General features: G+C 36.6%; 2 protein-coding genes across 9 annotated transcripts; one reads left to right on the forward strand and one right to left on the reverse strand.

Annotated features, from left to right (window-relative positions):
* Window positions 1-7,878: 7,878 nt before the first annotated feature.
* On the forward strand, window positions 7,879-14,116 carry DNAJC19 (DnaJ heat shock protein family (Hsp40) member C19). 4 transcript variants are annotated; one of them, XM_066241568.1, is made up of 6 exons: window positions 7,880-8,064; window positions 8,803-8,854; window positions 8,937-9,010; window positions 11,086-11,165; window positions 11,826-11,896; window positions 13,522-14,116. In XM_066241568.1, exons 1-6 carry the CDS (start codon window positions 8,062-8,064, stop codon window positions 13,590-13,592), a joined length of 351 nt encoding a protein of 116 aa, XP_066097665.1. In that variant the 5' UTR covers window positions 7,880-8,061; the 3' UTR covers window positions 13,593-14,116. The 4 variants fall into 4 exon arrangements, with proteins under 4 accessions (XP_066097667.1, XP_066097665.1, XP_066097668.1 ...); XM_066241569.1 differs by having other exon boundaries at window positions 7,884-8,043; XM_066241570.1 differs by lacking the exon at window positions 8,803-8,854 and having other exon boundaries at window positions 7,879-8,064.
* A 1,510-nt stretch (window positions 14,117-15,626) lies between these two features.
* Window positions 15,627-81,116, reverse strand: FXR1 (FMR1 autosomal homolog 1). Of its 5 annotated transcripts, XM_066241943.1 has the most exons (18): window positions 81,012-81,116; window positions 60,189-60,241; window positions 58,663-58,756; window positions 46,139-46,210; window positions 45,586-45,734; window positions 45,262-45,355; window positions 44,345-44,461; window positions 42,616-42,786; window positions 40,781-40,859; window positions 36,806-36,915; window positions 33,794-33,880; window positions 32,469-32,526; window positions 32,319-32,381; window positions 28,509-28,712; window positions 26,457-26,657; window positions 25,692-25,772; window positions 22,132-22,223; window positions 15,627-21,411 (listed from the first exon to the last, which is right to left on the reverse strand). In XM_066241943.1, exons 1-18 carry the CDS (start codon window positions 81,060-81,062, stop codon window positions 21,241-21,243), a joined length of 1,947 nt encoding a protein of 648 aa, XP_066098040.1. In that variant the 5' UTR covers window positions 81,063-81,116; the 3' UTR covers window positions 15,627-21,240. The 5 variants fall into 5 exon arrangements, with proteins under 5 accessions (XP_066098040.1, XP_066098041.1, XP_066098037.1 ...); XM_066241944.1 differs by lacking the exon at window positions 25,692-25,772; XM_066241940.1 differs by having other exon boundaries at window positions 32,319-32,526.
* Window positions 81,117-144,179: the final 63,063 nt, after the last annotated feature.

Consider the following 144,179-nt stretch of genomic DNA (forward strand, 5'->3'; position numbering starts at 1 on the left):
ATCTTCTTTTTCTGCCCCCTTAGGGTAGGCATCCCACCAGAGCAGGAATCAACAAACTCTTTCATTGTTATTATTATCATGTTAATTAACTTACCTGTCTTGTGCCTCCTTATGCAAGAGAAGTTTCAATGTATACATTTTTGCTTTTTATCCAATTCCAAGGATTTACTTTCTCCCGCCTCCCTAATCTATCAACAATCAATTTCATGTAACCCCTTATGTCTTTCCCTTTGATTCCAATGTATAAAATGAGTGGTGAGGCCTCCATTTTCTAGAGCATTTTCTCAATCTGTTCAGATTCTGTTTCCTGGCAATTGTCAACAGTAGGTTCAAATAATCTCATAAAAATTCTTACAGAATTGGAAGGGTTTTTTTTTTATATTGATATTTTTTATTCCCATTGCTATCATCATCTAGTTGAACCATTTCAGTAGTCTTTTATAACCATCAAAACCCATGCTGGAAACAGATGGCATACCCAAATAGAATACCTGAGAAGAATTTATTAAAGGGACTGTTTACAAAGGTGTGGACAAGATTGAGGAAAACTAGCAAATGAAGGTGAAATGTCCTGTGTCTAACAAAGAAGAGAAAGCCAATGGGACATTACTACCCTTAGATATGAGGCAGCATGGAGTTGGAGTAATTACCTGAACAAAACACACACAGACAGAGAAGTTCACTCTTCAGGGACAACCACCAGTAAGAAAAATGGAGAATGCAGATCATGAACTCACTTTTCTACTGTCTTCTGATTTTCTGATCACAGACACAACTGAACCCCAAGAGAGCCCATTGGTACAGTCCTTTAATGTCAGCCCCCTAACTTCATGTGCTCCTATGGGACACAAAGCAGAATACAAAATGATAGGGAAGGGATCTAGAAGAGAAAACAAACATATCTGATCAAATATCCTCATATGCAAAACAGTAATAAATACTACTATCATTGAGTGAAGTGAAATAATCTACATGAAGCATTAAGTGCAATGTTTGACCCATACTTTTTAGGGAAAGAAAACCAAGTCCTATTTGCCTCGCATCATATTTCCAAGTGTGGATTTTTATGGAGAGATGGTTTCCAAACTTCAGATCATGACCAATTTGTGGGTTGTGAACTTAATGGGTTACCCAGCATTTTTTTTTTCAGAAATTCAAAGGACCAGGATGCATCTAAGGAAAAATATTGTCTCCAAAACATCACTTTCAATTAAATTCTATCTAAATACATATTAAACTTAATGTGTGTTTGTATGTGCATGTGTGTGTGCTTATGTGTATGTTTATGTGTATATTTCTTACTAAGAGTCATGATCAAAACCTATTTGAAAGCCACAATGCAAGAACACTTCTGGTTATGCCCTCTCACCTCTCACTTATTCCTCCCCAAGAGTGCCCTACTTACCTGATTAACAAATCTGATAGGAAAAAATGAGCAGATGTGCTTGATTCCTTTCTCTTCTGTATGCTATTCCCATGTTTTATCTTCTCTTATTCTCTGTTGTAGACTAAATAATGGCCCCCAAAACATCAGGCCCTAAAACCTGTGAATATCACCTTACACGGCAATCTCTTTGCAAGTATGATTACGTTAAAGATCGATGCCTAGGTTAAGGCTCTTGATTGAGAGGGGAGATTATGCTGGATTATAGATGTGGGCCCTAAGTGCAAGCATGCGTATCCTTTAAGAGGGAAGCAGAGGACATTTTACACCCCGGGTAGGGGGATAGGGAGGTTGAAGGTGTGGGGCCATGTGAAGACAGAGTAGAAAGAGATATTAAGATACTGACCTTCCTTGAAGACTGAAGTGATACAGTCACAAGTCAAGGAATGCTGACAGTAGCTAGAAGAAGCAAGGAATGATTATTTATCCATTCATCCATTGATGGGCATTTAAAAAGGCTATTTTTAAAGGTTCTTTCCATGCTCTTAGCAGGCAGAGAAGGGAATATCAGATTTGCAGCCAGGAATCGAGGTGTCATAAGAACTGAGAAAGGCCCTGGCTGGTTGGCTCAGTGGTAGAGCGTCAGCCCAGCATGTGGATATCCCGGGTTCGATTTCCAGTCAGGGCACACAGATGAAGAGACCATCTGCTTCTCCATCCCTACTCCTTCTTTTTCTTTCTCTCTCTCTCTCTCTCTCTTCCCCTCCTGCAGCCATGGCTCGATTGCTTCAAGTGCACTGGCCCTAAGCACTGAGGATGAAAAAAAAAAGAATTGAGAAGTCCTCTGCACACCAATCTGTACTCTGACTTCCCTCATAATAATATACTGCTCACAAAAATTAGGGGATATTACAAAACGAATATGAAGCTATAAAATATCCCCTAATTTTTGTGAGCAGTGTAATAACCACACATTGAGGTATAATTAATTATATGCAGAACACATTACGTGTTTCATCTCTATCCTCATAAAAAGTCAGCAAGGTAGTCATCATTATTCTTGCTACAAGTGAGAAAACTCAGTGAGAAATAACTTGTCTGAGTCACACAACTATTAAGTGACAGAGTCAAGTTGTACATCTAGTTTGATTTGCCTCCAAAAGGAGAGCTATCTTCACTTCCTGTATCTCTCCCTGTGTTGCCCTTACCTGACTTCCTGGGGCTGGGCTTTTGTACGGTACCTTACATCAAGCAAGCTGCATGCCGTAGTTTGTATATACCTAAGGGGACCAACTTTTTTACAATGAAAAGGACAAAAATAAATTGAAGAAAACAATATCGTAAATAAAAGAAACTTTTTATTCATTGCAACAATACACTATAATATGATAAATATATAATAAAAACATCTGTAGCATTTTGTATAGTAATTATGCTTACATGCCTATTAATTTTTAATAATTGAAGAAAAAAGTACTCATTTATATAATGTTATCTAAATGAGTACTTTTCCATTGAATGAACATTTAAAAAAATTTTTTAAAGACTATTATATTTTTTTTTTCAGAGAGGAGTGGGGAAAAGGGAGAGAGAGAAAGAGAGAGAGTAAAGGAAGAGAAGCAGGAAGCATCAACTCCCATATGTGCTTTGACCAGGCAAGCCCAGGGTTTTGAAACGGCGACCTCAGTGTTCCAGGTCAATGCTTTATCCCACTGTACCACCACAGGTGAGGCTGAATAAACATTTTTTTGTCAATGTATCATCTTGTAACAATATATTGGAAATATCTGAACAAGAAATATCCTTCATATTGAATGTTACGGTGGTAAGTGCTGTAGCTAGAGTATCATATTCAATCTCGATTTCTCATTTGTCCAAAAATCATTAGCAATTGATAAAACTCTTTCAGTTGTTGCATTAGTTCTAGGGCAGCACAATGTAAATTGAACAAGAATAAATAAATTTTCACATGGGATACGTTCATTTTTGAAATGGCTGAATATTTCCATCCATCTTTTATCAATTTTGATGTGTTCATTTTCCTATTGTATTAATTTTTCTGAATTTAAATATACAATCTTCTAATTTCTTCAAAGAAATAATTGTTGTCTATTTTGATGTCTGGCATTTCTTTAGATAAGAACTCAAGACAAGATTCAGTATCTGTCCAATATACTTGCGATGAAGTAAAAAAACACCATTGAAAACTGTTATTTCCTGTGATTTTGTTTCAGACCATTCTTTGATATATTGAAAACATGTGTGGTAAAAATTCTGCATTTCTTTGATAAACTTTTCTATTATGCCTGGATTTGATTCCTCTAAGTCTGACAATTTTCTTTTTATAATTAAAGAAAGAAATTTTTCTTCAAAATGAGATTTATATTGAAGAATAAAGTCATTCAAATAAGACTAACTTCTGTAGCTGAAATGTGTTCACCTTCAATCTTTTGAATCGTTTTGTGAAAAATAGATGCTTGATTATGTACAAAATACATTAATATCTCAGATACTTTATTATTGAAAAACGATTCCAGGATTTTAGGACATTTGCCTAAACTTTAAAAATATGAACGGACAGACTCAAATAATTGTAGAACATGTTCTATAGAACATGTTAGATAGAGCAAGCCATCTAACTTTTGAATATCCTAAAAGTTTTTTGTATTCAACATTTGCTTCTTCACAAAATTATTTTAAAGTAGCAACACAAACAGTAAAATGACTAAATACAAATAAATTGTAGTTATTATTACTTCTACATCAGTTGGCATGGCACATGACACTGTGTTGATTGCATTTGACAAAATATGTGCATTACAACCTATTCCTACTATTTTCTTTTGGAATAACTCATAATTTTACATACACATTATTTATCCCTTTGCATCTTCACCCACCAAAATTTGTATTTGTATTATCAATTGTTAGTGCAACAACTTTGGATTTCAAATTATTTTCATTTATTACTCTGTATAGATCAGTGGTCCCCAACCTTTTTTGGGCCATGGACTGGTTTAATGTCAGAAAATATTTTCACAGACCAGCCTTTACATGTGGGACAGATAAATGTATCACGTGACCGAGGCAACCATCAAGAGTGAGTCTTAGATGGATGTAACAGAGGAAATCTGGTCATTTTTTAAAAATAAAACATCATTCAGACTTAAATATAAATAAAACAAAAATAATGTAAGTTATTTATTCTTTATCTGCGGACCGGTACCAAATGGTCCATGGACCAGTACCAGTCCGCGGCCTGGGGGTTGGGGACCACTGGTATAGATGGTGTGACAAAATTTCAGGAGTTTCACCCTCAATGGATTCTAAATTTAAAATTTTTACTTGAATGCCCTTTGTAACATTAAAATATCTTACTATTATTGGATACAATTTAATTTCATTATGATTTGATGCATCAGTAAAATCGTTACAAATGCTTCAGTTTCAAAGTCCTCTGTAAGTATTTTGTCACGGTAATATTTAAATACTGATTTCAAAATAGCCTCCTGTTTTGTCTGGCACATAAAAATTTTACATTGTGAAGCTTTTTCAATAATTTAGTTGTACAATTCATACTATGACAACTTTGTGACTTATGGTAGAAATGCAAATGTTCCCCCCATTGCAGCCAACTGTTTTCATCTTCAGAATAATTTAAAGTTTTAAGAAAACTTGTTACTTTAAAACTGGAAGCTGATGCATCTAATGATTGCTTATATTTGTTGGTGATCGTTTCATTATCGCTGCTCTGCCCCCAACTGCAATACAAAATTCTCCACTGCAAATATTGCAGAAAGCAATGGTATCTTTCTTTGATACGAGAAATGGAAATTCCTTTTTCAATTTATTGTTAAAATGGCATTTTCTCTTTTTTGATTTTTCCATCCCTTAAATAAAATTTAAAATTAAAAATAAAATATAGAGCTACACAAATGACGTAAGCACATTAGGAACTGAAAACATAGGTGAATTTTCCGGAAGCTAAATTAACAAAACTAAATATCAAACAAAACCACTAATTTGGAGTGATATTTTGATGTATTTATCATTTTCTAATTAAAAAATGTGTTTTATACAACTATTTAATCAAAATGCATTATTAATAGATATGGTTTGGGGTTAGATTTCCACTTTAAAACTTGAATTTCTGGAAAATACTTGTAAATAAAATTATACATATTTGGAAATTATTAAATAATGAATTAATAAAACGTGAATTGTGCTTACCTGTCTATGGTTGAATATTCACTGAGAAAGAAATAATCGTGAGTCTACAATGTCATATGTGCTGTGTTGTGTATCAGTAAGAAGTACACAAAGCCATTTGCACACTCGGTATATCGCGTGCTCTCTCAAGGTCTCCCGCGCGGAGCGCATGCCTCTTATAATTGCATCTCGCCGCACTGTACTGATCCTTGACAAATCATCATGTCAAATACAAATACGTCACATTACACGCAATGGATCGACTCTGCATTGATCGAATATGGACTTTTACAGATTAGTCTTCCAATATCAAAAAGGAGGACACTTTTCTTTTTTTTTTTTTTAAATATTTTATTTATTGATTTTTAGAGAGAGGGGAGAGAGAGAGAGAGAGAGAGAGAGAGAGAAGGGGGGAGGAGCAGGAAGCATCAACTCCCATATGTGCCTTGACCAGGCAGGCCAGGGTTTCGAACCGGCAACCTCAGTGTTCCAGGTCGACGCTTTATCCCACTGCGCCACCACAAGTCAGGCAGGAGGACACTTTTCGAGGGAGGACAAATCTTACAAAAGAAGGACTGCCCTCCCTAAAGGAGGATGATTGGTCACCTTAACATACCAAAAAAAAAAAAAAAAAAAAAAAAAAAGACATAGTAATAATTCTTTTCAGAAGGGAATCTAGCTTGTTTCTGGCCAATTTGGTCCAACATCCCATCATTTGATTATTTCTTTTGTAGTTGATGGGTAAAAGCTACATAAAAGAGAGGCAAGAAAGGAAGATGTACACTTATAACTAGTATCTCTGTATTGAATCATTTATTGACAATAAGTTAGACCACAAAAATCTCAGGGTTAGAAAAGTTCTTGAAGATACAAATGCAGAATGTTTTTTATAAATGAGAAAAACAAAGCCAACAAGTTAAGTTTGCATATTTGTCTAAGAACCAATCACATCAACAAAGCAGAAATTCATTGAAATATAAACAAATTTCTAATACTTTGGGAAGTAACTCTAAACTTATTTTGCTCGTCCAAACATTGCACTCTAAGGCTTCCATTATTGTCTCCATTATTTTTCTCTTCTCAAGCATTTATATAGTTAAGGCGACCAACTCTTTTACAATGAAAAGAAGGACAAAAATAAATTGAAACAGTATCATAAATAAAAGAAACATTGTATTCATTGGACCAATACACTATAATATGATAAAATGCATAATAAAAACATTTATAATATTTTATATTATAATTATGCTTACATGCATATTTTTAATAATTGTGAGAAAAAAGTATGCATTTAGATACACATCCGTCACATCACACACAATGGATTGACTCTGCATTGATCAAATACGGACATTTACAGATTAGTCTTCCAATATCAAAAAGGAGGACATGTAGGAGGACACTTTTCTTTTTTTTTTTTTTTTTTTTTTTTTTTTTTTATAAATTTATTTATTTTTTAGAGAGGAGAGGGAGAGACAGAGAGAGAGAAGGGGGGGAGGAGCTGGAAGCATCAACTCCCACATGTGCCTTGACCAGGCAAGCCCAGGGTTTCGAACTGGAGGACACTTTTCGAGGGAGGACGGAACTTACAAAAGAAGGACTGTCCTCCCTAAAGGAGTACGATTGGTTACCTTAGTACAGTGATACATGAAACTGATGCCCTATAAGGGCAAAACCAAACTCTACTTTTTACTTCAGGAGAGGGCGAGAATTGTAAGTAAAATTTTTCAGTTTAGGGGATTTTGAGACCCCTTGATCATAAATATTAACTATCTTTGCAGCCGTAGTACCATTTCACAAAGCAGAACCCCAAACATTGACAAAAGGTCCTGCAAAGTCAAATATTTAGACAAAAGTCTTTAAAATAATGTACCAAACCCCTGAACACATGGAGCGTGATCGCCTGGTTTTCTCGTACAGCTTCCCCTGAGCTATACTGGGTATGCCGCTTCTTTATCTGGCTTCTTGATGGACCTGGGACGGCATGTTTAAGGCCTTTGACAATAATAAACAATGTAAGCGCAAACGGAGGTCCTGGGAGGGAGGGAAAGAAAAATGTTCTGAGGGAAACCACATTATTTCCTCAAGCTCGTCTATAAACACCCTCCCCTGAAGGAATTCACAAACTCCCTCTGCCCGCGAGCAAACAGCAGAACGCGGAGGAGCCCCGCCTCTGAGCCCACGAGGAACGAGCCCGCCGCCCGTCAGCCAATCGGAAGTCGTGTTTTCCACCGCCCGCTGCAGGCGCACCTTACCCTCCCCGCGTCTTCCCCCTTTTACGACAGTTTTCCGGCCTAGTGTGCGGCTGCCCCTGCCGTGTTTGCTGGGGGGCAGTGTCTGGACGTTGTGTCCTAGCTATAGCGGTGTCCGCCTTGCTTTCCGGTCGCGGCGTGGAGGTGGTGTCCACGGCTCTGGTTTAGGATGACCCGCGCTCTGGGCGGAGGCAGGTGAGCCGAGCCGGAGCCATGGTGAGTGCAGCCTTCCGGGCCCTGGGCGATCTCGGGCCCAGACCTCAGTCTCAGCTTCTGGCCTCGGAGGAGAGGAGCGACGGTCTCCCTAGTGCGGCCGCGCGCCGGGGTGTCGGCTGCGGAGAGCCCCTCTCTGGCGTACAAAGCGGTTGGCTCACCCCTCTCAGGCCTTTGTGTTGTTTCACAGCCCGTCTGCGCTCGGAGACCGGTGGAGGTGCATTTGATTACACCTTCCTTTCCCCGACACATCCTCACAGTGCTTGATCCGCGCTGCTCCCCGTCCCCGGGCGCTTGCCCTCCCGTCTCTTCTGAAACACATGGGCGCTCCTCTCCTGTTCTGTAGCGCCCCACGGGCTGCGGAAAGCTCCTCCTCGTGGAGCCGACGTTTAACGTTGAAATGCGTTCTCAGAAATTTACAGGAACCCTCTGTAAAGGGATTTCTCTTGCAGAAACTTTCCTTTGCTTTGATTGAACTTGAGTGTAACCTTTGCCCAAAGGTGGGAGAGAGTTTTTCAAAAGGAGGGAAATCATCCCTTTCTTCCCTGGTGAAACTCCGATACCTTTACAATGCATTGGACATAAAAGTTGTAGTCGTTTTAAAGGATTAGTGGGCAGAATATCTTCACCCTGAAAAGTTTCTCTCGTTGAAATAAAACTTGTAATGAATTGGGAGAACGGGTGTGATAGGGAGGGGTGGGAATTAGTGAAGTAAGTATTTCCTCTGCTTCCCCTTACCAGGCCAGTACAGTGGTAGCAGTTGGACTGACCATTGCTGCTGCAGGATTTGCAGGTTCGTTTGGTTTGGGGATGGAATAGAAGCCCGGGAGGTTGGGGACTTGTTAATTATACTATTCCTTTTTTTTTTTTTTTAGGTCGTTATGTTTTGCAAGCCATGAAGCATATGGAGCCTCAAGTGAAACAAGTATTTCAAAGTCTACCAAAATCTGTAAGATTTCTCAAACAGTTTCCCTAATTCTTTGCTGTGTATATATGAAGCCTAGAACTACACCTGAAGAGGGTACATTTCCAAACATCTGTGAAGTTTTGATTACTTTGAGGGCCCCTTCTTTGGCTTTCTACAGAGAGGATATAGAAGTTCTGAACTTTGTAGCCATGCTACCATAAAAAGTCAAAATTTTTTGTGACAGAATTGGGGCAGGTGTTAACAATTATCATCAAAATTGTCATTTTGTTGACATACTATTAACTTCACCATTATCTGTCCACATTCCTCCCCCAACTGCTCTGCATCACGAACACAGCCATATATCTAGTCATCTGTGGTGATCCATTCATTCTTACTGTGACCTGGCACTTCCTAACTGCAGTTAATTAGGCTGTAGAATGTAACTGGATGTGATGATCACACCTGTGGTCAGAGTTCAGAATGAATATGGCTGTGACAGCTTGCAAAGTGTTTTTATTGTTGTGATTGTGACGAAAGATAGGTTTTACCAATATTTCTGACAATGTCAGAAAGACCTAATAGCCTGATTTTCTCCATATATATCTTAAAGTCCTGTTTTAGTAGTTGCCTTAAACCTCAAAATATCCTTGAACCACTTGTCTCAAAGAGCTCTTAAATCTTTTTGATGGCCCTGGCCGGTTGGCTCAGCTGTAGAGCGTCGGCCTGGCGTGCGGGGACCGGGGTTCGATTCCTGGCCAGGGCACATAGGAGAAGCGCCCATTTGCTTCTCCACCCGCCCCCCCCTCCTTCCTCTCTGTCTCTCTCTTCCCCTCCCGCAGCCAAGGCTCCATTGGAGCAAAGATGGCCTGGGCGCTGGGGATGGCTCCTTGGCCTCTGCCCCAGGCACTAGAGAGGCTCTGGTCGCAGCTGAGCGACACCCCGGAGGGGCAGAGCATCGCCCCCTGGTGGGCGTGCCGGGTGGATCCCGGTCGGGTGCATGCGGAAGTCTGTCTGACTGTCTCTCCCCGTTTCCAGCTTCAGAAAAATACAAAAAAAAAAAAAAAATCTTTTCGAGAGACTTGTTCTACAACATAGTCACATTAGGAGATCAAATTATAGTTGTCCCTCACCATATCGCGGTTCACTTTTTGCGGTCTCACTGTATCGCAGATTTTAAAATTATATGTATCTAATTTTGTATTGCGGGTTTTTCAGTATATCGCGGGACTTTGCGGTATATAGGTATTTTTATATATTATTTTAATTACTTTTGCTGTAAAATAAGTATGGGAAAGGTTAATAACAGTGTGGGAAAGGATTATAATTGTGTGGGCAGGGTTTATAAAGCCTTAAAATACACATATAAATAATAAATATAAGGTCGCTACGTTGCGGATTTTCTCCTATTGGCGGGGAAGGGGGGGGGCGGCTCTGGAACCTAAACGCCGTGATAGACAAGGGACCACTGTATTATGTAAATTAAACCGTGGCTAACTTGGGAGTCTTCCCTTCACTCCCCCAAAAAACTGGTTTTGAGGCGCCAATGTTCTTTTCTACCTTTTTTTTTTTTCATTTTCCCGAAGCTGGAAACGGGGAGGCAGACAGACTACCGCATGCGCCAGACCGGGATCCACCTGGCATGCCCACGGTGGGGTGTCGCTCTGCTGCATCCAGAGCCATTCTAGCACCTGAGGCAGAGGCCACAGAGCCATCCTCAGCGCCCGGGCCAACTTTGCTCCAATGGAGCCTCGGCTGCGGGAGGGGAAGAGAGCTACAGAGAGGAAGGAGAGGGGGAGGGGTGGAGCAGATGGGCGCTTCTTCTGTATGCCCTGGCCGGGAATCGAACCTGGGACTCCTGCACGCCAGGCTGACGCTCTACCACTGAGCCAACCGGTCAGGGCCTCTTTTCTACTTTTCAAAAGTTTAGGTTGTCTAGGGAGACAATGAATGTTTAATGACCATTAAAAATATGTTACTTTTATAAAGCTAAAATACCATGGGAATTACACTTAGTTATCTGAAATGCCTTAGTTTTCTGCTACTTCTATGAATATTTACACTTTTTATATCAACTCTTAGTCTAATAATCATCTTATTAATGCATTTCCTTTCAGGCCTTCAGTGGTGGCTACTACAGGGGTGGGTTTGAACCTAAGATGACAAAACGGGAAGCTGCGTTAATACTAGGTGTAAGGTAAAGTCATTTCTAATATTTTATGTATTTTATACAACTCCAGCTAATAAAAAAATAAAAAGCTCTTCTTTTATTAAGAGGGAGTTATTTTATCACCTACCTTTTTAGTATCTAAACACTCCCTACAAAATACCAATGAGAAGGCATGCTGGCATATAAACACTTTAATTCATTGAAAGACAAGGCTGGCCTGACCTGTGGTGGCGCCCTGGATCAAGCCTCAACCTGGCTGAGGTCGCTGGTTCAAAACCCTGGGCTTCCCTGGTCAAGGCACATATGGGAGTTGATGCTTCCTGCCCCTCCCCCTCCCCCTTTTCTCTAAAATGAATTTAAAAAAAAAAGACTTGCAGTGGGTAATCACAGTACTCAGTGTTGCTCTATGGGAGAAATTCTGCCTTCATTTAAACATGCTCTCCTTCCCAAGAACTGTTACAATGAATATTATCGTTCATTTAAATTTTTGAGAATTCCTTCTTTTTCTAAGGAGCTATTTAGTTCTAATTCAAAATATTCATCTTCCTTGTATGTTAAAGGGTTCCTAAATAGCTTTTCATACGGTTATGTTTTCTCCATTTTGCATCTTTAACTGGCCTTTAATTTTTTAAATGTGGTCCAGTAGTAGTTTGAAGTAAACAATACCTTTTCTTTTTTAAAATTTAGCCCTACTGCCAATAAAGGGAAAATAAGAGATGCTCATCGACGAATTATGCTTTTAAATCACCCAGACAAGGGTAAGTAATCATTAAACTTGTGTGTGCCATTGAACTGACTATATTGTTATTACTGGGTTAATTTTATATCTAATTCTGGGTTTATTATTAGGGAAATGCCAAAATCTGTGTGGGAGCACTGTCTCCCAGGCTGGATCCATTTGTTGTTTGATGTCTTAAAAGAATAAATTCTGAGTGAAAAATTTATAGAATACTGAGCAGAAGTCTAACAACTGCTATAATTTAGAAGTAGTGATAAGTATTAACAATGTTTTGAGAGCTGCAACTGTGGTAAAACTTGACTTCTAATCCTACTGTTTTGGGGGGCTAAGATTTAGACTACATTTTTTATAAAGGAAATGTTCAATTTAAGTTAATGAAAAAAGTATTTTTTTCTATTCGTTTAGACCTTTAAACTTGAGATAACATAGTTAGAAACATTGGAAGGTATTAAGTTCATGATACATTTCTAAGCAGCCTTAGCTGTGTTGAAGGGAAATTATTTCTTGGAATACCAAAATAGAGACCACAAACCTTGTTCCAGTGCTCAATTCCTTTTAGAGTCCTTTCTTTTAAGAGCTTCATATGTTTAAACAGGGTTGTAATTTTCTGGTATCTGACTGCATAGCCTCTTTTATTAAATTTAGTTTGTATTAACTGGAGGACTTCTGATTAAAGTCTAGGGTAGAGTCCATAAATTCACATTTCTACCAATCTTATTGATGCTGATGCTTACTGATCCAAGGACCACACTTTGAGAATCACTGCTTCAGCACATTAGTAGGAAAAAGCTGTAATGACATTGTGAAAGGACAGTAATGGAAAAAGAAAAACTGAAAAGCAGAGAAAAGATCTAAAGCAAAGTAGAGCCTTTCCAACAAAATGCAGAAGCCTCTGAAAATAGCAAGGTTTTAAAATAACACAGTACAAATAAATTTTCATTTATGACTTATAATCATGACATGCCTGGTCACTTAGATTATTTTAAAGTTATGTAAGTCTGGGTTTTATGAAATCTTATTCCTGTCATCAGTTTAGACCAGGGGTCTCAAACTCAACTCAGCATGTGGGCCGCAGAGCAAGATCACAGCCGTTTGGCGGGCCACACTAGGTCTACAAAAGGCAACTGTTACGCAACACTTTTCTCACTGCAGTTGAAAACAAACAAAAAAATCAGTACAAGCACAATCGTACATGCAGTTTACTCAGTGTCACAAAACGACCAGAAACTGTAGTTCGCATCACAACTGCTGTTAACTAAGCTAATATCTAGCTAGGATGCTAGAGAAATGAAAAATACAAGTAGGCCCCTAGGCTTACTTAATTATATCCAAAATATTTGAACTTCGTGGATTAGTCTGCGGGCCGCACAAAATTGTTCCGCGGGCCGCGAGTTTGAGACCCCTGGTTTAGACTTTAAAAGATGCCATTTGTGGGGAAATCTCATTTCCCATTGTTCAAATATATATGACCATTTAAGTGATTACTCCAGTTTCACTGTCGTAATTGTTTTTAAAAATCAGAATTACCATTTCTATTAATCCCATTTCTCAGGAAAGCATAGGGATCTTTGAAATAAGAATAGCTTTTTCATCCAGGAGAAACTCAGAATCCATGTAACATTCCTTTTTTCTTTCTTCCTGTAGGAGGATCTCCTTATATAGCAGCCAAAATCAATGAAGCTAAAGATTTACTAGAAGGTCAAGCTAAAAAATGAAGTTAAAATGTATGATGAATTTTTAAGTTATTATGAGTACCAACTTTTTATAATAAAATGTCCCAAAGCTACAAATTTTAAAAAATGACTTAGCACAAAGTCAAGCATTGGTGTAAGTTTCTTATTTAAATTTAAAGATTTTGAATCAGATTATAGAATATTTGGAGATTAATGTTAAAAAATTACAGATAAACACTAACATTTAAATAGAAATGTTGTTCATGACTCATTTAGCAAATAAGGCAAAGTGAACATGAAAGTCTGCTCTCAAGGAACCCCAATCATATGGGAAACTGATGAACTGGTAATTAAAATACAATGTGATAAATACTATGATGGAATTAGTATGTTATGTTTATAGTGGACTCATTGGGAAGAAAGGCTGTCATGGTAGAGATGGCTCAGCTGCTTGGAACTGAATTTAAAAGTGAACAGACCCACTTCAAGCTAAAACGAATTGATGTTGGTATGTATGTATCACTGACAGACCTCAGATTTCATAATTAAAAACTTGATAAAAGGGATGAGTGGTCTTTTGTATTTTTCCAAAGTTAGAAGTGGGGAGGCAGTCAGACTCCAGCATGTGCCTGACTGGAGATCCACCTGGAGGCCGTGGAGCCATCCTCAGTGCCCCGGCCAGCTTTTTTCCAGTGGAACCGTGGCAAGGGAAGAAACAGAGAACAGAGAGGGGTAAAGGTGGAGAAGCAGATGGGCGCATTTCGTGCGTTCCCTGATGGGGAATCGAACCCGGGACTTCCACATGCCCGGTGGGGCCAACACTGTACCGCTGAGCCAACTGGCCAGGGTCAGTGGTCTTGTTTTTAATCAATAAAGTATTTACAGTGGACTCAGCCTCTTCAAGAAACTGACCATTTATAAATAGGTATCTAACATAATCAGAACTTTTGTATTTGTTATGATCAAGTTTAAACACTATTAGCTAAACTGAAATGCCCTCAGTTATCAAAATATTTGGCTTGAACTCGAACTCTTAAGAATTTGTACGATATATTTAAATGACATGTGGGGTAAATGGGTTTTATTGGTCTAACATAAAAACATATAAAGACCTTAACCAAAGAACTTGTATACAACACCCACGGGAAATAGCTAATCTGTGGCCTCCAACTGTACCTGTTGTTTAAGATCATGTATTTAGGTCAAAGTTGGGCCATACCTGCTTTTCGTTTGTTTTCCCTCCTCTTAGTTTAAAATCTGATCAAGTCTGTATGTTTTAGAGCAGGGGTCCCCAAACTTTTTACACGGGGCCAGTTCACTGTCCCTCAGACCATTGGAGGGCCGGACTATAAAAAAAACTATGAGCAAATCCGTATGCACACTGCACATATCTTATTTTAAAGTAAACAAAACGGGAACAAATATAACATTTAAAATAAAGAACAAGTAAATTTAAATCAACAAACTGACCAGTATTTCAGTGGGAACTATGCTCCTCTCACTGACCACCAATGAAAGAGGTGCCCCTTCCGGAAGTGTGGTGGGGGCCGGATAAATGGCCTCAGGGGGCTGCAGTTTGGGGACCTGTTTTAGAGTATGGTGAGGCAGCCATTACTAGAGTATAGGATTAATCTTAGTTTTTCCAGGGGTAAAAAGATACAGTTTGTTATTTGAGATAGCTACTTGTTCTATCGTTGCTGAGAACACTGAATTAGCAAATACTGAACCACTGTTCCTAGATGAAATTCAGGTTCTTATGAACCTCTGATCACTTGTCAATATATAACCTTGCTTTATGTGTGCTTTCTGTTTAAAGACACCTTATTTCATGTATTGGTTCCTTATCATTGAACTTGGCCACCATCACTAACTCGTGGTGGCACATCACAGCCTTCTTGTGTATGGGAATAGGCAGCACTTCATTACTCTTGAAAGTCATCTTAACAGGGAAAAGCACCAATAAAAAGCACAACTGAAACACAAAGAAGGGTAACATCCGAAACATAAATATGCAACACTAAAAAACTACCCTCGTGTTCAACATTTATGCCCTACTTTAAAATCTTTCATCATAAATATTTAACTCAGGCAGAGTGCTTTTATTTAAAGAGTGAAGTTTTAAAAATCTCAAGTTTGAGCTAAAATACTGAATTGTTTCAATGAGAATTTATAACGCATCTTGCTGTTGACAATGACCTATAAAAGTTGTTCTGCAATTCAGAAGTGTGCAGTGGGGTCACATTTTTATTAAACATAAATGACCTCCCCCCCAACACATTAATTCCAATGAGAATTTAGAAACTGGCTCAAAAACGGCAAAGAAATCTGAAGTAAATTATTTAGAATGCTACAGTTTTTGGTTACATAAAAAATCCCAAAGTGAGCGTAACCTTAAGTACCAGGATACTTAAATGATCTAAGCCCTGGTCTGTGTTAACACTTAATTTTATGACAATTGTTGCCTTAGCAACAAGATACAGGAAGAGCTACGCTGCGTTACCTATAATTCCTCATGCAATGAAGACCTAGTCCAGTTAAGGTAAAATCTGGAACACATCAACATGTGTTGTTCTTAGTGGTGTCTATTAATAGAATTTCAAATGTAATATTTATGTGCTATTTTTCTTAACCAATGGAGCTCAAAGTTGAGGTAGATGCTCCAGACAACTATAAAATGATTTACCAGAAAAACCATACGAAGTTTTTGTAATGTGAGAAGTCCCTGAACTAGAAAATTAGTAGTTACATTTGACAATAAAGTTTAAAAGGGTACAAAACATTCAAAAATATCCCTGAAATTTCACCCCCAAAGAGACATACATTCAATCTCTAAAACACAAACAGTGGGGCTTCAAGACTGAAAACGTCAGTGAAAAAAACTTTTGACCTTGCTTTTGATATCCTTTAGGCTGCATACATAGCTGGAAATGTCTGGGATGGATACATATATAAAACACCATTTAAATTCAGTATACACCTTGTTGAGAGTACTTGAGAATATGGCTTAACTGTTACTTAGGGTCCTACATATTATTAAACTCAAGGTACATTAATATTGGAAAGGCCCTTAGACTAGTCTAGCCCTCTAGTTAGATGAAATACAGAAAAAGTTAGAAGATAGTAACTCCCATTCTGTACTTACACAACATCTTTTCAAATTCTCAAATAGGAAAGCAAACTGACAGAATCCCTCTTATAAAAAGGTGCATCATAGTTTATCCAGGGGCAAAATTATGTACTGTTTTAGTACTTGAAATAATAATACAGATGAATCAGATTCTAAACATTCCACTGATAAACCCTTAAAGAACAAAATATGTACCTGCCTCATCTAGTAATTCGGTATTTTCTTAATTATCTTGTTTAGATTTCTGAAGTAAATGAGTATAATTAAAAATATTATGTTGAACCATAGGAAACTGCCATTTCTATGCGTCAAAAATGGCCAACTATTGGCAATTTCCTATAGTTCAACATAACTGACATTTTCAACAAGCAGCCGAATAGTTTCAGATTATGACCACTTGCCAGAAGTTTATAGCAAATTGCAATTGTTGATTTATTGCAACAGTTCCTGAATACCCAAATGCTGTCATAGGTTAATCATGGATTATAAATTACTCGGATGTGATCAACCACGCATCCTAATAACATTTTTCAATAAGGGGTCAGCAAATGCACTATGCCAGATGACCTTATAAAGAGTGTAAGGGATCCAACCATAACAGCAAACAAAGGAAGACTGAATGGAACTCTACATCGTTTTTTGGCCTTTAGTAATTTTGCCAAGCCCATAGATCTAGTTCAAATATCAGTTACGTGAATCCTAGAACATCAAAGTATAAAACACTCATTTCCAATAACCACCAATCATCTAACATAAGACTCTGCATTATAGCCAGTTGGCCATTCCTCTGTCCTTAAACCCTTTGAATAGTATGATCGTTCATGTACGTCCTTGTGCCTCCTGACCAGAGTATGATCATTTTAAAAATGTATAAGGCAACATTAAAAAAAGGCAAATGTATGTTCTTGTTTCCATAAGATGGTTATCAAACATGATTTTAAGTTAATAAAACTAATTTCATTTTTTGAAAATAGACTCATTCTTAGGGGTCAGTGAGCATGAAAGACTCACTACTCAAAGGGTTAGACCAGGGGTAGTCAACCTTTTTATACCTACTGCCCACTTTTGTATCTCTGTTAGTAGTAAAATTTTCTAACCACCCACCGGTTCCACAGTAATGGTGACTTTACTTTATAAAATTTATAAAGCAGAGTTACAACAAGTTAAAGCATATAATAATAATTACCAAGTACTTTATATCGGATTTTCGTTGTTTGGCAGAATAAATCTTTATAAAACAACTTACTATAGTTAAATCTATCTTTTTATTTATACTTTGGTTGCTCCGCTACCGCCCACCATGAAAGCTGGAACGCCCACTAGTGGGCAGTAGGGACCAGGTTGACTACCACTAGGTTAGACTGAGAGCTCACTGAAGGCACAGCCTATGAGAATGGTAGGTATCTGGTTGGTTTCAGCCTCAAAAAAACCGTAAATGTATTTTGCAGAGGACACAAATGGTATTATTTCCCAGACTAACTACAACATTCAGTTAACATGCCAACTTTGCAAGAGACCTTTCTTAGGTTAAACACTAGATTCATAGCTACAAAAATAACACTGACATAAGGTGATGGATCCCAGGTAAAAAAGAATGGCTGAGATGAATGGAGATCCAGAATACAAGAAAAACAGCTATTTTGCTTCCTCCTCACTATCTTAGTGGTTCCCTGTTCTCCAGTTATTTTGCTTTCCTATACATGTTCCCGTTATTTTGCTTACCTATTCGTTTCCCCTGTTCTTTATTTTGCTTACCTACATATACCTGTCCTTTTAAAAAAATTACATTTAAGCAACCTGCTTCAGCCTTTTCCTAAGCAATGTCTCCAGGTAAGTTTCCATAAACTCACCAGTTTGATGTGCTATTTAACTTCACATTAAAATACCTAACTACTTAAAATGAAGATTTCTGTGAATCTGTACTATAATTCTACCAGTGTTGACTGACCTGACATAGAGACCCACCATTTTGCAAAAACAGGTTTAGGCCCAATGAAGGCTTAAAAAAAGTAATGTCAATCTCAAAATTCCAGATTTTCCAAGGTTTCAGGAAAAGCAGATCCTTTTTGCTTCCACTTTATGATTTAGTTCAGATTTTACATATGTGCTGACACAGTATCTGAGCTGCATAAGACCTTTAAAATACTTTTTTGCTTGAGTTCTGTCTTTACTGTGCACAAGCAGGTTCTCCCACAGTAACAAACATCAATGTAATATAGTAGTCAAAAAAGATGCAGCACCCCCTCTCAAAATAAATTTGGAACGCTACCTGAATAGAGCAGGCTTTTCATTTCTGAATCTGAGCATGTGCTATTTACCCCCCCAAAAAAAGCCTATCATGAGAGAGAGAGAGAGAGAGATATATATATATATATATGACAAAACATTGGGTTGTCATTTGTATATGAAATCTTAATACTTATTTTCTAGGCTATGATTACTAGTTATTAGTTCTAGTCTGAAGAACTGGGGTTAGGCTATACCCATATTTTAAGGTCATCTCACCTTTCTTCCTTACCCATTGAAACAATCTTTAGGAAATCTGTTCTACACAGAAGAAAAAGAAAAATCTTTTTTTCCTTATACCATCCCCATATTCACCAATTTGGGGATTAATGAACATTCTTTTCATAGCTCACAGTTAATCTGTAAATCTATTACTGAAGAGGATTAAGTATAAGAACACCAACAATTTTACTTGTTTCTAACTTTGATGGATAAAAATACATTTGTGGGTAAATTTTTAAAAACCAGGATATGAAATTACTTATTGCTATTCAAAGCAGGATATGAAATTACTTAATATTGCTATTCAAAGTACAAGGGCTGACTATTCACAACACACCTTACTTCAAAATTCCATTATAGGGTGTCATAAAAAAGCATTTAATAACATCACATCTTAACCTCAATAATAAATTTGTGAGCGCTAGGGTTATGTACATTGACCTGGCAATTACTGCATTTTTAATTATACCCTGAATTCTCCTTTGATAACTATAAATTAACTAAAATCACATTTTTATGCACATAAAGACATAAATTATGCACATAAAAACCTTCAAGACATCAAATAACAAAAAGGGCTTTCATACTCAGTGATATAATATTGTGGAGCTATGGTCTCCCATAAACCCACTATTTTATATGATCTCAAATCAGCTGCATAAATTACATGAGTACATTTTATAATACACTTAGTGTGAAAGTCTTTATCTTCCGAAAATTAAGCCGTCTCACTAAAATATATACAAAAAAGTCATTAGTAATAATAGCAAGCTTCAAAATTATTTCCTTGAGAATCAAAAAGCAAATCAGTGACCTATTCCATAAAAACTGCTCATAATTCTTTATAAAAATAATTTTTAATAATCAAAAGCAAAAGTAAAATTCTAGATTTTACCCCACTGCCTTCTAAAGTCTTCATTAGAATTTTGTTACAAAAACTTTCCTAATATCAAGTGTATGATCAATTCCCTAACGCCATTTTATTCTAACATTAAATTTTAAGTGCTTACATTTCAGAGGATTAATTACAAAATGATTAACTGACCAACTACAGTTTGACACTATTTATGAGCACAAATGCTTTTTAAAAAGCAATCAAGATACTATTCTAGGCCTATACGTAGCTCTAACTACTTTGCAACAGTGGGTATAAAAAGTAGCAAGTTAAAAATCAGCAAATGGAAGATCAAAGTTTATTTACTACCTGCATACAAAAACATATTGCACATCAAACAACAAAAAAAAAAAAACAAAAAAAAAAAACAAAAAAAAGAAAAAAGGAAAAAAAGGAAGATACTCTACTGAACACTAACGTAGATTATACAGAATAAACCTGGAAAATGATCTTTTCAGTAGTTCAGGTTCTGTCTGAATGGACATGACTAATTCTGCTTAGTGTTTTAACTAAAGCTATGTTTGATTTTTAAATACTGTACACTTTAATAAATAAACCAAACAAAGCCTCGATATAGAACAGTCACTGCCAATATCACCCAATGTCCCTGCACATGAGAGTTTAACAAATGTATTCCAGTGGTCTGCAGGTTTCCCTCTACATACAGCATTTTAAAAACACATTAAACAGACCAGTTTCCAGACTAAACTGATGAATTACAATTCAGTGCAAAATATTTTAGACTGCATTTCACTCTAGTTTTCCTCAGGTGAAGAAGTGGTTGCATATTATTAAAAATGTAACAAAAGCAACTAATGCTTTCATAAAGAATATTACCTTAGGGATCCTACCCCACCCACCTCCCCCCATCTCTGCCATATTTTGAAAACAAAATAACATTTCCTATAGCCAGCAACTTTTTTTTAATGTTACATATACTATTCTCAAGGCACATCTGATGATATATTTTATAACACAGTAGGTGTCAAAGTATGTTTAACATATGATTTCTTCAGGATCCCTCCCCTTTCTGAATTCCAATGGAGGAACTGAAAGTGCGATGTAAAGACTGGCGATCCGTATTCTATCTTTGGCAAGCTTGTACAAGCACTATTGTAAAATGTAATGTAAAAGAACTGTAAACTAGGAACTTCTTCAGTTTATGAAACACCATTCAGGACTGCTGCTTCTTGAGTGTTTTCTTCTTTTAAGGTATTAATCTTTTCTTCTCCTGGAGTACGCTGTAGCTTAGAAATGTCATCGCCAGAAGCACTAGTTGGGCCATTTATTGCCTTTTCTGAAGGACCATGCTCTTCAATCACATCTTTTGCCTGCCAAAGGGAGACAACTTTTTCAACATCTTTATAAATGAAATCTAAAGCTGAGGAAAAAAAAATCACTAAATATACATTAATTAGCTAATAATTTAGTTTCATACATAACAATGGATCAAATAAGTCAAATGTTCTTAAAAGTTCAAAACAAATACCATTGTACTCCATCTCTCTGGGTCTTTCAGCTCATCTCTAGTACCTAGTGGTGCCTACATTACCACAGGAAAAATCTGATTTTTCACTGTAAACTTGTACCTAATCTTATTTTTAACCAGTGGAAAGCTCCCCATGTAAAAAATATAAACAATTAACACCCTAAGTGATTGCCTACTTTACTCACCTTTTTTTAAAACTCACATTTATATATCAAATCCTTTAAAGTAACAGAATTAAAACTTAAAGGTCTATATTCATCACTGAGAAGAGGTATATACAGCCTATTGCTCCCAAATTAAGCAATAGTCTCTATGCTCAGTATTTTTGGGCAGACTGAACTTTACAAATGCTATTTCAAGTTCTAACGGAAAAGTACTTCAGGCTCAAGCATGCAAACTAGCTAGCTTCAGTTACCTGCGCCAACAACAACTCAAAAGTAGACTTTAACTAAAAAATATTATTTGTCTAGGTGATCATACAGAAAGTTACGTAAAAATAAAGCTAAACCATATTAAAAAAAAAAAAAAAGGCAACAAAACCTACAGGTTAAATTCTCCTTACCATTTCTTTCTTGTTTTTAGCCAAAGTTTCCCTTGAGAGGTTTCTTTGTCTGCTCTGAGACTCAGCTCTAGAAATATAATCTGCAACTGTGACTGTTGAAGATGAGAAAAAAATTACAGGTGTTGAAGAAAATATTTCTAAAGTTTATTTATGGATAAAGAGTAATTTTACTTTTAAAATAAACTAATGGTGGTTTACCCAATTTTAGAATATTCTTAATCTGGGTACCACCTCCAACCAAAAACAAAGCTTGAAAAATGTGCCTGTGAGTTAGTGATAACAATAGAAAATTTTAAGCTGGAGATTGAGGAAGCTTAGATTAAAGTCCTCTTCAACAGGAATCCAGCCATTTGCTTCTGTTTGAGACTACGGCTGTGGCATAAATTTGATACAGAAATCCACAACCAAGAATAGGAAATGCAGCATTCTACGCCCAGACAATGCTTACAATTATCAGTGGGGGAAAAAATGAGACAAATTTGGTGTAAATCATGGTGTGGTATACTTCAATTTGAAAATTTCACCAAAGATGTAAATGGTTATTCAAATATTAGTTGTTTTGTTATTAAAAAAACACACACACAAGCAAGAAATCCAAGTGTGGTATTTTATGGTTCCTTCTAAACATTCCACACTAAAAACCATTCTGAGTGATCTACAATAAAAAACTACAAGCAAACTAAAAGATGACAGAAAAATCACCCTAAAAATGTGGACAATGATCATGGTGGGAGAAAGGGCCACAATGAATTTATTAACCACTCCCTCCCCACTCTTTCAATCCTTTGAGTGACTGATTGAGTTTGCAATGTATGTGGATAGATGGCAGTAGTGATATAAGAAAAGGATTGATCCAAGTTAACATCCTACTGCCAACCCAATGCCACAATTGATTTCCTGTCTACAGGCACTCTGGGCTGACCCCACTTTATACCTCAATCCTTTCTCTCCGAGGACTTGCAACTTAGAATTCAATTATTTGAAGGAATATCAAAATAACCATCCTCTTTCTCCTGAAAGAATTATTTTCTGTCAGAAAATGGTGAAGAAAAATCCCTGATTATGTGAAATATAGTGTATTATGGAAGCAAGTTAATTATGTAAAGAATGAAAATTCAAGTAAATTGCAAATTAAAGTTACTAGGTATAGGGAGAATTGGTCCACTAGGTTCAAATTATATACAAATAAACCATTTTGATATATAACTAGATATACTCATTTTCTTAATCATAAATTAATATGCTAACCCTTTTTATTAGACCCAAGACTTGTCTAGAACTATTTTAATAAATTTTTAAAATCTCAAGAAAACTTAATTAAAAACTAATACATATCATTTATTAGAACACCACTTAAGATGTTTCTTGTATAAAACTGCCTCTTATCTTTCAAATGACAAGAAACTCAATGTGCTTGCTTTGGAGCTTTTAAAATCATTTAAATAAACTGTTAATAAAATATAACTACATTTAAAAATGATTCCCAAAATTGGGGAGGGGGAGACCATCAAATCCAATTCATTATTATGTATACATAAAAGGTGGAAAAACAATTCCAGGAATGATTCTGGTTTGATGTATTGTTTCCATAATTCAGCCCTCAGTGACAGCTGGAAGAATTTATCTACTTGGAAATCCTGACAGTTCTTATAACCCTTCATCTACTATGTACAGACAGAGGATAATATAATTTGATACAGTTTATCAAATTAAGAGGCACTTAGCTGGAAAGGTAAAATCTTATGAGTACCTCTCTCCTCCCCCATGAGGAATAAAACCAAAACAACCTTGGATTTAACAAAAAAAAACAAAACACTAAAACCTATTTAGAGCCAGTCTTTATGAGTCACTTAAAAGTGCAATACAGATTAATAAATATTTATAATACCCAAAGAAAAAATACAGGCACTTTGTGCAACATAACTTGGACTCCAGAATTTCCTCTAAGGGGGGGTGAAGTTAATCAGACACCAGTGTAATGTCACATTCTAAATATAGTAAAGAATATCCACTGTTTAGTTTACATTAAGGACAACAGAAATTTTAAGCAATGAGAACAAATTAAATAATTGTATATTTAAGAAAATGTTGATATTCTTTAGATGGAGGCTCTCTTCCCACAGCTGCTGCCAGGAGCAACGAGAAATTAGTGTGCTTCCTCTAACCTGTCTCATTTTGGGTTTTGGGTGGAAAGTAAGTGGGGCAGGGACAGGCTAGGGAAAGCACGTTCTAAAGATGAAAAGCAGTTTTCCCAAAGAACAGAGTAAAATAGAAATAAATGTCATATGGAACACAAGTTATTGAAAACTCCAAGTAACTCAAGGTTTAATTAATACCATGTAGAAACCTCTGACTCTTCTTTAACAAACCCACTGTTATTCTTTTTATGTCCATTGACTTAGTAATAAATAACCATCCGATTAATAAATTACATTGTAATTTATCCTATGTAAAGTCCATACTGATAGCTTGAATTATCTTAATTATAAAGTATGGTCAGATACTGTCTGTATTCACTGCTGTGCCAGCTTCAAAAAGCAAAATATAATTTCTTGATCTAAAACATTTTTCAAACACTAAGGAAGGGGAAAAGAGAGAGAGGAAAACATTTTCTGAAAACTTTCTACTTTTGATAATATTTAATTCTTTTTATATTTAAGATGATTTTTCCCCCCCAAGAATGGGAACTAATACCCTTTACTGGTTTTCCCAAATGTCTCTATAACCACTAAACTTAAAATACTAAAGATACTGGAATTTGCATTCTTTATTTGGGGAAAACACATAAAAGAATTTTCTCTGAAAAGAAGGAAAAATTGATTAGTTTAAAAGGGGTTTATTTCTGGTGCACACAATTTCTTCATTGTGAAATACATGTGAATTCTCTGTACACAAGAAATGAAATTATCTCCAAAATAAGAGACACAGCAAACAAGTTTCTTTCAAGTTACTAAAAATATGACTAAAAATTAACATTCTAAAGCTAAGTAAGTACTATTAATTTGAATAGTTAGTAGGTGTATGGAAAAAGCATCACACTACAGTAAACAAAAACAACATGCATTCCTCTTATTAGGAAAAAGACACTTCCCAGAATTTTTCTCATTTATACTTTTTTAAAACTGTGGGCATTACTATAATTCCCACAAAAATGAGGTGCTAGATGCAGACAGAGTAAGCAGGCACCATGCAAAAACTGTCCAGTTTTGCCAATCAACCTCAAATACAATCTACAACATAGTTCCTGGGATGGCAGTTTCTAAAGTATGAAGAATCTGCCAAGTGGGCAAAATAATGGTCTTCTCAACAGTATTTCCATGTAAAAAACTGAGAGATAACATTAGTTCAATTAGACAGGTTACTAAACATTTATGGTGTCAAGGAAGAATGCATTTTCTTAAGAGTAGTAGTCTTATTAGTTGAGTAAACAATTTATGCAATGCACATCTTGAATATATAGGCACACGTGTACATGTAAGTATAATATATTTAGAAAGCAGAAACATGACATTTTTTTCATGCTTATGACCTGGTGCTGGCAACAGGTCCACTCAAGTTACCTGGCTGTCTATCTTCTGCCTGACCCCTGAAACGACGCCTGCGGCTACGATTGCGTCGCTGGGGTTTTTTTTCACTATCATCTGTAATTGCAAAATTTACCATGAACTGTTCTGACAAAAACACAACAAAACAAAAGAACTTGGTTCCTTCACAAGATTTAAGGAAGGGGGAGGAGAACCTTTCAGTTAAATAGAGAAGACAAAGCAACATAAATTAAAAAAAGCAAAAATGCTTTTGTAATTTTAAGCATTTCAAATAGATTTACAAAATGGAATTATCATCTAGAAATAAAGAAGGTTTTAACTCTTAATTAAACAAACTGTAAGAATTTAAAATTGCCATCATTCAGCTATAAAGATTTCTTCTCCAGTACAGTTTAGTTTTAGCCCAGTTAATGACATTTTAGCCCTTTGGAAGCTAATGCATACCCAATACACATACTTTCACTAGTGTCACAATAATTTTTAAAGAAGTAGGCTGAAAGGTCTATTTTAGTTTAGGAACAGTAAGAGTAAAAAGTGCCTTGCACTCTGTATATTTGTATTATTTAATGGCATCAAAGTATACTTTAATAAACCCTCTCAGTTTCAAATAATTTGGCTATACAAATCTGAAAACTAGACATTTATGACAGACACAAAGCTATCTACTTTGAAGTAAGCACTAAAAAATCCAACTTTCAAACTGCACATTAGTTTTTTTTTCAAGTATCATGTTAACAGTATATGTCCTTATATATGTCCTTTCTCTAAGTGCTTACATACCTAGCCCATTTTCATTAACTGAAGCTGTATCAGATTCAGTCATTCCATCCATCAGAACAGCATCTTCATCAGTCCTTCTTCTACGAGACCGCCTACGACGGTTAGTACTGTGATGAGATTCGCTGGCATCAGTGTCTGCAGTCTGATCTGATTCTGTATTATCAAGTAAGCTGTATGGATTGCTGTCTGGATCTTTGAGCACTATATGCATGTCAGAGGCAAGAAATATTCGTTTAAGAGAGCTGCAGTTATTAGTAATGTTTTGCTCTATCTTGAACTATATTAATAATAAAAATAACTTTAATTTCCCCTCAATAAAACCATATTGTCTTTAAATGTTTCCTGTATCATTTTACCTGGAAAATAACAAATATGAAAAAAGTTTAAATGGCAATGAAAAATTAAAGCAGAAAATGAGCAGACACCTCAGCTTCCTACTATTTCTTTCTGACTTGTTTTAAAATGGTTAGGAAATAGTATAGTATTACATGTTATTTCTGACATTCACATTCCTGGCTAATCCTGCCCAGAAGTTAGAAAAATAAAGAGAAATATTCAGCTAATTCTAAGAAATTAATTCTAAGAAAGACCCTTTATCCCCTTTACTGAGTTTAAGGTGACTGACTGGTGCTTCTTTCTGCTAATATATATTAATGGACTATTTCCAAATAATACTCAACATCTACACTCCATGACTTAACAGAAATCTGTTACTATAAACTAAAGCAATCAAAACAATTCTACACAAAAAAGCAAACTAAAAAAGTTGAAATTCTAACTGGTTATACCAAAATGTGAAAATGAATGTTGACTAGTACTCCCATCTCTAGAAACAAAGAGTGAAGATGGGGAAAGATGGGGTGAGGGTGAGAAAGGAAAAATTTTAAGATATAATTTGTAAGAAAAAGTACCCATCTTACCTATGTGCATTTATTGCCTCCACCAATCAAATTATAGAAGAAATTCACCTAATCACGACTTTTCCTTTCTAAGTTTCCTTTGGTAACAGCTAGCAAGCTAGCATCTTTGCAAAAGACACTAAGTTTATCCATTAATCATAAACACTAAGTAAAGTACATTTATTTTGCAATTCAGCATAATTTCATAAATCTTGGTAATAGTAAACAATGTACTAAAATATAAAAACTATTTACCTGAAAGCTGACCAACTGAATTTTAATAATCAAAGAATTTCTCTGGAACTAGAGAGTAACTTTTGAAGTCTCTAAATCTGTTATTCTAGTTTTTTCTAATTTGTAAACACATTTAGTATATATTTAAATATATATACATATTCTAAAACATTTAAAATACTATATAAACTTTCATAGGGTATAGTACAACATTAGGGGGTTTACTTAAAAGTGGTAAATAATGGTTAGTTAAGGTTATATCCCTGATATAATCTAGCCAACATCTCTGGCAATCCCTACCCCCTGACCAGCCCATTATGCTAAGGAAGAACATTATGACAACTCTACAACTCAAGTTACAGCATTTAAAATTTTCAAGAACATCAGTAAAGAGTTGCTTGCACACCCCAAATCTGTCTTAACACTTCCCTTTACAATTCAATTCCTCAAACAATAAAAAAAAAAAATTAAGCTGATTTCATACATTTTCCCTGTTCCCAAAGTAGTACACAGTGTAGCATTACGCTTTTCGGTTTTTTCAGTATTATGCATACAAACGTATTTAGATCTCTCTGAGCATAAGAATTCTCTGGGTCTGTCTGGTCAACAAATACGTAACACTCAAAAATTCTAGAGGGAAAAACATTCTAATTACATAATCCCACCCACTAAAAAGCTGAAGGGATAAACATCTGACCACAGAAACAGAGAATCAGCCAACTAAATTTTCTCAAGCCCAAATATTGTATCTAGCTAAACCTTCACTAATAAACACTCTACTCATATTCCATGTTCTACTATTTTCCTGTGAGTGGCAAGAAAAATTTTCAAAAATTGACAGCCCTAGGAAATAAACTAACTTGTATAAAGTTACAATGTTTACAAAGAAAGTGTGCTGACATAGTATATAAAAGACTACCAGAACTGATGGAGGATTTGCCACCACGCGGTCCACCACGACCTCGACCCCCTGAAACACTTCTGCCTCTTCCTCCTGGGCGTCTCCTACTGTCTCGCTGATGCCGGCTCTCTCGATCATCTTCTCCTGCCAGTGACCAATCACTCAGCTCATCTTTACGCTCAGATTCTGTTTCAGAGGGATTAGACAGCTCCGAGTTTGTACCTTGTGAAAGAAGAGAAGATAAGCCAATTTTTATAGAATAAAAACGAAAGTAAAAAATTTCAGTATTTCCCACAAATCACTTTAAATAACACTACTAAATGGTGCTTAAAAAACAACTAAAAAACACTGATTTCAAAATTTCCTAAGAAATAATGAAATGTTAATATTATACTAATATATTATCTACAATAGTTAAAACCTGAATTGTCTGGATCTGTAGGAATACAACAAACAGAATGTTAGGAAAACATATAGAACATTATATGGTATATACACAATATAAAAATGCACTTAATGAGAAAATATTTCAAAAATTTTGCCCACTTTTAGGTTTAATATCAAATTAGTATAATAAATAACTACTATCTAATAGTTAAGAGCAAATTTATTTATATTTAGAAAAATAATTATACAGGATAGGGTATTTTATCATTATTTCAGTGACTCTAGAAGGCACTTTTTTAGATTTTAACATCTCTAAAATCAGGATATTTCTGATATTTGATGGTCTCTTATAAGCAGCAAGTATATTTTTAATGCTGTACATAAAATAATTGTTTCATGGGCAAAGTATCTTAAATTAGAAGACTAGAGTATTTGAAATTACTGAACAAATTTTAATGTTATTCTGAGAAAAACAACTCTAAACTGACAAAATTAAAGCCATTATCAAAGAGACAAAAATTCAGCCTGACTTTAAAAGTCTACAGATCATTTCTAACATTCAAATGACCTATTTTAACACTGACCCTTTAAAAGTTTAAACACTGCAAATATTCCATAAAAGTCTACAATATCATCATTTTATCACATTTATGTGACCTAATTACTGTCACACTCATTCATTTCCACTTTTATTCTTTGGTAGTTCTGGGATTCCACTCCCACCCTTTCCCCTTTTAGTATATATACAAACATATCTTTCAAAGCCTACTTCATTTCTAGGTTCAGACAAATTTAAATGAAAACAGATCTCTCCCCTTCTCATTACTTGACAAGTAATGTAGAGCTATATTGTGCAGTGTTGCCACATGCTGTTTTCTAATTTTATACCCTTGGATCTATATTCTCACTCTGTCTATGTGAAATTTAAAGGGCGGAGTTCTGTCTCACACCTCCTAAATGCCCCTAGATGCCTACCAAAGAGCTTATAACCATTTTCTCTTGTTGAGCAAATACTCTGCATGGTTTTGAAGTTCCTTTGTTAAATTTCCAAAAAAGATTTCATGATAAACTATAAGTTCTCTACATTAAATGCCACTGTCATTTAATGATAAAAGCAAAACACAAGAGCTCTTCAGATGCAAAAGTAGTAAGTATTAAGATGCAAGAAATAAAATGTGAAGTTTAACAAATGAGGATCCTTCTAACTTCCTTTCTCCTTTAAAATAACTTTTCAATGCATCATTTTTCCCTACAAACCATAAGAATGTAACTTGTCAATTTAATAATTAGTTGGAAGTGTATTTTAGAAAAACTATAACAAGCTTCTATTATTCATATTCAACTCATTAGGAATAAGAGTTCAATAGAAAAGCATAAATCTCCCACTTATTTTTCCAATAGTAAAAAAGAATTTTATTAACTGATGGGTTCTTGGAAAGTCTGAAACCCATACCAATCTGTCACAGCTGTTCATCAATCTGAAGGCGTTCCATTCTTAGTTGTATTTACAACTAAGTTGTATTTACAAATTTTTAAAAAGCTTTAAATATAATTCATAAAACTGATTCAATTTGTAATGACTCCCAACAAACAAAAAGATGTTTTTAACAGTATTTTAAACAAGATTTTCCCCTCTAAAATTTCTAAAATCAACTATGATGTTTCACATCCTTTTCAATGATTGTGCATGCTAAAAACTTAATAGCTGAAGTACCAGAGATTAAGATTCATAGCTAAGACTGCCATCTACTGAACAATTTCCATAGCTTTCTTCAGTACCAATGATATTCCTCTACCATTCTCATACAAATTTATGATATACTCTCAACAAAAGCAGTGTTCTCTCATCAATAATCTGACTTGACTTTCCATGTAGGCTTATAAAATTCAATGAATTCATCTTCATCATCCAAAAAGTCAAATCTGATTATTTGGACTAATAATTTGTACCTCCTAAAATCATTCAGTATATACATAATTTCTATTTAATTACTGGTTTTATTTTGTATTAAAATGTCTTTTCAGGAATATAATAATAGTTCCCAGTTCTCAGCCCTTCAAATGCAAAAACAATTTACTGGAATTTGCTTTTCAGATTTCAATACAGAACTAATTTAAAAAAATAAAAAACATCAAGAAATGAGGACATGAAAAGGAAGGAAAAATTAACCTTCCAACTCTACAGCAAATAAAAAATAGTACAAATTTAACATAACTGACAACATTAAATGATCCTTCAGTCAAAAATGACATGAAATTTGGCTATGGAATCTGCACTATAAGCTTTCATGTCTTCCTATTTACCCTAAATGATTTTTATTTTAAGGTTTATGAAATATTTTTCCAGAGCATTTAGAATAAGCACAGAAGAGTGGAAAAAAAAAGAGGTAAAGAACAAGAGAAGTGAAAGAAACGAGAGTGAGAAAGGGAAAAACACAAGTCACTGCTAAGATCCAAGTCCAAACAGTAGAAAAATGGAAAACTCCAAAGCTGAGGAAGAATAAGTGAGAATTCAGAATTAGAGAATTACTGACCATCACCATCCAGTGGCCCCTTCCTATATGGGTTAAGCTCATCCTCAGAGAAAATAAATACATTTTAGAAAAATATTTTTATAAAATGTTAATTAGGCTCTAATTTTTTCTTTTTTTTTTTTTTTTTTTTTTTTTTTTAGGCTCTAATTTTTAAAGCCTTAATTTTAGTGAAATGCTGTTTCACAAAATAATTCCAGCAATATTAATATTCAGAACCAGAACTGCTGAATGAGCCAATAAAGTAAATTTTATTTTATTTATTTATTTATTTTTGTATTTTTCCGAAGTTGGAAACGGGGAGGCAGTCAGACAGACTCCCCCGCATGCGCCCGACCGGGATCCACCCGGCATGCCCACCAGGGGGCGATGCTTTGCCCATCTTGGGGCGTTGCTCTGCCGCAATCAGAGCCATTCTAGTGCCTGAGGCAGAGGCCACAGAGCCATCCTCAGTGCCCGGGCAAACTTTGCTCCAATGGAGCGTTGGCTGCAGGAGGGGTAGAGAGAGACAGAGAGGAAGTAGAGGGGGAGTGGTGGAGAAGCAGATGGGCGCTTCTCCTGTGTGCCCTGGCCGGGAATCGAACCTGGGACTCCTGCATGCCAGGCCAACACTCTACCACTGAGCCAACCAGCCAGGGCGCCAATAAAGTAAATTTAAAAGCTAGTACATAATGCTATATGCAATCTTTGCACCATGGTCAGCATATATTTCCTTTTTATTTTTCACCAAAGGGTGAGCAAAAGATGATTCCTAGTAGTATCACAATTACCAGGTTTTTATTGGAAAATAGACATAACTATACAAGGGAAAGATCTGGAGAACAAATTTCATAGTGAGGAACTAACATTAAGCAAACTATACTGGAGCACCTAAACTAAAACTAGTACCCAAAAAAATTGTTTTTTTTACCATAACCGGAGGTGTAATTTGGGCCCCGACGACCTCTGCCTCTTCCACTATAAGACCTAGAACCTTGTACAGAAGAGACGGTACTTTCATCAGTGGCATATCCTTTCTCTTTTTCAGGCCCTCTGGTGGAAGAAGGTCTGAAACCCATACCAATCTGTCGCAGCTGTTCATCAATCTGAAGGCGTTCCATTCTTAGTTGTTCTACTTCCTATAATCAAAACAATAAAGAGTATATCTTATTTGTAACTTTTTATATTCTTAAAGCCTAAAGCTAGAGCTATACTCCTTTATCAATGAAAGAAGCTGTGATCTTAGGCATCTGGTCAAGTATAACTGTGTTCCTAGTAAACAAAATCTGCAAGGTCACTTGCTGATTCAATTCACCAAATATCCACTGAAGCCTTAGCATCTGCCAACAATGCTAAGTGCCACAAGTATACAATATAAAAAGAGAACAAAGACTCTCCTCCTTCAAGGGGATATTTAACAAATATCAAAATAACCCATTTATAAAATAGCTCATAAATACAAAACGTTACCAGATTTAGTTCAGAACAAGTTAGAATTCTGCTAAATGAGGTTCAGGTACCATCTATGAGAGGTACCATTAACAACCTACTTTCCAATAAAAATAATGACACCTGAGTTTAGACCTAGATGAACTAGTAGGCTTGGTCATTCAGAAATTAAAGTTATTACCGTATAGTACAGTTTCTGAACAAGTTTCTGGCTCTATAAAAGCAGAGTACTGGAAGATAAAACATGCGATTTGAATGACAGACTGAATTGAGATTTTATATAAAGTTTTAAAAAAATGAAATGAGACTATCAGAGTGGCCTTCAAAATATTAACATAGCAGCAATGATATAGGTGACTAAAATGAAAACATACTAGACAGTGCAGGTTGAGAACATTACTATATTCTAAACAAGAGAAACATAGCAGGAATAAAAGGAAGAGTAGAAAAGAATAAATGCAGCTTCTAATAATTTATGGGGTATTTCTTTTCTAGAACCCTTGCTCTTTTATTTAACAACTCCAACAGACTACATTAGAAACAATGGTTAAGAATTATCAAATGACACTTATGAGGATAGTGCATCTCCTTCAAATACCAGTTACAAAGAAGACCTAACTTCACTCCTGCTTCATCAAAGTGAAAATAGTTCCAGTATAGAATATGTAGGTAAATAAGTGATAATAGTGAAATTATAGGAATACAAAAGTAACCTTTAAACAGTAAAGAAAGAAATTAGTTAAAAGTTCACAGAGAAAGAGAAACAATGTGCGTGAGACAAATCACTTCATTATGGCAAAGGACCTTTTATTTCTATCCTCTCATACAGAAAAACAGGGTATATCTGGAGCTAAATTAAAAATATGTAAACAGTTGAAATTTACTATAAGCAAGTTATAAAATTAATTTAAATTTACTGTGGGCAGCAACTGATATAAATGTGAACAATATACAAACCTTTAGATAAGCAATATGATACTCTAAAAGAACTTGCACATTTCCGATGCTTTCTTTAGTGCCAACAAATACAAATGGAACCATTCCCTGGAAGAAAATAAAACCTTCTCAAGCATTTTATATTTTAACAAATTCTAACCTAAATTTGACATACCAATATGTACTTTTCAAAACTTTCTAAAACACATTGAAATTTACATCTATTAAACTTCAAGATTTATAAACACTGCCCAAAAAATCCATATAATTTGAAATACTGATTATTTTTTCCATAAACTTGTCCAATCTGTACAACTTAGCACTTAAGAAATTACTTACCAGTTCACATAGTTTTTGAATTTCTAATTAACATTTTTTAACTATTTAAATCAATTCTTAAAACAATTTTCGTTCAAACTGGCATGAATTCATAGACCAGATATGCCATTTTAGCAGTGATAGGTTTTCCCTACAATGTGTCCTCAGATAACAAAACCTTCAATATCTGTGTTTTGGAGGAAATGCTTCTTAACCATTAATAAGTATCACCTACAGAGTATAAATACTGTACTTACTAAAATAAGATATAGGAATTAATGGCAAGGGCAAATACTTAATCACAGATATTAAAGTAAAAGGATTAACCCAGACCTGGTTTATTCTGCTTAATTTCAAAAGAGAAAGGTTTCAAGTCATCAAGAAGGTAATTTAGACAGCTTAAACTGTGAAATGGTGGCCCAAAATAGGCAAATACTAACCTTCAGATTTGTTTTAAGATGCAATGTTGGGAAAACTGAAAAATTCTGTATAGAATTATAGATTTCCAGCTTGACCTAAAAATATCAGAAAATACAGCAATATAATGCTGCATTCCCAAATGTCAATCAAATTAGAGCTGAGCAGCATTTGTTTCTTTTATAGAAAGGCACTGGGTGCCTGCTCATCCCTGCCTTTTACATCCCAACCTGCTTGATAATTTACATCATCTGCTTGGTTTCTGTAGGCATTTAAATTCAACCTTAGCACAGAAATGGCAGTAACAGTGACCAACACTATAAACACGAAAAGTATAAATTTTTATTTATGTAGAAGAACCCAGAAGAATTCACTTGCAACAAGATGTAAATATTGAATAAAAACTGGGATAAATCAAGCTAAGGGATGATCAGTTTTAAGTCTCAAGCTAAGAAATCTATAGTTGAGTTATTGAACGGCCTTTGCCAGTAAACGTCTTGATCTTCAGACCAATTTCAAATGGTGGTTGTATGCCAATGGTTTCCATTATTTTATATACAATGCTCAAAAAAATTAGGAGATATTTTATCACTTCATATTCATTTTGAAATATCCGCTAATTTCTGTGAGCAATATATTAAGTATCAAGGGAGAAAGTGTCAATTCTAATAGTATAACACCATTAATTTTATTCCTTATTTCAAAGGCATCTTAAAGTCATGAAAAATGATGGGAAAGATAGGCGAGTTTGCTTACGAATAAGTTACTTGAGTTTTATAGCAATTTTCAATATAGTGCAAGATAAACTCAATCTAAGCCACAAGTACTCATTTGTATAATACTAAGTCATTTATGTTTCATTTAAGGGTGTATTTACCTCCACATTCTAATTAATTAAATTAATAGAGTGACTATCTTTGATAGGCATCTTTACAACATTCCAACATTGTTAATGCGAGGCTATTTATCTAGGCTGTCTAGTTTTCTCTTCCTTGTTTTATGAGACTGACTCTATCCAACAGGCTAACAAACCCACCAGAGTAGTTGATACTGTGCAAAAGTGAAGTTGTGAGTGTATGGCTAGAAGAAATTTGAAGGAAAACCCCTTATATTCATACATACAAAGTTTAAGTCAACCATACAGAATTGAATACTAGAGCCACAAAAGAGTGATCCTGAGGAGTAATGTATGAAGAGCAAAGAACAGCACTGTGCACAAAATACCAACATGTAAGAATGAAAGAAAATTTCAGAAAGTGGTATTAAAATAGCAACATAAAAGCTTAAAGATTTCTTCCCCTTTTATTGAGAGAGAGAGAGAGAGAGAGAGAGGGAGGGAGGGAGACAAGGAGAGAGATGACAAGCATTAACTCTTAGTTGCGGCACCTTAGTTGTTCACTGATTGCTTTCTCATATGTGCGGGGGGGGGGGGGGGGGGAAGGGGGCTCCAGCAGAGTGAGCGATCCCTTGCTCAAGCCAGCAACCATGGGCCATGTCTATGATTCTACGCTCAAGGCAGCTACCCCATGCTCAAGCTGGTGAGCCCACGCTCAAGCCAGCAACCTTGGGGTTTTGAACCTGGGTCCTTAGCATCTCAGTCTGATGCTCTATCCACTTTGCCACCGCCTGGTCAGGCTAAAGATTGCAATTAAGAAACGGCCAGTGCTTTCACAGTCTACAAAAATACTGAGGAAAGTACTGTTTATGAACAATTCCTTTTATAAAAGACTATTTTGTTGAGTATCAAATTGAACAGCTTTACACTCTAACTACAAAAATGAAATGTTAAGATCTAATTGAAGCCTTTTATCAAAAAATTGGCTTCTGACAGCCCTGGCCATGTAGCTCAGTGGGTTTTAGCATCGTCCCAATAAGCCAAGGTTGTAGATTCAATCCCTAGTAAGGGTACATATAAGAATCAACCAATGAATACACAAATAAGTAGAACAAATCAATCTCTCTGTCCCTCCCTCGCCTTTCCCCTTCACCTACCTTCCTTTTTCTCTCTCTAAAAATCAATCAATAAAATAATATTGTTTAAAGGTTACTGGGTTTCTTTAAAATAAAAAAATTTAAAAAAGGGTCACAGTTAAAAGATGATTTGTTTTCTAAGTTGCAAAAAATATTTTAAGAAACAATGTTTTTAAAAAGAAAAACCCACTACATCAGATTCTAAGTAGCTAGCTCTCTAGATATAATTTCATTAAATGATTTCCAAAATATAAAACAACATTAAGTCAGCCAAAAAAAGAACTGGAAAAAAAAACAAGCCAATTAAATTACATTTTAAATACTTACATCTTCTCTAGGTAGTTTATTTTCATTGTCTCCTTCAATTCTCACTCGAACCACACCAGATTTGTCAACTATTTCCTGAATAACTTTGCCATTTTTTCCAATTACTTTTCCTTTAATAAGAGAAAACAAATAAAATGGTAAGTCAAAAACCAATACTGCTATCCTTTCAGCACCTGTCCAAATTATTTGACTTGCTATCACATTATGTAAACCAATCAATGCTCTCTCTTTGTATTCTCAATTAACTCACCACTAAAAACTATTGAAAATTTTTATCATTGATCTGAAATTTCCCTTCAGTATGCCTAAGGCTATATTAACTGGACTAACAATGCTGATCACATGGAATACATTTTCAAATCCTAAATATTCCTTAAGATGTGCTACATTTTTATAATTTTAAAATATCAAGCCCGACCATTTCAAAAGCTTGTATACATAAAGGCAAAACCAAACCTTTTATTCTGGCATTAATCATATCAATTTGTTTACATTTATTATATATTATATACAATTATGCAAACAACTAAAAAAATTCAACCTTGATTTTATTTTCAAGTTTATGTTCAAAAGACACCTGTGACTTGAAGATATAACTTTTAAAGTTAATATTCTCTTCACAGAAATTAAATGTTTACATTTAAGAAGTGTATCATTTTATACCAGTAAGTTTTCAAAGTGCTTCACAGCTCTACAAATACATACAGTATGCATATGGTATGTTGTCTTCCTAGATTTGAATACTTCAGAATGACAAAAAAACCCAAACTATTTACCTTCTCCACACTTAAACTCTTTAAGTCTGTCAAACAGCAGTTACTGAGTACCCAATAATTAAAGGACAACCTAAAAGGGGAGCATGAAGCTATCTCCTGCCCATACAAACTTATTAGTTACAAAATACAGTCACATAAGATAACAGACAATCCTGGGTAGTAACCTCCACTGTATGAAACTGGTGCATCCCTTATAAAGTTAACAGCAACACCGTATTTGTTATTAAAATCTCATTTATGAAGTCCAAATCCCCGTTTTTTTCTTACTATATAAGCAACCTATTTCCATCATAAGTTAATTTTGGTCGAAAAGGGTTAAAATGGAAGTATTTTCTTTTGTGTGCTAAAAAAACTTTCCATTACATTGAATAAGGGTACATTGGCAACAGCAAGCCAGTCAATACAGCAAATACACTATTACAGGACTTTCTGTGCTTATTCTCAAGTCTCCTTCCCCATCAGTAATCCTAAATTTAAAAGCAACAGCCAAGTGAACAGGTAAAAAATAAAACAGGGTAGGTCAGGGAATTCACATATCTTCTCTGAGCAGCCCCTAGCAGCAGCATATAAAAGCAACCTTCATTGTTAACACAGTGAAGCTCAAGCAGCAACTCCATCCTTGACCCTGGTAAAAATATAAACAAGTATCTTTTCGAAATAAGTCAAATTGATACCTCATAACCTCCCACCCCAATCTTTCTTTCTTCTTGTGAACGACACCAGTGGTGAGTGAACATACATTCACCCTTCTGGGGTCTGTGCCAAGGACCTACCTGCAAGTTCTACTTAGTCCCACCAAGACCGCCAAAATTTTAACTGATCATTTCCAGTTTAAATTCCAAAGCATACTGATAACTGAAGCAGACCTGTAGTATAAATTGAGCACTGAGCATAAATGCTGAAGGGACAGAGTAGAGAAGTGATTAAGGAAATCTTCCAGGAGGTGAATGATTTCAATTCATTTTCAAATCAATGTTCACATAACATTTTTTCTTTTGATTTGAGAGTGAGAATGGTCAAGTTCTAGACCCTTGAAACCTGAATCTGCAAAGGAAACCTCTCTGGAACTTACCCATCAAGTAGTCCTCAATCCCTTTTACTCCTCAGTCCGCTTTTTCTCTTTCACTCGGACTAAGAATGTATTACTTTTCAAAAGACTGCTTCACCCATTAAACATTTTGGAGGGAAATGTATAATAGTATTATTATACACAACAACCAACTGAAATCTTTGTATGTCTTCTGAAAATCTGTCCAATGTATTGTATAACAGTTGCTGCTAATGTATATTTCCTAAGAGTACACAAATAACCCAAATCAAAGTCAACCAGAACAGATATAGGAAAAAAGAGATACGACTAGCAGAAACATCCTGCACAAAATAAATAAATAAGAATCAGAAACAACAAATATACCCAATATCTTACTTCTGAAATATCTGAAATTTTTACTCAAAAGTAACACTAACACAAACTCTCTAAGATTAAGGCTATCTTTTAAAGAATTGTTGAGCTGGAAAGAACCCTGCCTGATTCCCCAGTACATACCTCCAAATCATTTTTACAATTGAAGAAAACTAAGTTAAGTTAGATTCTGGAAAGCAGTAAATCAATGTAAGTAACGATGTCAATAATAATTGAGTATATATTAAACCAAAAAAGTGGATCATTTTCAAAAAGCAGCTTTCTTGTCTGAGGTGATTTCATTTGACAATAAACATCTGATAACATTTTTATCATAACATTTATTAAAATTAGTCTACAGTGAACAGTGATTACCAAGAACATTAATTGGCATTATGTCATAACTATCTAAAGGTCTGGGCAAAATTGAAAAGCCTTTAAGAGCTGTGTACAAAGAAAACTATCCAAATTCTTGTGTTGTAAACTATTATACCAGAGTATACTAGTTGTTATAAGCCAGAAAACATCATTTTACAGTGAAAGGTTCTTTTTTCATTTTCTCCCATTGTTTGTTTTACAGAATAAAACACAGCAAAGAAATCATTTCCTAAAGGCAGAATAGGCCTAATTATAAATGGAACCCAAGGGCTCATTATAGTAAAAAAACTGATGAGATACAATAGGTAAAAATTTATTCCTCTCCTAGTAAAATTCACTATTTCACGGTGATGTTTATTTTTATATTAAACTTCTAGGATATTTACTGAATAGTTAACATGTGACAAAAACTTTCCCATTTGTGTCGAATGGTAATTCAAGGACAGTACAGATATAAAGGATATTAATAACAAAGCTATTAAACAACCCACTCCCAGCTATAATGTTCCATTAACTACAACTTCAAATTTTGTGTCATAACTTATAACCCATGGGCCCCATTAATGGTATCAAAAATGTAACAGTGAAACCTCCTATCATATCACCACCATTGTCCTCTGCTGCCCATGTACACCTTACCTTACCCTACACCAGGGGTAGTCAACCTTTTTATACCTACCGCCCACTTTTGTATCTCTGTTAGTAGTAAAATTTTCTAACCGCCCACCGGTTCCACAGTAATGGTGATTTATGAAGTAGGGAAGTCACTTTACTTTATAAAATTTATAAAGCAGAGTTACAGTAAGTTAAAGCATATAATAATTACTTACCAAGTACTTTATGTCGGATTTTTGCTAAGTTTGGCAGAATAAGTCTTTATAAAACAACTTACTATAGTTAAATCTATCTTTTCATTTATACTCTGACTCTGGTTGCTCCACTACCGCCCACCATGAAAGCTGGAATGCCCACTAGTGGGCGGTAGGGACCAGGTTGACTACCACTACTCTACAACCTTTGCAAAAACCAATCATTATTTATTCAGCGTCTACTTTTTTAAGTATTTTTAATTACTCTATTATTGTTAGTTCACTTTTATTTTCTTCTTTACACTAAAAAAAAATACCTTCTCAAAAAGTACTGACGATTTTGATAGATATAAATAATAAAAAGACATTAAATGAATGAGAACAGTAAGAAAGAGTCCAAGGCATAAACTGGCTTAAGCAAAACTGTAATGGTAAACTGTTACGAAAATCATGACGAGATACAAGTCACATACAATGTTATTACTGAAAAATTAAAAAGTATTGTTATAAAAATTCTCAACTAAGTAAAATCAGACAAAACTAATTTTTAACTAAGTCACTGTATATAATTAAATAACATTTAACTTATTTAACATGTAGAAGTACCTACCAACGAGATTCCTAGGAACCTGAATAAAATCCTCCACAAATTCCAAGAAACCTCTAGCCTTTTTTACAGCATCAGCACTCTGAAGAGAGGGAGCAGGAAAGATGGGGGTGAGGGGGAGAAACAAAAATGAAATAAACCCTGAATAAACCCCACAATCCAAAACAGAAAAATGAGAAATGAGAAAAATCTGAATTATTACATTCTACTAACAAGCTCAGCCCCAGAGAGTGACATTTCAGGTCAAGTAATTCATAAAGTATTTTTTTTTAAAAAAACAATCATTAAAAACCAAGAAAAAATGTACTATTAGAACAAAAACATTTTAGATATATCTGAAGTCTCTTTTAAGCTTCTGAGAAAATTAGCATGAAATTAACTTACTTATGTTGGCAAATTTAAACCCAGTCCTAAATATATTTATTTGCTCCATTCTTCCATGTTGAATATCTTGAAATAAATATTAAAAACTGTTCATATAGTTTATAGTCTAAATTTATTTGTTATCAACATGATTTAAACAGCCGGTTTGGCAGGAATACATTAGGAAAAAAGAACCTATCAACAAGATAATTAAAATTCTTAATTTCTAATGGGTACAATTTTAAAAGATTGAAAGATGGGGTGTGGGGAGGCTCCCTAAAGGGAATTCAGTTCTCAGTAACGTTTAACTTCCACTTTTACTGTTCGTCCTTTCATAACTACAGATCAAGTATATTATGTATTCATATAACATATACAATAAAAAATTTTAAAACATACTTAATCCTCATAAATTATAAGGTAAGCACTATTATAGTTCTCATTATACAATAAGAAAAATTATGCAGGAGGATTAAGTAGCTTTCTCCAAGCCCACTCAAAGTGGTAGATACAGAATTCCAGTTCAGGCAGTATGGATCCAAAGCATTTCGTCTTACTTTGTTATATTGCCCACACTTCTTAAGGTTCTAGAAATAAAAATCAGGCCTCTAGTCAGATTTATGACTCAAGCTTTTCATTAAGATTTTAAGATTTATGTATGAAAAGTCAAGATTGAAATTATTACCCAAAAGAACTCCTTGCCCATTTATTATAAAGTGAAGGATGGCCTCAATGAAGAACTTAAATTATTCATTTCTCAGATTATTTTCCTCTCCACACAAATTTCACAATTACCAGTGGCAAAATATTATCTACCGTATTTCCCTATGTATAAGACACTCCCATGTATAAGACACACCTTAATTTTGGGGCCAGAAATTTGAAAAAAATGTATCATATGAAGTTACTGAACTCGTTTTAGTCATCATAAAATTCATACAATTCCTCATCATTGTCAAACTCCCATCCATTAGCTTGTCCTCATTTGTGTCTGATGACAAATCACCATCAACAATGAGTGCAAAAACAAGCACAAACAAGCAGAAAATGCAAGTAAAAATAATCTATAGCCACTGTTTAAGATGCACTCAGGTTTTCAGGAAAGGGTGCGTCTTATACATGGGGAAATACAGTAAATTCAAGTTTTACCAAAGCTATTCTATTGTGTTATTTATAACTGTTAGTGCCAGGCACATAGTAAACACACAAAATATGAATAAATTATTTGTAATGCACATAAACTGAGGTAAACCCAGAAGCAGCTAGTTAAGAAACTTCTGAAAACAGTACACATTAAATACTCAAAAATCTTTCAATGCCTCCTATAATACAGTATCTTCAATCTATATGCAATACATACATATATATATTAGGCTGACTGATTTTAAAGTGTTTTCCCTGGGAAACAAATTCCAAATCAATAAGATCAAACACTAGTTAATGTTATAGGAAAATTATCCTATGTTACAGCTTACCTCTCCATAGATTCGAAATGTTCCAGTATCTTCATCTAGCTCAATAGCTGTAACTCCAGGAACTTTCCTGGCTTGCTGGATGTTACTACCATGTGTTCCTATTGCCAGACCCATCAAATCTTCTCTCACAACAAATTCCTCATGAAAAGCTGCTGCAAGCTGTTTTGTGCACTAGTAAAAGTAGTAAATTAAAATTTATTATAAAAGATAAAAAAAAGAAAGAATTTTTTGTACACCCATGTTCATGGCCTTATTCACAAGAGTCAAAAGTGGAAGTAACCCGCCTGACCAGGCAGTGGCGCAGTGGATAGAGCGTCAGACTGGGATGCGGAGGACCCAGGTTCAAGCAAAGCTCACCAGTTTGAGCGCGGGCTCATCTGGTTTGAGCAAAGCTCACCAGTTTGGACCCAAGGTTGCTGGCTTAAGCAAGGGGTTACTTGGTCTGCTGCAGCCCCCGGTCAAGGCACATATGAGAAAGCAATCAATGAACAACTAAAGTGCCACAACAAAAAACTGATGATTGATGCTTCTCATTTCTCTGCGTTCCTGTCTGTCCCTCTCTATCCCTCTATCTCTGGCTCTGTTAAAAAAAACAAAAAACAAAAAACAAAAAACAGTGGAAGTAACCCAAATATAGAGACTGAAGAATTACAAAAAAATGTGATATATTTATACAACACAAAATTATTCAGGCTTAAAAGAAAATGCTGACAGGCAACAATGTGCATAAACATAATAGAAGACATTATGCTTAGTGAAATAAGCCAGTAACAAAAAGACTAATGCTGTACGATTACAGTTAAATGTAGTAGTTAAATTTATGGAAACAAAAAGTAGAATGGAGATTACTTGGGCTGAAGGAGAAAGAGGGAAAAGGGAAGTTCTTTAATGGGTACAGTTTCAGCTTTGCAAGATGAAAAAGTTGCGAAGCTAGATCAATCTAAGTAACATTACTGAACCGCACTTAGAAATGGTTAAGATTTTAAATTTAATGTTATGTCAATTTTACTACAATTTAAATAAAAACTTAGAAGATAAAAGGAATAAAGACATTTATTTGGAATCATAGAATGGAAGATGGGAAAATAGTTTGATGAGTCTATTTATAGTCATAGTCACAGAAAAGAGTATCTAAAACAATTTTCCAGAATTTAACTGATACAGGCAGTTCTCCAATTCAGATGATTCATGCTTCAAAACTCCTTCGCATATCCCATTTGGACCTTTTAAATTAACTGGGGCATTTGCAAAGTTTTCTTAAAGATAAACATACCTCAATTTCTCTAAGACAGTGTATATTTGCATGATGTTTGGGAAGGGTGGGAGGAACAAGTCTCCTAGTGATAAATAGGAGACAACAGTAGTGTCTCAGGACATGACAGAAAAGCAATCAACGATAGGCTTGTGAAGTACATTGTGACTGACAGGAGACAGGAAAGTTAAAGAAAAAAAGGTGTGTGGGGGGGAGTTAAGAACAGAGTCAAGAATAGTTAGCAATACAGTTCTACTGGATATCCCTAGTAAGCGTCTAGGTACAGTATTTGGCAAGTATGACTGTGTTTGAGAAAACAGAAGAAACGCAGTTCTTCTAAGGACACAATGACTCCAGGAATTAGCCATAAAATAGGTCCTAAATCACCTTACCTAACAATCAACTAGTTTGAGCCAGAGAACCTGAATATACTTATGAAACAGGAACACAAAAACTTTTATGAGTAAACCCACTTACTTCTAAATGCTTAGTGGCCTCTTCATTTCTGGACATAAGCATCAACTTTGTACGAATACTTCGCAAATGCATGTCACTTAAAATATTTACTCTCTTCACAGTTGCTTCACTGGCAGACTATAAATAAACAGGTTAATCACTCAAAAACTTAATCATTTTTCAAGATAATATAAACAGGACCTTCACAATAAAGACTTCCATGATTCTCTTCAACTATACTTCTCACCTAACACAGCCCTTCTTCCCCTAAGTAATTTTACTTTCTATATTACCATATTATTTAATTCTGCTATTCACATTTTAATGGGGGGAGGGGAATCCAACAACCCATACATTAAGAATTTTACAATGTTACGAATGTTGTATATGCCCTGGCCGGTTGGCTAATTGGTAGAGCATTGGCCCAGCATGTGGAAGTCCCGGTTTGATTCCCTGTCAGGGCACACAAGAGAAGCGATCATCTGCTTCTCTACTGCCCATTCCCCATTTCTCTCTCTCTTCTCCTCCCATAGCCATGGCTCAAATGATTCAAGCAAGTTGGCTCCAGATGCTGAGGATGGCACCATGGCCTTGCCTAAGGCACTAAAATAGCTCATTTGCCCATTAATGAAGCAACGGCCCAGATGGGCAGAGCACTGCCCTATAGGAAGAGCCTTGCCAGGTAGATCCCAGGCAGGGCGCATGTGGGAGTCTGACTCGCTGCCTTCCTACTTCTCAAAAAAAGAAAAAAAAGAATGTCGTAATAACATTTTACCTCCTTCAGAATGTTCAAATATAAAATTTAACATTTTATAATTAGAATTTTTCTCCCACTTTATTAATAAAGTCGCTATACACCAAATTAGCTTTTATTTTTAAAAATAATTACAAAATTTGTGCAATATCCATTAACTACCTAAATTATGAAGTTATCTTACCAGTATCATTAGCTGTGTGGTTTCTGGATGGTAAAAAATTCTGCATGCTCCTACTGCTTTCTTAAAATCTTTATGTGCATTTTCATTAGCACACCTATAGAGAAATTAATTTATGTATAAGACCTAAATAATAGATTAAATTTAGAGGGCATTTATAATATGAACCCCAGAATTTCATTTTGATACAACCCATGAAAACTTTTGTTTATTAAAACATTTTCAATTACAAGTTTCTGATTCGGTGTTTGGGGGAAAAAGATTTTTGTAGCACTTAAAAATCCTCTTAATTCACAAAAAAGTTCAATAGTAAACAAAATTACTCACGCCTCTCTCAAATCTTCAGGAACATCCACTGTGCATTTAAAGAAGGTATTTTTTTTGACATTTTTATTTTGATTGACAGGCCGAAGTCGTTCAAATGTGACTATTTCATTGTAAGTGGCATCACAAGCAGCATATTCAATGACATAAAACTAAAAGACATCAAAATACTTTTAAAATCCAATCTGAACAAAACTGAGCTTTAAATGAAGTTCTAATTACCTTGCTCAGCTTATACAGTAGGCCCTCCCCTTGTGGCACAAATACTAAGCACAGCTTAGTTACATCAATCTGATTTGCCTAAAGTAGATTATAGGTTTTTACAAGCATGAACCTTGGCAGTCCTCACATGCTCAGGGTGTACCTCTGGAGAGTAGTAGTGTTTGCAAATTCAGAACACAAACAAATTAATGGTAGTGAATTTTTGAAAGCTGTGATCAACTATTTCTAAATAGGTTTTTAAAAACAAAACAGAACTAGAGGGGTATTAAAAGAAACCAAGAGTTAAAGCATTTCCTTGGAAACTAGTCACAAATCAAGTATTAGTATCACTTACGTCTCCTTTCATCATTCGAACTTTAGCCAACCACCATCCACAAGGTTCTTGTTCATTTGCTCTTGAATATACCTGGGAAGGAAAAAAAAATGCCCTCAATCATTCATCCTAAAACATTTCAACACTGTAAATAATAGCTTATTATAAATGCCAAGTCTCATTAAACTTTTTAGGGGGTGAGAGTGGGAAAGAGAGACAGACACACACACAGACAGGGAGATAAAGAGCATCAACTCATAGCTGCGGTGCCTTAGTTGTCCAATGACTGCTTTCTTGTATGTGCCTTAATGGGGTGGGCAGCCCTGCAGCCAAGCCAGTGGTCTCTTGCTTAATTAAGCTAGCAACCATGGGGTCATGTCTCTGATAAAACACTCAAGCCAGCAACCTCAGGGTTTTGAACCTGGGTCCTTAGTATCCCTGGTCTATACTATATCCACTGTACCACTACCTGGTCAGGTGGCTCCTTAAAACTGATTTCAAATTCATGAGGGTTTACTAAACAACCACTAAAAAAATGTTTCCTTTATGGGGTAACACCGATCAACAAGAGTATATAGGTTTCAGGTAAGCATTTCTTATAGTAAGAATATTTCTCACAAGGCAGTTTTACACAGTGTAAAACAGAGGTCTTTCACATTGTTCATTTTTAAAACACTGCATTTTGATGGGCCGGTATCAGAAGGATAAACCAGAACTTATTAGGTATGTATTTCAAATCTGGTATCAGTTATTTATAAGACACTCAAATCAAGAATTATTTTCAGAAAATGGTAAACCCTATTTTAAAATTTCTTCAGCCTGACCAGCGGTGGTGCAGTGGATTAAGTGTTGGCCTGGGAAACTGAGGGCCCCAGTTCTAAACCCCGAGGCTGCCAGCTAGAGCACGGGGCTCATTGGCTTGAGCGCAGGATCACTGACTTGAGCCCCCTAGTCAAGGAATATATGAGAAGCAATCAAAATATAACTAAAGTTAAACAACCATGAGTTGATGCTTCTCATCATTTTCCTTTCCCTCACTTTTCCTGTCTCTATGTACATAAATAAAATCCCTTCAAGATTATGACATTCTGCTCTCTAGTTGAGAAACCTAAGATCAAATGTACTAAGTTTAGATGAACAAAAACATTACACATTTTAGTACATCTAGGAGTACATATACTGTATTTTCCCATGTATAAGGTGCACCTTAATTATGGGGCCTGAAATTTGGCGAAAAAATGTATTACATAAAGTTACTGAACTCAAGTTTTATTCATCTTAAAATTCATACAACCTCTCATCACTGTCAAAACTCCCATCCATTAGCTTGTCTTCATCTGTATCTGATGACAAATCACTGTCTTCATATATTGCCTTGTCCTCAGTTCCATCTATGGCATTTGAAATGTCACACTTCTTAAATGACTCGACAATGATCTCAATCTTGATTATTATCCCAGGATCTTTTCACCCAGGTACAAACTTCTCCTAGAGTTGGTTTCTTCACTCTTCCTGCTGATATCAAATTGTTCCCAGGAGACTTCATCCATTGGTTCTATTCGTCTCTCATGGCAGCTCTGAAGGGTTTGTTAATGCTGGCATCAAGTGGTTGGAGCTGGGATGTCAAGCCTTAAGGTAGGATGGCAAGTTTTGTTTATTGCTCTGCAGCAATCTCCTTTGTGTTTGTTATGTGTGCCCTGAATTGAACAAGCACCAGGTTTGCATAAAAGCCCACCTGGTCCCCTTCTCCAAACTTTCTCAGACCAGATCTTCATCCCATCCTGATACATCCAACCCTTGTCATGAACATGGACAATCACTCCTCGAGGAATGTCGTCTTTTGGCATTGTTTTGCATTTGAAAATCAACATAGGAGGCAGCTTGGTTCTGTCAGCACAACAAGCTAGAACTGTATAATGGCTCTTTTCATGTCCACTTGTCTTCAGTTACAGTTTTCACTCCCTTCTTATCAACAATTGTTACTTGAAACATCAAATTGAAGGGGGACTTCATATTTGAAATCTGTCCCAAATCAAACTGATGTGTCTTCTGACACTGAATGACAAAATGATGAAATTCAAACACTTTCTGCTCATAGCTTTCAGGCACCTTTTGGGCAAGTCTGGTGCATGTACACATGCTTCCTCCATTCCGTTTCATGAACTTGAAGCACCAATTGTGTCCTTCTTTGAAATCAGTAACTTCTTTTGCATCAGTAATTTTTTCTTGCCTCATGCTAAACCATCTTTGTGGACACAGGAATTCCAATTGCCCTTGCTCTTCAACCCGTATCTTCAATTCCCTCTCTAAATCAGGCCATTTTGCTGACTTGCCTCTCATGGCCTTCTTCCGCCGTGGCATTTTCAGTAGCCAGTCTCGATTGATTTCTCACTTGGAGGAGAACCAAACTTATGTTCAACAGCATGATTTCCATTCACTTTTGCAAACTGGATTACTTATAACTTGAATTCAGCACTGTACGAAAATCTTTTCTGAGCTATTTCTGTGCAGAACATGGCAAAATGTAACCTATCGTAATATACTGGAAACAAGTGTGAAACAATGAGCGCAAAGACAACAAGCGTGAAAAAGCGGAAAACGCAAGTAAAAAAATCTACAACCACTGTATAAAATGCACCAATTTTTTAAAAAGAATTTTAGACCCCTAATTTTTCGAAGTATGTGTCTTACACATGGGAAAATACAGTAAATAGCTTACAAAACCATCTATCTAAAGAAAAAGTATGGCTTATGTGCTCTGTATAATTACAAGGTTTTTTAACATTATACATTAGAAATTATCCATTAAAGATAATTAGAAATTATCCATTAGGAATTAGAAACATTTCTTATGATCCAGCAGTTTTTGAAATGTAGTTTCAAAAACCTGGGGGGTTGGGAGTTGAGAAGAGATGACCAAAATAAGGTTAACCCCTACTGAGATGGCCAGAGAACTCTATACATGTAAATTGTTAACACCTATCTGTAAGATAAATACTAACTCTTGATAGGCAAATAGTTTTAAAAAGCCTGAAGCTTCTATTAAGATGATCTGAGAGTTATTTTGTAAGTGGTGGAATATCAAAACTATAAAATGAATAAGCAAAAAAATCAACTTCACTGTACTCAATGATTAGAAAAAAAGATGTAGGAAAAAAAGGAGGGAAAAAGTAATAATAAGGTAGGCCTTTATACCAATTAGGCTCCAAGGGACTCAATTTCAGCTTCTGCATTTCTTTTATAAGCCAATCTATTTCATGAATTTTATCTTTTCTCACAGGTCTTCCAAATAAAACAATAAATTTTATTTTTTTTTAATAAAAATTACTCTATCTTGCAATCAGTATTTGAATCCAGTGGGCCGTTTTATAAAGCTAAGGTGGAATCTAGTGATCATGTATTTCCTATATCTTGAAACACTTTGCTACTTCATTTCATCATCATTCAATTATTTCCAACTATGGCTTAAAAAAATAATTAAAAAAAAAAACCAGAATAATGGTATTAATTGGAAGGATAAAATAGAGAATATTATTATTACTGTATCATCCTATAGTTTATTGAATAGTCTTTTTTTAAAAGATTTTATTTACTTGGCATTTTACCACTTATTAACTGAATTGAGTCATCAGATGACATCTTAAATCAAAACCCCAAACAAGTTTTAGAAAGAAGAGAAAGAGAGAGAGAAAGGTGTGTGTGTGTGTGGGGGGGGGGGGGGGGGGGGGGCAGGAAGCATCAACTCATTGCAGTTGTTTCTCCCCTGTGCTGCATGTGCCTCAACTGGCAAGCCTGGGGTTTAGAACTGGTGACCACAGAATTATAGATCGACATTTTTATCTACTGCACCACCACAGGTCAGGCATAGTCTTTCAAGAAAATATTTAAAAAGACTAGAAATACCATTCTTCTAGTCTAGTTTTTGGCTACTGCAAAACAGTTAGGAATTCAGAATTTTTATTTTCAACCCATAAATGCAAAAAGAAGAAAATTTACAGAGGAAAAACTTTGACAATTAGAGGAAGCAGACTGGTGAGAAGAGACAATAGCACTCATTCTAGATTCTAACGACCAATGTGAAATTATCTTATAAGCAGAATCTCAGACTATGAAGTCATCAGATGACATCTTAGATCAAAAACCCCAAACAACACATTTTTAAGGAGAAAAAGGAAATTTAGTATTCTCAGCCAGTTAATCATTCCACTGGGACTTCATTACACAAAATCCTGACAATAAGCACCCAGACTAGTCTCTTTTTCTACAAGGACATGTAACAATATTGTTTCATCTTCTATGTTTACATACCAAAATGCACTCAATTCAGTTAATAAGTGGTAAAATGTCAAAGGCAAATGTGTATACAAGGATGACTAAAAACAGGTAATGAAGAAATGCAAAAAGTTCAGTGGATTAGTCAACCCAATTGGTTAAATATAAAAATAAAGCAATTTTTAACAAACAATATAATGATAACATAAAGATCACTATGCTTTTTTCAATAATAACAGAGATGTATTTTAATATCTGTATTTGTAAGATGAATATGTTTTGGATTTATGCATGATGGCTGATGAGCAGTAATATTAAGTGAACTTCAATCATTTTAGGTATCTGTATTATCAAAACCAAGAAAATACAGAATAAAAAGTTGAATTTGCTTTGTTTAAATACTTAATGCTGACCAGCACCATCATTTCATTTTTATTTCTTAAATCTTACATGTAAAATAACTTTAAAATATTTTAAAAACCAATAAATACGGATTATCCAGGTCCAAATAATAAAGACGACTATTTTCCCTAGTATAATGAGGTTTTAAAAACAAAAACCCTACAAAAGTTATGGCTGATTCCAAGCACTATCTCAGAAAAGCATTCAGCTAGATAGAGTATCTCTTGGTCATCTATAGTGAATGGGTGCTACAACCTTAAATGCTGAAACAAAGGTCTTAAAACTATCTAAATCCCTTTGTTCTAAATCTATTTTTACCAAAGCATAATCTTCTAGGAATCTGGCTTGCTATGTAAACTTCGCTACAATAGAAAAAAATAAAAAATTAACCCTTTTGCTCTGAGACTTTATTTCTCATTAACATTGCAATGTTGGATCCCATTTTATAATTACATGCATTTCTGTAAACTTCGTTAGTAACTCTATCCCTGAAATACAAAGCCACCTTCATGAAGTCAACTACAAACCTGAGTCTGTTGAGTGCTGAACCTGGGTCAAACCACTTTCTTGATAAAAGGGACTGTATCTCGTACAGTAAAAAAAATAACTAATAACCCAGAATTAAAACTGTGCCCTTGTGTTTTATAACCACTCATCTGCAAATCAGTCCACCAGAAATTTCGTGCCAATCCTCAAGAGTTAACCACCCTGATGTCACATGAAGATTATAGACCTAATGATCTCAGTCAAATTCGCTTATGCTCAGGGTGATTTCTGCCTTAGTTATCCTGTAATACTCCTATTTCTACCAGTCCTCAAGTGTAAAAAGGTTCAAAATCTTTTTGCCCTAGTGTACTATGTTCCAAGTGTTGACTACTAAATTTATATATGACTATGTCATTAGAGTAAGAGCATCTTAGAGAAATTCCCTTTCTTCAGATTTCACTTAAATCTCCAAATTACTCCAAAGGAGTAATTCACACTCTTCACCAGTGGCTCTCACTGCTAAACAGTCTAAGTTTCTTCAAATCCAAGAAAAGGTGCAAAAAAGCAGATGACTAAGTAGTGACCACAGGAGACCTAAAATCACAACAGTACTCAGATTGAAGGTTACATTTTTATGGAGTGAATGAAGAATCAAATTCCAAAAGCCTGTTTAAGGATTCTTTCTAACAAATGACTCCAAGTCAAACCTTATTACAAAATGGTCTCCAAATTCTAGCACACCAAATTGTGACTTATATGAAATTCCAGTCTCTATTCTATTATTTCTAACTTTTTATTCAAGTTAATAGTGTCCAACTATGCCTCTCAAAGTCACAACCAAATAGAGATAATAAACACTAGAAGTAGAGAATGTTTGTTTTCACCAAACTATAGAGAATTTCTAAATAATGTTAAGCATTAAACTGAATACCTAATTAATGACCGTTATTACAACTACACGATAGTTATCATTCCCCTGTAGTCACCATTTAATCTCATTATCACCATCTATGAAGAAATAAAAAATGTACATTAGAAAAGCAAACATCTAGAATACACTAATGTAATCTACATACCTATATAATAATTATCTCATTTGTATATTCGTGGCTGATAAGCTAACAAATGGGTTACATAAGTCTTAAAAACTGGCCATTTTACAAGACAAAAATATAACTTAAAAAATATATTCACTTTTTTTAAAAATGTATGAGCATTTCCCACACACTAGGAATAACAGGAGACTTGATATTATGAGAAAGAGTACAGAGAGCTAAAATTTTCAGGCTGGTTGCAAGAATCAAACTGAAACATTTTTAAAGATAGTATGTAAAAAATACTTGTATATTTGTCTTTTGTATAAATAAAATATTGAATTTAAAAAATTGTAAGGCAAGAGTGTCCCACCTCAAATTATTCTTGCTCCTTTTATCTAATTTATCAAGGCACCTATGCCAATGTTATAATTAAAATATCAGTTGAGCCTGACCAGGCGGTGGCACAGTGGATAGAGCGTCAGACTGGGATGCGGAGGACCCAGGTTTGAGACCCCGAGGTCACCAGCTTGAGCGTGGGCTCATCTGGTTTAAGCAAAAGCTCACCAGCTTGGACCCAAGGTCGCTGCCTCAGGCAAGGGGTTACTCGGTCTGCTGAAGGCCCATGGTCAAGGCATATATGAGAAAGCAATCAATGAACAACTAAGGTGTCACAACGAAAAACTGATGATTGATGCTTCTCATCTCTCTCCGTTCCTGTCTGTCTGTCCCTATTTATCCCTCTCTCTGAGTCTCTGTTAAAAAAAAAAAAAAATCAGTTAAATAATAATGTCTGACAACTGCCATAAAAGATGGATGAAAAGGCACATCACAAGAACAAGAACTTGCCAATTCCTATTTCAACCAAAAAACACAATTCAAAAATAAAATTTTTTTCATTATCAAATATGTTAAACCCAAGGAGAAAACCTTGTAAAACTATACACTGGCTCGAGATGTAAGGCTTCCTATATAACATGCGAGCACATATGTGTGGTGGGCGTAGTAACTTGCTAAACAAGGCGGTTATCTATATTAAAAGACAAAGCATACCTCATGTGAAATCTCTGGGGTGATTTCTACTGCTCTTCCAATATCCCATAACATTATATTCTATATTTATTATATTATATTATATTATATATTATATTATATTATATTACCAGCTCAAGAGAATCTCAAGAACTCATTTTCCCATAACCTCCAACTTTATAAGCAAAACATTATTTTCTTAGCAACCTTTAGTTAAAATCAACCATTTGGCAAATACTTATCAAAAAAATTAATTATATTTAAAAGTATATGCCACCATGTTTTCTTTCTTTCTTTTTTTTTTTTTTACAGAGACCTAGAGAGAGTCAGAGAGACGGATAGACAGGGACGGAAAGATGAGAAGCATCAATCATTAGTTTTTCGTTGTGCATTGCAACACCTTAATTGTTCATTGATTGCCTTCTCATACGTGCCTTGACCGCGGGCCTTCAGCAGACTGAGTAACCCCTTGCTCGAGCCAGTGACTCAAGCTGGTGAGCTTTTGCTCAAACCAGATGAGCCCTCACTCAAGCTGGCGACCTTGGGGTCTCAAACCTGGGTCTTCTGCATCCCAGTCCGATGCTCTATCCACTACGCCACCGCCCAGTCAGGCATCCACCATGTTTTCAAAGTCAAATAAAACCCACTGAAAATAAATCTTTAATTTTTAGGCCTTTTTAAACCAATTTCCTATATATTATGAATCGTGTAGTGTCTTCTTGAAGCCATTAGACCATGATACTACATTAATTTCTATTCTGTAACTTCATGTAAGCCTCATAAATTGGGTGAAAAGACAAACCTCAAGTAGCCAAACATTTTTAAATAATAAAATTTCAGGGTAAACCATAGGAAATAGTCAATATTCAACCATTCTTAATCTAGTAAGAGCAGACATTTTATATGGCCTAACATTAAATAATGCCTGAAAGAGCTTAATGTAAAGTTCTCTCCTGGATTACTTTCGTTCTAAATATAAGGTCTACCGGAAAGTTCTGTCTGTTTCTATCACAAGTTTCAACACGTAAGCACATGTTTATTTGGCGCATGTGTGCCTCTCTATTTTTATCACTTAATGTATACATACTGACATGGCAAATTAACTAAAACAAAGTTGATTCACATTAGTCTTATGTGTGAAGCGATAGTGTACCCATGGCTACTGATAAAGTTCATTTACGCCACTGTAATTTTTACGAATTTCAACAAGGAAGAAATGCTACAGAAACATGTCTGTCGCATCCAGCATATTCCCCGGACTTAGCACCCTCCGACTATCACTTGTTTTTGTCCTTACAAAATTTTTTGAAGGGCAAAAAATTCAGAAATGAAGAAGATATCAAACAAGCACTGGTTCAATTTTTCACAAAAGATAAAACATTTTCAAAAATGGGATATACAAATTGCCCTCACGCTGGCAAGAAATCATTAATAATAATGGCAATTATATTATTTAATAAAGTTTGACAGTAAGAAAAATTTGTATTTTGTTTTATTCCAAAAATGGACAGAACTTTCCGGTAGACCTTATAAATTACCAATGGCCAAATCAGTCACCTTTCCATTAGTAAAAGAGAAGGAATTCCCCGAACTGCAAAATAACAAGAGAGTTGTGAGTCTGGCACAAAACTGACAACACACTATAAAAGAAATAAGTGATTATCAAGCAAATGAAAATTCAAAAGACATCAGCTTCCTCCTATCAGGTTTATAAAACTTAATGGATTAATAATAATCCAGCTAAGTCAATCAATGAATAAACAAATACCTCATGGAGTGGTAATTCAAAATCATTTTTAGAGAACAAAACTGTTCATTTTGGTAGTATCAAAAATTTAAATAACATGCCTTTTGACTAAGCAATTGCACTATTTACAACTGTATTACCAGAAGATGATTTATATAAAAGACTATTAACTAATTCTAGTTTTTAAATATCAAAAAGAAACAAACAAAAAGCCTATTTCAATGTGTCTAATTCTGATACATCTGTACAAAGAAGTATTATGGGGTGGTCAGAAAAAATGATGTGACCTGTATGTTCAAAAATGAAAATGTCTATGATAGTCTAATTCAGTGTTTTTCAACCAGTGTGCCATGAGACATGGTCAGGTGTGCCGTGGGGAAATTAAACATGAGTCCCCAAACTACGTTCCGCCAGCCGGATACGGCCCGCGGAGGCTATTTATCCAGCCCGCTGCCAGCCGCCTCCATCCGAACATAAACATTCCCCTCACAATCCCTCCAGCTATCAGCGACAGGAAGAGTGGTGGCACAGGGACCGCTCACTGACCAATCACATTCTAGGATTCATCCCGACCACTAGCGATGAACCAATAGTAGGCCACCTCTCATCCACACCCAGGAAGGTCCCGCTCGGGCTGCTGCGCACTTGTCATTGTGTGGCCGCAGCGAGTAGTTGAAGCTGCTACTCCTCCCCATGGTCCCGATTTCTAATCCTGGTCAGGACTGGAGGTAAATGTTGCCACCACTAGATGAAGCCTCAGCCTCAGCTGGTTATGTCTATCCTGATGGTGTATATAAATATTTGACCTTTTTCTTTTTAAAAGAGGCTCCCGCAGAGGGTGATATACAATGCATCACAATGTTATCTATATTGTATATGGCCTCCTGAAGGGTCATCTTCTTAAGGAGCTCAAATCTCTATATACACCATCAAAACAGACAGAACCAAGGCCCCTGCACCCAGCTGACCATGGGATTTGAACCCACAACCTCAGGGAGAACTCTAGTATTTATCAGAATCCTTACCTAGAAAGCAAACTTCTCAATCTGACAGTAGAGATGCTCTGAGGACTTTTGATGTTACACAAGTACCCAACATTTTCTAAAATTGATTTTGCCCAGTCTCTATATAGAGAGTATTTGCCAAATTGATTTGAACCCACAACCTTGATGAAAGCTCCAGTATCTATTAGTGGGACTGTATATATGAGGGGATATATGGGACTGTATATATGAGGGGTTACATGGGACTGTATATATGAGGTTACATGGGACTGTATATATGAGGGGATGTTACGTGGGACTGTATTTATAAGGGGATGTTACATGGGACTGTATATATGAGGGACGTGGGACTGTATATATGAGGGGGTTATCCTTTTTTATTTAACTATTTTTTTAATAAATGTAATTTATTTAAACTTTAAATAAATTCTAACAGAGTGTCCTTTTGTGTCATTTTGGTAGGTGGTGTGCCCCAGGATTTTGTAAATGTAAAAAATGTGCGGCGGCTCAAAAAAGGTTGAAAATCACTGGTCTAATTAACTGAAAATAAAAGACACAAATATATATTGTACTCTTGATTTTTGTAACAAAAACACATATTCCTTATAAAGCAAAAACAATCTGAAGAGAAACCGAACTCTGGGAAATGAGATTTAACTGGGATGAGCAACAAGCATACCTACCTACCCACTGTAAGAGGGAAGATTCACATCTTACATTATGCAATTCTCTATCATTTCATTTTTTACATTAACCTTTATTACTCTAAATTTAAAGTTGAGATGTTTTCAAAAAGTTATTTGGTTCAAAATAGAAAGCCTAATGGATACACTCCGAACTACTGATGGCAAATAAAATAAAAATAAATTCATGAGTGAGGCGAGATTAATTTTAAGCTTCCTCCTTATGCAAATTTTCAAGTGAAAAAATTAACAATAACACCTTAATTTCAGATGATTCCCACCAATGTAAGGAGTAAACTTCACCAAGATTGAACCAAAAAACAAACTGAAATAAAATATTCTTGTAATCATTAACTTCCAAAGAGGCAGCAAAGATGGTTCAAGAAATGGGTAAGAACTTCCTCAAATGAGATTGAGGAAAGCACACTGTTAACAATACCCTCAGCATTCCCACAAAGTCCTTCTACCGATAAGTGTCTGAACAACTTAAGTGTGAAAAAGCACTATTCTCAGAACTGACTACCACATTTCTAATTCTAGAAAACTAAGAATTCAGGGAAAAAAATTAAAAAACAATTAAATTTAAAAAAATGAAAACAAATTACCCTAGCTGGTTGGCTCAGTGGTAGAGCGTTGGCCTGGCATGTGGATGTCCCATATTCAATTACTGGTCAGGGCACACAGGAGAAGCACCCATCTGATTCTCCACCCTTCCTCCTCCTCACCACCCTTTGCTCCCACCCCCGCAGCCATGACTAGATTGCTTCGAATGCATGGAGTGCATAGTCGCCCCATGTGTGATTTTGTCAGGTGGATCCCAGTTGGGGTGCATGAAGGAGAGGAGGGGAGGGGAAGGGAGGAGAGAGGAGAAGAGAGGAGGAAAAGGGAAAGCGGAAAGAGAGGGAGGAAAGGGGGAGGGAGGGAGAGACTTATAAAGGAAGGAGATTGATTTTAAAATACAGTAGGAGATGTAAAACTACCTCTTTCAATACTACTGAGCCAACTCCTTGTGAGAACATATTTAGCATATCACAGCATCTTGGATGCTGTTAATTCTTTTAAAAAAATCAATATTCAAATTTCAATCTCTAACAAACTCATTACACCTCTATTTGACAATTATTTTCAAGTTTCTTTATATAGAGCAGGCTTATTAATTAACATTAACATACTGATGTCAGACATCCAAAATCAGATCTCCTAAAGGTGGAAAAAAGCAAGAAATAAAGACTTCATTTTTATTTTTAAATGATCTTATTTTTATTTTTAAAAAGTTGGGGAAGGAGAGCCTGGAAATAATATGTAATGTTTGAGCAGTGGGTTTTAATATCTGGACAGTGATTTTTAGTTTATTTTCCTTTTTGTTTTTGTGTTTTAAAATTTCCAGGTATCTCTAGACTCTTTAACAAGGTACTAAAGCAATTACAGTATTTCACAATACATATAAACTATATTAACAGTCATGTTATCATATTAATGATTATAAAGATGATAATTAACCTTTTACAGATACTAAGGGAAAAAACCCAAGGCAAATTTAAAGTAAAAAAAAGAAGGGTAACAGTGATCAACATCATACAGTTAGTTCCCTATGCCAGATTCTGTGCAAAGCAATTCAAATGCACTACCATCCTTAATTCTCACATTATTTTATTATTTTCATTTTAGTGATAAAGAAACCTGACCATGGCAAAAAGCTAAGTATTACAAGCTGAGACATGAATTCCAATTCAAACTCCAAAACTCAAGCAATGCCACTTACACAGGCATTACCAACAGAAAGCGAAAAGAAATTTCATTTATTCTCCATCAGCTAAACAGATTTTCCTACACGATTATTTAAAACAAAATGATAATCACACAAAATAAACTTACAAATACATACCTCTACTTCATCTCCTTCACTAATTTCTTTTTTTATATCAGGTGGTGGTGGTAATCTAACTTCATTAAATGGAACCTGACGTTCTGGTTGCCAACTGAAGGATTAGAAAAGGAATTAAAATTTTCAAAATATATTATCCTAATACGCCCTAATATGGAAGCTATATATAGTCTATGCTTAGTGCTGTATATTTTTCAAGTGTCATCATTTAGCTTTTCCTAAAGAAAACTTTTGTATTATTTTCCAAGTAATTAGTCTGTTGAGGTAGAACAAATTCACATTACTCTATCTCTTTCAAGATTGTTACTCTATTACTCTAACAATTACATATTACCTGCCAAATTACCCATCCTAAAGGAACAGTACATATATTATTTTGCAAAAGAAATAGGTTACATTCATAGTAGTAACTTAGATTCAAAATACTACTGCCAAATAAACAGCCGTTTAATCAATTTATTTCAAAGAGAACCATGTGACCTGTCAAAAAACAGAATTTCAGATTATAAAACAATATAAACTGCCTAACATTCACAGAATACAGAAAATTACTCAATTTTGAATAGCTGAATTACATATGATTTAATTTTCTCACATAGAATTTATCTCTTTTACAAAGAACACACATAATTAAAACCTAGTAAAAGCTTAACTTTAATGTCTGTAGCATGTATGTACCAAAATTACAAATTTAGCTATTGCTTAACTGACATTATTTGTGTTGTATTTTATAGGCTGAGTTGATGAATAACTTCAAGTTCTCATAGATCATATACTGGGATATATACCAGAACATAGTATGTTCCTATAGCATCTATCTGCATGGAAAACACACACACACATAGCAGGAGACAAGTAAAAGATTTTTGCATGCTTTCTTTTCACCATAACTATCTAAATGGCCGCTGCTCAAAGAGAGAAATCGCCACATTTGTTTCTACATGAAACAGCTGTTGGGCAGATACCTTTCCAGGCAGTTCCAGAAGTGAGAGTTGAACAGTTCTTTTCTGACCTTTAGTTACAGTGCTCCTTTATAACCCTTCATAACCAAGCCCAGCATACTTACTGTCTTCCATATTTTAGAACATTACCTAGTTGTCACAAAAACCTATCAAATTGATATTCCTTATTAATATCATGCAATTAAAAATGGCATAATACTTATTTTGACTACCAGTAGAAGAGACTTGGAAGGCCTCCTACAACATTTCAGCTCTTGCCTTTTTAAGAATTAACATATTATAATCCTATTATGTCATCTATTTTTGCAAAAACTACTTACTGATTTCATGTTCACATGTGTTAGCAAAGAAAAAGGTCATCAAAAAAGTTACAAGTAAATTGTGGGCAGAAAAACAGGCAAATAATTATCAAAACTAGAATATTTAAACTCATAAGATGATCAAAAAGCCTACCCAAAAGCTAAGTCATTTTCCACTGGCAATAGGAAAAACCAAAAGCAAACCATTTGCATTACCCTTCTTTAAAATTAAAATTAAGATCTCTATAAATAAAAAATAACCTACTTGTTCTCAAAAACAACTGTGAGGGAGTCTTCATGAACATCTTTGATAATTCCCTGCAAAAAAGAAAAATTTTAAAGCATATCAATATTTAATTAAATGTTAACTCTAAAGGCAATAATAGAGATACAAAGACAATATGGAGTACTGAAAAGAACACAGAGCTTAAAATTAGGTAAGGCTAGGTTTAATTTCCATCTCCATCATTTATAAAATGTATGACCTTGGAATTTACTTAACCTCTCTGAACCTGTTTCACATACCTACCTAGGAATTAGTAAAAAACCTGAAACACCATAAGTATTAGGCAATACTCAAACTGAGGCAGTATTCAGTACTGTGACTAATAGTTCAGGCTCTAAGGTCAGGCTGATAGGATTCACTCCCAGGCTCGATCACTTACACATTCTCTTTTGTGTGTGTGACAAAGACAGAGAGGGACAGATAGGGACAGACAGACGGGAAGGGGGAGACACGAGAGCATCAATTCTTCATTGGGGCTCCTTAGTTATTCATTGATTGCTTTCTCTTTGTGACTTGATTGGGAGGGGGGGGATATAGCAGAGCGAGTGACCCCTTCCTCAAGCCAGCAACCTTGGGCTTCAAGCCAGTGACCTCTGGGCTCAATCCAGCGACCATGGGGTCATGTCTATAATCCCACGCGCAAGCCAGCGACCCCGTGCTCAAGCTGGATGACCTCGCACTCAATCTGGCGACCATGGGGTATCAAACCTGGGTCCTCTGTGTCCCAGTCCATCGCTCTATCCACTGCGCCACTGCCTGGTTAGGCACTTATACATTCTGGAGTAAGGTATCATACGTCGTCATGGAATTATGAGAATTAAGTAAAATAATGTTTACCACACTCCTTGGCATGGAGAAAACTCAAAATTTATTACAAATATTAGTTATAATAAATATTAAAATATAGCTCACCTTTAATAAAAGACATGACCATATTTTGAATACTAACCTTACCATTAACCTAATCTTATTTTTCTTGCTTCTCTTCCTCCTTTGCTTAAAAGGGGGAGGGGGAAAATAGTGAGTACATTATCTCAATAATGTTTTGAAAAGATTCTCAATAGAAATCAGTAGTCATTTTCTAGCCTTAATATAATTACTCTATCCTCATTTGATGAATAAAACTTAATATACTTAAGAAAGAGCAAAGGACTTGGGTATATAGAACAAGTGTTTGAATCCTTGCTCACCACTATGTGACCTTGGTCAAGTAGTCCTTGGCACCTGTATTACAAATGACATTAAATGACACTTGATACTTCTGTGGATCAAAACTGCAAAGTTCTCAACCTCAGTCAAAGGCTTACACACACACTTTGAAACACTAGGTACTTAGCAAATACTTTTCTAAAACAAAGATCACAATAGATTCCAAACAATGCACTAAAAACTAGCTAAATAAACACGCCGTTTCAGTATCTGGTTAAAACATGGCAGAAATGAACACATCTGTTTGCCTCATCTCCCTACCAAAGTCCATCAAATAATACTAAGGGGATTTCTGACATAAACCCCCAAGAAAAAATGTAACTAAAGTTGAGAAATTCACAAAACAGATGAAGAGCAATTAATTTAAAAAGAAAACAAAGCAACAACTACTAATATTTAAATACTATGCCTTAGACATTCTAAGCAAATTGGCAAACCAAAGACTATGAAACAAACCTGCAGTGGGAACACCAAAGAGCAAGATCAATAATACCTTTCCACAAAAATCTTTGGAACTTGGAGAAAAGAGGGTAACAGATGGGGTTAAAAATAAAATCATTTGAATTTAATAATATAGAAGTCACCAATTACAGAATGTAGATAACTTGTCTCTCAGTGTCCTCCTCCCACATTTGCTACACAATTATGATTTTGAACTTTTACCCCAATCTGTCTCCAGCTCTAAATGCCTATAACTGATTTATTTGTGTATTATGGGTCATTTCAATGCAAACATCCTCCTGCGAGACCTGAAACTCAGATACAGCAGGTCTTCAGATAGCACTGTTTCATTTTTAACATTGAAGGGGGGAAATAAATCTATCCCTACTTAGGGCCACTCCTGAGTAGAGCTGACCTGTTCTCCCCATTATTGTAATGAAAAGTAAAATTTTGCAGTGACTTGGACCTTTGATTTGAACTAATCCAGTGCATAAATTTCTATACAGAAATGACAAGGACTGACATAACAAAACATTCCAAATCCTAAAAGTTGTTTGTGAAGGACTAGGAAACGTTAAAGTTGAAAGTATGACTGTGTGGTTTTCCCTAGGTTCCTCCCACATCTTAAAGATGAGCTCTTTCAGGTGAACTGGCATGTTTAAACTGTCCCAGTCTGAGTGAGTGTGTGTGTGAGTGCCCTGGGATGAAAGGGATTCCTGTCCAGGGGTGGTTCCTGCCTTGAGCCCAGAGCTGCCAGGATAGGTTCCAAGCACCACCTCCCAACCCTGAACTGGAAGGAGATTGAGAACTCACCTTGTCTTTATTAATTTTTCTTAAATGTCTGAATAGTTCACACTTAGTTCAATGTTTATTATTAGATGTGTTTTGAATCTTTATTTAGAAGTCTGATGACATTTCTATGATCAGAAATATGCTTTAGAAAATTAACTCTTGTTTATACATCAATTAGCCTATAATAAAATTGGTTTTGTTACAGTTTTGCTTAAAGTCACAGTTTCCAAGAACCTATAAATGATGTCAGGTGAGGACTTACTGTACTTTCAAGAGTGACATAATGGTTCCTGTCTTGAAATTCTGGACACATTTTTTTAATTATTCCTTTCCTCTCCTTCCCAAGCTAAAAATTAAGAACTGCCATTCTAGCACGAGCTCTCTGACCATACTACTATAATAATGATTTCCTGATCAGTTTATTTCTGCAATAGTAGTTCATCCAAACATCTACTTTCAGCAGTCATTTTTGGTCAGCACTTCCATAGCTGTACTACCAGCACATCTATCTCTATTACACGCTTTCCATTTCAAAGTATACTCAGAAACTGAAAATTTCAAGTTTTTGATTATTAGAGTAAAACATATCTTGCCATCAAAGGTCAGTCATACTTTCACTAACATTTCCCAGTCCTTCATAAGAAACTTTCAGAATTTGGAATGTTTTATGTATAAAAATTTAAACAATGGATTAGTTCAAATCAAAAGTCCAAGTCACTGAAAAAATTCTCCTCTTTAGCACAATAAAATCCTTTTTTTCCCCTCTATCTAAACATCAGTGTTTACACCTCTTCACCATACCCTCTCCCCTACTTTTTACTTCCAGCACATCATCAGCTTTGTTTGGGTGCACATTTTTCACATTCTTTAAGGAAAAAATACAGCTCTGGACAACCTACTCTTATTAAAATCTGTCAGGCATAAGATTAAATTAATTAAGGACTTGACAATCAGCCCTTAACATACATTTGGACAGTAGTGAACAGTTAGAAAATATGTTCCAATCCCTAAACCCTAGAAGCTACTAATAAGGTACTTTTAGTGGCCAGGTCTCAATAAATTGTGTCTATTTGATGGAGGATCAAGTCCATACTTTCCCAGACATTTTTGTACTCCCCAAGTCACCAGAATAATGGTGGGTCCTTTTATACTCAAGAGACACAAAATGGCAGGTTTCGGTCTTTATCAAAGTCTTTTGAGTTGAGGGTCACCAAATAACATTATGGCCTGCACATGACACAGGCGGGGCTTTATTACTTCAAGTCTCCTTAACTTCTGTCTTCCTCATGTTACTCCAACCTTTCAGGATTTTGTCTCTTTCTAGTTACACTCATCTAAGAACCGTATTTCTCAGAACAAAAATTTTCACATTTCTTTTTCACCCTCCCAAAATACACAAAAATGGAAGATTCCATGGCATCATATTTATAAAAACAATCTTTTAATTTGTTCATTCACACAACCTAAAATATAATCTGCATTAGAAACTCTTAATTAGAATTTAAAATCATCATCAGTAACAAGACAGTGTAACACATGTTATGTGTCATCAAAATGTCTCAGAAAGTTCTACCAGGAGAAAGAGAGCATCATATAGTCAAAACCAGGGATTCCCAAACTACGGCCTGCGGGCCGCCTGTGGCCCCCTGAGGGCATTTATCCAGCCCCGCCGCACATCTGGAAGGGGCATCTCTTTCATTGGTGGTCAGTGAGAGGAGCACATTAACCATCTCTTTAACCAAAAGCAGGCCCATAGTTCCCATTGAAATACTGGTCAGTTTGTTGATTAAAATTTACTTGTTCTTTATTTTAAATATTGTATTTGTTCCCATTTTGTTTTTTTACTTTAAAATAAGATATGTGCAGTGTGCACAGGGATTTGTTCATAGTTTTTTTTTTATAGTCCGGCCCTCCAATGGTCTGAGGGACAGTGAACTGGCCCCCTGTGTAAAAAGTTTGGGGACCCCTGGTCAAAACCCAATAATGTCATAAATTATGTATAAACTGGGGGTAAGAGAGGAGAGGGAAGGAACAACAGGAATCCCTAAACAGTGGAAGTACAATTTTAAGAAATGATTTTTCAAATACAATCTAACCTAAAATAAAAAAGTTTAAAACCTCAAAGATTCAGTAAGGGGACAAGTTAACCAATAATCAGCTTCTAGATAAAAACAATAACCAGCTGGAAAATAGACAAAAAATACTATAACAATAGCATTCAAAAATAAAACCCTAGAAAAGTTCTCAACAACAAAAAGGTGCAGATCTATGTGCAGAAACCTTTGAAACTTCACATATAAATAAATATAAAGGAAATATATAGGAAAATGTAAAACCATATTACATTCTTAATTAGGGGATCTTGATATCGTAAAATTTTCAATATATCCCTACATGGGATCCTATTAAAATGTTAAGGAACTATATGGTTCTGTTGGAGGGAAAGGGGCTAACCCTAATAAAACTACACCAAAGTGTCTATTTTTAAAAAATATTTATTGATTGATTTTAGAAAAGGGGGGTGGGGGAAGGACCACCAATTTGCTATTCCTCTTATTTATGCATTTATTGGTTGATTCTTGTATGTGTTCTGAGGTGGAACCCTCAAACTTGGTGTACGGGAATGATGTTCTAACCAACAGAGAGGGCCAAAATGTATCTTAAAAGAAATGCCCTGGCCAGTTAGTTGTCCATTAAGAGCACTGTCTCAAATCAACAAGGTTGCAGGTTCAATCCCCAGGCAGAGCAAACAGAGGAAGCAACCCCCGCCCCAGTAATAAATAAAAAAGAGCAGCTGAGTGGAACAACAAATGCTTTCTGTCCCCCTCCGTTCTTTCTCCCTTCCTCTCTCTTTAAAATCATCAATAAAAATTATGCCCTGGTTGGATAGCTCAGTTGATTGGAGAGTTGTCCCAGAGCGTGGAGGCTGCCTGTTCAATTCCCAGATCAAGGCACGTATAGGTGCAGCCTGATGTTCCTGTCTCTTTCTCGCAAACAAACAAGAAAGTACTCAAAAATGAAAATTAAATAGGGGTAGAGGGTATCTAGAAAACACTACCCCTACCCAAATAGGGGTAGTGTTTATTTTATTTTTTAGTGTTTAAGTTTATTTTAAAGCTATAATCATCAAGACAAAAAATACAAACATATATTCCAAATGTAGGTATAAGCCATTTAGGAAATTACAAATAGAGGAATCAATGGATTATCTTTAAAGAGTATTGGGACATTTAGATAATTACTGAGGAAAAAGAAAATGGACATCTTCACCAAAAAAACAATAGATGAAATATTCAAATTAAATTACTAGACAATCTAGGAGACAGCAAAAGTAGACTACCTATAACCTTGGACTAAGGAAGGTTTTGTAACGCCCTCCACAAAAATCCAAAGCCTCAAATAAAAAGTTTGATAAATTTATACACCTAAAAGCTAAAATATGGCCCTGGCCAGTTGGCTCAGTGGTAGAGCGTCAGCCTGGCATGAGGAAGTCCCGGGTTCGATTCCCAGTCAGGGCACACAGGAGAGGCACCCATCTGCTTCTCAACCCCTCCCCCTCTCCTTCCTGTCTCTCTTCCCCTCCCGCAGCGGAGGCTCCACTGGAGCAAAGTTTCCCCAGGCGCTGAGTGAGGATAGCTCCATGGCCTCTGCCTCAGGCGCTAGAATGGCTCTGGTTGCGACAGAGCGACGCCCCGGATGGGCAGAGCATCGCCCCCTGGTGGATCCCGGTTGGGTGCATGCAGGAGTCTGTCTGACTGCCTCCCTGTTTCCAGCTTCAGAAAAATACAAAAAATAAAATAAAATAAAAGCTAAAATATGATAAGCAAACAGTATCACATACAAAGAAAGGAAGAAAGAACAGGAGGGTGAAACAACCAAGTTAAATTCTCTATAATAGTCTCTAGTGAGTAAGAATGAGCTGAACAAGCTAACATGAGAAGAATAAGTATGAACTATGAGAGTGGGCAGTTCACAAAAAGTTGTAATTTTAATATATGAATCCTCTTTAAAGTGTTATACATTTACTACAATGTTTTGAATTTTGCTTTTCTCCTCCTTTTATATCTTGTAGATCCTTGCTTATCAGAATAGAAAAATCAACTTCAGTTTTTAAACATTTACATAAGGTATATGGTATTTTGAGGTGGAAGCTTAAATGATCTGTGGAAAAAGCAAGGAGCACAGGATATCTGCTTAATGTAAGGATACATTTTGAAGTTAGAGAACACTACAGCTGAAAAACAGGTTTTTCGACTTGAGGCAAGTCCTCATAGGTGGAAGAAAACCATATTGGGTGAACAGAAAGCAACACAGTATGAGTGTTTTTCTGGAATTCAAAGATTGAAATATATAGTCAAAAACAGATGAATTATGAATCCTGGCTAATGACTCTGAAGATCATTTATAGATCTTCCAGATCCCTTATATTAGAGAAAAGATACTGAAACCATATACATCTACATAGCCCCAAAGTTTAAATCCCTAGATTATACATACTGAATTCAAAACCTCATCTTCTGTCTCAAGCTCTTCAATCAGATAATAAAGAGCTTTTGCTAATTCATACTTTTAAATTCCAAAAGGTAAGTCTGGTAGCAATACTAATTAGAAGAAATAAGGTACCTTTCCTAAAAAGACTAAGGCAAAGTTCCAGAACAAAACATCAAAATCTACTACACAACTGAAAAAGGCATGTCCAAAACTGGAAAGGTATGTTTTGTTATATCCAAAACATAAGCTAAAGCAAAAATAAAATTTTAATATTTAAAATACTTATTAATTTATCAAAGACTTAGCTTGAGCTGTGGCTTAGAAATCTAGAAATGCGTGAATCCCTTTGAAAACATTCCCACTACATTCATTATGAACATATCATCCCAGTCTAGAAAAATTCCTGACTGCAAAGTAACAATGATTTCAAATTCACCTATTACTTTCAATTTTTTTTAAATCCACTAATGACTTCCTACTATTGGGATTCATTACAATTCTTATAAATGGGAAACAAAAATGTAAAAACTTTATAATACTCATAACAGAAAACAGAGAGCATGAATCTTCAAAGGCTGAGTGGAAGCCTAGATTCACAAACAGGAGATTCAGACCCTTAAGCTGTAACTCCTTCATAAACTTCAAAATTTTTCTTAGAACTGAGTTTGCTGATTGCCAGTAGACTGAGCAAGAAACAGTACTATCTTGGTAAATGGAGGGTAGATTTCTGACTCCAATCTCAAGTAGTAAAAAAAAAAAAGGATCCATCAGGAATCATACGAGTTTACTTTTTTATCGTAAGCAAGTATAGCGTTTTCACACTCACAATTGATCAAGTATTCTTATATAATTTAAGATTCACTCCAGTTTTGATATTTCTATCAGATTTTCATCTTAAAGTCTTTGTCAGGATCACTGTTGTGAAATTTCGAGATTTTATTTTTCCATTTATTTGGCACAACAGTGAAATAACTACATTTTTGATACCTTCTCCAAATGTGTTAAAAGTATTACAGTTGATGACTTAATTACTGAAGCATCCAAAAAAAACTGATTAGAATAAATTCTCTATATATCAGATCCTACAAGGGACTATCTGACCAGGTTAAGTCTCCATTTCCCCCAACTACCTCAGATTAAGTTTACTGCTGTGGATAAAGGTGATTATAAAAATGTAACCCAAGAGAAAGGAAAAGTTAATACCGTAATTTATGTAAAATTTACCTCAAGTTTTTCTTTTCCAAGAACTGCCACAATGGATTTATCACTTGTTACCCTTTGATCAATAATCAGTTTACTGATTCATTCTCAGTCCCCAGTCTACCTTGCCAGCCCATCATTTCTAGTAATTTCAACATTTCTGAAATTGAATGCTTCTTACAACTGATGACATCTTAGAATAGCTGAGAGCCATATGGCAGTCAGGATATAAATAGAAATGTCACTGTTTAAGTATGCTCAAACTTGGTTTGCTTCCAATTTCCTTTGACACTTGACTGTTTACACCTAGACATTTCATTCAGCAAACCAATGAAGAATCATTGTAGGGAAGACTGAGGTTTCTTACCAGAAGGTTGTTCTGCTGACACCTTCTGATAAAATCAAGAAAGCACCAGCATCAAAACTTGCAGAGTGGGTGAAAATTCTTGGAAGAAAATCCTGGAGATAATAGAGGAAAGCTCTTTTAAAGTATGCTTGTAACATCAATGCTCTCCATGGCACTGAGGAAGCTAGTGTGAGAATAAACAATCACCTAACTGTGAAGATGTTTTAACCAATTTACATTTTATTGATTTAAATTAAAATGCTTATATATTTACCATTTTATATATGGAATTATTTAAAGATAACCTTTTAGTAAATATAAAACAATTCTAAAAGATAAAGAAAACTACACTCAAGAAATTGACAATATTTCCTCTTAGTGCCTCTTAGAACTAATACCATTTCCCATACAGTGAAATTATATGGATCTTCCAAAAATCACTATATGAAAAAATAACTTATTTCCTGGACTCTAACCCCAACTTCCAACTAAAAACATATCCCCCTTTGGCTTATTTTTACACCTCAAATCAACATGCCAAAAGAATCATTATCCGCCATCCTACTTTGCACTCTTTACACGTTATGATCCAATTTACAGGACTAAAAAGAGAAAATTGAATACAGCAGTTAAGAAAATAAAGCCCAATCATCAAGGTATTCACTGTCTATAATAAGTTAATTTTTCTCCCATGCATCTAGAACCGTGATGGCAAACCTTTTTATAAAAACTGCCCACTTTTGCAGTGCTGGTCAACCTGATCCCTCTCACCCACTAGTGGGTGTTCCAGCTTGCATGGTGGGCGAATCACGGTGCTGTTTGGTTGCTCTGCTAGGCCCACCCTGAAAGCAGGAACGCCCACTAGTGGGCAGGAGGGAGCAGGTTGACCAGCACTGTAAAAGTGGGTGGTTTTTATAAAAAGGTTCACCATCAGGATCTAGAAGGACACTAGCTATGCGCCGTCCTTGAAAAACTGAGAAAATAGTTGTTTGTGTTTCATAATTCAGATGAGAAACTCTATCGAGAAAACTAACTTAACGGCTCCCAGATGCAGGCAATCACAACCTAAGCAATTTATATATGAGTCTCAATTTGCAAGCAGTTAAAGCATTTTGGGGGGCTGGGGGTGGGGCGACAAAGGCAGACTCAGAGAGAGGGACAGACAGACAGGAAGGGAGAGAGATGAGAAGCATCAATTCTTTGTTGCAGCACCTTAGTTTTTCATTGATTGCTTTTTCATATGTGCCTTGACAGGGGGAGGGGGGGCCGGAGGGGCGGCGGCTCTACAGCAGACTGAGTGACCCCTTGCTCAAGCCTGTGACCTTGGGCTCAAGCTGGTGATCCTTGCTCAAACCAGATTAGCCCGCAATCAAGCTGGTGACCTTGGGGTCTCAAACTTGGGTCCTCCGAGTCCCAGTCCGACCTCCCTCTATCCACTGCGCCACCGCCTGGTCAGGCCAGTTAAAGCATCTTAAACTAAGGTATTTCCAGGCACTCAAAGGCGTGCCAGTCAGAAATACTTATAGCTACTACTCCTACCCCTCCCACTGGCCCCATAAATACTATGGTAATTCTTCCTAGAGCTTTTGTATCAGGTTACTTAAATAATTTATAATAAAACATTTTGTTGCTGAACTATATATACAGTTAACAGATAATGAGAAGAACTCATTACCAATGGGGAAAGGAAAAAATCTTACTGACAACACTTTGGTATAGTGGAGTTTCTCTATTAAGATTGGGCTGAGATCCACTATTTACTATGTGATAGGTAAAACAAAAGAGAGGACCCAGGACTATTAATAAGATAAGGAAAATAAGACTCTTAAATAGCTTCATTTGCCCAAAATGGAAGTCACAAAGTACCCCTTCAGGAACACAATGGTCTTCCCAGAGCACCCCAGAGGCTTTCTGGAGCAATTCTCAAGAGGTTCTATCAACCATGAATGAGAACCAGCCTTGTTTGAATTGGGCATCCTCCTCCCACCCCAGTCCCAGAAGAAAGGAAAGATTGGCTAAGGAGAGCAAATTTTCCCACGTGCCAAAAAAAAAGTTTAAAATAGAGGGTTATTTAATACACGGTGCTAATACAACTGCCTATTCAAAAATAAGTCTTTACGTAGTAAATATAAAATGAGTAAATGATATACAAGAAAACCTAAAAAATTTTATGTATAATCTGAACACAGGCAGTCTTAATCCAGCACTGGAAACCCTGAAGCTGTAAGAGGGCAAAAATAGCTCAGTATATAATAGCTTTTATGGCCAGGGATACAATAAAGTCAACAGACAATAAATGTGGAAGGGACACTCTTACAGTGAATGACTTAGGCAATCTCAAAAAGTGATAAATTACATCCCAGCAAGCAGACAGGCAACTGACAGGCAATTTATGGAAAAGTAAATTCAGCCTACACAAGTGATGGTTCAGTGGATAGAGCTGAGGACTGAGGTTTGAAACCTTAAGGTCGCAGGCTTGAGCATGAGATCACAGACATGACCTGATGGGTCGCTGGCTTCAAGCTGAAGCTACTGGCATGAGCAAGGGGTCACTGGCTTGGCTTAAGCCCCTTGGTCAAGGCACATATGAGGAGAACTCAATGAACAACTAAAGTGCCAACACTCCAAGTTGATGCTTCTCATCTCTCTCCCTTCCTATCTGTCCCCATCTCTGTATCTGTCTCTCTCTCTCTCTAAAAAAAAAAAAAAGTAAATTCAAATGGCCAACAAATATCAGAATTCACAAGTGGAGATTGGCAAGTCAAAGTTCCAATGAGACAATTCTTTACATCAGACACACAAAAATTAAAGCTCATAAAACTCATTTTCTGGCAAGAATATAACATGAATTGATATTCATCAATGGAAGAAAAAGGAAGTCTTAAACCTTTTGGAAAGTAATCTGTTAACTTTTATTAGACTTGGGAAAAAAAGTTCCCTTCCACCAACCCAACCTGTCCCACTCTTTGAAACCTATCTACCGAAACAGATCTGTGGAGTAGCAAAAAAATGAAAAGCAAGTGAGTGTATATCTATTGGGGAGTGAATGGATTTCAAGGTAATTCTTAATGTGAAACATTATGTAATCATTAAAAAATAATTATATTCCAAGTGAAAATAGCCAAGCTGTAGATTATCTTGTATTTATAGCAGTATGGGGGGGAAAACCTACATTAGTATCTGAATATGCATGCATATATAATTATATAATATATAATTATATAATATATATATATAATATATAATTCTAATGAATATGGAGGAAAACCTGGTAAGTGGTTTACCTAAAATGAAATGGGGAAAAAGAGACCAAGTGGTGAAAAAAAGCCAACAGGGTGGGGGGTTGGGGGTGTACTTAAAGCAAGGCTGTATATATACTTACACATGTGTAAAATTACACATATGCATATGTATTTTTAAGGAGTTGAGATTATCTTAAACACTTTGTCAGCCAGCACTTTTTCCATACAGCACATATATATCACCACTACACACATCTTTTTAATTTTCTCATCTCTAGAAATCTCAAATGTACTTTCTAAGTAACAAACTTGTTATTTACAACACCTACCTCATCTAAATTGTAACTTTATTCTAATAATAACGTAAGTTTAAATCACCAGTTATCTTTGATGTTTACATATAATTCCCTTCTTCTCTAGTTTGTATCTATGTAAATCCTAATTTGTATAGGAAACTTTGATACTGTTAACAGTGCCAAAGAGTATGTTTTCCTGATTCACCATGACATCTACAATGCTGCAGTTAACAAGAAAGACTGGGACAGTGTTTCTCTGCTGCCATGTGCACTAGCTGCCTTGACCTGGTCCTTCCAAGTGAGAATAAGCACCTTTCCCCTGTCGGAAGACTATGAACGAGTGTTTCCCAGTACTGACAGCTGTAGGTAATCCCTCAGTATGGTTTCAATTGTTTCACTGTATGAGATTAAAATGACATTAACTTTTTTTAAGTATATGTAATTTTTGACAGATGAATACTTCTGTAGGTGTTTTGTAAAAAGATTGTTTGTAAAAAGCTGTTGTATGCTACCATAATTGTTTTTCACTTTCTGAGAAAACATCAGTGAAGATATGAGAATTTTATGAGAATGCATAAATATCTATTAGTGCTTGCATACTAGTAATGGCTTGGCTTGTTAATTTTACAAATATCCATTTTAAGTTCAGTTTGAATCAAAATTAAAAATGAAATTAGTTTTGTATACATGTGATGTTATACTAAGATTAACAATAAATCAGTGTCTGAGTGTCAAAAATAGCAAATTCATTTGCTTATTCAATATGTACTGAAGGCCTACTAGGCACACTTGAAGTACACACATCAAGTCTCTGCAAAACCTAAGACTTGAAAATAACCTGACAAACTTTATGAAGCAAAAAAGTTGTAACATGGAAAAGAAAAAGGAAAAGTTTTCATATGACTAATTATCCTGAAGAAATCTTGCCAGGTGAATGCATGTTCCTTTGCCAACAGTACCTATAAACTCCATCAGTTATTATTACTGGGAGGAGACCTCTATGCATCCTCCCCAAAAAGGGAGGCAAGTACTGAGGCTAGAGTATGAGAGACAAGTTAAAACAACTGATATTTAACTCAGATTTAATGTTGGTTCAATTTTGCCATGGCTATCAGCCTCTTTAATCTAAGGACAAGTAAATCAAAGGGGTTGTCATACATGTAAATAGATTATGCTCAGATTAACAGAGCAATGCCTTGCCATGTTTTCTTTTGCTTGAACTGTTTTTATAAAGATTTGGTCCTAGAAAATTTAACTAGCATCACAATAGTTTCTTACTATTTACTAAAAAGTCGAAAAATCTCACTCCCCACCTCTCATCCTCTCAATTAAAAAAAAAAAATCTTCTAAGGCCCTTTTACACTTAAAAAATACTTTGTGGTGGCCCTGGCTGGTTGGCTCAATGGTAGAACGTTGGCCTGGCATGTGGATGTCCCAGATTCAATTACCACTAAGGGCACATTGGAAAAGCGACAATCTGCTTCTCCACTCCCCATTCTCTCTCTCTCTTCCCTTCCTGAAGCCATGGCTCCACTAGTTCAAGTGCACTGGCCCCAGGCACTGAGGGTGGCTCCAGGGAGCCTTGGTCTCATCTCAGCAGCTAAAAATAGCTCAGTTACTGAGCTTGGCCCCAGATGGGCAGGGCATAGATGCCAGACCAGGTTGCCGGGTAGATCCTGGTTTGGGCGCATGTGACAGTCTATCTCTCTATCTTCCCTCTTCTCACTTGGAAATAAAGAAGAAAAAATACTATGAGGCCTAGAGAAGTCAATAATATTGCAATAACTGTGTATGGTGTCAGATAAACTTATTGGGATTATCACTTCATAAGGTTTATAAATGTCTAATCACTGTTGTACACCTCAAACTAATAGAAGACTACATCAACTGAAAATGAAAAACCATTTTTTAAAAAAAGCTCTAGCACCCTCAAAAAATATTGTGTTGTAATACTGCCAATGAGAAGTGCCGCATTATAAGCAAGATGTTGTACACTACTACATAAGCATATATGAAATATTTCAAGTATTTCCCAAATTCCTTACACAATCACTATAACGCCAATTAAGAATGATATAAATATATGGATAGTTATATCCAGCACAAACGATCATTTGAGCCACATATCTAGTTTTAAAGTTTCTATTAGCAGTATTTAAAGAACTAAAAATAAAAATTTAAGTTTTACTTAATCCAATATATCCAAAATATTTAAACATGTCATCAGTATTTTTAAATTACAGTGAATATGCTTTTTATCATACTAAGCCTCTGAAATCCATATGGAATTTACAATTAAAGTACATCTCAACTCAGACTAGCACATTTCAGCCCAAAGGCTAGTGGCTACCATACAGTAGAGATTTTTATAAAGAGAACACATAGCTCAAATCAATTCTCCAGAAATCCTCCCAATTGAGTCCTCTTGACTTCCACTGTATTAATTAGTAGTAATTTATAATAATTAAATAAGCCATAGAATATTTATATTTCAAAAAAATCACACTCTAATGATTAAAGACATCAAGTTCTCTCAAGTCTAAAAGATCAGTCTGAATCCTCAATCAGCCTCCGATTAATTTTATGGCTCTAGATTCATTTGCTTAGCCTGTTCTCTCCATTGATAACACTATCTCCCCCCTTGTGATTAAAAGATTAAATGAGATAAATTCATGTAAAGTACCCACACTATTTGATTGTCTGCATGCTCAATAAATAATAGCTGTTATTGTTAGAGCTAGATGTTAACAGAACCTAGCAGATTTCACCACTTGAAAAACTGTTAGAAGATACCCAACTGTCTCATACTGCAAATAAAATAAAAAAAATAAAGGTCTCAAGAACAGCCAGTAAAAAATTACGGGTCAGACATGGAAGACTTCTTGCTTTCCCCACTAAAAAAAACAGTTTGCTACATCCCTAAGAGAACGCACTTCTTAAGTTATTATCCTGTCAGGCGTCTGTCCTGTGTTCCTAAATGTAAGCACACTATGTTAAAATTTCCTTTGAAGAACTTCTAATACTATACGTACTCTAATAGGCAAATGGGGAGTGAAAGGCCCTAGAGGTAAATCTTACTTCAGCTACAGTGTAATCATGCAGGTTTTCTAAAATGTAAAATGAAGCTAATACCACATACCTCATGGAGTCCTTGCAAGAAAATCAGGAAATACATGCATAAATAAGTGAAACAGAACTTCTAGTAAATAACAGGCACTCATACATAGAAAACTATTATCTAAGTCAAAAAAGGCACACAAATATGATGTTGGAAATATACTGGTGCAAATAAAGTAAAAATATGGGGAAAAGTATGCTTTCTGTAAGGATATAAAGCCAAGGCCTTGACAATATATCTCTAGGTAGGTAAGATTGTTTTATCAATTTGTTTTCATTTCTCATAATTGTGCTATTCTGGTATTACAAAAAAAAAAAAAGCACATGAAAACTAATTTTTAAAAATTGTTAATTAACCTTTTCCTTTAGTTAAATCTTAGTTCTTTTTAAGTTTTATAACAGTGGCATTTTAAAACATGCAAAACTAAAAACTATCTTTGAAATATCTGAAATTGTATGTTTTTAATATAAGTGTCCCTAATATTAAGATAGCCACCATCTTTTCTTCAATTACTAATCTCCACAAAGAAACCAACAATAAACCATACCAACTTTGAAGTCAGTACACGTTCAGAACAATCCTTGACTAAAACTTCATAAGTCACCATCAGTAGCGATAATAAACCTGAAAATTTAATTACTATCAAATTTCATTTTAATATTAAGATAATAAGAAAATTTTGGAAATTTACTTTAAAATTTGTTTGTAGTCGCCTGACCAGGCGGTGGCACAGTGGATAGAGCATTGGACTGGGATGTGGAGAACCCAGGTTCAAGACCCCGAGGTCACCTGCTTGAACGCAGGCTCATCTGGTTTGAGCAAAAGCTCACCAGCTTGGACTCAAGATCGCTGGCTTGAGCAAGGGGTTACTCGGTCTGCTGTAGCACCACGGTCAAGGCACATATGAGAAAGCAATCAACGAACAACTAAGGTGTCGCAACGAAAAACTAATGATTGATGCTTCTCATCTCTGTTCCTGTTTGTCTGCCCCTATCTATCCCTCCGACTCCCACTCTGTCTCTGTAAAAAGAAAAAAAAAAAGTTTGTAGTCAACATTGTCAAAAAAGAAATCACAAAGCTCTAAAAGTAATTAGTTCCATCTTCTATAAAGAAAGCCAAATGTTTCATTCAAACACTTTTGAGATTACACTTTTCTTTGAACACTGTGGAAATTCTCCTCTACATGAACTAGAAATTGAGTGATTTTCAACTTATGTTTAAAATTACATTCTGCTCTTGGCTATGCAAGTTGTCATGTTATTACAAAGTTTAATATCAGAAACCATCAGTTAAAAAGCATTTTAGCTTGACCAGGAATTGGTCCAGTGGACAGAGCTTTAGCCTGGGACACAAAGGACCCAGGTTCGAAACCTGGAGGTTGCTGGTTTGAGGGTGGGCTCACCAGCATGAGCAGCAGGGGTGCTGGCTTCAGCAAGGGGTCACTGGGCTCTCAGCTGGATGCCCCCCCCATCAAGGCATATATGAGAAAGCAATCAATGAACAACTAAGATGCTGCAATAAAGAATTGATTCTTCTCATCACTCTCCCTTCCTGTCTGTCTGACCCTCTCTGGCTCTTGTCTATCTTACTTAAAAAAAAAAAAAAAAGGGCCCTGGCCGGTTGGTTCAGCGGTAGAGCATTGGCCTGGTGTGCGGGGGACCCGGGTTCGATTCCCAGCCAGGGCACATAGGAGAAGCGCCCATTTGCTTCTCCACCCCCCCCCTTCCTCTCTCTCTCTTCCCCTCCCGCAGCCAAGGCTCCATTGGAGCAAAGATGGCCCGGGCGCTGGGGATGGCTCCTTGGCCTTTACCCCAGGCGCTAGAGTGGCTCTGGTCCGGGCAGAGCGACGCCCCGGAGGGGCAGAGCATCGCCCCTGGTGGGCGTGCCGGGTGGATCCCGGTCGGGCGCATGCGGGAGTCTGTCTGACTGTCTCTCCCCGTTTCCAGCTTCAAAAAAAAAAAAAAAAAAAAAAAAGAAAGAAATTTTAATGACCTCAAATGGGCACAAAGAAATATAGAAATGTTCTAAAATAAGATTGTGGTAATGATTACGCAACATTCTGTAAATACACTATCATAAATTATAAATTCTACCTCACAGCTTAAAAAAAAAAAAGGCTAGTAGTATAAACCCTAAAATGCCATGCTCCAGGTAGGCAAGGTTAAAAAAGCATCAAGCGCTTAATTAACATTATCTTCCATTTCTTCCCATCCCCATAGATTGACAAGGCTGCAAACAGGAGCCTATGAAGTTTTCTCTCTTTAACTATAGGTCCAGTTAAGTTATAAAAATCAAAATACAGAGGTCCAGTTAAGTTATAAAAATCAAAATACAGAACATGCTACTACTTGTGTAAATTTAAAAAAATAAAACTACCCTATTTTTTTTTTTTTTTGGTCAAATCTTTAGCTTTTCACTGGTTCCAATTAATTTGTGGAATGAAGTTTCAGTTCCAGAAGAAAAATCTTTAATCAATGTCTACAGAACACTGTCTCAAGGCTTCTAATCCCATGGCTGAAATTCTTCCCTGGCAATTCACATTCTGAGCCAATTGTGTGTGCATGTAGAGGTAAGTACGGAGAAAAAGAAAGATCAACCTGTACACTGAAAACCACAACTGAAAGACCAAAATGTTAGCTGTGATCTCAAGGCAATTTCTGATAGTTTCCAAAATTCCCTTAACTAACCACTTGTTATTTAAATTAGAAAAGATTACTAAAAAGTACTTAAAATTGCTGCTACACTAAATGAAAGAAGCCAGGTTCAAAATGCTAAAAGGTATCTGATTCTACACATAGAACAGTCTGAAAATGCAAAACTAAGGGGACAGAAAACACTCTAGGGTCTGGTTAGAGGTTAAGGAGAGAGGTTTACTAAAAAGAAATGTAAGGGAAATTTGGGGATGGTGGAACTATTCTTTCTCTCTTCATCCTGCTGATAGTGGCTACAGAACTATGAACATTCATCAAACATTATACAACTGTGTATCAAAAAAGGTAAATTTTACTATATGCATAGTAATCTCAATTCACATAATTAAAAATAAAAAATTGCTTGTGTGGTAAGCCAACTTTTTCCAAATGGGCAGTTTCAGGGAATAAAAAAATACTGGGGACACTGAGCTCTTTCAATCCCTTCATTTACACAAAAGGGAACAGTCCCACTGCCAGATAATATAATATATATAGCAAGCTGAAGTACAGGCTTAGAATTCCCATTTGTTTAACTTAAAATCCACAGTTTCCTCCACTTGACCATTCTCACACTGGATTCCAGAGTTCTAAGACAAGTTTCCACAAAGTGCAAGTATAAGTGGATTATAGCAAGACATAACTTTCCAAATGTTAAAGTACAATTATTTTAATACATAAAAACGTAGCTAGGGGTTCGTCCCAACCTTTTCCAAAGAACCATCTTACTTTGTTAAGTAATACTGAGTAATGGAGTCAGAATCTAAGTAGAACCAAGCAGATTCATAAAGCATGGATAGGGAACAACAGGAAGTACTTTAGCCTAACCAGGCAGTTGCGCAGTGGATAGAGTCGGACTGGGACAGGGAAGATCCAGGCTCCAAACCACAAGATCGCTGGCTTCAGCACGGGCTCACCAACTTGGGCGCAGGGTCACTGGCTTGAGCATATGATCATATAGACATGACTGCATGGTCACTGGCTTAAGCCCAAAGGTCGCTGGCTTGAAGCCCAAGGTTGCTGGATTAAGCAAGGTCTCACCTGCTCTGCTCTAGATCCCTCATCAAGGGACGTATGAGAAATCAATCAATGAACAACTAAGAAGCCGCAATCAGGAACTGATGTTTCTCATCTCCTTTCCTGTGTTCGTAATCTGTCCCTCTTTCTGTCACACACACACAAAAAAAGTCCTTTAGAGTTCCAAAACGGGGACATTTGACTTATTGTGGCTTAAAAAAAAAATACTACTGATAAACCAAAGATTAAGTTTTTACTAAAATTTTCCATGATCTTAAATGTGTTTTATGAAAAAGGAATGAAGACAATCTTCTGTAGCAATCAACATAAGTAAATTTAGTTGAAAAGGTATTCTACCATACATGCTGCAAAATAAGACAAAATAATTTGTTTTTCAATGACCAAAAACAAAACAAAACAAAAAATAACATGCCTTCATTAAACAAGAACTGTATAGCCAAACAGTGAGAATTTGAGTTTTCCATGGGTGAGGGAGTGCTGATGCAAAAATGATACACCTTGTTTATTTACCCTTGATAGGACAAGTATAATATTCTTTGTGCACTGTGCCACAGCTATGTCTGCAGTCATTCAAAGAAGGCAACCACTAACCACCTAAGAAGGTTTAAAGTTGTAAAAAGCTTAGGGCGATCCTTTAGACGCCAACTGTGACTTCCCACTATGCTGTTACCACGTGACAGTAACACAAATCTACACAGCTGATCAGTAAACTAACCAAGAAAAAAATAAAAACGCTCAACACAGGAAATTTCGACCACCAAATAAAATTATATCCCGTGGGATAAAAGGTACGTCGAAATGAAATGTAGTGAGAATACATTCTGCGTACGCACAGTACTCCTGTATTAGGAGGCCCTTTCGTAAAAATAGCCAGGGCTCTCAAACATTTGAGATGCTGGCTTACTAAGATTGACTGACAGAGAGCAGCTGGGAAGAGTTTGTATTGATCTTGTAACATCCTGGCATACTTTGGGAGATAGGAAGAGACCGTTACAATGGCAGAACTACACTGTAAGGATTTCATTCTGTTATGTGGCCCCTACATACTGGAAGCCCCTACTAAATTCCTCCACTCTCGAATTCCTCTCCCGTTTTCCAGCCCCGATCCCACAGAAACGAATCTCCTTCTGCCCGACAGAAACAAACAAAAAACCTCGTGGCGAAAACAAACAAACAAACTCTACACCTTTCAAAAGCACTTGGTAACTGATTAAAAGAAACTGGTCACCTTCCTACCTGTCTCCCAGATCCATTCCACATTTAAATCGTACTTTAAAGCCTGCAACTCTCCTTTTTCCGTAACAGAGGGGCTCAGGCGCCGCCCAGTTCCCCAGGCCGCAACGCTGTACACCCGCCACATTTCAAGGTTTTCTAGTTTTCTATCTTCGAACCTATCCCTCAAGTCGGTGCTCGCTCCTTCTGACACGAAAGTTGATCAGCCCCCAGCCCCAGTACAAAGGTGAATTCCTGAGATGCCGCGCCGCGCCCCCCCAAGGGGGCGGGGAGGGTCCGGCGGCCGCCCGGCGCTGCTGCTCCGCCGGCCGAGGGGCGGGAGCGCGGCTGTGGCCACACAATCCCACCGCCTCCTCTCACGACTCCCACCTCGCGGCGCGCAGGCCTGCTCCCGGGAGCGCCCCGCCGCCCGGCGGCCACTCGGCTTCTCGTCACCAGCCGGCCAAGGACCGTACCAGCTTCCGAGAAGAAGCTTCTTAAGTAGAAAAACGCAAAGGTGTCCAACGTGTTGTTTCAAAACATAACGGAGCCCAGGCCCCCAAGACCGTTAAACCGCGGGTGGAGGGGGGAGAAGCAAGGAACCCAGCGACCAAGGGTTGTGGTCGGGCGGCCCCTTCTGACCCCAAGTCTCCCTCTCCGGGACCACCAACCCTCTCTCAAAGCTGCCCCGGCCGCCGGAAGACCCGACAAAGAAGCAAAAGGGTACCTTGTAGAAAGCCCCGTTGGAGCCGCGAACCTCCACGGTCAGCTCCGCCATGTTGGAACCGCAAAGGCCGCTGGGAAGAGATTCTAGAAACTTTCCAACCAGCGGGGAGGAGGGGAGGGGCTTTGGGAGGCGGGGGGAGGGGCGGGGAAAGGGCGGGAACTGGAACCCCCCGCCCCACACCCCTGGGGTCTCACCGCGCAGCCCTGACTCTCCCAGTGGGGTCCCTCGGCTTTTTACATCACTCGCCCCCGGCCCCGCCTTCCGCCGCCGACGCCCGGTTCTTCCGAAACAATCGCCCGACCTTTGTTGACCCGCCCCTACGTCTCCGCCCCCAGCTGCGGGGGGTCGCGGTCTGCAGCGGGCAACAGCCTCCCAGCGCCTGGGAATGAAGTACCCTCATCTCACCAGCCCCTTTCATCTTCATTCCACTGCTTTCCAGCATCTTGTCCTAAAACTTCAGGAAGGGCTGAGCAACTTTGGGGGCTCCAGTGTCTACTGATAAAACTTTGAGGGGAGAAGGGAGCCTAAAAAAGCACATACTATGTGCTCCCAATTCTTTAGCCTAGATCTGTTTTAAAAAATTGGTGGTCTTGAGTCATCTTCTACATTTCCTACACCTCACAGTTTGGACGAGGCTTCTCCACGCCTGTTAGCACTTCGGCTGTTTAAAACATTTTCAGTTCAATTTAGATGTGTTCACAACCAGAATTTAGGTTAATACCCATTGTTGGAAAAAGTCGGAGAAACTTTTAATAGGGGCCTACGTTTTCCACTGCAGCAATGCTTGCGAACTTCCACAAATAGGATCGAAGCAGAATCAATTTGTTTGGCTTGTCAAGACCTTTAGAAGTAACACTAGGACTCTTTTATATGTATGTAGTATTATCATTTTGACAGAAAAACTAAAAAAAAAAAAAATGTTTTACTGGCACTCCATACTCTCAAGGAAATGCCCACAGATACCAGCCTTTCTGGGAGAAAGAGGGGGGTTGTCCTCAAAGAAATGTACATAACATTTGATGAGCACTTCTACATCTCCAAAGGTTCTAAAAGAAAATGGTGGCTGCAAAAGTTTTCAGTATTGTATTTCTATATACAGAATATTTTTTAAAATGTTAGTCATGGTGAAGAAAACATCAACTAAATAGCCATCAAAGAGTAACAGCCATTATTTAGTAAGGGCTTCATTTATCCAATACTGTATATAAGGTGACCAACTTTTTTACACTGAAAAGAACAAAAATAAATGGAAGAAAACAATATTGTAAATAATCATTTTATTCATTACAACAATAATACACTGTAATATGATAAATGCATAATAAAAACATTTGTAATATTTTATATTGTAATTATACTTACATGCTTATTAATTTTTAATAATTGTAAGAGCCCTGGCCGATTGGCTCAGTGGTAGAGCGTTGGCCTGGCATGTGGAAGTCCTGGGTTTGATTCCTGGCCAGAGCACATAGAAGAAGCATCCATCTGCTTTTCCACCCTTCCCCTTTTCCTTCCTCTCTCTCTTCCCTTCCCGCAGCCAATGCTCCATTGGAGCAAAGTTGTCCTGGGCGCCGAGAATGGCTCCATGGCCTCTGCCTCAGGTGCTAGAATGGCTCCAGCAGCAACAGGAGCAGCACCCCAGATGGGCAGAACATCACACCCTGGTGGGCATGCCGGGTGGATCCCGATTGGGTGCATGCAGGAGTCTGACTGCCTCCCTGCTTCTAACTTTGGATAATACAAAAATAATAATAATAATAATAATTGTAAGAAAAAAGTACTCATTTAGTAAAACTAAACAGCAAACAAAAGCACTAATTTGGAGTGATATTTGGGTGTATTTATCATATTCTAATTAAAAAACATCTGTTTTATCCAACTATTTAATCAAAATGCATTATTAATAGATATGGTTTGAGGTTAGGTTTCCACTTTAAAACTCTAATTTTGGGAAAATACTTGTAAATAAAATTATACATATTTGGAAATTATTAAATAGATAATGAATTAATAAAACATGAATTGTGCTTACCTATGATTGAATATTCACTGAGAAAGAAATAATTGTGAGTTTACAACGTTGTGTGTGCCATGTTGTGTTTCAGTAAGAAGTATACAAAGCCATTTGCACACTCGGTATATTGCACGCTCTCTCAAGGTCTCCCACGTGGAAAGCATGCATCTCATAATCGCGACTCACCACACTGTACTGATCCTTGAAGAAGCGTCATGTCAAATACAAATACATCCCATCACACACAATAGATTGACTCTGCATCGATCGAGTATGGATGTTTACAGATTAGTCTTCCAATATCAAAAAGGAGGCCATGTAGGAGGACACTTTTCAAGGGAGGACGGAGCTTACAAAAGAATGACCGTCCTCCCTAAAGGAGGACGATTGGTCACCTTAGTATATACCATCCCCATTTCAGCCTAAATCCCACACCATAGACAACCCTTAATCTTTCTGACTATAGGAGTGCCTGTAAATTTTGTGTAAATAGAATCATGCAGTATGTAGTCTTTTATGAATGGCTTCTATCAGTCGCATGTTTACAAGGTTCATCCATTTTGTAGCATGTATCATTACTAGCTCTTTTTTAAATGTCAAATAGATCTTTGTGTGAACATGCCACATTATTTGATTTATTCATCCTTTGATAGAAATTTGGGTCATTTACACTTTTTTGCATATTAGGAATAATGCTGCTATGAAGGATCCTGTATAAGTTATTGTATAGACAGATGTGTGTTTTCATTTCTCTTGGGTATGGTATATACCTAGAATTGGAATAGTTGGTTCATGTATTAATTCCATTTTTAACTTTTTGAAGAATTGTCAGATTCTTCCAAAGTGGTTGCACCATTTGAATTCACACCAGCAATGTATGAGAGTCCTAGTTTACTTTCTGGGTCTCTCTCTCTCTCTCTCTCTCTCTCTGTTTCGGCCTTCAGTGTATTGTTTGGTTTTGATTCTTAATGTGAATGATTCAGTGTAAGAGCTGCTAAAATTCCATTTGGATACAAGCCAAAGTATTCCATATTATCTGAACTTTGAAAGGTAAAGATTGGTCCTCTTTAGGTCTTGCATGATAAAATCATTTTTCTTTAGAACCTTCCCCGATTCCCACTAACACTTTAGTATTCCTGCTCGGCAGACCTTCCAATTTCCAGTATGCAGCTGAGATTTATAGCAACCAAACCTTTAACTGCGGTTATGCAAGTTCTAAGTAGCAGAACTAAGATTTAAGTCCTCCCCTTTCCATTTTATTTTTCTCTTTTGAAAATGTTTATTGACTTTACTGGAGTGACTTTGGTTAATAAAATTATACAGGTTTACTATGGTGGCGCAGTGGCTAAAGCGTCAACCTGGAAACGCTGAGGTTGCAGGTTCAAAACCCTGGGCTTGCCTGGTCAAGGCACATATGGGAGTTGATGCTTCCTGCTCCTACCCCCCTTCTCTCTCTCTCTCTCTCTCTCTCTCTCTCTCTCTCTGTCCCCTCTCTATAATGAATAAATAAAATCTTTAAAAATAAAAAAATAAAAAAAAATTATACAGGTTTCAGGTATACATTTCTAGAATACATCATCTGTATATTGTGTTGTGTGTTCACCACTCCAGAGAAGTAGAACTATTTCTAACTTCATAGAATTATAAATTAAATAGAAAAATGTTCTTTAAAATAGAATTAAATGCACATAATGAAACTTTGCATACACAGGTACTGGAACACTAAGAACATAAGATTTGATCAATTCTATAGCACTGTTTTTAGTTTGAGTTGTCTTATTAAAATGTGATATGGAGCCCTGGCCATATAGCTTGGTTGGTTAGAACATCACCCTGAAGCACAGAGGTTCCCGGTTCAATCCCTGGTAAGGGCACGTCAGGAGCTGTTTGATATTCCTCTCTCTCTCTCTCTCTCTCTCTCTCTCATCAATACAATAAAAGTTTAAAAATAAATAAATAAATAAAATGTGATATGGAAATTTGTTATCATTTTAAATCTCCTCAAAGTAATTACTTGAAAATAATTTTAACTAGACTAAAGTAAGACTATAGGAGTTTTTCTTTCTCAAAAGTAAAGATTTAGAAAGTCTAAAATAACTTTTAATGTTTCAACCAACAATTTCCAATAAAAATCATACCCTATTTAATAAATAGCTTATAAAAGACTCAAGAGTCATCATTTAAAATATTTCAACTTTTACCCTGGCCAAGTAGCTCAGTTGGTTAGAGAAACTTCCTTCAAGGCCAAGGTTGTGGGTTTGATTCCAGGTCAGGGCACATATAATAAAACAATCAATGAATGCATAAGTAAGTGGAACAAGAAATTGATGTTTCTCTTTCTTTCTCGCAAACATACACACATCAATAAATAAGTGTAAAAATTTTTAAATATTTCAACTTTCATTCCCTAAGCATATCTGATTTTTTTAATGATATGGAGTATGAGCATATTAAAGAAAATTACATTAAACCCAACTACTGAATTCAGTTGTCTTGATAGTGTGGAGTCCCTCATTCTTATAGGCATCACAGAGTGAATGAAGAAGAAAGAAGCCGTACTGGTTTTATTTTGCAAGTGAGAAGCTGAGTCTCCTTCCTCTATATGCCCCAACCTAACGTGAAGTTGAACTTAAAGCAAAAAGGAGTAGATAGCATACCCACTTGAAGAATAGTTATAATAAAGTTAGAGCATGGACTCTGAATATGGAATGCCCATTTGAAGTTCAGCTCTGTCATTTTCTAGTTTGGACTATGCATAAGCAGGAAAGATATTTTTATTAATGTTAAGCCACAAAGACTTTAGGGTTGTTTAATAAAGCAGTTAGAATTGAATCACCTGAAAAATGGATGTTTCTATTTTACTTTTTACACCAGAATAAATTCCAGGTGTAATAAGACTTAACTTTAAAAGTAATCCTGAAAATACTACAAGTAAATATGGGTTAATTTAAAATTATTATTCAATTGTTTCTACCATTACAATATACCCAGAAGCCAATAAGGAAAAACTTGTAAATTTGAATACATAAACATTTAAAATTTTTCAAAGAAAAAAAAATACCATAAAGTCAAAAAACAGCCTGGAGAAAAAAATTACTAAATTTCCTTCTAAAATAGAGCTCTTTCAACTCATAAGGAAAATAATTCCATAAGGAAACGTACAAAGAACATAAACAGTCAATATAAAACTAAATATGTGATCAACATAGTAAAAAATGCTCACAACTATCAACAAAAAGAAATACATATTAAAATATTGTTTAGATACCACTTTTTCCTCTATGAATGATAAAGACTTAAAATTTTGATGAAACAAATTTAGAAAAAATGTGGAGAATAGAGATATTGATACACAAATATATAAATTAGTTCAACCTCTTTAGAGACATATTTTTCAATGGTATCAATATTTAAATTAAACTACCAATTCAATTTATAGGAATTTATTCCACAGATTTACTCAATAAAATTGCAAGATTATTCATGAGGATTTTTTATTGGTGGAAAGAATTCATGATCACAATTAAGAAAAAAATAAAAGAGGAAAGGACATAAAACCAAAAAGGGCCTAGATTAACCCTTAATAGAACAGTAATTAAAACAAGTTAACAAGTTTATCTATAAAATTGATTAATATGCATTCATTAAAAGAAATGGGATAGAGCCAGAGTTTTCAAATTGTGCACCAACAGGCACCAGGATATGGCACTGAATTCATAGAAATACTTTAGAATATTTTACATTTCTAAGATAAGCACAGTGATTCTTGATATCTGTCAGATATTGTGCACACTGCTATCTCAAGGTAGTTCATAGTTTCATTATTAGATTATGATACATTCCTTTTGATGATTTCATAACTTTGCAAGCATTGGTTTTCAGCAATTAATGTAACAAAAGCAAAAATCAACATGGAATAGGAAATGAGGGTGACAATGTCCACTGTGTTCTATGAGAGGTATGTACTGACCAATGAATATCACATCCCATTAGTAAGGAATTGGATTCCTTAAGAATGAGATAAAGATATTTTTTCTGCTAGTTTATACTTATTAGTTTTTCAGATGTCTATTAAATTGTTAGAACATAAATACTTCTTTTTTAAGGTTTTATTTATTCATTTTAGAGAGAGGAGAGAAAGATAGAAAGAGAGAAAGAGAAGGTGGGGAGGAGCAAGAAGCATCAACTCCCATATGTGCTTTGTCCAAGCAAGCCCAGAGTTTTGAACCAGTGACCTCAGTGTTTCAGGTTGAAGCTTTATTCACCGCATCACCACAGGTCAGACATGAATGCTTCTTAAGTTCTTTTGATCTAATTACTTAATGAATAGAGTCATTGGGCATTTAATTGGACAATGTTCTGAGTACTGATACTAAGGATGCTCTGACCCAAGAAGGTTTGAAATAGAAGTAGATATATATGTGAAAATATAGAAAGCTCTTTCACATGTATTAGGGGAAATTAGCTAGAGAACAGTTTATTTATGGAGATGATGGTGAATTAGTTTCTTTCATATAGATTGTTTTACTTTTCTCTTTTAAGTGCATGTATTAACTTTTATAAATTTTTTTAAATTTTTCATGACCTTTAATGTCACTTATTTGGAAACACTAAAGAGCAAAGTCCTTCATTTTTAGTTTTTTGTTTAAAAAAATAGTACCTATGTATAAAGCCCCAAAAGCCTCAACGGGAGGCTGAAATAGTTTGGTTCGGAACAGAAATCTTCAGTGTCCACAAATATTTATGCAGAGAAACCTGCACAGTTATTGAGTCCAGGTTAAGTCTTACATTGCAGAATGGCTATGGTGTCCATGTGTGGCTTTCTACTTATGTTTGCATCTTTTTTTATTGAGTTTTAGAATTTATTATGTTAATATAGATTCAAGTGTCCCACTCAATATAATTCCCTCACCCCCAACAACATGACCCCCATTAAACCACTTTACCTCCCTCTCCCTGACTTCCTCCCCCTTTCCTCTGAGATTTACTGTCCTTTTATCTGTATTTATGTGTTATATATATATAACTTCACTAATCCCTTCACCTACTCTGATCCCATCTTCTCATCCCCCTTCCCTCTGACAGCTGACCCTCTGCTCCCCGTGACCTTGCCTCTGCCTCTATTCCATTCCTCAGTTCACTTGGTTCCCTAGATTCCACATATAAGTGAGATCATATGATCTTTGTCTTTCTCTGCCTGGCTTATTTCACTTAACATAATAATCTCCAGGTCCATCCATGCCATCGCAAAAGGTAGGATTTCTTTCTTTTTCATGGCTATGTAGTATTCCATTGTGCATATGTACCACTATTTTTTAATCTGCTCATCCACTGATGGACACTAGGGCTGTTTCCAGATCTTGGCTATAGTAAATAATGCTGCAGTAAACATAGGGGTGCAAATCTTCTTTAGAATCAGTGTTTTGGGATTCTTAGGATATATTCATAAAAGTGGGATAGCTGGGTCAAAAGGCAGTTTCATTTTTAATTTTTTCAGGAAATGCCATACTGTTTTCCACTGTGGCTGCACCAGTCTGCATTCTCACCAGCAGTGCAGGAGGGTCACCTTTTCTCCACACCCTTGCCAGCACTTGTTTGTTGATTTGTTGATGAGCGCCATTCTGACATGTGTGAAGTGGTATCTCATTGTGGTTTTAATTTGTGTTTCAATAATGATTAGTGATGTTGAACATTTTTCATATGCCTATTGGCCATCTATATGTCCTCTTTTGAGAAGTGTCTATTCAGGTCCTTTGCCCATTTCTTAATTGTATTGTTTACTTTCCTGCTGTTGAGTTTTAGAAGTTCTTTATAAACTTTGGTTATTAACCCTTTATCAGATGTATGGGCAAATATGTTCTCCTATAGTGTGGGTTGTCTTTTTATTTTGTTAACTCTTTGAGTAGTGACCCCTGGGAGTGAGTTTTTATTTTTAAAAATGAAATTAGTTCCAGTTATAATTTTATTAACTTAAAATCATGTTTGTTTGATAACCAATTTATGGAAACAAGAAAAACATACATTTGCCTCTTTTTAGTAGTATCTTTTACTGTGCAAAAGCTTTTCAGTTTGATATAGTCCCATTTGTTTATTTTGTCTATTGCTGTGAGAGATAACAGAGAGTTTACTGCCTAGGTTTTCTATCAAGATTTTTATAGTTTCATGACTTACATTTAAGTCTTTTATCCATTTTGAGTTTATTTTTGTGATGGTATAAAATGATGGTATAGTTTCACTTTTTTGCATGTACCTGTTCAATTCTCCCAACACCATTTATTAAAGAGATTGTCTTTACTTCATTGTATGCTCTTGCCTCCTTTGTCAAATATCAACTGACCATAAAGGTATGGGTTTATTTCTGGGTTCTCTGTTCTTTTCCATTGATCCATATGTCTGTTCTTATGCCAATACCAAGCTGTTTTGATTATAATGGCCTTGTAGTATACCTTGATATTAGGAAGTGTGATACTTCCCACTTTATTTTTCATTTTCAAGATTGCTGAGGCTATTTGGGTTCTTTTTTGGTTCCATATAAATTTTTAAAATATTTGTTCTAGATCTGTGAAGTATACCATTGGTATTTTAATAAGAATTGCATTGAATTTATGGATTACTTTGGGTAGTATAGACATTTTAATGGTGTTTATTCTTTCTATCCATGAATACGGTATATGCTTCCACTTGGTGGTATCTTTCTTGATTCATTTTCAATGTCTTATGATTTTCCCAGTACAAGTCTTTTACCTCCTTGGTTAAATTTATTCCTAGGTACTTTATTTTTTTGTTGTTTTGATATTGTAGTGAGGGGGATTGTTTCCTTAATTTCTCTTTCTGACTTTATTGTTGTTGTACAAAAATGCAAATGATTTCTGAATTTTAATTTTATATCCTGCAACCTTGCCAAATTTATTGATCAGGTCCAGTAGTTTTTTGACTGGGACTTTAGGTTTTTCTATGCACACTTTTATGTCATCAGCAAATAATGACAGTTTTACTCTCTCTTTTCCAATCTGGATACGTTTTATTTCTTCTTCTTGTCTGACTGTATGGCTAGGACTTCCAGAACTATGTTGAATAAGAGTGGTGAAAGGGGGCACCCCTGTCTTGTTCCTGATCTTAAGGGAATTGCTTTTAATTTTTGCGCATTGAGTATGATATTGGCTATCAGTTTGACATAAATGGCCTTTATTATGTTGAGGTATGTTCCCTGTATTCCCACTTTACTGAGAGTTTTGATCATAAATGGCTGCTAAATTTTATCAAACACTTTTTCTGCATCTATTGATTTAATCCTGTGATGTTTATCTTTCCTTTTTGTTCATGTGATGAATCACATTTATTGATTGCGAATATTATACCAGCCTTGCCTCCCCAGAATAAATCCCACCTGATCATGATATACGATCTTTTTGATGTATTACTTGATTCGGTTTGATAATATTTTGTTGAGAATTTTAGCATGTATGTTCATCAGGGATATTGGCCTATAGTTTTCGTTCTTTGTAGTGTCTTTACCTGGTTTTGAAATAAGGATAATGCTTCCCTCAGAAAAGGAGCTTGGAAGTCTTCCTTACTCTCAAATTTTTTTGAACAACCTGAGGATAAGTGTTAGTTCTTCTTTGAATGTTTGGCAAAATTTGCCTGTGAAGACATCCAGTACAGGACTTTATTTGTTGGGAGATTTTTGATAATGTTTCAAATTCATTTGTTGTAATCGATCTATTTAGGTTTCCTGATTCTTCCAGATTAAGTTTTGGAAGATCGTATGTTTGTATGAATTTATCCATTTATCCTAGATTGTCCAATTTTTTGGCATATAGATTTTAATAATATTTTCTTACAATCCTTTGTATTGCTGCGCTGTCAGTTGTTACTTCTCCACTTTCATTTCTAATTTTATTTATTTGGGTCCTCTCTCCTTTTTCTTGGTGAGTCTGGTTAAAAGTTCTCAGTCTTGTTTACCTTTTCAAAGAACCAGCACTTGATTTCATTGATCTTTTGTATTGTTTTTTAGCCTCTATGTCATTTATTTCTTCTCTGATCTTTATTATTTCCTTCCTTCTACTTCCTCTGGGCTTTATTTGTTGTTCTTTTAATAGTTCTTTTAGGTACAGGGTTAGGTTGTTTACTTGAGCTTTTTCTCGCTTTGTAGAGCATGCCTGTAATGCTATGAATTTCCCTCTCAGGACTGCTTTTGCTGTGTTCATAGATTTTGCATTGCTGGATGTTCATTTTCACTTGTTTTAAGGAAATTTTATATTCTTTCATTTCATTGTTAACATGCTATTTAGCTTCCAAATGTTTGAAAGTTTTTCAGGTTTTTTATTGTTGTTGATTTCTAGTTTTATGCTATTATGATTAGAAAAGAAGTTTGATATGATTTCAATCTTCTTAAATTTATTGATATTTGTTTTGATTCCTAATATGTGGTCTATCTTAGAAAATGTACCATAAGTACTTGAAAAGAATGTATATTCTGCTGCTTTGGGGTAAAAGATTTTTAAAATATCAATTAAACCCAGTTGATCTAGTGTGTCATTTAAGGACAATGTTCCTTCATTACTGGCTTGGTTGTAATGAATTCCTTGAGACATTTTTTTTTGTCTGGGAGGCTTTTTTTTTTTTCAGAGACAGAGAGAGGGATAGATAGGGACAGACAGACAGGAACGGAGAGAGATGAGAAGCACCAATCATCAGTTTTTTATTGCGACACCTTAGTTGTTCATTGATTGCCTTCTCATATGTGCCTTGACTGCGGGCCTTCAGCAGACCGAGTGACCCCTTACTCAAGCCAGCAACCTCGGGTCCAAGCTGGTGAGGTTTGCTCAAACCAGATGAGCCAGCGCTCAAGCTGGTGACCTCGGGGTCTCGAACCCGGGTCCTCTTCATCCCAATCCGACGCTCTATCCACTGTGCCACCGCCTGGTCAGACTGTCTGGGAGGCTTTTTATTTCTTCAATTTCAAATGATAGCCTTGCTGGATAAATTAGTCTTGGCTATAGGTCTTTGTTTGCATCACCTTGAATATTTCTTGTCAATTCTTTCTGGCCTTACGTGTTTCTGTTGAGAAGTCAGATGTCATCCTTATGGGGGTTCCTCTGTGGGTAATTAACTACTTTTCTTTTGCAGCTTTTAGTATTCTTTCTTTGTCTCTTGACTTCGGCATTTTAATTATGATGTGTCTTGATGTAGGCCTCCTTGGGTTCATCTTTAACAGGATCCTGTGTGCTTTGAACTTGTGTGACTTTTTTCCTTCATCAATTTAGGGAAATTTTCAGCTATGATTTCTTCAAATAGGTACTCTATCCCTTGTTTGTTCTCTTTTTCTTCAGGAACCCATATGATGTTAATGTTGTTTCTCTTCATGTTGTCGCAGAGGTCTCTTAGAATTTTCTTAGTCTTTTTGAGCCTCTTCTTTTTGCTGCTCTGCTTCCGTGTTTTTGCTTATCTTGTCCTCTAAATCACTGATTCAATCTTTTGCTTCATCCAGCCTGCTGTTGATTCCTTTTAGTGCAGTCTTCATTTCTGATATTGTCTTTGTCATTTCTGACTGGTTCTTTTTTATGATTTCAATGACCTTTTTGATGCTTGCTGTCTTTTTGCTGAAGTTCTCATTGTGATCACCCATTGTTGCTCTAAGATCCTTGAGAATCTGAAAAATCATTATTTTAAAGTCTGCATTTAGTAGTATGGTTACTTTCATTTCATTTAGTTCTCTTTCTGGGATTTCTCATTTTGATTCATGGGTCATGTTTCTTTTTTTTTTTTTTCCTGTATTTTTCTGAAGCCGGAAATGGGGAGAGACAGTCAGACAGACTCCCGCATGCGCCTGACCAGGATCCACCCGGCACGCCCACCAGGGGGCGACGCTCTGCCCACCAGGGGTTGATGCTCTGCCCCTCCGGGGCGTCACTCTGTCATGACCAGAGCCACTCCAGCACCTGGGGTAGAGGCCGAGGAGCCATCCCCAGCGCCCAGGCCATCTTTGCTCCAATGGAGCCTCGGCTGCGGGAGGGGAAGAGAGAGACAGAGAGGAAGGAGAGGGGGAAGGGTGGAGAAGCAGATGGGTGCTTCTCCTGTGTGCCCTGGCCGGGAATTGAACCCAGGACTTCTGCATGCCAGGCCAACGCTCTACCACTGAGCCAACCGGCCAGGGCGGGTCATGTTTCTTTGTCTGCCCATTTTGTCTATGTATTATGTAGTGCTGTCTGACTTTGAAATTTGTTGGAATGTCTTTATTAGGAACATGGGTGTGGTGGTACTAACCTCCAGGTCACCTGAGTTTCTTGCTCTAGAAATGTTTCTTTACTTTTATTTTTTTAAGCGAGAGAGACAGAGAAAGAGAGACAGAGAAGGATGGAGAGGGACAGATAGGCAGGAATGGAGAGACATAAGAAGCATCAATTTTTCATTGTGGCATGTTAGTTGTTCATTGATTGCTTTCTCATATGTGCCTTGACTGGGGGGCTATAGCAAAGTGAGTGACCTTTTCCTCAATCCAGCGACCTTGGTCTCAAGCCAGCAAACTTGGGCTTAAGCCAGTGACCTTGAGCTTCAAGCCAGACACCTTTGGGTGCAAGCCAGTGACCATAGGGTCATGTCTATGATCCCACACTCAAGCTGGCAACCCTGCACTCAAACTAAGCCTGTGCTCAAGTCAAATGAGCCCATGGTCAAGCCAACGAACTCAGGGATTTGAACCTGGGACTTCTGCATCCCGGTCTGATGCTCTATCCACTGTGCCACTGCTTGGTCAGGCAAGAATGCTTCTTGAAGATAGTATTTACCCTCTTGTTGTGAGTATTGAATGCAGTCAGTCCTTTTGTGGGTGCAGTTATCCCTTCAGTCTGGCTGGCTCCAAGGGTCAACCTTGATGATGTGTATTAGACACTGTGCAATGTTTGTCCTGTTGGGCATATTTACTCTCTACAGTGCCTGGTACTGGCTGGACTCCTCCTTTGGGCATGCTGCTTGTGTAGCTGGCTGAGGCTAGCATTAGTGCTGTCTCCCACTCACTACTGGTTGTGTTGGTTCTGGTCTTCTTGGGTTGGCATCAGCTATTGTTTGTAACCTGCCATGTGTTACCTGTCTGGAGCTACTGCTGTGTTTGCTGTTTGTGTCTGCATTTTCTGTGCATGTGTAGTGAGGGAGGGTCCAACCTGCATAAAAGGATCAGCTTCCTCCTGCTTACAGATGTTAGCAGCTCCATAAAAGCCCTAAGTTTTGTAAGATTTGCCTCCACTTTTCAGCTACTCCACTTCCTCTTTCAGCTGCATGGGCTTCTTACAGAGTCTTCTGTAAAAAGACTGTGGTGTGAGCTCACACTGGCCTCAGCCCACCGAACTCTCTACAGGTTGCAAGCTCGGTGGCTTAGGGAAGCTGAGATTGGGAATATAACATTAGTGGGACCCCCTACTTCAGTGGTGACTTGGTCAGGAGCTCAGTATGAGGAAAATGGCCCTACTCCAAAGCCTATCCCTCAGACAATGCTGGGTACTTCAATTCTTTTTCTCCCTGGCGAGGTAAGTAGCAGGTTCAGATTGGGTGCAGCCATCCGTCCCCTCTGCAGAAGTTCTTCCAGCTGATGAGACCCTGGTCTCAGGGATGAAGATTGAGAAAGTTCTCTCCTGAGGCTGACTGTGCCTCCCCCCCAGAAAGTGGCTAAGCCCCTCGATCGGACCCAACAATAGGCTCACAGGGATGGTATGGCCAGTGGTGCAGCTGTCATGGCCATGCAGATTCACATTGGATTCGGGCAGATGGTAAAGAAACAGTGGAGCCAAAAATGGTAGGCCATTCTGTTTATTAAAGTCTTGCACTGGCCAATGAGCAAACACACAGGGAAAACATTTCCCTTTCATTCAGGGCTCACAAAGCCCTGACACATTCTCTGGTTCCACAACCTGAAGAATCTTCTCCAGTTCTTCCCAGAATCATAAGCCCCCACAAGCCTCAGTAGGACTCCCAAAGCCCCTCAGCTCTGGTTCCCCATCTACACACCTTCTCACTCTCTGCAAAACTGGCTTCTTCTTCAGCACTCTGCATTCTCTCCACTCTCCCTGCAAAAGTGTCTGGGCCCACAAAGATCTCTCCTCCAGCAAACATTAGTAAAACAATGGTCCCTCCTAAGCAGGAATGCAATCTGCAATTTGCGATCAACTGCCCTGCTAGGAGGGCAAGCACACAGATGGCTGCCCAGCACCATTTTTTTAACAATAAAAGTGAGCAAACTAAAAAAATATAAAGTTTACAAATTCATTTGCCCAATAGGGACCTATGCTTTAAATGTCCATGTTCCAAGCCTCTTTCTCTCCCCCCTGTGGAACCTAGTCCAGTGGGACAGGATATCCAGCACCTGGGCTGGCTGGCTGTGAAGACCCACCCTGTCCAGTGTGCATGAGCCACTGTGTAGGTGCTGACCACAGAGAGCAGAACTTGCCTCAGTTGGGCCCAGTTTCTGATGAGCCCTCCCTCAAGACACACCACCAGCAAGGGTCATTAGGTCCTAAACTGATGTTCTCCACAGCTGGCCACTGGATGTGCCAGCCCTAGGCCTCCTTGGAAGGAAATTGGCACAGACCATTGGGGGACACTACCAGTGACTGGCCCTCAGCAACCTACTTAGAGCTACAAGCAATCTAGACTTTGTAGCTGCCTGTACTGGGCCCAGGTGTACATGCAAATACCAAGCCGCACACCTCGGCTGTTTTTAACCCACACTGGACATGGGGGAAGGTCTGCAATAGGCCATAGTTCCCTGAGGGTTGCCTCCTGCAGCACCTGTCTGCTGGCTGCTAGTTGGGCTCAGCCACTGAAATAAAACTCCTGGTAGATTCCAAAGCCTGGGGCAGGCAGTTTAGGGATTAGGGAGGGTGGTGGGTGTGGCTCTGACTCTTGGCCCCAGGTGTCAGTGTGTCCAGACCTTAGTAGGGTGTGGCCACCAGGAGTCTGGTGGATGTGGTCTGCCCACAGTCTGGGCAGTTTCTACTGAGTCTCCCATGAGGCAGAAGCACGAGTCATAGATTCAGGAGTGTGCAGGTAAAGCTCGGGCCTCAACGTCAGAAAACTGAGCCACTGACATGCCCCCTGATTCCTGGCTGACTTCTCAGAATGGCCCAGTCTCCATAGGGTTGGGCAGGAGTTATTCTCGAGGATGGGGCAGTTATTCCAACAGGCTGATGATGCATGAGGGGACTGCTCCACCCAAGAAAGATGGTGACTGTGATATTGGAGAGTGACTCAGCACAGGGGCTCTGGTGGCCATACCCCATGGTGTCTCTCCCTGGGCCACAAACTTCACACTCTCCTCACACAACTCTAGTCCTAGGGGCTCTCCTATAATGCTGGTGGCCAAGACCAGGCAGGTACACATTGGATCCGTGCAGATAGAATAAAAACTGTGGAGCTGAAAAGCATTGGGCTATTCCTGTTTAATAAAGTCTTGCAACATCGGCTGTGCAAATAGGCAGGGGAAAACCACTTTTCAGACAAACAAATATTTAGCAAAAATGGCCCTTCACAGTGGTGGGCAAGCAGTCCATAATCTTCCATCCTCAATTTCCCTGAGTACAAGCACCTATTGCCTTGCATAGGTCATAGACATGTGGCACACACTCATGCACCATTCAGGCAAAGGGCTTGCAGCTGGTAACCCCATGAGCAAGCCTAACACAGCTGTCCCACACCTCCCTCCTCTGGTGCTCCAGGTAAGTGGCTATGAATGAGATTTTCTGCACTGGCCTTTTAAGACAAAGCCTGTGTCTCTGAGAGCTCCTTTTTTTTTTTTGTACTTAAGTGAGAAGCAGGGAGGCAGAGAGACAGTCTGCCACATGCATCTGACAGGGATCCACCCCACAAGCCCACTAGGGGGCAATGCTCTGCCCATCTGGGGTGTTGTTCTATTGCAACCAGATCTATTCTGGTGCCTGAGGCAGAAGCCATGGAGCCATCCTCAGTGCCTAGGCAAACTTTGCTCTAATGGAGCCTTGGCTGCGGGACGGGAAGAAAGAGATAGAAGGGAGAGGGGGAAGGGTGGAGAAGCAGATGGTTGCTTCTCCTGTGTGCCCTGACTGGAAATTGAACCCGCGACATCCACACGCCAGTCTGATGCTCTACCACTGAGCCAACCAGCCATGGCACTCTCATCTCTTTCTGGCAGACAGAAACCTGGCTCTTTTCACTGCCAAATGGAGTGTAGGCACCTCTTCTAGCTCTAGGGCTCTAGGCTGGGCTGCTGGGCCTAGGGCTGAGGACCCTTCCCTCTCAGAGTGACTCACCGCCCAGTGAAAGTCCCTCCAGACCCGCTGCCGCTCACTCCTGGGAGTGAGGCATTCCTTTTTGCGTCACTTCTCTTTCTACCAGTCTCAGTGTGGCTTCTTCTGTGATCCTTGGTTATTAGACTTCTCTTTGTTTCATCCAAAGTTGGTTTTTCAAGATGATTGTTCTTTTTTCATTTTTATTTTTTGTATTTTTCTGAAGTTGGAAACGAGGAGGCAGTCAGACAGACTCCCGCATGCGCCCGACCGGGATCCACCAGGGGGCGATGCTCTGCCCATCGAGGCGTCGCTCTGTGGCAACCAGAACCACTCTAGCGCCTGGGGCAGAGGCCAAGGAGCCATCCCCAGCACCCGGGCCATCTTTTGCTCCAATGGAGCCTCGGCTGTGGGAGGGGAAGAGAGAGACAGAGAGGAAGGAGAGGGGGAGGGGTGGAGAAGCAGATGGGTGCTTCTCCTGTGTGCCCTGGCCGGGAATCAAACCCAGGACTTCCACACACCAGGCCGACGCTCTACCACTGAGCCAACCGGCCAGGGCCAAGATGATTGTTCTTAAATTAAGTTGTAATCCAATATGGTCCTGGGAGGTGGCAGTTGGAACATCTGTGTACTCCATCACCATCTTGGAATCCCCCTTTTATAATTTTTTTAAATGTAAAATTTTGTAAATAAAATGACATTCCCACCCCCAAAATTATAAAACAAAATCAACCACCAAGATCACCTGGATATAGTAAGTCATTTAAAATTTGTGTTAAATTGATACAGACTGAGAGGCTTAAACAACATATATCAGGTCTACCAGAAAGTTCTGTCTGTTTCTATCACAACAAGTTTCGACATGTAAGCACATGTTTATTTGGCGCATGTGTGCCTCTCTATTTTTATCACTTAATGTATACATACTGACATAGCAAATTAACTAAAACAAAGTTGATTCATGTTAGTCTTATGTGTGAAGCGATAGTGTACTCATGGCTACTGATAAAGTTCATTTACACCACTGTAATTTTTACAAATTTCAACAAGGAAGAAATGCTACAGAAGCATATAGAAATTTATTGAAAGTGTTTGGTGAAGGTACAGTTTCTGATAGGACATGCAGAAGATGGTTTGAAAAATTCGAAACAGGTGATTTCGACCTTTCTGATAAGCCACGTTCTGGGCGACCATCTTTGATCGATGACGATGTTGTTAAGACCATGTTGGAGCAAGATCCTTTTCTGACAACATCGGAGATTGCAGAAAGGCTTAATTCAGCTCAGCAAATCATTTTGGACCATATTTGGAAGATAGGTGTAAAGCCAGGAGCCAAGGCCAGGGCAACTATCACAGCAGCCTCCTGGCCCATGCAGGTTCGCATTGGATTCGGACAGTCGGCAAAGAAACATCGGAGCCAAAAGCTGATGGGCCATAGTCTTTAATCCTAGCTTGCACTCGTCGGGCAAGTAAAAATACACACTGGGCTCCAAAACCCATTCACATTCAGTGCTCACAAAGCTACTGACTTATCCGAGTTTCCTAGAATCAATGGTTTCTAGCTCACCAGCCTTATTCTCCTCAGTTCCCCATCTCCTTCCTTATCCCAGATACATACTGCACAAACCGGCATCTCACTCAGCACTCCACCATCTTGGCTGCTTTTCCTGGCCTCCTCCACGTGGCCTCCTCCCGCTGCTGGCTCTACTCTCTTCTCTGCTGAAAATCTCAGGAACCAAGAGAGCAAGCTCCCGCTCCGTCCCCATTTTATAGTGTAGAAATCCAAACCCTTAATCCAATATACAAAATAGGGAAGTCTCTAATACAAAGTCACTTCTCTGAGGCATGATTGGATTGTACCACCCCACATCAAAACGGGTGGGAGAGGCTTAATCCCAAAACCAAGCCTCAGGCTACAAACACATTAATATCACCTGGGTGATGGCATCTTTAACAAAGGGAGCATAATACATTTTATCCGCCCAACAATAGGATTGGTGTGGAAATATTCAAGATGGGTGCCACATGAATTAAGTCAGAAGAATTTGGATGATAGAGTCGTCATATGCACATCTCTGCTTGCTCAGAACAAAATCGAGCCCTTCTTTAACTGGATGATAACTGGGAATGAAAGTGGATTACCTACGAAAACATCATAAGGAAAAGGGCATATTGTGAACCCGGAAAACCTATCCCTTCCACCTCTGAACCAAATTTGACTCTGAATAAGAGAATGTTGTGTATATGGTGGGCCATTCGAGGACCAATACATTATGAGCTTTTAAAACCGAATGAAAAGCTCAATTCAGAGAAGTATTGTCAGCAACTGGATAATTTAAAGACAGCAGTCCAAGAAAAGAGGCTGGCGATGTTCAATAGGAAGAACATCATACTGCATCATGATAATGCCAGGCCACATGCTGCTTTGGGGACTCATCAAAAAATTGCAGAACTAGGCTGGGAAATTCTGTCACACCCACCATATTCCCCGGACTTAGCACCCTCCGACTATCACTTGTTTTTGTCCTTACAAAATTTTTTGAAGGGCAAAAAATTCAAAAATGTAGAAGATATCAAACAAGCACTGGTTCAATTTTTCGCATCAAAAGATAAAACATTTTTCAAAAATGGGATATACAAATTTCCCTCATGCTGGCAAGAAATCATTAATCATAGTGGCAATTATATTATTTAATAAAGTTTATTGATGGTAAGAAAAATTTGTATTTGTTTTATTCCAAAAATGGACAGAACTTTCCGGTAGACCATATATTATTTATTCAAGATATACCAAACCTTCCTTAATCCAGGTGGATCTCATCCAATCAATTGAGGCCTTGAGAAAAAAGACTGAGGCCTCTCACGAAGGAAGGAAATTGTCCCTGAAACAAGATAGAAGTGTCAAATATTGCCAGCATGTACAGACTGATGGCCTATCCTGTGGATTTCGGACTGGCCAGCCCTCAGGATTGTGTGAGCAAATTCTTTAAAATCAATCAATCAATCTATCTATCTATTAGTCAATCAACCAATCATTCTCTTCCTCACCACCCTTAAATTGGAATTTCCCTCAGTAATAAGAGTATCTTTTGTTATTTGTAAGGAGCTTTTAATAAGCACATCTGAGTTTATGTTGACATGATGACTTAAGATGAGGCCTTCAGATAGCCTCAGGACAGTCTAGTCTCCAGAAACACCAAGGGATTACAGGGTTGGAACTTTCAGCCCTACCTCTGACTTTTGGGAAGGAGAAAGGAGGTAGAGAGAAGCTGGACTTCAAATCTCTACAAAAAAAAATTTTTTTTTGAATTTTATTGAGGTGACACTGGTTAACATAATTATACAAGTTTCAGGTGCCCAATTCTCTAACACATCTCTGTATACCATATTGTATGTTCCCTGCCCCCCACCTCACTCCCGCCCCAAGTCAGATGAGCTTTTGAATTGATTACACCATCTACATGCTGGGAGGGTGACTCATGCTAGTTCCATAGGGACAGAATCTTCTGTGTTCTGGACCTTTCTAGACCTCAACCATTATGCCCCTTTCTGTGCCTGTTTATCTGTATACTTTATAATATTCTTTATAATAAAATGGTGAATATAGTAAATGTTTCTGTCAGGCACTCTAGCAAATTAATTGAATCTGAGAAAAGGATCATGGGAATCTCCAATTTATAGGTCTGTCGGAAGCACAAGTGGTAACCTGGACTTGTTGATTATCTCTTAAGTGTGGGCAGTCTTGTAAGACTGAGCTCTTAACCTATGGGATCTGATGCTTCTCCAGGTAGACAGTGTCATAACTGAGTTAAATTTGTAGGACACTCACTCATCTCTACCGAGAATTAAAGAATTGTTTGATGGTGTTGGAAAAAAACACACCAGAGAAGATAACCTGCTTTACTCAGAATATACTGATTTAAATGTTAACCACATCTTTAAAGTACCCTCACATCAACATTTGGACTGGTGTTTGACTACACAACTGGACATCATAGCCTAGCTAAGTTGACAACATTAATCTTCACAGTTTTTGACCTCTAGACTTTCCTTTAAAAGGCTCAACTGACTAGATCAGCTCCACCCAGCATAATCTTCTTTTTAATTAACTTGAAGTCAATTTATTAGGTACCTTAATTGCATCGGAAAAACACCTTCACCTTTGACATTCAGTAGTCACTTCTTAGCCATGCAGAAATGTCCCAATACCCCTAGTAAATTACAGAAATCGTGGATAGTATGGAACCATATATTTATATTTATTCAACCAACACATAAAAATGTACCATATATATATGTATGTACATATCTTTTCACTTAAAGGAAGCACTTTACAGTGTCTCTTTGGCACATCTGAATTGCTTACATCACTACTCTTGCACTTTGTGGCCATTTTTAAGTAAAATAAGTGTTACTTTAACACAAATGTGATACCACAACAGTGGATCTGATAACCAAGGGGGCTACTAAGTGACTACTGGGCAGGTGGTATATACAGTGTGAACACACTGGACAAAACTAAAGAATGATTCAAGTTCTGGGCAGGATGGAGCTGGATGGTGTGAGATCTCATCACACTATTAACAAAGGTGCACAATTTAAAATTTATCAATTGCTTATTTCTGGACTTTTTAACTTAATATTTTGACCCCTGGTAAACCAAGTAAAGCAAAACCAAAGATAAGAGGGGTCTACTGTATTTTATTGATTAGAAGCAAGTTATGAGGAAGGAGGGGCAGGCCCCCTCTTCCCTGAGAAGGAAGAAACAAAAAGAATACAAAGGAAAGGAGCCAGCAGGGGTAACTGAGTCAGCCAGTGATAAATTAACTATTTCCCATAGTTACAATACAAAGAAAGAATAGCAGGATCTGTATGTAACTATGGCCAGTGATCTGGAAACCCCTGCCCCCTTGTTTCCCCCACTGAAACTTTCTCACCCCTCTCCTTGAGTCATGGGAAACCTTAAAGAAAGAAATCACATGCCCATTGCTTAGATACTGTAAAGGTATATAACCTGTAAGAAAATCAACTTTAGGGAGCCTGTGTTTTGGAGCTACAAACTTCACATGGTCCGCCAGCTTTAATAAGTCCTACTTCCTTTATTGATTATTAAGTTATCTGAGTGTCTATCCTCCCTTGAGTTGCTTCCTGCTACAGTTATAGGTTCTGTCCACACAAAAACATGAATAACTAGGGAGCAAGAATCACAAGGGCCATCTTAGAATTCTGCCTACCACACACAATGTAAAGAGAGCAGGACCTAATGACTCTGAGACTCTGTGACACACACCTGTAACAAGCCAACCTATCTCTAGGCTCACTTTTATTTATTGATTCACCTATTCATTTACTTACCTAACATATAAAAAAAACTTAGGGGAAAACCAGGCACACAGTAAACAGTACAGGGTTGGTTGTCATCATTTTAATTTTTTATGTTTTAAGCAATTATTGATAGTACATGCCCTGTGGTAGGTGTGGTTTAAGGGAATACAAAGAAAAATCAGCCTGATCTCTGTTTACAGTCTGAGGTTGAGGTAGGGGATAGCCCCATAAATAAGCAATGAAAATTAAACAGACTATACAGTATTATAATTCTGTCCCATGTAAGATGAACATTCAAAAGAGGAATGCCAGTTCTGTGCTGAGAAAGCAGGGCAGAAGACAATTTAGTGGCATCTTGAAAAAACTGCAGTTTGTCATGTAGTCAAGGAAGGACACATTTCAAACACAAGAACAACATGAAAATGGACCAAAAGTATGAAAAAGAAAAATTGAGACCATTTGAAGCTTTCACTCTTTCACATAGAATTAGGAATATTTTTATTCCATTATATTATCCACTTAATTGTAACACTTTGCACACTTATTATTTTCATGTTAATATAAAAATTTAATATTTTCTTCATTATTTTTCACTAACCCATAAGCTCTTTGAAGGCAGTTTTTTTTTATACCTAGCTACATTTGGTATTTAAATAACTATTTAATGAATGTATGGATAGATTTTTGATCCTACTGGGAAGAATACTGTAAATAAAACATGTTAGTATATTTCTGAAAGGCAGTTGTAATGTAATGTTAAGGGCAACAACTCCAGAGTCAAACTGTTGGCTCTGCCACTTTCTAGCTGTAACCTTGGGGAAATTATTTAACCACTCTGTGCCTAGCTTTTTTTTATATATATATCTAAAATTGGGATGAAAATACTGGGCATTCCAAAAGGGCTGATGTAAAAAGGAAATAATATATATGAAGTACTTGAGTATGCCTGCTATATATTAGGTGTTCAATAAATGATGGTGATTGTGCCAGATAATGAGCAAGCCATCACAAATTTTGAAGCAGGAAAATCACTTAACCATGTTTGGGTTTAGGAAGAGAAAGACTTAAAAATGAAAACAGAGAAGGCAGAAACCAGTTAAAAGACTATTACAAGTGTAAAGAAGCCTGAACTAAAACAACAAGAAAGGAGAGAAAGAGAAAAAATTGAGATACTTAAAACATTGAAGGAATGAGAGCAGCTAGAGATATGATGGGAAATTAGGAGACTCAAGGAAAAATTTAAGGATTATTTGTAAGTGATTTTAGAAAGAAGGGGTAAAGAGAGAGAGAAAAACATTGATTTGTTGTTCCACTTATTTATGCATTTATTGTTTGATTCATTCTTGTAAATGCCCTGACTGAGGATCAAACCCACAACCTTGACATATTTGGATGACACTCTAACCAACCGAGAGCTTCCTGGCCAGGGATATATTTAAGTTTATACTCGGACATTGGGTACATAAGATGCCATTATTTAGAACACGGGGGAAATCTTGTGAGGAAAAGTAAGTTCTGTTTGGGAAATGCATTTGAGGTGCCTTCAAAACATTCAGTGAAGATTTTAGTACAGGTGTAGGGTCAAGATTATGTTTGGGGAGTCTACGGTAAATATTTAGCATTTAAGATCAGGAAAGCTGATTCCTTGCAAACTGCATAAGAGGAGAAAAAGTAAGAGTAAATGCAGTTTATAGGTCAGGCTATTTGAAAAAGAAGGCCATATATATATATATATATATATATATATATATATATATAGCACTGCTTTTACAGAGTATGAAAGGATATTTATCTTATTAATATAAACTATGGTATTTTATATTAACAATATTCATAAAAGATAGAAAGCAAAGTGTCTCTCTAATGTAAACTAGATATAAAGTCCCCTAGAGTGAAATTTTATTTCTGCTTCTGCACAACTTTATCTTGCCTAATTCTTAATTTATAGTAGGCTCTAAATATGAAATATTTATCAGATAGAAATAATAAAAGTAAATGCCTAATGTATGTAACAACATGGATAATGCTTAACAATATGCAAATAAAAAATAAAGCAGAATATAAAAGTTGACCTGCATAACCCCCATGTTTATGGCAGCATTGTTCACAATAGCAAAGATTTGGAAACAGCCCAAGTGTCCATCAGAGGACGAGTGGATTAAAAAGCTTTGGTATATATATACTATGGAATACTACTCAGCCATAAGAAATGATGACATAGGATCTTTTACAACAACATGGATGGGCCTTGATAACATTATACTGAGTGAAAGAAGTAAATCAGAAAAAACTAAGAACTATATGTTTCCATACATAGGTGGGACATAAAGATGAGACTCAGAGACATGAACAACAGTGTTGGGGTTACAGGGTGGGGGGAGGAGAGGGTAGGGGTTGGGGGAGGGGAGGAGCACAAAAATCATGGCTTTTCAGCATTTGCCATATTCCCCCCTTAATCTATAGACAGACAGCAAATATCTACGTATGGTGTTCCCACTATAAAGACTGCTGTCTTAGGGACAAATGCTGATAAACTAATTCAGCAGTTCTTCCTTCTTCAAAGACATATGTCAACATAGAGCTCCATGTTTCATAGGACATACTGAAGCTCACTCCATGCTCCCTGGAGCTTTAACACAAGGAAATGCCCCCCCCTTTTAAATTTTTTTAGTATTTTATTTATTTATTTTTTTTTTGTATTTTTCTGAGGATGGGGATGGGGAGGCAGTCAGACAGACTCCTGCATGTGCCTGCCTGGGATCCACCTGGCATGCCTACCAGGGGGGAATGCTCTGCCCATCTGGGGTGTTGCTCTGTTACAACCGGAGCCATTCTAGCGACTGGGGCGGAGGCCATGGGGTCACCCTTAGTACCCAGGGTAGCTTTGCTCTGGTGGAGCCTTGGCTGTGGGCGGGAGGAGAGAGATGAAGAGGAAGGAGAGAGGGAGGGGTGGAGAGGTAGATGGGCGCTTTTCCTGTGTGCTCTGGCCAGGAATCGAACCCGGGAATCCTGCACACCAGGCCAATGACTCCGACGGGTCTACCATATCATGCTTTTTACTTAAAAAAAAAAAAATTTACATTTCTTTTGAATGCTGATGAACAGGAGACACCAAATCTTTTTCGCCTGCAAACTACTACCTTCTTTATTAGATCTAGCTAATAACACTGTTCTGTCTTTTTTCCAAATAGCTCCAGATATATGGAAAAGATTTATATAGGCGGATGGGGATCCTCAAACCCCTCAGCGAGATCTTCTGAGAATGGCTTTTAAGATACCTAGAGGCAGAAAAAGCCCAATAGAGATCAGGGGAACTACCAGCTTTTAGGATACACCCTTAAAGGCTCCAACGCCCCAAAGGGGTCTCATAGGATGCCATCTGGGTCCTGCTTCAATAGTGGAAAGGAAGGTCATTGAGCTAAAGCCTGCCAGGCTTACACGCCTCTACTGTGAGGAAACAGGGACACTGGAAGGTGGGCTTCCCCCTCGCTCCTCTAAGGGAGGGTTCAGTCTCTTCCAGCCCTGCTCCAGCCACCTATGACCTAACCTTGCCCAGAAAGCTGGGGTTTGCCACTGAAGGCTGAAGGTGCCCAGGGCCGTCGGCCCCATCTACAACACTGTGGACGAGCCTAGGGTATTTCTTCCAAGAAGCAGGTAAACTGGTCTCATTTGCACAAGGGCCACTTAACTATGTTTTGCCTGAATAGTCAGGTTTTTTATTCTTCCCTCAAAGATCTCTGTTGTGGGTGTTGATAGTCCTATTTTCGGCTGCTTTGCTTAATATATAGTGTTTCCTTTATCCCTCCTACCTCAATGCCCCACTCATATTTCAGGCTGGGACCTACTCCTAATTTAGAGCTCTCTTTCCCCCTTTTGCCAACTTGTATTATGAATTTACCTTTGCCACCCAGCTTAGTGTATCCCAAGGTTCTCTTTACCAGGCCACAGTCACAGGGCTCCAGGGAAAAGCAACCTGGTCTCAACTCTCCAGGCAGAGGAGAACAGAAGCTCCATATCCACGCATGCTGCAAATGGCTTTTTCCAGTCTACCTGAATCATTACCAGCTAGAAGCAGCGGTCATTGGGACTTGGACATGAGCTGCAAAGTATAGAATGGTGACAACAATTCCAGTGCCATGCAGACTTTTCCTGTGGGGACTTTTCCTGGACTCCTGCTCCCTGTGACAGCTCCTAACAGACTGAACTGTGGTTGGGTTGCATTTTTCAGGGATTTGGCATGGTGATGGGGCCAACTTGGACTTGGTGAACATGTTAAGGACACTACTCTTTTAGGGATTCTTGCTGTATTGGCCAAGAGTTTGCTTAAAGGCTTTTAATCACTGTAAAAAAAAAATAGAGGACTGAATGAAGAAGATGGGGCACATATACACCATGGTATACTATTCAGCTAGGAGAAATGATGACATCGGATCACTTATAGCGGAATGGTGGAGTCTTGGGAGCATTGTGCAGGGTGAAATAAGCGAATCAGATAAAAACAGGAACTGCAGGATTCCATACATTGGTGGGACATAAAAGCGAGACTAAGAGGCATGGACAGGAGTGTGGTGGTTACAGGGGGTGGGGGGAGGGAAGGAGGGAGAGGGGGAAGGGGAGGGGTACAGAGAGAACTGGATGGAGGGTGGCGGAGGACGATCTCTCTTCGGGTGATGGGTATGCAACAGAACTAAATGACAAGATAACCTGGAAATGTTTTCTTTGAATGTATGTACCCTGATTTATTGATGTCACCCCATTAAAATAAAATTTTATTTATAAAAAAAAAAGAAGTTGACCTGCATAACATAACTATGTAAAATTTATATGTGCAAATAGCTAAGAATAAGACAAGAGTTTAAACAAATGAATATAATTTCATTTATTAGGGTGGTCGAAATGCTGCTTTATCCCCCTCGCATTTATTTGTAGTTTCATTATTAATGTAACTTAAGAAGAAAAAAAACTGTTAAAGTATATTTGACCAGAAGGAAGGAGAACTGTTCGCTATGGTTGGCTGATTCTATTGTGATAACTTTACCCCTCTGAGGAAGTGCCATTGTGCTGAAACCTGAAAAAGACAATTCCAGATTTAACCAGGAGGAATGGGGACAGTAGAGAAAGGGACAGCAGGCCCTGGCCGGTTGGCTCAGTGGTAAAGCGTCAGCCTGGTGTGCAGGAGTCCTGGGTTCAATTCCTGGCCAGGGCACACAGGAGAAGCACCCATCTGCTTCTCCACCCTTCCCCCTCTCCTTCCTCTCTGTCTCTCTCTTCCCCTCCCGCAGCCAAGGCTCCATTAGTGCCTGGCACTGAGGATGGCTCCATGGCCTCTGCCTCAGGTGCTAGAATGGCGCTGGTTGCAATGGAGCGATGCCCCAGATGGGCAGAGCATCGCCCCCTGGTGGGTGTGCCGGGTGGATCCCGGTCGGATGCATGCGGAAGTCTGTCTAATTGCCTCCCTGTTTCCAACTTCAGAAAAATACAAAAAAAAAAAACCCAAAAAAATAAGAAAAAGAAAAAGGGACAGCATTCTAGTCAGAGGAAAAAAAATGTGTGATGGCCTTCAAACTTTAGACTGACTGGAGCTAGAGATCTCTGGCAAACAACTAAGAGGTTTAAATTTTATCCCAAGAACAATGGAAATCTATTAACAGTATGATAAAGCAAAAATGTGGCTCTCACAGGACCAGAAGTTCATGCTAGAATGCAAATAGTTTCATCGAAATCTAGACTTTAGTGATTAGACTATATATAACAAGATAGCTGTTCATGCAGCTTGCCCGGCCAAATGACCTTAGCAAAACTCTCAACCTCTCTAGGTATGAAGGACTGAAAAATAGATGACTTCAAGTTATTCTCCTCTGGAAGCTATGATCAACTTCCTAGAAACTTGCTTATTTCCCCATTGCTCAGAAAATTTTTCAGAATATGCATAGAAAGCTATGGGCCTCCTTCCTCTAGAGCTCTTTGCTTCCCTTTCTTTATTAACATTTTGTCATTAAATTATATTTGCTCACCTAGAGAGGAATGGTGGAGTCTTGGTAGCATTGTGCAGGGTGAAATAAGCAAATCAGAAAAAAACAGGAACTGCAGGATTCCATACATTGGTGGGACATGGAAGTGAGACTAAGAGGCATGGACAGGAGTGTGGTGGCTGTGGGGGGTGGGGGGAGGGAAGGAGGGAGAGGGGGAGGGGGAGGGGTACAGAGAGAACTGGATGGAGGGTGGCGGAGGATGATCTCTCTTCGGGTGATGGGTATGCAACAGAACTGAATGACAAGATAACCTGGAAATGTTTTCTTTGAATGTATGTACCCTGATTTATTGATGTCACCCCATTAAAATAAAAATTTATTTATAAAAAAAAATTATATTTGCTCTATTTTTAATAAACTTTTTTATCTTGGAATAATTTTAAAATGACAGAAAAGTTATAGGGATAGTACAGAGAGTCCCCATATGTCCTTCATATAATTTCTCCTAAAATTAACCTCTTACGTTACCATTGTACATGTTAAAATCAAGAAACTGATGTTGGTATGTTACTATTAATTAAACTCCAGACTTTACTCAAACTTCACTGTTTTTCCACTAATATTCTTTTGCTGTTACATGACCCAATCAAGGGTGCAAAATTGCATATAGTTGTCATGTCTCCATTTTCTCCTCTCTGACAGTTTCTCAGTCTTTCTTTGATTTTAAAAGACTTTTTTTTATTTTTTTATTTTATTTTTTATGATTTTATTTTTAATGGGGTGACATCAATAAATCAGGATACATATATTCAAAGATAACAACTCCAGGTTATCTTGTCATTCACTTATGTTGCATACCCATCACCCAAAGTCAGATTGCCCTCTGTCACCTTCTATCTAGTTTTCTGTGTGCCACTCCCCCTCCCCCTTTCCCTCTCCCTCTCCCCTCTCCCCCATCCCCCCGTAACCACCACACTCTTATCAATGTCTCTTAGTTTCACTTTTATGTCCCACCTACGTATGGAATAATGCAGTTCTTGTTTTTTTCTGATTTACTTATTTCACTTCGTATAATGTTATCAAGATCCCACCATTTTGCTGTAAATGATCCGATGTCATCATTTCTTATGGCTGAGTAGTATTCCATAGTGTATATGTGCCACATCTTCTTTATCCAGTCATCTATTGACGGGCTTTTTGGTTGTTTCCATGTCCTGGCCACTGTGAACAATGCTGCAATGAACATGGGGCTGTATGTGTCTTTACATATCAATGTTTCTGAGTTTTTGGGGTATATACCCAGTAGAGGGGTTGCTGGGTCATAAGGTAGTTCTATTTTCAGTTTTGTGAGGAACCACCATACTTTCCTCCATAATGGTTGTACTACTTTACATTCCCACCAATAGTGTATGAGGGTTCCTTTTTCTCCACAGCCTCTCCAACATTTGCTGTTACCTGTCTTGTTAATAATAGCCAATCTAACAGGTGTGAGGTGGTATCTCATTGCAGTTTTGATTTGCATTTCTCTAATAACTAACGAAGATGAGCATCTTTTCATATATCTGTTGACCATTTGTATTTCTTCCTGGGAGAAGTGTCTGTTCATGTCCTCTTCCCATTTTTTTATTGGTTTGTTTGTTTGTTTGTTTGTTGTTGAGTTTTATGAGTTCTTTGTATATTTTGGATATTAGGCCCTTATCTGAGCTGTTGTTTGAAAATATCATTTCCCATTTAGTTGGCTGTCTGTTTATTTTGTTATCAGTTTCTCTTGCTGAGCAAAAACTTCTTAGTCTGATGTAGTCCCGTTCATTAATTTTTGCCTTCACTTCTCTTGCCTTTAGAGTCAAATTCATAAAATACTCTTTAAAACTCAGGTCCATGAGTTTAGTACCTATGTCTTCTTCTATGTACTTAATTGTTTCAGGTCTTATGTTTAGATCTTTGATCTATTTTGAGTTAATTTTAGTACAGGGGGACAGACTGTAGTCTAGTTTCATTCTTTTGCATGTGGCTTTCCAGTTTTCCCAGCACCATTTATTGAAGAGGCTTTCTTTTCTCCATTGTGTGTTGTTGGCCCCTTTATCAAAAATTATTTGACTATATATACGTGGTTTTATTTCTGGGTTTTCTATTCTGTTCCATTGGTCTGAGTGTCTATTTTTCTGCCAATACCATGCTGTTTTGATTGTCGTGGCCCTATAACATAGTTTGAAGTCAGGTATTGTAATGCCCCCAGCTTCATTCTTTTTCTTTAGGATTGCTTTGGCTATTCGGGGTTTTTTATAGTTCCATATAAATCTGATTATTTTTTGCTCCATTTCTTTAAAAAATGTCATTGGAATTTTGATGGGTATTGCATTAAATTTGTTAAGACTTTGATAGTTAAGTGCTTGTCGGATATTTTTTAGAGTTTTCCTCAATTTGATGGTTATTTCATGATTAGATTGGAATTAAGGATTTGGGGAGAGACTATCACAGAGCTGTACTATCCTCATCACATAATATCATAGAGGTAAAATGTTTTCTACATAAATTACTACCGGTGATTCAGCCTTGATCACTTGGTTAAGGTAGTGTTTTCCAGATTTCTCCACTGCACTTGTTCCTTATCCATAGTGTGTGCTTTGGAAATTAATAAACCTGATTCACATTCAAAGCCAGAGTGGAGTGCGAGTGGCAGTGGGAAGCAGAATTAAGTTCCACTTTCAGGAGGAAAGAGTATCTGCATATATTATTTGAAATTCTTCAGTAATGCCAATTTGTCCACTATTTATTTATTTATTTATTTAGTGACTTATTTATATAAACATGGATTCATGGTTATTTATTCTATACTTTGTGTCTAATCCAATATTACTTTATTGGTATTTAAACTGTTTTAGCTCTGGTCATTAGAAGTTCTTTCACATTGGCTCCTTTGATAAATGTATCCTTTCATTTTGGAGTACTTACTTAATTTTTTCACTATAAGATGGTCAGGGGTCCCCAAAATTTTTTACATAGGGGGCCAGTTCACTGTCCCTCAGACCGTTGAGGGCCGGACTATAAAAAAAACTATGAACAAATCTCTGCACATTGCACATATCTTATTTTAAGGTAAAAAAACAAACAAACAAAATGAGAACAAATACAATATTTAAAACAAAGAACAAGTAAATTTAAATCAATAAACTGACCAGTATTTCAATGGAAACTATGGGCCTGCTTTTGGCTAATGAGATGGTCAATGTGCTCCTCTCACTGACCACCAATGAAAGAGGTGCCCCTTCTGGAAGTGCGGTGGGGGGCCAGATAAATGGCCTTAGGGGGCCGCATGTGGCCCGTGGGCCGTAGTTTGGGGACCCTTGGTCTAGGCTCAGTTTGCATTTTCCCTACCCCAGACCAAGAATAACTAAATTTTCCCAAATATTCCTTTGATTCTTAGTTTGCCCCAGATTTAGCCTATGGGAACTTCTTCAAACTGGCTTGTAACTTCTTTTAACTTGGCTCATCAATATTTCAACAATATGTACTTGTGAGCACAGCAAGATGTTCCAGCTTTATCTTATACTTTCCAACTCCTGTTGTGGACTCAGTCATTGCTCCACGGAGTCCTGGTTTCTTTTATTGGGGAGTTGTATTTAGAAACCAAGTTCTGGGTGATAAATGTATATCTGCTCTTTTAAAATATAAAATTTTATCAGAGATATTTTTAATAACTAAACTTATTTTATAAGATTTTAGAATTTTGTTATTAGGCATGAAAGATGAGCTAGGATGCCATGGACTCACCAAAGTACCTTTTTGATTTGTAATGGCCCTGAAAATTAGGAGTTATCTTATTGTAAACATGGACAATTTTTTTTATAACTGTGGTTGTGATTTTACTTAAAAGGAGAGAACCACCACTGCCTTCCCTCTCATCAACAGTTAGGTCATTGTTTCTCAGACATATAAATGAACCCTACTAGTGTGAAGTTCTCTAGTCTATACATTATATACATTACTACGGTATTTTGTTTTAGTTTTAAAAATATTTATAATGACTCACTGCATTGATTTAATGATCCAACAATGAATTATGATTAAAAGTTTAAAATAGCATCACATACCTGTAATTATTTCAAATAAACAGTCTCATATTTTAAATTAAAACACTGTTTCTAATATGCTTCTGGAGTTTAATAATAATAATTAAGCACTCATTAAATTCCAGACACTGTAGTCGTCACCTTTACATATACTGTTTCACTTAATGCTCTCATTTGTCCTTAGAGGCAGCCATTATTATTTTTCATTTCAGAAAAGAGGAAACTAAAGCTCAGAGATGTTTACTCACTCACTCACCAGAGACCATATAACAAATAAAGCATCAAGTCAAAATTCAAACTTAGTCTTTCTGATTTTAAAATTCATGCCCTTAACAGCTACATCACATGTTAATACCATTAGCAAACTAATTACGGTGGACCCTGGCAAAAGAGTTAAGATGATAAGAGTTGCCTATAGCAGATGGTGCAGGAGTCTGTTTAAGAGTGGAAAACTAAGCTGATAATGTGAGCCTGGAATAGGAATCTGAACTTGAGAACTATGTCTTGTCTGCTGACCTTGTGAACATCCTTCTACTTCTTTCAGTCACCACGGGTGCTACCAGACCTAGACATTCAGTTCTGGGTTCTCCGCAGGGTACATAGGATGCTCTTTCTTTTTTTTTTTTGAAAAATTGTGTGTCTTCTCTTTAGTTTTTCCTTTTTTGAAAAAAATTATACCTTATTTAAAGAATCAATTAGTTCTTAAGAAATTTTAGAAACTGTAGTGCCCCACACCTATCTATAGTCATTTCCTCTGTTCCCAGAGAAAACCACTTGTAACTTTTTACCTTATTATTTTGCTAGCTTCTATATCTCCAAATAATATGTTGGCATTACCATATTGACTTCCCACTATGGAAGAGGCCTTAGCTCTCTTTTTACTGCTTCCACTATAACACACTTACTTTCTATTGCTCTTCCTCTAATTTAGTCGTATTGGAATTTAGGTTGGATCAATATTATATATGTATAGAATATATTCAGAGCTGAACTGTAAGATAAATGAGGTTTACTTTTCTGGGATGACTTTATATTTTTCCTAGAGTTTTTCATTATTTTTCAATTTTGCTTAATGTTCTATTTACTAACAATTCAATCCCAACATCTTCACTAATTGTCTAGATGTCCTTTCGAGAAGTTCATACAACAAACATTCTAGCAGGTTTATCTTGAAAGTGTTCTCCCCACCACCTAAGACTTTTTAACTTCCTTTAACTAAACTAAACTGGTTATACTATTAACCAGACACACAAGTGTCATCCTGAGATATCCCTTCACCAACATTCTGAATATTCACTTCAGCTCTCTTTGAAGTTAGTCCCTGTTTACAGTCTCATTTTATTTGTTTGTTTTTTGTTTGTTTATTTGTTTTGTGACAGAGACAGAAAGAGACAGATAGGGACAGACAGACAGGAAGGGAGAGAGATGAGAAGCATCAATTCTTCATTGTGTCTCCTTAGTTGTTCATTGACTGCTTTCTCACATGTGTCTTGACCCAGGGGACTCCAGCAGAGCAAGTGAACCCCTTGTTCAAGCCAGCAACTTTGTGTTCAAGCCAGCAACCACAGGATCACATCTATGATCCCACGCTAAAGCCAGCGACCCTGTGCCCAAGCTGGTGAGCCCACACTTAAGCCAGCGAACTTGGGCTTTCGAACCTGGGTCGTCTGTGTCTCAGTCCAATGCTCTATTCACTTTGCCACTGCCTAGTCAGGCTCGTTTTATTTTCTTTGAAGGATTACATTCTTCAGTTGTTTGCTTAGAAAGATGTGGGGAATTAAACTTTTTCTACATTTTTCTATGTCTTAAAGTATCTTTATTTTATTTCATAGCTTATACTGTAATAGTTTGGCTGGTTATAAAATTCTAAGTTGGAAATTAGATTTCCTCAGGCATTTGAAATGCATTGTTCAAGTATCTTCTTGTTTACAGTGTTGCTACTGAAAAGTCTAAAGCAATCCTGATTCCTGTCTTTTGTATGGAATTATTCTTTTATACTCCTGGAAGCATATAATATCTTATTTTTGTCTTAAGTATTCTGAAATTTCTTGATGATCTGCTTTGGGTCTGTTTACATCCATGTGTTGGACACAAGGTAAGGTCTTTCAATCTAGTGACATGCCTTTCTTTATGGGCCATGTTCCTGAATTATTTCATTGACAATCTCTTGCTTTCCTTCTTCTCTGTTCTCATATTTTAGGAATGCGTTCAATTTAGATATAGTGTCTCCTAAACTGATATTCAAATGTTCTTTTTTTTTTTTTTTAGTGTACGATTCTTAATATTCTTGCTCTATTTCTGGAAGCTTTCTTCAATTTAGTGTTCAACTGTCTATTGAGTTTTTATTTTTTCTATCATATTTTTAATTTGCAGAACTTATTCTAATTTTCCAAAATAAATAAATAAATAAATAAATAAATAAATAAATAAATAATAGTCTTAGTCCATTTGTACTGGTATAAAAAGTACAGACGAGGTGGCTCATACAAAACAGAAATTTGTTGCTCACAGTTCTAATGACTAAGAAGTCCAAGATCATGGTACTGGCAATTTGGTCTCAAGTCAGTGTTCACTTCCTCATAGATCACTGTCTTTCCACCATAACCTCATGTGGTAGAAGGAGCAAGGGATCTCTCTGGAGTTTCTTTTATGAGAATACTAATCCTATTTATAAGGGCTTCACCCTTAGGACATAATCATTTCCCAATTGCCCCACTTCCTAACAACATTGCCTTGGGGGTTAGGATTTCAACATATGAATGGGGGAGGCATAAACATTCAATCCATTGCATGTATGCAGTGTATACAATAAAGAATTTTTTTTTGCCCTGGTCGAATAGCTGGTTGGTTTGAGCATTTCCTGAAGCACAGAGTTTGCTGGTTTGATCCCCAGTCAGGGCACATACAGGAACAGGTCAATGTTCCCATCTCTTTCTCTCTCCTTTCCTCTCTTGCTAAAATAAATAAGTAAAAAAAATTTTTTTAAATAGTGGACTTCTTTATATTTCAAAGAAATATATAATATATATATTATATATTTCTGTTATGCTTTGGCTATATCAATGATTTTTCCTAAGATTGTCCTCTTTGCATTGTTTCTGTCTTCTTCAAGCTGACCCACATTACTGGCCTGACTGATGTTCTGCCTATTTACTTCTGACTTTGCTCACTGACTTCTTTAAAAAGGACTCATTAAAACTTTCAGAGAAGCTGAAGCAGGATTGTAACATACAAATTCTTTTCAATTTCTATTCTCCTTAGAAGGTATATATAGCATTGGCAATATAGAGTTTTCAGTATATATCTAGGTTTGTATTTGTCATTTAGGGTTTTGAAACTAAACAATAAGGGTGAAACTGCTTAAGGATAGGTGATACAAATTATGAAGAAAAACAAGGAAATAACAGAGAAGTCAGGTTAGCAGTTTTCTCTTGGGATAGTATAAAGAAATATTTTGTAGCTGGTAGGGGCATTAAAACAGTTTCTAAGACACTGATAATGTTTTATATATTAAGCCAATGGGTTTATAGGTGTTCATTTTATTATTTTTATTGTTTAGACTGCCTAAATTTTATATACTTTCATGACTGTATTATATGTCTAAAAAGATTTTAAGATTACTTGCAAACTTTAAAAAAATCAGCATTTTCCATTTTACTATAAAATTCCTTGTTTTTTGGACTTAATTGCTTTTGCTAATTTTAATTAATTATTTCTAGGAGGCATTTTGAAAGATAACTGGAGATGATATACATTTTGTAGTACTTTAAAAAATATTTGGTATAATTAAAACTACTTTAAAACACAGGTGTAATTTATTTATGTTTTCTTCAATTTCTAGTCTAAAGAAAATTTCAAAGCCAAAAAGATAGAAATAAATAACTTTCAAAAATTTTCCCATCCAATACTCTCAAAATGGAGACAGGACAGGGAACTGGTTTTATAAAACATATTTTAAACAGGCCATATCATTTCATAATGATATAAAATGTGCATCAAAGAAAATTATTCTAAAACTCTATAAAGCACAACAGTACCACAGTTCTGGTCAATTGTGATAAGAGGAAGTGGCTGGGAGACTCTATAATCTGCATGTGAATTTGATTTAAATTGTTTTGCTTTGAATCTATACTTAGTGATTTTGAGAGAAAGTTCTGTACGAAGAACATTAAATCAGGTAGATGCAGTCGAGCAAAATTGGGAACAAAGACATCAGCTTAATTGAGATGATTAGATTTTTTTTCTTAAATATGATTAATTATTTGACCTGTTTGACTGTTTGTTTTTCTTTTGTGAGTTTTTTACTTTGTTCTTTGTGAAAGAGCTAATGATTTTTAAAAAGGAGTGTCCGTAATTCTAATGACACACTACTATTAAGAAACCATAAGAGGAGGAGATGACGAGGGTGCATTGGATTCAGTCTACTTTGAAAAGATGGTTATTATCCATAAATAAGAGTTTATTTTCCCTCTGCTAGGCATTAATAGGTATATTGGTTAATATCATCAATGCAACCAAATGCACATTTGTAAGGAGATTAAAGTAGGATTTTTGAAAATGTAAGAATAAGTGAGACTTATAAAAACAATTTTTTCACACATCCATCAATTAAACATTAAACATTTATAGAATATACACAACATGTTGTGTATTTGCTAAATGCTAAGTACATAAAGAGCAGAAAAAGTCATTGTCAATTTTTTTAACACTCATATTCTTTTGGTGGATATATGTTGAATAAAATGTTAAAAATTATATGAATTCCCCATTTTCTTCCAGGTAGTAAAGTGTGGGAGTAAAGAGGAGAACAAACAAATAATGCTTGGATCCTCGATTTCTTTTGATTTTTTCAATTTCCTGATTAAATTGTGCATAAGCTTTAATATTAAGATGGTAACCATAAAACTTATTCATAGGTCATATTGTTTATTTAAATGAAGATTGGCTTGGAAGTAATCATGAGAAAGACTAAATAATATGTGATTTTACCTGGAAATCTTAGGAACTTAAAAGAAAATTATTAATGCATCCAGTGTTAATATTTTATTATAATTTTGCTTATAGATTTATTTTACCATGGCCAAAAATAGAAACATTTTTTTCTTCTCTACTAAGACTTATATTCTTAGGGTAAAGGGTGACTTTGATAAGATGACATTTTTGGAGAATAACATATCATATAATCACCTCACAGCAACTCAACAGGTGTGATATAACTTGGAAATTTATCTTCTTGATATACTCATTCAAAGACACCAGTTTTCTAGGCAAATATATCATGAAGTCATTTTAATGATATTGTTTTATTATCATCATTATTATTGCATTTTCTATGCAAAATGTTTATATTAATGGGTTAGAGAAACAGTAAAGTGATCAACACCTTAGGGGGTTACATTATTAATAAAATTTTCTTAAGTAATAATATTCAACACTGAAAATAAACTTTAGTAAAATGGACAAAAAAGCTCTAGATTTGACTTTTCATTCATTCTACAAGGATTTATTATACTTTTACTATGTCATATTTTTTCCTAGGCACATATAGGATATAATGGTGAAAGAGTCCTTGTTCCCAAAAGCTTTCATTTTATCTGGCAGTGAAGGTAACTAAACAAGTAATTACAATAAAATGGGACAGGTTCCAGATGAGGAAGAATACCAGGTTCTATTAGAGCCTGGAGCAGGGTATCATAACATAATCATGCAGGAAGGCAATGCACTGTGTCCTGGAGGAAGTGAGGCTTAAGTTAAGATTTTACAATAAAAAATTATACTATGCATCTATTGTAAGAAAACATAGGAATTATAATGGTAATACTTAAAGATACATCCATTAACCTTCATCAACTTTACATTTGACAGGTAATTAATTTTATAAACTAGTTTATACACAGCTCTTCATTAGGCAGGCAACTCCATCCCCACTTTAAAGAAGAAGAAACATGTTAAAGATGTTAAGGTATGGCCCTGGCAGGTTGGCTCAGTGGTAGAGCATCGGCCTGGCATGCGGAGGTCTCGGGTTCGATTCCCGGCCAAGGCACACAGGAGAGGCACCCATCTGCTTCTCCACCCCTCCCCCTCTCCTTCCTCTCTGTCTCTCTCTTCCCCTCCCGCAGCTGAGGCTCCATTGGAGCAAAAGATGGCCCAGGCCCAGGCGCTGGGGATGGCTCCTTGGCCTCTGCCCCAGGCACTAGAGTGGCTCTGGTCGCGACAGAGCGATGCCCCAGAGGGGCAGAGCATCGCCCCCTGGTAGGCGTTCTGGGTAGATTCCAGTCGGGCGCATGCAGGAGTCTGTCTGACTGCCTCCCTGTTTCCAGCTTCAGAAAAATACAAAAAAAAAATAAAAAATAAAAAAAAGATGTTAAGGTATAATTGGGATTCTAATCCCTTGAATCAATGTATATGGTAAAGAAAGATATAATAGTTGACTTAAAAAGTTTAAGCTTTCCTTGCATGTCAATTTAAAATAAAAAAAATAAGAATGTACAATGTTCATTTTTTCAGGAACTTTCAAAGCACACTGAATAGGACAATGAAAAGTATAAACTCATTTCATCATCACTAATCAACTATAATATTATTCTGAAATAAAAAGTGATTTTTTAGCATTGCCAAGGAATCTTATATTTCAAAATATTTTCTTGATTTCAACATTATTTTTTAGACTGTTTTTAAAATTTTTATTGATTGATTGATTCTAAAGAAACAGAGAGGGGGAGGGGGAGAGAGAGAGAGGCATTTATTTGTTGTTCCACTTAGTTGTACATTCATTGGTCACTTCTCTTACGTATCCTCACCAAGGATTGAACCCACAACCTTGGCATTTTGGGACAACAGTCTGTCTGAGCTCATAGGCCAGGGCCAATTTCAACATTATTTTGAGAACATATTTATAAATCCATTTGTATGAGTATCCCTGAAGGAAAACCAATTTAAAAAATAGGTTGAAATTCCACAGTCCTGGCCAAGTTGTCTGAAATTTCTACTGGAACCTATCACACAGGATTATTGTGAGAAAATGGAATGCAACAATGTGCTTTGTAAACTCCTAAAGGTTGTTTAATTTTACTCTCTTCCAACATTCTCCTGCTTGCTGTGGGGGGCTGGGACCAGTGCCTTATAAATAATAAAATAATAAAGAAACATCTGCCCTACTGAATTATTTCCAATTATATAACAATCGGACACTGTTGGCCGGTGTTCCGTGTCACCATTCTTTTCTCCATGGTTATCTCTGTTACGTTTTGGACTTCATTGTAAGCCTGCCACAGAAGAAACTGTTAGTTTTGTAAAATTATGGAAAACTATTGTCATAAACCATAATTACTTGATGCTTATATTCTCAGCCATTTTGGCCCAAATTACACATTTTAGAGTCAATGGGTGTTGGGGGAGGCATACAAACACTGTTTCTTAGGGCCATTCCAAAGTTGTGTTATAATACACGAGCCATGACTTCTTTAAAATGCTTTGTGTAATCAGACCTGACTTGAGTTAATCTCCCATTTGATTCTTTCTTCCTTTAATTTTTTTTTTTTGTGTGTGTGTGACAAAGACAGAGAGAGACAGAGAAAAGGACAGCTAGGGACAGACAGACAGTAAGGCAGAGAGATGAGAAGCATCAATTCTTCGTTGTGGCACCTAAGTTTTCATTGACTGCTTTCTTATATGTGCCTTGACCGGAGGGCTCTATAAGAGTGAGTGACCCCTTGTTCAAGCCAGCAACCTTAGGCTCAAGCCAGCGACCTTGGGTTTCAAGCCAGCGACCTTTGGGCTCAAGCCAGAGACCATGTGGTCATGTCTATGATCCCATGCTCAAGTCAGCAACCCCTCACTCAAGCTAGTGAGACTGCGCTCAAGCCAGCAACCTCGGGGTTTTGAACCTGGATCCTTTGCGTCCCAGTCCGATGCTCTATCCACTGAACCACCAAATTGCTCAGGCAGAAAACTATTTTTGATATTAGCAAAAATGAAAACTTTTGGAAGACAAGGAAATATCCCTAGCTAGAGTAGCATTTTTTTTTAACCATAAATTTTACCTTGTGCTGGATATCTTCTGTTTGGTTTTCTATGCCCTCTCTCCACTATATTTTGGCCTTCTCTATGCTCTGGGAAACTGACTATACAGACCAAATCAGCAGGCTTTCTTGCCTTACAGCTTTGGGTGGATGCTGCCAATAGTGAGCTCCAGCAGGAGATGGTAGCAGGCAGAGAGCCTTGGCAGCTGATTCCATCAATTTACATCCTTTCACATCCATTTGCATCCCGTGACTGAAGATAAGAGTTCCCTGCAAGGTGACTCTCTTCAAGAGCTTGCTGAGTCCCAAATTCTGGAAGACACAAATTGCTCTTGCTCTGTAAGCCCATTAGCAGTGGCCGGGGAGTCCAACTGCTACTGCACTGTCTCATGTACTTTCCCTATATCCTAATTTCACTTTTATTAACAGTCTCTTTTTAAAATTCTCCTCAAATTATCCAGTTTTCATGTGCCATTTATACCCTTGCCAGTCCCTAAGTGATAAAACCCTTTAGGACTCTGCTGTTTGCTGATTTTAACCCTAAACAATTGAATATAAATAAGGTAAAATATCTAGGATAACCATAATATATCATAGTTTTCCCAATACACTGAAGCAATGTTTACTGTTATATTTCTCCTTTGTATTGGAAAAGGGAAAAAAGAAGGGGGGGGGAGAAAAAGAAGAAGGATTAAATTAGGAAATTAACAGTAAACTAGGAGACAAAGGAAATTAAGAGCAATCAGATGGGCAGCAGAGTACAGTCGTTCAAGGCTAGGTGTCAGGTGTCACCAATCCTGGCCTGAACTACACACCTACTTACTAATTGTGACACTGAGAAGGTCACTTTCCTTCATTTGTAAATTGTTGAAAATAACATTTCCTACATTATAATACTGCTGTAAAGATTAAAATAAAAATATTTGTATTGATTCCTGGCAAGTTTAGGTCCTTAATTATTATACTTATTTTTTTCCTTTCCCGTAGTCTTTATTAAAGAGTACTAAAACAACATGTAACTATTTCTCATGTATTTCATTGACATTGGATTAATTTAGAATTTGAAAGAGAATCAAAACCTACTCTTTCTAATTTCTAATTCTAATTTCTAATTTACAGCAAAATAAATCACTCTAACCTGCCCTAATGCACTTGTGTTTCATAAATTCTGAGTTTTAGGCACGGATTAAAAGATTTCAATATCCATTTAATTCATTATCCATACAATAGAACTTCTGGTTTGAGAAAGTAAAATCAAAAGTCAATTTAACAATGAATATCAGAGAGAATTTCAAAATGCATGTCTACCAATTCTTGGATGACTATTATTTGATTTTAGAGAAACTTTTAGGAGAATCATGTGCGAAAGAAGAGTATTCTGATTTACTTTATAATATATAATTCACCTTATCCCCAGGAAAATGTGAATTTAAAAAATGTAACATGGGCCATGGCTGGTGGTGCAATGGTTAAGATGTCACTCAAAAGCGTGAAGGTCACGGGTTCAATCCCGGGGCCACAGCTCCACTTAGAGTTCCCTGGTTTGAGGCCTGATCAGGTCACACATGAAAAGAAATCAGTGGTACAACTATCAGTGGTAGTCAACCTAGTCCCTACCGACCACTAGTGGGCATTCCAACTTTCATGGTGGGTGGCAGCAGAGCAACCAAAGTATAAATAAAAAGATAGATTTAACTATAGTAAGTTGTTTTATAAAGATTTATTCTGCCAAACTTAGCAAAAATTCGACATAAAGTACTTGGTAAGTAATTATTATTATATGCTTTAACTTGCTGTAACTCTGCTTTATAAATTTTATAAAGTAAAGTTACTTCCCTACTGTATAAAACACCATTGCTGTGGAACCGGTGGGTGGTTAGAAAATTTTACTACTAACAGTGATACAAAAGTGGGTGGTAGGTATAAAAAGGTTGACTACGCCTGAACTAAATGCTCTTTCTTTCTCTCTGTCTCTCACTCCTTTTCTCTCAAACAAACAAAAAAGATCTAAAAAAATGTTGGAATGTGTAACTGGCAAGTATTAACATTTGAGCCGGTGCTGTGGTGCGCGCTCCTGTGCGCCTATAGTCCCAACGACCTGGGAGGCTGAGGCAGGAGGATCGCTTGAGCCCAGGAGTTCTGGGCTGTAGTGTGCTGTGCGGATTGGCTGTCCGCACCAAGTTCAGCATCAATATAGTGACCTCCTGGGAGCGGGGGACCACTAGGTTGCCTAAGGAAGGGTGAACCTGCTCAAGTCGGAAACACTTGAAAAATAACTATGAAATACAACAAGAATATTTGTTATTTTTTCTAATTAAAAAATCACTCTTTGCCAGTGTTACTTTAACTTTTGCTTCTTTATCATTAGATTAAAAAAACATTGTATACGATATATGTAGTTATAAATAATATGCTTTTAATATAAATTATATAGCCTGACCACAGTCAGGCCTGGCACAGTGTTGGACTGGGATGCAGAGGACCCAGGTTCGAAACTCTGTTCGCAGGCTTGAGCACAGGGTCTGTAGCCTGAACGTGGGATCATAGACATGACCGAGAGTCACTGGCTTGAGCCTAAGGTTTCTGGCTTGAGCAAAGGGTCACTCGCCTGCTGAAGCCCCACAGCCCAGACACGCATGAGAACACTCAGTGAACAACTAAGGAGCTGCAATGAGGAATTGATGCTTCTCATCTCTTTCCTTTCTTGTCTTTCTGTCTCTCTCTCTGTTTCTCTCTTATCTCTGTCACAATATATTTATATTGTACAAGTATAACATAAAAATATATATTTCAGAATCCAAGATTAACAGAATGAAACTTGAATGAATATATGACAGAATTTATCTTCATATATATAACAGCTCTAGCATAATTTATTGTATTCCATAGGAATGTAGCTATGGTTATTATGAGTAAGTAATTGGAAATTTGTGTTTTCTTCAGTATAATTGATAAAGTACAGGGTATATACATACATATATACACACAGACACACACATATATACAAATACAAAATTTTTGAAACTTTGTTGTAGCATTCAAAATAAATTCAGATAAAATGTGTCCTGTAGCAGAAAAAAACCTTCAGGTATAAATTTAAGAACATTTAAAAATTAAAGTTGATTGAAACCACACCATGATTGATACAGTTCTCATGTACATGTCAGAAAGATATCTGAAAAATATGTATGTGCTTATAAATAAAAATTAGTACCTTCTGTGTGTGGAACAACATAAACCACCTTTTTGATACTTGAAAATAAGAAATTAGAATTATGAGTCACCACTTGTAAGAACGGAATCAATTATTAATTAAAGGGAGATTTTGAAGCAAATGCTTTGCCCCTTGTTTTATCCAGTGGCAAAGCAGTAAATGCCCCTGCTCTGCAATGTTTACAATACCTTGTTCAGCAAATTAGCTGAACCAGTTGGGCCAGGTTCAGATTGTATTTTGATATACTCTCATTCTCTTCATAGATTTCTTCTCCTGTCATCTGACACCCAAGTTACAAAAAGCTAAAAGGCCTTTCAAATGTGCTACAGAAATATTGTATTACAAATATAAGCTCTAACCTCTATTCTTGCTTTACTTTAAGCGTTATGATTTATGCTTTAGATAATTTTTTAAATTATAAAACCTGGCTAGTATTAGAGATAAGGATAGTTTGCACATTGTAATATTATATGTCACTAAATTCTGGTTTTACTTGTTTTGCCCCCTTTTCCATCTTCACATGGGTCTTTTTCTCTCCTAGCCATTAAAAAAATAATAATAAACAAGCAAACAAATTCACCTCAATGTAATTTATTTGAGACAGCAGTTCCCCCTGTTAAATTTTTCTGTGGCAGTTGTTTGAATTTAACTTAAGTTAAAAGTACCCCAGCTGTTTTTATTTTCCACTCCAGTGTAACAGAAATTGAATGTAAGCTGCATAGCAACAGGAATTTTTGTTTTATTCACTGATATATTCCAAATACCGTGCCCATGTACTGTAGAAGTTTAGTAAATATTTGTTGACTATCTTGCTTTTTGGTTGTAACAAGTATAAACAATCAAAAATGTTTCAATTTGAAAATAAAAGTCTTTCTTTCAATCCTGATTGTCCAAAGTAAATACTATTGGGGGTAGGATGTGTGTCCTTATAGACTTTTTTCTATGTATGTCTATTTTTTTTTTTTAGTTCTTAGTGAGGGTATATATTTTTATATGTTTCTTTTCTTTTTTTGCAACAGAGACAGAGAGAGAGAGAGACAGACAGACAGAGAGATGGACAGATAGGGACAGACAGAGAGGAAAGGAGAGAGATGAAAAGCTTCAATTCTTTGTTGTGACACCTTCATTGTTCACTGATTGCTTTCTCATGTGTGCCTTGATGGAGGGGGGATGATGGGCTACAGCAGAGCAAGTGACTCTGACCCCTTGCTCAAGCCAGCAACCTGGAGCTCAAACCAGCGACCATGAGCTTCAAGCCAGTGACTTTTGGGCTCAAGCCAGTGACCATGGGGTTATGTCTATGATCCTGCACTCAAGCCAGTGAGTCCACGCTCAAGCCGGTGACCTCTGGGTTTTGAACCTGGGGCTCTGCATCCCAGTCTGACACTCTATCCACTGTGCCACAGCCTGGTCAGGTCATATTTTTATATATTAATTGGCTAAGGTCATATTTTTGTATGTTAATTGGCTATTTATATTTCTCATTTTGCTTGTACACTTTGACTTTTTTTTCTTAGAACATATTCACTACTGCCCTATGACATCAGCTATAATTCATTACTGTATTCAGTCATGGCATTGATATTTTAAAATCTTTTGGCAAATTGTCACATACTAAAATTTCCAGAATGCTAATTCTGGTTTGTTACTAAAATATCATGTGAGCTTTGGAAACTTATTCAGTGTCTCCATGCTTCATATTTCTTGTGTATAAAACGGAAGCAGCCAAGGGGTTAGTGATGAATTTTTGGCAAACGGTCTTTGAAATGAATAATAAATGGAATTTTCACTTCTCGTCATCCAGTCCAATGTCACCACTGAGCAAGAATCAAATAAATTATGTATGTTACAAAATTAAGAGAATATAATAGTCATTTATTTTTCCTATAAATTTTATATCATTTAAAATACACTTCAAAAATTTGAAAGATAATGAAACAATGTTATAAAACAATCAAAATTTGAGAAAATATTTATGATTTATAAATCACAAATGGTATGAAATACTTATGCAGTTACCTCAGATTAGAGTGAATCAGAATTAGAATTAAAATCTTCTATGATTTACTAATGCATTTAAAAATGTTTCCCTAATTTTTTAAGTGCCTTTGGAGCTACAGAAGCTAACTTGATTCTACCTTACTACATTTTAAAATAATCTTTGGTAAAACTATGAAGAGAATGCTTGGATGTTAGTATGAAAATGTTGAGAGAGTATAATTAAGATTTTTTTTTAAAAAGACTCAATAGAGATACTTAAGTCAAACTTATTGCCTTCTAAGAAATCTATTTACAAAGTTTCTGAAAGTGTTCTTTATTTAGTACAGTTAAATTAAATTCAACCTGCAAGGATGTTTTGTTTAACAAAATTCCTTACATATAAAAGAAATGTTCTCTATTGCTGCACTTGACTGATATCTGCCCTGGCATGTGTGCTAATTGGAATAACTTAGTGTTCATTACTTTATGGGCTCTTACACTGCCAAGTCATAGAAGCCTTGTACAATTGGCTGCCTAGGAAGTCCTAGGGCACAACAGTAAACAAATTGAGTAACTACTGAAAACAACATTAGAATTAAAATTAAAATGTATCCATTTTACTGTTTGAGACCCCACAGAATTTTTCTTTATGCGGTTTGCCTTAAAGGCTTTATGAAGTTGGAAAAACAAGTTATTGAATTTTAATACATGAAATCCACACCTAAAAAGAGGAGATCATGACCCCACCAAAGTCTAAAAATACCCTGTGATGCCTTCAGACCTTGATTCTGTTACAGTATTCTTCCTACGTTGATAAACTAAGAATTTCTAGTAATGTAGATAGTAATATGTGAGTAAGATTTGGTGTGGTTGTCTGGTGTGTTGACCCATGAACCACAGAAATATTTGATACCTTATGTAAAACTTATCAAATTTCTGGTTCCTTTCTGCTGAATAAGGACATCTATATATAGACTACATGATAACATGAAAAATATGGCAGGGTTTTCTTTCAGGCAGTATAAATGTAATGCAAGTCTTCCCTTGTAATGAAAAACAGCAGCTTGACAACATAAATCTGTAACTGCTTAAAAGAGGATTACTTTTCAAAATTGATCTTTCAGTCTTCTAACAAGTTGTGAAAATTAGAAGCACCTCTTAATAGCTGTCCATATGTAATCATTATTATTACATTGAGATACCTCAGTGCGTAACAGAGTATTTCATAAATAACTGATACCCACAAATATGAGGAGAAGGAAGGAAGAAAAGAGGGAAGGTGGAAGAAAGGATATTTGTTCTAATAAACAATGCCTAAAGTCAGTTTGCATTCCCTATTAGAGTATCAGCTCATGAACTTGTCTCTTGCAGTTCCATTTTGAGACATGAGACATTTATTAAGCATACTATTTTAGGTAATGTCTATGCAGGCAGTGATCTGTTTGTTCAAATGATATATTATTGTAACATGTTAGACAATTGGCTATATGTAACTGAAACAAGAACTTTCAGCAAGAGTATAGGAATGATTCAGAGGATATTTTGTTGTTTTGGGTATATTTCATTCTTTTTGATGTTATTATGAATGAAATTGTCCTATTCATTTTGCTTCAGATTGCTCATTGCTAGTGTATACAATTGATTTTTGTATATTGATTTTATATCTTGCAAACTTGCTTGTTTATTAGTTCTTATAATTTTTTTAGTGGATTCTTTAGGATTTTTTTTTTTTTTATTCAGGACTATATCATTTTCAGTAGTGATAATTTTGCTTCTTTTTTTCTAATCTGGATGTCTTTTATCTATTGTTTTTTTGCCTAATTGACCTGGCTATAAGATCGAGTACAATGTTAAACAGAGTTGTGAGAGCAGACTTATTGTTTATTCCTGATCTTAGGGAAAAGCATTTAATCTTTCACCATTAAACTGATATTAGCTATAGATTGTTTTTGTAGAGGTCTTTATCTGGTAGAGGAATTAGTCCTCTGCTTCTGGTTTGTTGAATACTTTTTTTTTTTTTATCATGAAAGGATGTTTGATGTTGTCAGATGATTTTTCTTCTACCATTTAGGTGATCATATGACTTTTATCTTTTCTTCAGAATATGTACATTTTAAACTTTGCTAGATAATGGTTAAATTGCTATTCTCAAGATGTAGCTGTAATTTATATTCCCAAAATAAGTAATGAAACTTTTCATTCCTTCTTTATCAACAATGATTATTATTAAGGTCTTTTACTTGACAAGGTAACAGGTGAAAAATGCTATCTTATTTTGTTTTACTCTGTTTCTGATAAGTAGTAAAGTTGAAGACATTTTACTATGTTTAAATTTATGGATATTTGAACTTTTTTCTTGTGAATTGTTACAACATAAATATTTTTCATCATTTTTCTACAGCCTTATCTTTCTTGTTAATTGGTAGAAACCCTTTATATATTACAGATATTTATGAAGATTATATGTATTTTATACAAATTTATAAAATAATAATTCCAGAGAATACAAGAAATCATTCACTTTGCCTTATTCACTACAATAAAATCACTTTTAAGTTAAGATAGTGAAAGTATATAAAACTCAGTGACATTTTTTAGGCCTTTAAAAAAAATTAAATTTAATGGCATGACATTGGTTAATAAGATCATGCAGGTTCCAGGTGTACATCTCTATAGTACATGATCTGCATATTACATTTAGTGCCCATCACCCAAGTAAAACCATCTTCTGTCACCTTTACCCCACTGCCATCTGTCATCCCTCACCCCTCTCCCTCTGATAACCACCATATTATTGTCTTTGTCTTGAGTATCAGTTTTTTTATTCTTATATTCTTATTTATTAATTATTGTATTTTCTTTTTTATTTTATTTTAATTTATTTATATATATTCTAATAATTTTATTTTTTTAATGGGGCGACATCAATAAATCAGGATACATATATTCAAAGATAACATGTCCAGGTTATCTTGTTGTTCAATTACGTTGCATACCCATCACCCAAAGTCAGATTGTCCTCTGTCACCTTCTATCTAGTTTGCTTTGTGTCCTTCCCCCTCCCCCTTTCCCTCTCCCTCTTCCCCCTCCGCCTGTAACCACCACACTCTTATCAATGTCTCTTAGTCTCACTTTTATGTCCGACCTACATATGGAATAATGCAGTTCCTGTTTTTTTCTGATTTACTTATTTCACTTTGTATAATGTTATCAAGACCCCACCATTTTGCTGTAAATGATCCGATGCCATCATTTCTTATGGCTGAGTAGTATTCCATAGTCACATAGTGTATATGTGCCTCATCTTTTTTATCTAGTCATCTATTGATGGGCTTTTTGGTTGTTTCCATGTCCTGGCCACTGCGAACAATGCTGCAATGAACATGGGGCTGCATGTGTCTTTACGTATCAATGTTTCTGAGTTTTTGGGGTATATAACCAGTAGAGGGACTGCTGGGTCATAAGGTAATTCTATTTTCAGTTTTTGAGGAACCACCATACGTTCTTCCATAATGGTTGTACTACTTTAAATTCCCACCAACAGTGTATGAGGGTTCCTTTTTCTCCTCAACCTCTCCAACATTTGCTATTATCTGTCTTGTTAATAATAGCTAATCTAACAGGTGTGAGGTGATATCTCATTGCAGTTTTGATTTGCATTTCCCTAATAACTAAAGAAGATGAGCATCTTTTCATATATCTGTTGGCCATCTGTATTTCTTCCTGGGAGAAGTGTCTGTTCATGTCCTCTTCCTATTTTTTTATTGGATTGTTTGTTTGTTGTTGAATTTTATAAGTTCTTTGTATATTTTGGATATTAGGCCTTTATCTGAGCTGTTGTTTGAAAATATCATTTCCCATTTAGTTGGCTGTCTGTTTATTTTGTTATGAGTTTCTCTTGCTGAGCAAAAACTTCTTAGTCTGATGTAGTCCCATTCATTAATTTTTGCCTTCACTTCTCTTGCCTTTGGAGTCAAATTCATAAAATGCTCTTTAAAACCCAGGTCCATGAGTTGAGTACCTATGTCTTCTTCTATGTACTTAATTGTTTCAGGTCTTATGTTTAGATCTTTGATCCATTTTGAGTTAATTTTAGTACAGGGGGACAAACTGTAGTCCAGTTTCATTCTTTTGCATGTGGCTTTCCAGTTTTCCCAGCACCATTTGTTGAAGAGGCTTTCTTTTCTCCATTGTGTGTTGTTGGCCCCTTTATCAAAAATTATTTGACTATATATATGTGGTTTTATTTCTGGGCTTTCTATTCTGATCCATTGGTCTGAATGTCTATTTTTCTGCCAATACCATGCTGTTTTGATTGTCGTGGCCCTATAATATAGTTTGAAGTCAGGTATTGTAATGCTCCCAGCTTCATTCTTTTTCTTTAGGATTGCTTTGGCTATTTGGGGTTTTTTATAGTTCCATATAAATCTGATGATGTTTTGCTCCATTTCTTTAAAAAAATGTCATTGGAATTTTGATGGGAATTGCATTAAATTTGTATATTGCTTTGGGTAATATGGTCATCTTGATTATATTTATTCTACCTAACCAAGAACAAGGAATATTCTTCCATCTCATTATATCTTTTTCGATTTCCCTTAACAATGGTTTATAGTATTCATTATACAAGTCCTTTACATTCTTTGTTATGTTTATTCCTAGATTTTTTATTTTATTTTTTAAATTTTATTTATTTTTTTAATGAGCTGACATCAGTAAATCAGGATACATATATTCAAAGATAACATGTCCAGGTTATCTTGTCGTTCAATTATGTTGCATACCCATCACCCAAAGTCAGATTGTCCTCTGTCACCTTCTATCTAGTTCTCTTTGTGCCCATACCCCTCCCCCCTTTCGTCTCCCTCCCCCCCCTCCTTCCATAACCACCACACTCTTATCAATGTCGCTTGGTCTCACTTTTATGTCCCATCTACGTATGGAATAATTCAGTTCCTGGTTTTTTCTGATTTACTTAGTTCACTCCGTATAATGTTATCAAGATCCCACCATTTTGCTGTAAATGTTCCGATGTCATGATTTCTTATGGCTGAGTAGTATTCCATAGTGTATATGTGCCACATCTTCTTTATCCAGTCATCTATTGACGGGCTTTTTGGTTGTTTCCATGTCCTGGCCACTGTGAACAATGCTGCAATGAACATGGGGCTGCATGTGTCTTTACGTATCAATGTTTCTGAGATTTTGGGGTATATACCCAGTAGAGGGACTGCTGGGTCATAAGGTAGTTCTATTTTCAGTTTTTTGAGGAATCACCATACTTTCTTCCATAATGGTTGTACTACTTTACATTCCCACCAACAGTGTATGAGGGTTCCTTTTTCTCCTCAACCTCTCCAACATTTGCTATTACCTGTCTTGTTAATAATAGCTAATCTAACAAGTGTGAAGTGGTATCTCATTGCAGTTTTGATTTGCATTTCCCTAATAACTAAAGAAGATGAGCATCTTTTCATATATCTGTTGGCCATCTGTATTTCTTCCTGGGAGAAGTGTCTGTTCATGTCCTCTTCCCATTTTTTTTTTTTGGATTGTTTGTTTGTTTGTTGTTGAGTTTTATGAGCTCTTTGTATATTTTGGATATTAGGCCCTTATCTGAGCAGGTGTTTAAAAATATCATTTCCCAATTAGTTGGCTGTCTGTTTATCTTGTTATCAGTTTCTCTTGCTGAGCAAAAACTTCATAGTCTGATGTAGTCCCATTCATTAATTTTTGCCTTCACTTCTCTTGCCTTTGGAGTCAAATTCATAAAATGCTCTTTAAAGCCCAGGTGCATGAGTTGAGTACTTATGTCTTCTTCTATGTACTTTATTGTTTCAGGTCTTATGTTTAGATCTTTGATCCATTTTGAGTTAATTTTAGTACAGGGGAACAAACTGTAGTCCAGTTTCATTCTTTTGCATGTGCCTTTTCAGTTTTCCCAGCACCATTTGTTAAAGAGGTTTTTCTTTTCTCCATTGTGTGTTGTTGGCCCCTTTATCAAAAATTATTTTACCATATATATGTGGTTTTATTTCTGGGCTTTCTATTCTGATCCATTGGTCTGAGTGTCTATTTTTCTGCCAATACCATGCTGTTTTGATTGTCGTGGCCCTATAATATAGTTTGAAGTCAGGTATTGTAATGCCCCCAGCTTCATTCTTTTTCTTTAAGATTGCTTTGGCTATTTGGGGGTTTTTATAGTTCCATATAAATCTGATGATGTTTTGCTCCATTTCTTTAAAAAATGTCATTGGAATTTTGATGGGAATTGCATTAAATTTGTATATTGCTTTGGGTAATATGGCCATCTTGATTATATTTATTCTACCTAACCAAGAACAAGGAATATTCTTCCATCTCATATTATCTTTTTCGATTTCCCTTAACAATGGTTTATAGTTTTCATTATATAAGTTCTTTACATTCTTTGTTATGTTTATTGCTAGGTATTTTATTTTTTTTGTTGCAATCGTGAAGGGAATTATTCTTTTGAGTTTGTTCTCAAATGTATCATTGTTGGCATATAGAAAGGCTATTGACTTCTGTATGTTAATTTTGTATCCTGCGACCTTACTGTATTGGCTTATTGTTTCTAGTAGTCTTTTTGTGGATTCTTTGGGGTTTTCGATGTATAGGATCATATCATCTGCAAAAAATGATACCTTTACTTCTTTTCCGATATGGATGCCTTTTATTTTTTTGTCTTGTCTGATTGCTCTGGCTAGAACCTCTAGTACCACATTAAATAAGAGGGAAGAGAGTGGACAACCCTGTCTTGTTCCTGATTTAAGGGGGAAAGCCTTCAATTTTGTGCCATTTAATATGATGTTAGCTGATGGTTTATCATATATGGCCTTTATCATGTTGAGATATTTTCCTTCTATACCCATTTTGTTGAGAGACTTAAACATAAAATTGTGTTGTATTTTATCGAAAGCCTTTTCTGCGTGTATTGATAAGATCATGTGGTTTTTGTTCCTTGTTTTGTTGATATGGTGTATTACATTAACCGTTTTACGTATGTTGAACCATCCTTGAGATTCTGGGATGAGTCCCACTTGATCATGATGTATTATTTTTTTAATATGTTGTTGTATTTGATTTGCTAGTATTTTGTTTAGTATTTTAGCATCTGTATTCATTAGAGATATTGGTCTGTAGTTTTCTTTTTTTGTGCCATCCTTGCCTGGGTTTGGTATGAGGGTTATGTTGGCCTCATAAAATTATTTGGAAGTATTGCTTCTTCTTCAATATTTTGGAAGACTTTCAGTAAAATAGGAACCAAGTCTTCTTTGAATGTTTGATAAAATTCGCTGGTATAGCCGTCAGGGCCTAGACTTTTATTTTTGGGGAGGTTTTTAATGTTTTTTTCTATTTCTTCTCTACTGATAGGTCTGTTTAGGCTTTCTCCTTCTTCTTGACTCAGTCTAGGAAGGTTGTATTGTTCTAGGAATTTATCCATTTCTTCTAGGTTGTTGAATTTAGTGGCATAAAGTTTTTCATAGTATTCTACAATAATTCTTTGTATATCTACAGTGTCCGTGGTGATTTCTCCTCTTTTATTTTGGATTTTGTTTATATGAGTTCTTTCTCTTTTTTCCTTGGTAAGACTTGCCAAGAGTTTGTCAATTTTGTTGATCTTCTTGAAGAACCAGCTCCTTGTTCTATTAATTTTTTCTATAGTTTTTGTGATCTCTATTTCATTTATTTCTGCTCTGATTTTTATTATCTCCTTTCTTCGGCTGGTATTGGGTTGTCTTTGATCTTCTTTTTCTAGTTCCTTAAGGTGGGAAGTTAAGTGGTTCACTTGGGCTCTCTCTTGTTTGTTCAAATATGCCTGAAGTGATATGAACTTCCCTCTTATCACTGCTTTTGCTGCATCTCATAGATTCTAATATGTCGTATTGTCATTTTCATCCGTCTGTATGTATCTTTTGATCTCTGCGCTTATTTCTTCTTTGACCCATTCATTTTTTAAAAGTATGTTGTTTAGTATCCACATTTTTGTGGGATTTTTTTCCTCTTTTTTGCAGTTGAATTCTAGTTTCAAGGCTTTATGATCAGAAAATATGCTTGGTACAACTTTGATTTTTCTGAATTTGCTGATGTTGTTTTTGTGGCCCAACATATGGTCAATTCTTGAGAATGATCCATGTACACTGGAGAAAAATGTATACTCAGTCACTTTGGGATGAAATGTCCCATAGATGTCTATCATACCCAGGTGCTCTAGTGTTTTGTTTAAGGCCAATATATCTTTGTTGATTCTCTGTTTGGATGACCAATCTAGAGCCCTCAGTGGTGTATTGAGGTCTCCAAGTATGATTTATTTTTGTCAGTTTTTGTTTTAAGGTCAATAAGTAGCTGTCTATTATATTTTGGTGCTTCTTGGTTTGGTGCATATATATATATATATATATATATATATATATATATATATATATATATATTTTTTGTATTTTTCTGAAGCTGGAAAAGGGCAGAGACAGTCAGACAGACTCCCGCATGCGCCCGACCGGGATCCACCCGGCACTCCCACCAGGGGCGACGCTCTGCCCACCTGGGGGCGATGCTCTGCCCCTCCGGGGCGTCGCTCTACCGCAACCAGAGCCACTCCAGCACCTGGGGCATAGGCCTAGGAGCCATCCCCAGCACCCGGGCCATCTTTGCTCCAATGGAGCCTTGGCTGCGGGAGGGGAAGAGAGAAACAAAGAAGAAGGAGGGGGGTGGAGAAGCAAATGGGCGCTTCTCCCGTGTGCCCTGGCCGGGAATCAAACCTGGGTCCCCCGCATGCCAGGCCGACGCTCTACCGCTGAGCCAACCGGCCAGGGCGGTGCATATATATTAAGAATTGTTATGTCTTCTTGATTCAGTGTCCCCTTAGCCATTATGAAATGGCCATTTTTGTCTCTGAGTACTTTTCCTGTCTTGTAGTCAGCATTATCAGATATGAGTATTGCTACGCCTGCTTTTTTTTTGGATGTTATTTGCTTGGAGTATTGTTTTCCAGCCTTTCACTTTGAATTTATTTTTATCCTTGTTACTTAGATGAGTTTCCTGTAGGCAGCATACAGTTGGATTTTCTTTTTTAATCCATTCTGCTACTCTGTGTCTTTTTATTGGTGAGTTTAATCCATTTACATTTAGTGTAATTATTGACACTTGTGAGTTCCCTATTGCCATTTTATAGATTGCTTTCTGTTAGTTTTGTGTCTTGTTTGATCCTTCTCTTTTGTTTTGCTATCTTTTGTTTTTATTTGGTTGTATTCCATACATCTTTCCTCTGTTGCTATCCTTTTTATCTCATGTGCTTCTGTGGCGGTTTTTTCAATGGTGGTTACCTTTAAGTAATGAAAAGGGTTCCTACCCTGTTCATTGTAGTGCACTATTTTGTGAGTACTTTTGCACTCCATCGTCCTTTGCTACTGTTAATCTCCATTCTCTCCCCCCTTTCTTTTTGTTGTTGTCACAGTTTAAATTTGCTTTTATTGTGTTCTTCTTGGAGCTTTTACTTGTGGCTTTATTTTTTTTTTCTTTGTATCTGATTGGATAACCCCCTTTAGTACTTCCTGGAGTGGGGGTTTTCTGATGATAAATTCCCTCATCTTTTCTGTATCTGTGAATGTTTTTATTTCTCCTTCATATTTGAAGGATAGCTTTGATGGGTATAGGATTCGTGGATGAAAGTTCCTCTCTTTCAGGACTTTAAATATTGGGGTCCCCTCTCTTCTAGCTTGTAGAGTTTCTGTTGAGAAATCTGATGATAATCTAATGGGCCTTCCTTTATATGTTGTATTCTTCTTTTCCCTGGCTGCCTTGAGAATTTTTTCTTTGTCGTTGGTTTGTGCCAATTTCATTATGGTGTGCCTTGGAGTAGGTTTGTTGTGGTTAAAAAAACTCGGAGTTCTGTTTGCTTCTTGCATTTGAGGCTTTAATTCTTTCCACAAGCTTGAAAAGTTCTCATCTATTATTTGTTTGAATATGTTCTCCATTCCATTTTCTCTCTCTTCTCCCTCTGATATACCTATTATTCTTATGTTATTCTCTTTGATGGAGTCAGACAGTTCCTGTAGGGCTATCTCATTTTTTTTTTTTAATTTTTGAGTCTCTTTCTTCTTCTCTCTGTTGAGCCTCAAGTTGCTTTTCTTCTATTTCACTAGTCTTACCTTCTATCTGGCCTGTTCTATTAACTAAGCTTGTTACCTCGTTTTTCAGCTCGTGAATTGTGTTTTTCATCTCTGTTTGATTTTTTTTATAGTTTCAGTTTCCTTGGTTATATATTGTTTGTGTTCATTGAATTGTTTTCTGAGCTCCCAAAATTCCCTTTCTGTGTTTTCTTGTATATCACTGAGTATTTTTAGGATTTCTATTTTAAATTCTCTTTCATTTAACTCCAAGGTTTCCAATATATTAAATTTTTTCTCCATAGATTTTTCCTCATCTAGATGTGTTACCTCTCTTTCTTTTGTATCCATGATATTCGATTTTCTCTTCCTTAATGGCATCTGAGGGTGGTTTTGTTGATAGTACTAATGAGATTTAATAAAGAATAAAAAGTTAAAAAAATAAAAATAAAAAATAGAAAAGAATTTTAAAAAAATTAAAAATTAAAAAAAAAAGAAAATTATTCCCCCCCTTCCTTTTTTCCTCTACTTGCCTCTCTCTCTCTTTCTTGAGAAAACCTTGTGGTGAACTGTGGATTATATTGTGCTAAATAGAAGAAACAATTCCTATAATGGAGGGCCTTAGTTGGGGAGAAGTAATAAAGGGGCAAAAGAAGGGGTATGGACCCACAAAATGCAAATAAGGAAAAAATTTGAGTCAAGAATAAAATGATTTGCTTTTAGGTGTTGGTTGACTAAGAGATATGATGAGAGGATTAAGAGGGAAACAGGAAAATGGGGGGGAAACTTTAAAAATTACTCTTGTATTTAGTGGAATAAGAACTAGATAAAATGGAGAGTCAGGGTTGGGAGTGCTGCTAGTGAGTTAAAAAAGTGAAGTAAAAACAAACATAAGTTTGAGTTCCAGATAAGATCATTTGTTCGTTATTGAGGATTGAATGAGAGGAGATGTAAAGGAGAAAGGAAGAAACTAATATAGAGGCAGAAAAAAAAAGAGGAAAAAAAAGAGGGAACCACTAAAAGAAGAAAAAAGAATAAAAGGAGAGAGAGAGAGAGAGAGAGTTAAGGGTTTTGGAGTGCAACCCTCATAGAGATAAAGGAAGGAGAAAGAAAAGATAATGGGAGATGTAACATTTATGGGTAGTGTAGTTTAAGGAGAGGAGAGAGTAAGACCGGCAGAGAATTAAATGACCAAATTGGAAGTGGAAAAAAATAATGAAGACATGAAAATAAGAGAAACAAACGAACAATATATATTAAAATGGGATAGGTTATAAAGTCTGTGGATTATTCTTGATTTTGAGAGGTTATCTTCTTGCTTTTTCTTTTCTCTCCCTCTTCCTGGTTGGTGATTCGGTACCCCAGGTTCTGCCCCTGTGGCATGCTCAGGTAGAGGTTTGCAGTTGATAAATCTCTATGGTGGTGTCATATATTGGGCTTCAGTCTCATTGGCAGTCGAGGCTCATTAGCATTTGTAGGCTCTGACAGTGAGAGAGTTTGTGTTTCTGGAGCCTCTCTCCTAGTCTTTCCTTCCCCAATTAGTAGCCTAATAATCCAGCTATGGGGTTGCTACTGCCTCTGCCTAGATAGTAAGAGTCTCAAAAAGCTGGCAAATCCCCACTCTATTCCCACTCAGCACAGGGCTCTGGGTAAGGCTCAATCAGTCAGAGCTGCTAGCATAATCAGGTGGGGCTTCTGCCCACACAAAGACCTCTGACTCTGCTACTCTGTCCGGTAACATGGGCAGCGCTCACTCCCAGGGCGCTTGGAGGAATCTCTCGCTCACTATCTGCACGCACAGCCCGGGATATGGAGCAGCATTGGAATTAGCTCTCGCTCCCTCCCCATGCGCGGCTTTTTCAGGGCGCTTGGGCAGCCTGAGATTCTGCTTTCGGCCCACACAAAGGCTCCTGACTCTGCTCTTCTGTCCAGGAACATGGGCTCCCACTCCTGAGGTGCTCAGAGGAATCTCTTGCCCACTCTCCATGCGCGCCGACCAGGATATCAGGCCGCCGTCTCACACTCCAAGTGAGTCCCCTGCCCTCGCGGAGAAGTTCCAGCATTGGAATTAGCTCTCACTTTCTCCCTGTGCATGGCTTTTTCAGGGCACTGGGGTGGTCCCGAGATTCTGCTTTCCGCTCACACAAAGGCCCCTGACTCTGCCTCTCTGTGGGGTAACATGGGCGCCCACTCCCGGGGCTGTAGGAGGAATCTCTCGCCCACTATCTGCGCGCGCTGACCAGGAGATCAGGGTGAATGGCTGCCCCACTTGTCTTTCTTTGTGTGGGTTTGGCGCGAGTGCTAGCTTGTATTGACTGGGTTGCCACAGGCACAGTTTTTCCTCGGCTTGGATGTCCGTGCCACAGCCTGGTTTGGCCATTTGTGCCGCGGCCTGGATCTATTCACCCCCTTTGCCTGCCTTAGTTTCTATACTCTCAGTTCCCAGTGAAAGCAGCCCTTATTTAGGTTAGTGAGGAAGGGGGGTATTTCTTACTCCCTATTTCCTTTGGGGTTTGATTATATATTTAGCCAATTTTTCGCTCGACCATACCTTTGGGTGTATTGCGGAACATCTGGAGGCTCCAAGGATAGATTTTTCTGTATCTGGTTGAAGATCTTGTTGAGTTTTGGGGGAGATTTATCGGTATCACTCCCTACAGCACCATTAATTACTCTGATGTCATCCTGTTCTCTTTCAATTATATGCTAACCTGCTTTTGCCCACTGCTTGAGCACAAATGGTGTTTCCAAAAAAAAAAGAAATTTGCTTTGGTAGTTTGTCTTTCAAGGAATTTGAATCTTTCACCTAAATTGTTGAATTTAATGGCATAAAGTTGTTCATAATATGTCCTTATTCTGCTTTTTATATCTGTAGAATCTGAAGTTAATTCACCTTTCTCATTCCTGATATTGGTCATTTTGTTGATCTCATAAAACAAGCTTTTTATTAATTGATCCCTAATGGTTTTTGTTTCCTTTATTGTTGATTTCTGCTTTGATCTTATTATTTCCCTTATTTTGCTTACTTTGGGCTTAATTTTATCTTATTTTTCTAGTTTCTTATGATTGAAACTAAAGTCATTGATTTGAAACCTTTCTTTTTAGGTAAAGTAAATGTTTAATGATATAAACTACTCTCTAAAATCTGCTTAAGATGTATTACATAAATTTTGAAATATGTCAGTTGCAAAGACTTTGTAATTTCCCTATTGATTTCTTTGACCCAGTGCTTATTAAGAAGTGTGTTTTTTTAATTTTCAGTTTTGGGAAAATTTTCCAGATATCTCTCTGTTGTTAATACCTGAAGTAGTATGTGTGAAATTATCCATCTCATCGTCTTAATTTCATTAAATGTCAAAATAGCAGATGCTTCTTAGAATGAGGGAGAAAAACTTATTAACAAAGAATTGTTTAAACAAAGGAAATATAAAGTGCTATAGTTGATAACAGTTCTCAAGCTCTCTGTGTACAATTGTGCAGTTTGTACACTAACTGCACCTGGCTGAGGTGCAGTTGGCTGAGGTGGCCAGGAAAGGCTAAAATACATTTCATGCTCTGCTTTCCAAGTTGATACCTATAGGGCTTTTTCTAATTCAAAAGAACTATAAAGTATGGTAGTGGAAAGCTACCATTTATCTCTGTAATTACTATGTGTCTGACACTGTGCTAAAGGTTTTAAATGTGTTATCACATTTAATTGTAACAACCCTATACTGGAAGTATTATCATTTTCATTTAAACAATTTAAAAAACTCTGAGAATTAAAGAATTTATATAATCTAAGTTGCAGAATTGGTATGTATTGTACTCTGAATTTAAATTAGATTTGTCTGATTCTAAACCTACTAATGTGTATCATGAATGATTGATTTTTAGTTTAGTGGATCATCAAATGTTCCTCAAATCTCTCTGGTAAGTATTTTAGGCAGATAAAATGGTCCCAATTTATCAGTCACTAAAAAAAAAAAAAAAAAAAAGATAATAACATGATTGTTTGAAAACCTTTGTACTCTGGGGATGAAAATTCTCAACTTTAGCAATGTGCATACAGATAAATTGTTTGGGTAATAGTAGGTGATATACATTCATGAAAGTAGATAATTTATGAGAAGATTTCCATTAGAGCCTTCCACCTATTGTCATGCTTTGTGGTAAGACTACTTACAGAATAGTGATTGCTCACAGCTTTCTCAGAATACTATGGCCACTTCAATTTTAGTAGAGAGCTATGGGAGAAGGTATATGGATAACATAATGACTTGGTATTAAAATGATTCATTTAATATCCTGCTAATCTTTATACTTTACTTCTTTTTAAATTTATTGAGTATAAAGAAAGAGAAAAGGAGAAAGAAAGAGAGAAATGTGGATTTGTTTTTTCACTTATTTATGCATTCATTGATTGATTCTTGTATGTGCCCTGACTGAAGATCGAACCCACAACCTTGGTATATTCAGTCAACAATGCTCTAACCAACTAATCTACCTGCCAGGGTCCTGCTTATATTTTTCCAGTGATATCATATTGGATTATTACTGTTATAATTAATGAAACCAATGACTATTCATTATAAAGAGAGAATTTGGCAAACTCTACCATGCCTGTCTTGTAATCTCCATTTAATCTTCATTCTGACTGTTGCTCAATGTAAGGCACTACTCGGGAAGCAAGGTCCACAGTAGAATATCATACTCCTTCATCAGTTATTTGTCTTTCATCAGTTCCATTCTACCCAATAGAGTGTGATTCAAGAGGTCATGTTGCTTCTACTTAAATAATATATTCATTGATATGTGACCCTTAGGAAATAGGCAGGCTATCCATGGAAGTTTTTCCACATCGAACCAAGCTCTGGTGGTAAATATCCTCTCTGTTTTCCTTGGCAATAATAATGCCTACCTTTTGGGGGCTCCAACAGATTCAAAGGTAATCATTTTGTGAAAGGCAGATATCATTGAAATTTCACCTGTTGGTAGAAAGGTAAATATAGAGGAGCCACTGATATAGTTATAGAATAGAAAAAAGTATAGTTATTCTGTTTGCTTTAATCATTTTAAGAAAATGTGTTTGTAAATATGTTGATTTCTATGTTTAGACTTCTTATGAATGTTATGTTTTAGATAAACATGTTAATTAAAAATCCAGTCAATATTGTGTGTTTACTTTTGGGTTAAAATATAACTTGAACATAGTATAAACTCAGCATCTTTTTAGCATGTATTATATGTCTTGATGAAAAGAATGATGTACATAAAACTTTGGGGCTTTGGGTTTCAAGTAAATGAAAGTTGGCTTGAAGTATGATAATTTTAAGAATATTTGTCCACTGGTCATCATCTATCTAGGGCTTATATTTTCAACAATTTATATTCTAGACAATTTATTTAAAAATTGGGGGAAATTTGAGAATCCAGGAAGGGGATTATTCTTATAAATTGGCTATATTTTGATAGTATTTCTGATATTTTAAAGTTATTATTCACTTATTAGTCATTATGAGGTTTTCTTTTAACAGTTAGTTTAAAGAGTAAAATAAAGGAACTCTAATGAAGCTCAGAAATGGCTGTTACTTTAAAGACAAATCCAGTGATTGCTCTTTGCATACAACCTGGGATCGGGAACAACATGAGCATCTAAAGATACGAGAACTTAAACCCTAAGTGTATAAGGGTTGCACTGTGATGTACCTGAAACAAGTGTTATACCACCGTAGCCTTACATCTCTCTAATTCTTCTGTCAGATTAGAAGTTATTCATTTTGGAAGCAATAAAGAAATTCTAACTTGAACTGCCTCGTATCCTTTATTTTCTCAAAGCACAAAAGTGAAAAAGTAGAAGTTGCTGTGTTTCACTGGTTTAATTCTTTTGAATGTTGCTCTGCTGAAAGCTCTGTGGGAAATTATTAGAAGACAAGTTTTTAAATGGCTGTAAAAGAAGATGCATATATGGGGACTCACTCAAAGAGCATTATTTAAAAAGAAATTTTCCATCTACCAGGATCTCAGGGTAGCTATGCTCATTCAAGGATAGTGAATTCACCGTCTGTATGATTATTTTTACATCTGAACTTTTTTTGTATATACCAGAGAGACTCAAAACTTTCAGGGTCATTTGCCCAGCATGTAGTGGACTGTCCTGTGCAATGGATTCCAATTAATATCACCATGTTCAATGGCCCTGAACCACCAATGATGGATAACTGCTTTCCACGTGGCTTTATATGGCACTTCTTTGTTGCAGCTGCAACCAGGTCTATCTCTGCTTTGATAAAAATTTCAGTTACCCCAGGGAGAAGCTTTCAACTTTATTAAGCATTGAAGTCTGCACATTTGTTCTTCTTTGAAAGAGCAGATCAAAAGTACGATTTCCGAGGAAGTAATCTGCAAAAATTAGGATAGCACTTGCAGACTTTGGCAATAATATTTTCCTGTAATTGACACCTAAGAACCTGTGTCACCTGACTCAACTATAATATTATGAAACTTCTTAGCATTTAACAAACCTTTCTCTTTTTCTGGAAATTAAATAGGATTCCTTGATTCTATTTAACAATTTCTTTAGCACAGTGTGTTCTTTTTGTTGTGGTTAGGAAAATCTCAACCTAAATTTAGAGATAGAGAACTGACAATAAAAAAAAACAATTGTTTTCTTGTGGTACAGATCAAGTTGTGGTACAAAGGAGACCTGCAGTTGTCAGTTCCACTACTGACTGTTCCATTAATTCACTATAAAAACTTGAGCAAGCCACTTAATTTTTTTGGGCTATAGTTTCCTCATCTTTGAAAAGTGAGGATTGGCTAGTTGATGTGTAAGATTTCTCTGAAATTCTCTGCATCTAAATGTTGGGCAGAAGCCCTGGCCAGATAGCTCAGTTGATTAGAGCATTGTCTTGAGACACCAAGGTTGTGTGTGGGTTTGATCCTCAGTCAGGGTACATACAAGAATCAACTAATGGATGCATAAATGAGTAGAACAACAAATCGGTGTTTCTCTCCCTCTTTCTCTCTTTCAAGTCATTATGTTATCCATAATACCTTCTCTCACACCTCTCTCAATTCAATTAAAAATTTTAAACGTTGGGCAGAATATAAGCAGACAATGACAACACCTTATATTTGCACATAGCTATTTTTACTTTGCAGCTCCCATCTGTTTCAATTCTAGGTTTAGTTTGGCAATGCATTAATATGGTACTGTTATATCTCTGAGTTGAAATAAAATATATCTGAAACACAGGTTAAAGCCAGAGTAGAACTAGTTTCACAAAAGAGATTAGACTGAGTCCCATTTCTCGCACCAAGCCCAAGCTGTTAAAATTTTGTAAAAGATACCAGACAGACTTCTCTTCAGAAAATTGTCCCTTACACACACAGATACTCTCTCTCTTCAGATGTTTCTACACTGATAGGACAAATGATTGCCTTCTGTATTGGTCTGAATATGATGGCTACCTTTGTTATTAGTTTTTTCTAAAGACCTTTGAATTCCAATTTGTGGGATTTGGATCCTTGGAAGGGGTCCCTTGAATAAAAGTGTATACCACATATTGCCAGTAGACTAAATATAATACTTTTTGGCCTTTTGTCAATGCTTACAATATAAACACTAAATATAGAAGTCTTCAAAATGTTTTAACACTAAAAATTTGGAAAGTATTTGTAAATTAAAAAAATTGATTGATTGCAGTGAGAGATTTAGGGAGGGAGAGAGACACACACAAGAAGATTGAGTTGTTCTTGTATGTGCCCTAACAAGGATCAAACCAGCAACCTTTGCATTTCTGGATGATGCTCTAACCAAGCTACATGGCCAGGGCAAATATTTCTACATTTAAAATTCTGATGCTCAGAGATAAGGTTGGAGCCATGTCTTTCTTTAAAATTTTATAAGGCTAATTACAACTAAGCAGAGATAATATTTTTATAAAGTTTTTCTTGGGTGATTGGAATTTTAGAGCCAAGATTCTAATCTCAGACCCTCATGCAATTTATGTCTTATATTGGGCAATTCACTTGTTCTATTTATCTCTATTTTTTTATTTTTATATTATACCCAACTCCTACAAACGGTAGTTTCTTAAAGGTTAGTTAATGGCAATGTGGAATCTGAAACTGTATAAATAAACTTTGTGCACTCAGTTGTGTTGAACTTTTACTAGTGAATGTACTGTAACATTGTTCATTGATCATTGG

Source organism: Saccopteryx bilineata, chromosome 8 (genome assembly GCF_036850765.1).
Source record: "Saccopteryx bilineata isolate mSacBil1 chromosome 8, mSacBil1_pri_phased_curated, whole genome shotgun sequence".
Taxonomy (NCBI): domain Eukaryota; kingdom Metazoa; phylum Chordata; class Mammalia; order Chiroptera; family Emballonuridae; genus Saccopteryx; species Saccopteryx bilineata.

What these genes read in the sequence shown, in the direction of transcription:
- DNAJC19 (XM_066241568.1), top strand. An exon ending in TTCAAAGTCTACCAAAATCT is followed by an intron (nt 9,011 to 11,085) that starts GTAAGATTTCTC and finishes ATTTCCTTTCAG; the next exon opens with GCCTTCAGTGGTGGCTACTA. An exon ending in GCGTTAATACTAGGTGTAAG is followed by an intron (nt 11,166 to 11,825) that starts GTAAAGTCATTT and finishes TTTAAAATTTAG; the next exon opens with CCCTACTGCCAATAAAGGGA.
- FXR1 (XM_066241940.1), bottom strand. Translation starts at nt 81,062, where the DNA reads ATGGCGGAGCTGACCGTGGAGGTTCGCGGCTCCAACGGGGCTTTCTAC. An exon ending in CATTTCGAATCTATGGAGAG is followed by an intron (nt 40,860 to 42,615) that starts GTAAGCTGTAAC and finishes CCCTCTCTTCAG; the next exon opens with AGTGCTGATGCTGTAAAAAA. An exon ending in ATAAACTACCTAGAGAAGAT is followed by an intron (nt 33,881 to 36,805) that starts GTAAGTATTTAA and finishes ATTTTCTTCCAG; the next exon opens with GGAATGGTTCCATTTGTATT.